Source organism: Scyliorhinus torazame, chromosome 9 (assembly GCF_047496885.1).
Source record: "Scyliorhinus torazame isolate Kashiwa2021f chromosome 9, sScyTor2.1, whole genome shotgun sequence".
NCBI classification, from domain to species: Eukaryota; Metazoa; Chordata; class Chondrichthyes; order Carcharhiniformes; family Scyliorhinidae; genus Scyliorhinus; species Scyliorhinus torazame.
The window spans coordinates 107,090,302-107,234,480 of record NC_092715.1 but is presented as its reverse complement, the minus strand read 5'-3'; positions in this window follow the sequence as shown (position 1 = coordinate 107,234,480).

Genomic DNA, 144,179 nt, shown 5'->3' with positions numbered 1-144,179 from the left:
CTTGTAACAGATCCAGTATCATGGGGTTGCAGACACTGTTTTATCTTTACAAACCTGGCATCACTCTCGTTCATCTACATTGCATCATTTGTATGCTTGTAATATATCTTCTATGATAGCATACCCAAAATTGTACAAAACAGAAACTGTGGACAAACAAATATTTTGTACAGATTTGTCATGCCTCCTTGTTCTTCAGATTCTCCATGTACAACATCCAGAAACCCCTTTGTCCTCAATGGGGTTTGTTCACCAATAATCCTGCTTTGAGCTCTCAGATCCCTCTGTTCCTTCACTTCACTGTTTTGCTGTTAAGGATATATTTCTGTTTTCTTTATCCCCACGACAGACTTTACTCATTTTTTCTTATCAGCTGAAAAAGAATAACCACAGATGAAGCTTAATTACACATAAAGTATTCCAGAATAGAGATATATAAAATTTCTCCAACAGACCCCAAGATAATGTAGCTGTTTTTAATGACCTTGCATTAATTATCTCAGATTGTCTTGTTCAGATTCTCTTCTGAATTACTCTATGGGAAAAACAATTGTTCTGGTCTCTAATCTTACTTCAGGCTTGTTAATTTTGCACACATTTCTCTCTTTGTGCACATTATCCAAGTCAAACAGCCTGTTTATGTTTATATTATTAATGTCTTTCAATATGTAAATATTCACACCAATGTACTCTAAAAGAAAATAGGAATTCAATTATCTAATGTGGGTACCGTGCATTTGAGCAACACAATAGGCTTGTGTGCCAGTGTGGCTAGGTAAGTCTCTGAGCCAGAATGTTGTGGGCCCCACTCCATGACTTGAACACAAAGGTCAAAAGCTGGCACTGATGTGCACAGCATTGAGGAAGTGCTGCACTGTTCGAGGTGCTGTTTCTCTGATCAGAGTTTAAACCAAGGCTTTGTCTGTCCTCTTCAGGTGGGAGTAAAAGACCCAGGAGGCCCTATTTCAAAGAAGAGCAGGGTATTAAAATCACATCACAATAGGCAAATGATCTGATCATTGTCACATTGTGGGAGCTTGCTGTGTACAAATTAGCTGTTGTATTTTTTATATCATGACAATGACCACATTGAAAAAATATTTAATTCAAAGTGCTTTGGGACATAGAATCATAGAAACCCTACCGTGCAGAAGAAGGCCATTTAGTCCATCGAGTCTGCACCCACCCTCTGAAAGAGCAGCTACCCAGGGCCAGGACCCCTCCCTATCCCCATCTAACCTTTGGATACTAAGGGGCAATTTAGCATGGCCAATCCACCTAACCGTCAAAGCTTTAGACTGTGGGAGGAAACTGGAGCACCTGGAGGAAACCTACGCAGACATAGAGAGAATGTGCAAACTGCACACAGACGGTCACCCAAGAGGGAATTGAACCTTGTCCCTGAAGCTGTGAGGCAGCAGTTCTAACCATTGTGCCACCATGCCGCCCCTGTAGTTGTAAAAGGTGCTATAAAAATACAAGTATTTCTTTCAAACTAAATGAATGAGCTGATTCCTGTCCTTAGAAAATGGAAAAGATTGTCAGAGTTCATATGATTCCAATCATTGTAAAGGGAGAATATTTTTCAAAAATAGGCATTAAGGTTATCAAGCAAAAGAATAAATTGTTAGCCAAAGTAGACTTATATTAAGTGCAGTCTTTATAAGATTTTTATTTAGTTAAGGTAATTGCTGGAAGTCTTTTTTTGGAAAAGCTCAGCACAAATATTCTCCAACAAGGCTTCCAGATATTAAATAAATTCTGCCCAACTTTGCTGTGACTTGCCTTTTAAAGAAAAACACATAGATTGTGCTAATTTCTGTGATTCTCATTTATCTTTTGTAAAATTGGCTGCAATGCTTTGATTAAACACCTCGGTCTACATCTTTGGCATTTAATCAGCTTAGAAGCTACTTATTTCTGTGTGCATATTTCGGAACCCAGCATTCTGCCTTCTATCAGTACGGTACTGCCAACACTGATCTAAGTCCATTCCTGGAAACCAGGATTTAGCGTTTTGTGATTTTAAAGTGACTATTGAAAGTTTAACAATCACATAAAATGGAAATATTTGGTCATAGTAATAAATACTAAAATATTTAATTGGATTTTTTTCACTTGGTGGGTATGGTGGAATTTTACAGTAATTAAAGTGAAGGGTATCAATATCAGAGATTAGGATGTTTTCAATTTTTTTTACATTCAGTAGCATATCAAATATCCCCAGGTGAATGTAACAGGTTTATTACAAGCAGAATTTCTCTGATAACTTAATAATGTACCTTAACACAAACTCAAGAACCATTCCTATTGTTTGCCTCAATTAGTACAAATTTCATATGAAATGTTTTGTATTGTGGCATACTAATTAGTAATTGGGTTGAGCCTATAAACATGTCGTAAGCTGTCCCTCGATTTGAGGGTATCATCTATTTAGGGTAATGAGATTCTGCCTGAGCCTTCAAGTAACTGAACAGGCTAATTCTCCAACCCACTGATCTTTAGATACATGGGGAAGAATTTCCCAAGTGGTAGTGGGATCTACGGTGCAGGATTTCTGCCTATTCTTTCCTCCTCTGCCACCTCTGCCTCATTAAGGCATTTGGCCTCAAAGCTTGATACAGCTTGATGCACATCTTTGGACCTTGGGGGGAAACTGGAGCACCCAGAGGAAACCCACTCAGACATGGGGAGAATGTGCAAACTCCACACAGATAGTCACCCAATGTCAGAATTCAACCTGGGTCTCTGGCGCTGAGGCAGCAATGCTAATCACTGTGCCCAAATGATGCCCCCGGAAAAACACAAAATGGCACCTGGACATGTTTTGCACCTTTTAAGACCTGATTGAGTTGTGCCAATAAATATATGTCACAGTTACTGTTAGTTGTTGATGCATTTCTTGCTACCAGATATCATCTGGGCCAAAAGGCCTCCTCCTGCTCCTATCTTCTATGTATCTATACCCTTGTTCCCTCAGTGGGATATTAGTGTAGGGGTAGGCCGCATTCGGTCAGGTCCTCAGCTTTGTCAGTGTGTGTGCTGCATCTGGGTGCTGAGTTCTGAGCGATGGAGCGCGAGATGAATCAAATGGCAGCTAGTCCTCATGACTCTAATTTCATATCGCATTTTCCGGCATTCGTGCCACTAAAGTTGGATATGTCCCAAGATACCCTTCCAGGTCTCTCAACAACCCTCACCTCAGGTACAAGTGGTTCTTTAGCCTATGCAGCCAGCTTAGCAGCCTCCTCCACATCCCCTCATCAGATGGGAAATGCTTGGCAGCACGGTAGCACAGTGTTTAGCACTGCTGCCTCACGGTGCCGAGTTCCCAGGTTCGGTCCCGGCCCTGGGTCACTGTCTGTGTGGAATTTGCACATTCTCCCCGTGTTTGCGTGGGTTTCGCCCCCACAACCCAAAGATGTACAGGGTAGGTGGATTGGCCATGCTAAATTGCCCCTTAAATGGAAAAAATGAATTGGGTACTCTAAATTTTAGAAAAATCAGATAAGAAATGGTAATCAATTATGTCCTCGTTATGGCAAGGCCCCCCCTCCTCTGCAGAGCACAGCAGGCCATCACACTACAAGAGACCCTTACCCTCATACTGAAGCATTCCACTGGATCGTTCGAGGCACCTGAATCTCCTCTGCAGCAGTCCAGATTGTTGGTCTCTCGGGTAGAACTGTGGCAGGTGTTGTACCTCTTCTGCAGCAGTTCATGGGTTCTTCACAAGCGTGAGTAGTCATGTATTCGATAGGTAGCCCTTGGCCCCAGAATTCCATCCCTGAAGGCCAGAAAGGGTGTTGTACCTCGAACTGCCTAAGTATGTACATGTCACAGTTGTTTCTGGGAACCATGTACACATTGCAGGATCCACTTCAGATCATCACAGACCAATTAGACATGAATGGATTGGAATCCTTTTCTGTTGATGAAGGCTGGTGGCTGATCTGTAGGAGCCTTGATCGTCAAATGCGTGCTGTCGACGACACCTTGCATCTGGGGAATACATCGATGGCCCTGAAGCCGGTGGCCTTCCCCACCTGAATTTCTGGATTGGTTCAGTGGTGCAAACAGTCACTGGCTCTCTTCAACATGACATTTCCCCTGCTTTATACAATGAAGACCCAAGCCTGCAAGCTCCCATGCATGTCCCCATTGGATCCCGGGAAAGAGCCGGGTCCGTATAAAGGTTTACTGCCATGGTGATCATCAGGGCTGTAGATATTGGGTGGCACCTGAAGCCCATGGATCTCAGCGCATTCTGCAGCATATTACATGTCGGTGATGACCTCCCCGAAGTGCTGTGGCATTTGCTGATACTTTTGGATATCTGCAAATAGTTAAAGTAAATTCAGCAGACTCTTTTCTGTGGATAGTCCCTTCTTCCTATGACCAGTTGCTGGCACTTCTCTAAGCCTGCTTCGCCGGCCTGCCCACCCTCCTGCTGCTCCTGCTGTTGCTCCTGTGAAGCTGCCTGCGTCTGGTCTCCCCTCTCTCTGCTTTGCCCCTCCTCCACAGGGGGGAGCCATGAAGTGTATCAGTTCCATGTCAATTGGTCTTTCCCCCTCTCATAGAACATAGAACATAGAAAATACAGCACAGAACAGGCCCTTCGGCCCACAATGTTGTGCCGAACCTTTGTCCTAGATTAATCATAGATTGTCATAGAATTTACAGTGCAGAAGGAGGCCATTCGGCCCATTGAGTCTGCACCGGCTCTTGGAAAGAGCACCCTACCCAAGGTCAACACCCCCACCCAACACTAAGGGCAATTTTGGACACTAAGGGCAACTTATCATGGCCAATCCACCTAATCTGCACATCTTTGGACTGTGGGAGGAAACCGGAGCACCCGGAGTAAACCCACGCACACACAGGGAGGATGTGCAGACTCCGCACAGACAGTGACCCAAGCCGGAATCGAACCTGGGACCCTGGAGCTGTGAAGCAATTGTGCTATCCACAATGCTACCATACTGCTCTGGCAAGAGACCTCCCTCAAAACCTTCCCCTGGCCACTCCTCTTTACACCCATGTTACTCAAAGGTTTGTATTTGAAAGCAATTTTAAAAAAATATATAAATTTAGAGTACCCAATTATTTTTTTTCCAATTAAGGGACAATTTAGCGTGGCCAATTCACCTAACCTGCACATCTTTGGGTTGTGGGGGCAGAACCCATGGAGACATGGGGAGAATGTGCAAACGCCACATCGACAGTGACCCAGGGCTGGGATTCGAATCCAGGTCTTCAGCGCCACAGACCCAGTGCTAACCACTGTGCCACATGCTGCCCCTAAATGCAATTATAGTCACACAACATTTCAGTAATTTTTGCCAAGGTAGTTTGTGCTTTTGATGCAATCAATAACGAAGCAGACATTCCAAGAATGTTTCTTTTATAGTTTGTTTAAACGGTTAGTTACTTTCTTACTTTATTGAGATTGTGCTTTTCTAATCTTAATTCCATGACCATTTTAAAGGTAAATCTGATGTGAAACACGACAAAGATTGTTAATTTTAATATATTCCATTCACTCAAACTTACTGAAAACAGAACTCTGGGATGATCATTAGGCCTATAAATAGCTGCTCCTCTCTAGATTAAGAGTTTCACTGGATTTCCATTGTCTTGATCAGCGGATGTCATCAAAGTGCTGAATGTTGAACTATTTTTCAGCAATGATTAATCGCTTGACTACTTCTTACTTTGTCAGTAGTTTTTAGATGACATTCTTTAAAGCGGGGTTGGAGGGGGCGGTGCCCACATGGCTGTCTAATCCATTCCAGTTCAAGTAGGTGTGTGATCATTTATGTGCATCCACTTCTTCATGAAAGGAATTGGAATGTTAGATGGAAAATTGTCATGATATGCACTCATGCACATAATGAGATACAGACAGGCAGTGACGGACACCCAGTACAGCCAATCAACACACAGGACAGAGCACAACCAATCACCAGACAGAACACTAGAGAGGTGTTACCCATTATAAAACACACGAAGCATCAACACTCCGCCTCTTTCCACTGGTGACAACTGCAGTGACAGTCAGGGTGTATATATCAGTTAGCACCTTCTACACGTGGCTCAGAGCTAGCCTGGTCTAGTTAGTTATAGTTAGCACACTTAGATTAGTAGAGTGTCAACCCACAGCAAGCTGTGTGCATTGTTACAAAGTTCAATAAATCGTATTGAACCAACGTCTAAGTTTGGTGTCTGCTTTCCAGTACAACTGCACCCACTTGCAGTCCGTGTTACCCCAGGGTGAATAACACGGCATGGTACCAGTAGTCTACTTCATCTAAATAATTTACCTTGAATGACAGGATGCCTAGGCTTCAGCGCATTCTCCTTCGACTCCGCAGATACAATTTTGAGTTAGTATACACACCGGGCAAGGAGCTAATAATTGCGGATGCTCTGACATGCTCCATCACCTCGCCCTGTGAACAGGTAGACTTTATCCGCCAAATTGAGGCACAGGTGCAACTGTGTGCCAGCAACCTCCCGGCCTCAGATGAAAGAGTGGTCAACATTCGAGAAGGGACTGCCAAGGACCCTCTTCTGCAGCGGGTAATGCATCACCTTGCAAATGGTTGGCAGAAAGGGCAATGCCCTCAGTTCTTTAATGTCAAGGACAATCTGACAGTTGCCAAGGGGATCCTCCTCAAGCTGGATCGCATAGTTATTCCTCGCAGCCTCCAGAGCTTGTGCTCAAACAAATCCACGAGGGAAACCTTGGTGTCGAGAAATGTAGGCGCAGGGCCCGGCAGTCTGTCTATTGGCCTGGAATCAACCGGGATACATCCAACATGGTCCTCAATTGTGTGACCTGCCAGCGTTTCCAGCCTGCGCAGCCCAAAGAAACATTCCAGCAACACGAGATGGTGACCTCTCCGTGGTCTAAGGTGGGAATCAACCTTTTCCACGCCAATGGGCGTGACTACGTGCTCATCATAGATTACTTCTTGAGTTACCCGGAAGTGGTGAAACTGTCCGACCTCACATCAAGGACAGTCATCAAGGCCTACAAGGAGACATTTGCCAGGCATGGTATTCCGCTCACGGCCATGAGTGACAATGGTCCCTGCTTCCACAGCCAAGAGTGGTCCAATTTCGCCAATCTGTACCAATCCAAACATATTACCTCAAGCCTGCACTACCCGCAAACTAACGGGAAGGTCGAAAAAGGGGTCCATATCGTGAAGCAACTGCTCTGCAAGGCTGTGGACTCAGCTTCTGACTTTAACCTTGCACTCCTGGCGTACAGGGCAACCCCTCTGTTTAACGGTATGTCTCCAGCACAACTCCTTATGAATCGAGACCTGCGGACGACTGTTCCGGCCATTCACTTACCTGACCTGGATCACCTCCCAGTGCTGCAAAAGGTGCAGCAACTCAGGAACCGGCAAAAGCTGACATACGATGCTCATGCTACCGATTTGCCTGTGCTATCTCCGGAAGATGCTGTTCGCATCAAGTTACCTGATGGCGGCTGGTCAGCTCCAGCTGTTGTTGATCGACAGGCTGCTCCCAGGTCGTTTGTGGTTCGCATGGCTGATGGCTCCATTGTCGGGCGCAACAGAAGGGCACTACGCAAACTTGCCTTCCCACCACCCAATCTCACCTTTCCAGCTGTTGTTCTGCGACCTCCGGACACCTCGCTCCACGAGGCAACCAATCTGGCTGCAATCCCGCCTGTCAAGGCGCCATCATCCCCACCTCCACCTCTCAGGTGGTCGACAAGGATCCGACGCCAGCCTCAAAGGTTGGACTTATAGACATTTATTTTGCACATATTGTTCTGTATCTGCACGCTAGACACCTTCTATGTACATATTCATTCACTCGCAATTTACTGTAAATTGTTATATCTGTATATACTGTCGTATATGCTCTAAGCAACCGACAAAATTCTTTTAAAAAGGGGGATGTCATAATATGCACTCATGCACATAATGAGATACAGCCAGGCAGTGACAGACATGCAGTACAGCCAATCAACACACAGGACAGAACACAACCAATCACCAGACAGAACACTAGAGGGGGGTTTCCCACTATATAACACATGAGGCATCAACACTCCGCCTCTTTCCACTGGTGACAACTGTAGTGACAATCAGGGTGTATATATCAGTTAGCACCTTCTACATGTGGCTCAGAGCTAGTCTGGTCTAGTTAGTTATAGTTAGCACACTTAGGGTAGTAGAGTGTCAACCCACAGCAAGCTGTGTGCACTGTTACAGAAGTTCAATAAATTGTATTGAACCAATGCCTGATGTGTTGGGTGCTCTGGATCCGTGGAATACATACAGGCCACCAACACTTAAAATAGTGCAACACTACTTTATTAAGTTAGAAACTGTTGAACATACTTTCACTGGGAGTTAACACGATGTTAGATTAAACTAAAGACCTATGCCTTGTCCTAACCAGTCTATGCACTCAGCACATGGTGAAGATCTGTGCTGCAAGCTGTAAGCTCTGTCCTACTAGGAGGCTGCATCTCGAATGAGCGGGAACTCTGATGCCCCCTGTCTTTATAGTGCGTGTGCTCTAACTGGTGATTGGCTGTGGTGTTGTGTGTGTTGATTGGTCCCACTGTATGTCCATCACTGTGTGTCTATCTGCACCATGATATACTGGTGTATATTATGACATCCCCCCTTTTATAAAAGAATGTATGTGTGTGGCAATAAATATTGTATGGTGAGAATGTTCCTAACTATGTGTGGGGTGCGAAGACATATTTACAGGACTACGTCCATGAGAACTAAGCTATTTACATGGGAAGGTGCCTGGTGCAGAGAAGCAGTATGCAACAAGAATAACGAGATCAACACTATATACAAACCAGGGAAATGATCAAACAAAGCAACAAAACAATTCAGAAAGTCTATAAGTTTGCAAAGTTCATAAATTAAGTCTCTGAGGTGGGCCGCCTCAAGGGTGGGTCGAGAGCCGCCGGTTCAGGAGCGGGCTGGACTGCGTCAGAGTCGGGGGGATGCAGAGTGTCAGGGAGCTCTGCATAGTCCATGGCAGGGTCAGCAGGAGGGCGAGGCGAAAGTGGAGGATCACGTGGCGAGCGTGGAACGAGACGAAGGGTGCGTCGATTGCGGCGCAGAATAGCGCCATCCGGTAGACGAACCAGGAACGAGCGGGGGGGGGGCCCTGTCGAAGGACAACAGCGGTTGCAGACCAGCCACCATCTGGAAGATGGACGCGGACGTTGTCATCTGGAGCCAGAGCAAGGAGATCAGCTGCACGGGAGTCATGAGCCGCCTTGTGTTGTGCACCAGACAGCTGCATCCGGCGAAGGACCGGAACGTGGTTGAGGTCTGGGACATGAATGGACGGCATCGTCGTCCTCAGGGTATGACCCATGAGTAAATGCGCTGGTGACAGGCCAGTGGACAGCGGGGCGGAGCGATAGGCCAGCAAGGCGAGCGAGAAATCGGATCCAGCATCGGCCGCCTTGCATAGGAGCCGTTTGACTATATGTACTCCCTTCTCTGCTTTGCCGTTGGATTGCGGGTACAGGGGACTGGATATCACAGGGGCAAAATTGTACCGCCTGGCAAAGTTGGACCATTCCTGGCTGGCAAAGCAGGGCCATTGTCCGACATAACCGTGAGCGGGATGCCGTGTCGAACAAAGGTTTCTTTACATGCACGAATGACTGCAGACGAGGTGATGTCGTGCAACCGTATCACCTCCGGGTAATTCGAAAAGTAGTCCACGATCAGGACATAGTCTCTACCCAGCGCGTGGAACAGGTCGATGTCCACCTTGGTCCATGGTGACGTGACCAACTCATGGGGCTGCAGGGTCTCATGTGGTTGGGCCGGCTGGAAGCGCTGACAAGTGGGGCAGTTGAGCACTGTGTTGGCTATGTCCTTATTAATGCTGGGCCAGTACACTGCCTCTCGGGCCCGTCGGCGGCACCTTTCCCCGCCAAGGTGACCCTCGTGTAGTTGTTCCAGGACAAGCTGCTGCATGCTATGCGGGATGACAATGCGGTCCAGTTTTAGAAGAACCCCGTCTACTACCACCAGATCATCTCTGATATTGTAGAATTGAGGGCATTGGCCCTTGAGCCACCCGTCTGTTAGGTGGCGCGTGATACGCTGTAGCAAGGGGTCAGCCGCCGTCTCGCGGCGAATTTGGATGAGGCGTTCATCCGAGGCAGGTAGATTGGAGGCCACGAATGCCACATGGGCGTCAACCTGGCAGACAAATCCCGCTGGGTCACATGGAGTGTTAACTGCCCTGGAGAGAGCGTCAGCAATGATGAGGTCTTTGCCCGGGGTGTATACCAGCTGGAAGTCGTATCGCCGGAGCTTGAGAAGAATACGCTGGAGGCGAGGCGTCATATCGTTCAAGGCTTTCTGTATTATATTGACCAGCGGGCGATGGTCGGTCTCGACGGTGAATTGAGGAAGTCCGTAGACATAATCGTGAAACTTAACCACACCGGTCAGAAGGCCCAGGCCTTTTCTATCTGCGCGTAGCGCTGCTCTGTGGGGGTCATTGCACGTGACGCATATGCAACAGGGGCCCATGATGAGGCCTCATCACATTGAAGGAGCACTGCCCCAATGCTGGATTGACTGGCATCGTTCAAAATTTTGGTCTCCTTTGCTGGATCAAAGAAAGCCAAGACCGGGGCCGTGGTCAGTTTTGTTTTGAGTTCTCTCTATTCGCGCTCGTGGGCAGGGAGCCATTGGAAGTCTGTCGTCTTCCTGACCAGGTCCCTGAGAGCCGTGGTATGAGAGGCGAGGTTAGGGATACATTTTCCTAAAAATTGACCATGCCCAGAAATCGGAGGACCGCCTTCTTGTCCTCTGGTGTTTTCATGGCTGTGATGGCAGTTACCTTGTCCGCATCCGGCTGCACACTCAATTGGGAGATGTGGTCCCCGAGGAACTTGACTTCTGTCTGATCAAAAGAGCATTTGGCCCTGTTGAGGCGGAGGCCATGCTCAAGTATACGGTTGAATATGCGTTGGAGACGACTAACAGGCTCCTGCGGTGTGGTGGACCAAATGATTATGTCATCGACATAGACGCAAACACCTTCATTGCCTTCCATCATTTGTTCTATGATCCTATGGAACACTTCTGATGCGGATATGATCCCAAACGGCATCCTGTTGTCACAATATCTGCCAAAGGGGGTATTAAATGTGCAAAGTTTCCTGCTGGATTTGTCGAGCTGGATTTGCCAGAATCCTTTTGAGGCGTCGAGTTTGGTGAAGAGCTTGGCGCGAGCCATCTCACATGTGAGCTCTTCGCGCTTGGGAATTGGATAATGCTCCCTCATGATATTGCGATTTAGATCCTTGGGAACAATGACAATTCTCAATTCGCCGGAAGGCTTTTTTACACATCCCATGGAACTGACCCAGTCGGGCAGTTCCGTGACTTTGGAAATCACTCCTTGGTTCTGGAGGTCCTGCAGCTGCTGCTTGAGGCGGTCCTTAAGGGGTGCTGGGACCCTGCGAGGTGCGTGCACCACAGGCGTGGCATTCTGTTTTAATAAAATCTTGTAGGTGTACGGGAGCCTGCCCATGCCCTCGAAGACTTTGTGGTACTGGTTGATAATGGCGTCGAGCTGCGCCCTGAAGTCGGTGTCCTGAAAGGCAGACGCGTCAGCAGGAGAGAGAGAGTGAACTCTCTGAACTAGGTTCAACAGCTTGCATGCCTGCGCACCAAGCAGGGAGGGTTTTGAAGAGCCCACGATTTCAAAGGGAAGGATGGCTTTGCGTGACTTGTGCGTCACTTCAAGTTGGCACAAGCCGCTGGCATCAATGGCATTGCCATTACAATCTACTAGCTGGCAGGCTGATGGAAGGATGGCTGGTTTGACAAGCAGGCTTTGGAGGTCAGACCAATGAGATTGGCGGAGGCACCAGTGTCCAGGCGGAATCGTATTTGGGACCGGTTGACCGTCAGGGTGGCACACCACTCATCGTCTGGATTGATACTGTATACCAATAGAGGCTGGATTCTTTGCTTTGGGGACACCCTGTTTTTGGTAACGATACCGACTCTAAAAGGCGCCTTCGGGTCCTTGGTGTCAATAACGGGTAGTAGGTCTGCATCGGACTTGGTGACCGTAGGTTGAATGGCCCGGACATTCCTGCGCGGCTGACTGAAGCGATATGAGTTGGCAGGCTGAGCTGCTCTGCCTAAAGCAGCATAGTTTGCCACATCTCAGGCATTGTCGGGATTTGGCAGGGCATTGGCGCTTTAAGTGGGCGGAGCCACAGTTGCCGCACGTCGTAGCGTCAGTACGTTTGCTGTGCCACCGTGCATACGTGGTGCAGTTGTACGTGGTGCGCACCTGCGCAGTACATTCGTCAACGTCACCGTCCCCTCGTTTGGTGCGCACAAGCGCCGGAGTCCGCGAAAAGCGTGCAATGGCCGCCCTCATCCAGGCTGAGGCCCTGGAGTTGCTCGATTGCTTTGACCCGTTCTGCCTCGTGGGGACCTTGCCGCGCCGTTTCATCCGCTTGGATGTGGGAATACCGACTCGTGGCATGTTCGTGTAGTACGCAGGCCTCGATGGCGGTCGCTAGGGTGAGCTGCTTTACCATGTGGAGCTGCTGGCATAGAGGGTCCGACTGAACACCGAAAACAATTTGGTCGCGTATCATGGAGTTGGAGGTGGGCCTGTAGTTACAGGACTGTGCAAGGATGCGGAGGTGGGTAAGAAAGGACTGGAAAGGTTCATCCTTACCCTGCAAATGCTGTTGGAATACATAGCGCTCAAAACCTTCATTCACCTCTATGCTGCAGTGAGTGTCAAAATTGAGGAGGACCGTCTTGAACTTTGCTTTATCTTCATCATCCGCAAAGGTGAGAGAATTGAAAATGTGAATGGCATGGTCCCCGGCCATGGATAGGAAGAGAGCGATCTTCCTGGTGTCCGAAGCATCCTCCCGGTCTGTGGCTTCAAGGTAGAGCTGGAAGCGTTGTTTGAATATCTTCCAGTTGGCCCCTAGGTTACCGGTGATGCGGAGCGGCAGCGGCGGGCGGACGATGTCCATTTTGCAGGATGGTTGTATGCTGGTGGAAGGCAGATCACTTGCAGGTAGGTCTGAGTAGTTCTAATATCCTTCAACTCCTGGTATCATGATGTGTTGGGTGCTCAGGATCTGTGGAACACATACAGGCCACCAACACTTAAAATAGTGCAACACTATTTTATTAAGTTAGAAACTGTTGAACATACTTTCACTGTGGGTTAACACGATGTTAGATTAAACTAAAGACCTATGCCTTGTCCTCACCACTCAGCACATGGTGAAGATCTGTGCTGCAGGCTGTAAGCTCTGTCCTACTAGGAGGCTGCATCTCGAATGAGCGGGAACTCTGATGCCCCCTGTCTTTATAGTGCGTGTGCTCTAACTGGTGATTGGCTGCGGTGTTGTGTGTGTTGATTGGTCCCGCTGTGTGTCCATCAGTGTGTGTATCTGCACCATGGTATACTGGTGTATAGTATGACAACGCCTACGTTTGGTATATGCTTTACAGTTCATCTGCATCCTGTTGCAGTCCGTGTTACCCCAGGGTAAATAACACAACAGAAAATGATACGGCAGTGCCAATACTCATTTGCCAAACCAAATTTTGCTTCTGTAATCTAGCAAGCTAATATTTAATTTATCCCTTTCTGCAGACCTTATAAGAGCCATTATCTAGCCACTTATTTTTTGAAAGGATATTTTTGGAGAGAGGGAGGGTTTTGTTGCAAATCAATAATTTAGAACAGTATATTGTATTTCTTTGGACATTGATACATCACCTGAGGGAAGATGAAACGAGTTGAGTTGATGGCTGCAGTAATCTTGACTTCAACAAGTGCTATGCAGTACCAGCCGAAGCAATGGTTTGGGGGTGGCACAAGCCTGCACCACCCTCCTTATGCACTACTTCAGGAAAAGTGCAGATGTGAGAACAGTGATTTGGTCGATCTGGAGTACTGTCACTACACGATGTACTAAAAACCAATCTTGGCTAATAAAATAAGGCGTAATGTGTTCATAAATTTTACATAAAAGAGGATTAAAAATGGCATTGCACTAATAACATGGTGTTGAAAGCAATGCATTAGAAAATTTGAAATTAGACAAAAATCTAATTTTCTTTTCATTTAAAATATGAAAATTTGTCAGATGGCTTAATATTCTATTCTGGCAGAAATGAATATTAGCTGGTATCTATTATAAAACATCATTAGAAAAGCCATTTATTTCCTTGTCGAGCATTTTTATATCCGGGTAGCAAAAGCACAACATTAATAAGAAAAATGTAGATATCTAGGTCTCACTAAGGTGCAGCTTTGTATTTATACAACATTCACTTCCTCAGGAAATATGTTTTTAATTTCACTTAATTTAACACAATAACAAATGCAACACTAACATCCAAAGTTACGATTATCCCCTAATTGCTGTTTTATTTCTCATATGTAACCTTGTTTAACCTCTGCTTGCAAATTAACTAAGCACATCAAAGTGCATTGAGCGCAGTCAATTTGAGCAATGTCAGACTGTAGTTGCTTTCACCTCTTATCACTCATCCAAATGAATGAAGAGGCATTCGGTAAAATTTGGCCTGGTTTTGTCAAACACTCCTCCTGAATCAAAGTCAGGTCAGAAGTTCAAACAGGGCCCTTCAACTCGCCTCAAATGTACCCACTTCAGCTTTTAATAATGGCTGGACGAGGGATGGGTGACTAAACTACTCATGGGAGAATGGTTTGGTCACTTAAATCATATAATTGGACTGCTTGCCTTCATTTTAACAGTCATATTATTTTTGGCGACAGGTGAACAGGTTTCCTGTGCCTCGAGGAAACATGGCAGCTTAAAGAAGCTGAGAGGACCTGGAGCCTTGCAATAAATAGATTTACTGCACAGCTTGTGCTCCAAGAAGAGTAGCCAGGCATTTTCCAGGTCCAGCAAGCTACCCAGTAAATCCCCTTGTGATCCGAGTGCTACCCCCGACCATCACCTGATAACACCATGCCCCAAGCACCAACTCTTCCCCCTCATCACCATCAGGTGTCAGGATCACTCCCACCCCCTTCTTAAGCAGCACAGCAGCATCGTGATAATATTGCTGGACGAGCAACCCAGGGGCCCGCACTAATTCCCTGGACACAGAAAGAAGTCTTACAACACCAGGTTAAAGTCCAACAGGTTTGTTTCATATCACTAGCTTTCGGAGCACAGCTCCTTCCTCAGGTGAATCGAAACAAACCTGTTGGCCTTTAACCTGGTGTTAAGATTTCTTACTGTGCCCACCCCAGTCCAACGCTGGCATCCCCATGTTATAATTCTCTGGAGACAGTTCAAATCCAACCACAGCAGAAGATGGAATTTAAAGTCAATTCATTAATAATTCTGGAATAAAAAGTGCTATGTTCAATAATGGTGGGAATGAAACTACCAGATTATTGTGAAAACCCATCTGGTTCACTAATACCCTTTAGGGAGGTAAATCTGCAATCCTGACCTGGTCTGGCCTACATGTGACTCCATATCCACAGCAATGTTGTTTGGCCCCGTATCTAAGGAAGGATGTGCTGGCCTTGGAAAGGGTCCAGAGAAGGTTCACAAGAATGATCCCTGGAATGAAGAACTTGTCGTATGAGGAACGTTTGAGGACTCTGGGTCTGTACTCGTTGGAGTTTAGAAGGATGAGAGGGGATCTTATTGAAACTTATAAGATACTGCGAGGCCTGGATAGAGTGGACATGAGAGGATGTTTACACTTATAGGAAAAACTAGAACCAGAGGACACCATCTCAGACTAAAGGGACGAACGATCCTTTAAAACAGATATTAGGAGGAATTTCTTCAGCCAGAGAGGGGTGAATCTGTGGAACTCTTTGCTGCAGAAGGCTGTGGAGGCCAATTCACTGAGTGTCTTCAAGACAGAGATAGATAGGTTCTTGTATAATAAGGGGATCAGGAGTTATGGGGAGAAGTCAGGAGAATGTGGATGAGAAAATATCAGCCATGATTGAATGGCGGAGCAGACTCAATGGGCTGAGTGGCTTAATTCTGCTCCTATGTCTTATGGACTCTTAAATGCCCGCTGAAATGGCCTAGGAAACCACGATTGAACATAGACTGAAACCTGCTCCTGTCTCCAACATATGGGGCGGGATTCTCCGACCCCCCGCCGGGTCGTAGAATCGCCGGGGGCTGGCCTGAATCCTGCCCCCGCCGGTTGCCAAATTCTCCGGCACCGGATATTCGGCGGGGGTGGGAATCGCGCCGTGCCGGTTGGCGGGCCCCTCCCCCCAGCGATTCTCCGGCCGCGATGGGCCGAAGTCCCGCTCCTGGAATGCCTGTCCCGCCGGCGAGAATCAAACCACCTCTCTTACCGGCAGGACAAGGCGGCGCGGGCGGGCTCCGAGGTCCTGGGGGGGGGCATGGGGTGATCTGGCCCCGGGGGGTGCCCCCACGGTGGCCTGGCACTCTTTTCCTTCCACCTTTGCCATGGTCTCCACTATGGCGGAGGTGGAAGAGACTCCCTCCACTGCGCATGCGTGGGGTTGCCGTGAGCGGCCGCTGACGCCCCAGGACATGCGCCGCACGGCAAAGTCAGTTTCGCGCCAGCTGGCGGGGCACCGAAGGCCTTTCCCACCAGCTGGCAGGGCGGAAATCAGTCCGGTGCGGGCCTAGCCCCTCAAGGTTAGGGCTCGGCCCCTCAAGATGCGGAGGATTCCGCACCTTTGGGGCGGCGCGATGCCGGACTGATTCGCGCCGTTTTTGGCACCGGTCGGCAGACATCGTGCCGATTGCGGAGAATCCCGCCCCTGATATCAGAAGAGGATGGATTACGGACAGATATCTCAAGCGCCATGTCTCGGTCTGACAGAGTCACTCAATTCATCAGGGCCCACATGTTGTTGGTCTTTGAATCTAGAGGGAGAATGGTTTATCGATCTGTTGACTTCAAAAGATTTTAAACATCAGTGTGACTGGAAATGCACCGACATATGCACACGTGAGAGTGTTCCAGAGCACTGGCTGTGGAAAGAGCCTTGACCAGTTACTCAGCTTGAATAAGTATCACACAGGTGTATCAAACCCACTCACATGGTGGAGCAGTTACAACACATGGACTACAGTAGTTTAAGAAGGTGTACCACCACCACCTTCTCAGGTACACTCAGAGATGGGGAACAAATACTGGACTTGCCAGTGATATTCAGATCACATGACTGTCCACCCACCTTGGTCCAAACCCCTACCACTCCTGATTGGGAAACTCCACAACCCCACTCCCCATCCTTTTAATCCTCCACATTCTCCCTCACTCTCTTAATACACTCACCTGCTCTTTTAGGCATTGGCTCTTCCCAAAAGGTCTTCAACTTATCAATCAGGTTACCTGTGGCTGGGAACCCCACTTCAAGGCACCTTGCATTAAAGTTCTGCAGGATACGTGAAAACCCATTCTTCAGGATTTCCTGTCTCAGCACAGCCTCGCATTTCCAGGTTAAAACCTTGTCAATGTCCTCATTTTGTGGCAGTCAAAGGTGGACCACTACTTGGACTAGATGAATGACGGTGTATGTACCTACTCATATGTGGATTAGCAAACTGGCATGTCCTCTGTTATCTTGTGCAGTGACTTCTGAAGTTTCATGAAGTGTAGTTTCACTGCAGCCCTTCTGTATGGCATTAAACATCCTCTCATCTGGCTGCTGCTTGGCTGCTGTCATCAGCACATGTTGCTCCCCACTAGTGCTCAGTGTATCACCAGTTGTTCCTCTCTGATTCTCCCTGACTGATTCCTCTGAAGTGGATATTTCTGTGCTGGTGCTTGCAGGGTTTGAATACTTGATGGATTATAATACAATTGGCTGCTTCCTGCTTTTCCTCAGTACCAGCACCAACATCTTGGGAAATCTCGACATAGAGAAAGAGAACATCTATTAGTTTGGCAAGCAGCCAAAGGTAATGCACATAGTAGCACAGCATTGCTGTCGAGGATTGCCACTTAAGTCATTGATTGAATGTAAGGAGCTAGCTATCACAAAGCTACCGTACTCTTTCCTTAACCAATCCCTCCTCACCAGTTATTTGGAGGGCATGTTGATCATGCAAGGTGGAACTTAGGTGGTCCACAAGCAATGTGGGTGAGGGCTCTGTTTTGCTCCAAAAAGTGTGCACCCAGATGCTTTCAGCATGAGAATGTAACCCAAGCTCAGCTGGTGGAAAAAATGCATCAAAGGTCATTGGCGGAATCTTGCACTCTCTGCACAGAGAGCTGGCTGGGGTGAGAAAACCGGCATGTAGCTCTCCAGTTGCACAGCCGGATTTTCTCTCCAGATTCTCTGGCACACTGTGCTCAGAGAATCTGCGGGTGTGGGTTCCACTGATGCGTTGCTGGCTCGGGCCCAATGGAGCCGGCAATGCGAGCTCCACAAAGATCAGGGCACCATTTTTAAAAGGCTCCCCCAACCCCTCCACTAACCCCCCCAGCGCCCCCCCCCCCGCACTCCCCGCACCCCCCGCACCCGGACACAGGGGACCCATACAAGCAATGGGGCAAATCTCCTCCCCTCTTCCACACAAGGACCAGGACAACAGCCCCGCCCCCACCCCGACACACACAAGCACTGGGGTAACGCAGAAGTAAGGGAGCTCCCCAAAGGGTCTGCCACTAGCACAGCTCCCGGAAGTGCTACCCTGCATTGCCAGGCCAGCATGGCCAGGCTGCCACTGCATAATCTGTTGATGCCACAATCTGTATTAAAATGAACCCCCCACCCCAGAACACGGTGGGGACCCTAACATAAGCTATGTGGCAACTCCTCCCCCATAGAAGCACTGGCGCAACCACCTCCCTCTTTTCTTGGCGCTCACTCACTAACGAGTATGATTGTCCACCTCGGAAACTTTGTGTTACTGGCCATGGGTTCTGTGGGTTCTTGCATGGCTAATGACCCCCGATCCTAGAGAAACATCTTCAACTGCACACTTGGCAGGTGTTTCCAGGAGGTGGGATTGCTCCTTGGACTCTAAATCACAGGTATTCCTTTCTCAGGCTCCTTTAATGGGCCGCCTCTTGCTGTCAAGTGTCCCCGAATAGAATTGTGTCCCTTCAATCAGGAGGTTACTCCAAGTTGGTCTCTTCTGAGCAAGGGTCGCCCAAGCATTGACATCTATGTTGCATTTCTTGAGGTAAGACTTCAGGGAGTCTTTGAAATGCTTACTTTGCTCTCCTTTTGTTTCAAAGCCTTCTTTGAACTGGGCAAAGAAGATTTGCTTTCGAAGTCGAGACTCTGACATCCATGTGGCCGGCTCAGCAGAGTTGGTTTAATATGATCATGGCCTTGATGTTGCTGCTCTTGACTTCTTCAAGGATGGTGATGTTAGTACACCTGTCCTCCCAGCTGATGCAGAGAATCTGTCTCAGGCAGCATTGATGGCACCTCTCCAGGGCCTTGGGGTGGTACCTGTACGTAGTACTGGATTCTGAGCCATATGGAAGAGTTGGGAGGCTTACCGCCTTGTAGAAGAGGATCTTGGCATCAGCACGGATGTTGCGGTCATCAACGACTCTCATCCTTAGGCATCAGAAGGAGCTGCTCGTGGATTGGATACAATTTTGGATCTCCGCATCGATGTCAGCCTTAGATGGGAGGTGGCTCCCAAGGTATGGGAAATGTTCCACATTTGGGGTGATTTCTCCATTAATCTTGATGGAGGGTGAGACCGGACCTTGCTCTCGGGCGTTGAGTCTTCTCGAGGTTGAGACCAATTCTTTGGTATGCTTCTGCAAAGGTGTCAAGCATGGCTTGGAGATTTTGTTCTGGAAGAGTGGAGATGGCAATACCCACTGCACCTGGAAGCTTTCTCTTAACAAGGTGAAGGATGGTGATGATGGTGGATAAAAAGGTGGGGGCAGTGACACATCCCTGCTTGAGCCCAGTCCTGACCTCGAAGGGTTCTATCTTATTTCCATCAGTGAGGACTGTCACCGACACCTTGTCGTGGAGGAATGGGAGGATGTTGATTAAGTGCTCTGACCAGCTGGCTTTTGACAGAGATTTCCACAGCACTTCCCGATTGACTGAGTCAAAATCCTTGGTCAGATTGATGAAGGCTACGTAGAGTGGTGATGTTGCTCCTGACATTTCTTTTGATGTTGCCGAGCAGTGAAAATCATGTCCGCTGTTCCAGAGTTTGGTTGGAAGCCACATTGGCTTTCGGGAAGGATTTCTTCAGAGACTGGTAGAAGGCGCCAAGTGAGGATTCGGGCGCTGATCTTCTTGGGGATGGAGATTAAGGAGATTCCTTGGTGATTCTCACAGCCTACTTTGTCTCCTTTCTTGAAGATGTTGATAATGCCGGCATTTCTGAGGTCGGCAGGGATTTCTTCTCTGACCCAGATTTTCAGCAACACCTGATGGAGATGATGGGTGATCTCTTCTCCACCAAGTTTGAAAATATTTGCTGGGATCCCATCCACTCCTGTGGCTTTTCCATTCTTCATGTGTTTAATGGTGGCTTCAACTTCGTCATGCTTGGTGGGAGTCCAAGATCATCTTTGATAGGGAGTTGGGGGGTTTCCTCAACACCCAGGCCCCAACACACTTAAGGGGAACCCCCAATGGGGCTCCCCAGAGGTCCTGCTCCTTTCACAACTCGCTGCTAATGCCACCCTGAAAGCATCACCCTGGCACTGCCAGGCTGCCAGAGAGCAGTGCCAGGGCATTGCCCGGGTATGTCCATCTCCTCCCCGGGGGCTAAGCTTTGCACCCTTGGCAAGTTCACCTTGACTGCTTTCCGTTTTTCAATACCTGTTGTGAACCTCACCGATGTGACATCATGTCGGCAAGGTGTGGGGATTTCCTTACCTAGGAGGAAGCATATTGCAGGAAGCCATTTGACAACATTTAAATGTATTTAAATGCATTTAAATGAAAGGGTGGATATGTCCCGAAAGACATGCTGTTAGATAATTTGGACATTCTGAAATCTCCCTCTGTGTACCCGAACAGGCGCCGGAGCTTGGCGACTTGGGGATTTTCATAGTAACTTCATTGCTGTGTTAATGTAAGTCTACTTGTGACACTAATAAAGATTATTATTGTTACATCACCGGTGAGTGGTGGAGAAAATCGGCAAACGAGACCTCGCTGGTGAGAATCTCGTTTTCCGTTTCTCGTGAGATTTTGTGCTCATGTTGCCGTTTGCACTCATGGTGAATGCAGGCGCAAAATCCCCTGCATGCAACTGGCTTGAAAAGTTATGGAGGCTGGGATTTTCTGGTCCCAGCAGGTGCAGGCACCATTGCCAAGGGGGCAGGATAATTTAGAGAGCGGCCAAAAGTCAATTGAAAATCCCACCCCGAGAGTGGGTGAGAAAATATACAAATTTGCAAGAGCTGAAGGAAGCCTTGGCCTTCATTGGGTGCCAAGGTGAAAAGCCCGACTATGGTGAGTGTGCGTAAGACATGAGGATTGGGGCTATTGGTTGGTGCCAGAGCTTTCTGTGGGGTCAATATTCAGTAAATGCATTGTGCAGGCACCCCTAGGAACTGCTATGCTCAGATGCTACCCTTCTCAAGGCAATGGCACATACTCTAAATATATAAATGACCTGAGCGCGAAGAATCCAGACGCCAAACAGAAAGTTAGAATCATAGAATCCACAGTGCAGAAGGAGTCTGCCATTCGGCCCATTGAGTCTGCACCAACTCTTGGAAAGAGCACCCTACTTAACCCCATGCCTCCACCCTATCCCCGTAACCGCGTAACACCATCTAAACCTTTTGGATACTCAGGGCAATTTATCATGGCCAAGCCATCTAACCTGCACATCTTTGGACTGTGGGAGGAAACCGGAGCACCCGGAGGAAACCCACGCAGACAAGGGAAGAACGTGCAGACTTTGCACAGACAGTGACCCAAGCCAGGAATCGAACCAGGGACCCTGGAGCTGAGAATCAACCGTGCTAACCACTGTGTTACCATGCTGCCCTATGTACCTCAAAGCACAGAAAGAGCTGACTATGTTGTTCTCCCTAATCAGGGAATCAGAGGTCTTGACTAAAAGTGAAAGAAGGCCAAGTTTTGAAGGAAAGATTATTATTTTCAACTGCGAGATTGTCATAATGGAAATAAAGGAACAGATTTGGTGATGTTAAAGGTGTTTGCTGTTATTTATCCATCAATATTGCGATGACTTCTGCTGGTGAGCAGATGCACAATTCTGCCTGTCTGCAATGTTGTCAGCTTGCACGTTCAGCAACTTAGTGAACAAACATTTTGGGGGCTGAAAGGTGCAGGGGCTATTCTAATTGGCGGCAGAGGCTATTAGATGTCTTACGACAGTAGATCTGGGCCACTATGTAGCAAAATGTGTTTTTTTTTTGAGAAAAATAGCATTACCTAAATATAGTAAAATATAGGAAACAGAACCATGATGGGCTTAAAAAGAAAGCTAAGAATAAAACTGTCCACATCACAATACTTTCACAAAAGAGCAAGTGGGAGAACCCTGTAATGATATGTATATGTGTATATTACTAAAGGGTTAATTATAACATCTAGCTGTAACACTACCATTAGAGGGCACCCCATCAGCTCCTAGAGGATCTTTGTCTCTTTCACCTCAAGAGTGTTTAGTAAGCAGTAGTGTATAATAGAAAGCTCTCAGTATAGTTAGTATTTATAATTGTGAATCAGTTAATTCAATCATATCTAATTACTTGATTTCTAGAGATAGTTCTGTAGAGTGTCGAACTCAGGTATAATCAATCGTTACTTGAATAAATTGGTTTGCTTAAGCTGAAGACTCGTGGTTTCCTCAGGATCACACCTTCAGACCACCTGCATCAACAGCAACTAGTAACGATAGATATTACGAGACCCAGTAATATAACAATCTCTTCACTCACATAGAAAGACATGGAAGTCAAATGTCTGAGCAAGAGAGGCTCTCAGTATGGGTTACAGTTTTAGCTGCAGACACGGGCCTGGCTTGTGTTGAAGATAAATTATGATGTTTTGAAAACAAAAAAATGCATTAAAATGCACGCCATCATAATTGTTAACTTTCAGGAGTAGCATGTGGAGCGGAAGCTGTTTTAGTTACTGCGCATGGTGAGATGTGCAGTCGGGATGTCCACTGATGAGTACATGTGCAGAATGCTGATCAAGTGTTCTTGCAGCAGGTCTAATAATCCAGAATATCCACAGAGGGAGGTCTTCAGCCACAGGCTGCTCCATTTATGGAATAATTGATGAATTAAAATAAGGGGTTATTGGACACAAAACATATATGCATTAAAAAACAGAAATACAAGGGATCCTGGCTACAGGAGAGTCAGTTGGCATTTTTAAAAGTTTGTCAAATTTCTTTCTGGAGCAGTGGAAGCCTCTCCAGCCCTAAGCTGATTTCTCCTTATGGAAACATAGAAACATACAAAATAGAAGCAGGAGAAGGCTATTCGGCCCTTTGAAACTGCTTCCCCATTCGTTGTGATCATGGCTGATCATCCTACTCAATAGGCTAATTCCGCTTTCCCCCCATATACCTAGATCCCCTTCGGCCAAAGTGTTACATCTAACCGCTTCCTGAAAACGTAGGGCAGGATTCCCCATCGGCCGACGGCACAACAGCGCCTATACTTCCTCAGGAAACTAAGGAAATTCGGCATGTCCACATTGACTCTTACCAACTTTTACAGATCCACCATAGAAAGCATCCTATCAGGCTGCATCACAGCCTGGTATGGCAACTGCTCGGCCCAGGACCGCAAGAAACTTCAGAGAGCCGTGAACACCGCCCAGTCCATCACACAAACCTGCCTCCCATCCATTGACTCCATCTACACCTCCCGCTGCCTGGGGAAAGCGGGCAGTATAATCAAATATCCCTCCCACCCGGCTTACTCACTCTTCCAACTTCTTCCATCGGGCAGGAGATACAGAAGTCTGAGAACACGCACGAACAGACTCAAAAACAGCTTCTTCACCACTACACCCTGTATGCTTCATCCGATGCCAGTGTTTTTGTAGTTACATTGTATATGTTGTGTTGCCCTATTATGTATTTTCTTTATTCCCTTTTCTTCTCATGTACTTAATGATCTGTTGAGCTGCTCGCAGAAAAATACTTTTCACTGTACCTCGGTACACGTGACAATAAACAAATCCAATCCAATCCAATCCAAATTGGGAAACGCGATTGGGCAGAGAATGGGTTCCGACGCCGAAATCGCGGTAGACGCCGATTTGACGCAAAATTGCAATTCTCCGTCGCCTCGATAGCGTCATCAATACGTCCCAGAAGGCACGTACAGTAAACACCCTTGGCATACCATTAGCGAGCCTGACCAGGTGTTCCCTAGGGCCTCCACGATTCTCCACCTCCTATGGGCCAAATTCCCGATGGCGCCGTTCACTTGTGCTGTTAAAAGTCATGAAACCGAACTTCCGGTGGTGGCTATGGAGGGTAAGTCTCACATTTGGTGGCTCCCGCTCTGGTCGGACTTTTGGACCTATCTCCTGTTTTTCTACCGGACTTGAATTGTAAAACGGATGTTAGTGGCAATTGTTTACTGAATTCCCACTGCGGTGCATGGAGAGAAGGACTCGAAGTGTTCGTAAGGGCAGAAACAAAAAGACAGAGAAGGCTTGGGCTGTAGCTGCAACAGAAGACAGCATGGCGGAGGTTCGGACCTCGGGCTTGTCGACCCGGCAGTCGATGAAGCAGCTGATGCAAGTCATTCAGGAAGGCTTTGCTACGCAGAAACAGGACTGCTTGGACCCGATAAGAGAGTCGATAGAGCGGTTGGAGCATAGATTGGACACCCAAGATCAGGCGGTCCAGAAGATGGAGAAGGCGCTGGCCGAGCAGGAGGAACATCAGACTGCAGTGGAGCTGGAGGTGGGGATGCTGAGGGAGCAGCAGAAGAAGCACTGATAAGGTGGATGACCTTGAAAATAGGTCCCTCCGGCAGAACCTAAGAATCGTCGGGCTCCCGGAGGGGTCCGAAGGAACGGACGCTGGGGCATACATTGCAGACATGTTTGTGAAGCTGCTGGGGGATAGGACATTCTCCCAACTCTTGGAGGTGGATAGGGCTCACAGAGCACTCGCGAGGAAGCTGCGAATGGGAGACCCCCCCGAGAGCAATGGTGGTGAGATTCCACAGGTTCTCGGACAAGGAGCGCATTCTACAGTGGGCCAAGCAGACAAGGAGCTGTAAGTGGGACAATTGTATCCTGCGTGTTTACCAGGACCTGAGTGTAGAGGTGGCCTGGAGGAGAGCAGGCTTCAACCAGATTAGGTCGATCCTTTTTAAGAAAAAGGTGAAGTTTGGACTGTTATACCCAGCCCGTCTCTGGGTCTCGCATGAGGACCAGCACTTCTACTTCCAGTCGCCTGAGGACGCGTTGGACTTTGCGAAAAAGTAAGGGCTGGCGAAGGACTGAGAACTTTTGAACTTGGCTGCAACGTTCATGTTTCTTTTTCTTTCTGTTTCTCTGTTTTTGTAAAAGGTTTCTCGTTTTGCATTTTATGGAAGATGTTTGTGATGCCGTTTGTATTGATTTGGAATCAGCGGGAGAGCTGAGTGAGTTAAGGTTTTCATTTGCACTGTTGGGGGATGGAGGTGTGCTTGTTTTTGATCTTGGTGCTTTTTCTGTTGGGCAATTGTGTGGGGATTGTTTGATGCTGGAGTTTGTTTGTATGAGCGGGGGGAGGGTGGGGAGGGAACAGTAGGTGGGAGACTATCTGGCGCCAGGGATGGGGCAACCAAGCTAGCTGGGCGAGCCAGCTCATGGAAGCGCAGTGGGGGGGGGGTGCGTATGTTTGGTTTAGTAAAGGGGTTGAGTTACAGGGTGTTGTTACTGGGGGGGGGGGGGGTGAGGGGTGGCGAATGTTCTGCTGATGAGGGAGGGACTTGAGCTGAGGGACAGAGAGGAGGTTGGGGGCGGAGGCTGCCTGGGGATGGACCGGTGGAGGTGTGGAGCACAGGCTGGAGGCGGGCATAAAAAAGGGGGTGGCTGATCGGCTGAGGGGAGGGGGCAATGAGCCCCCCAACTAGGCTGATCACCTGGAATGTTCGAGGGTTAAATGGGCCGGTCAAAAGGGCACGTGTGTTCACGCATCTTAGGGGATTGAAGGCGGACGTGGTAATGTTGCAGGAGACGCACCTTTGAGTAACGGACCAGGTTAGACTGAGGAAAGGCTGGGTCAGTCGGGTCTTTCACTCGGGATTAGATTCAAAGACTAGAGGGGTCGCGATCCTGATCAATAAGCGGGTGGTGTTTGAGGCGGGTAGAATAGTCTCGGAAATGGGAGGTCGGTACATTCTGGTCAGTGGGAAGCTAGAGGGTGAACAGGTGGTATTAATAAATGTATATGCACCAAATTCGGATGATGTGGAGTTTATAAAGAGGATGCTGGGGAAGATACCGGACCTGGACTCGCACAGGTTGGTCATGGGAGAGGACTTCAACATAGTTATTGACCCTGGCTTGGACCGGTCAAGCTCGAAAATGGGCAGGGTGCCAGCAATGGCAAAGGAACTAAGAGGGTTCATGGAACTGATGGGGGGGGTGGATCCATGGAGATTTGGGCAGCCGAGGGTGAAGGAGTTCTCCTTCTACTGATACATGTATAACATGTACTCCCGGATGGATTTCTTTATTTTGAGCAAGGCCTTGCTGGCTAGGGTGGTGGACACGGGGTACTCAGCGATTACGATCTCAGACCATGCTCCGCACTGGGTTGACCTGCAGGTTAGTAAAGGCGGTAACCAGCGCCCGCACTGGAGGTTGCATGTGGGACTTTTGGCGGAGGAAGGGGTGTGCGAGCGACTGAGGGAATGAATTCAGAGCTACCTACAGGTCAATGACACAGGGGAAATTTTAGCAGCGGTGGTGTGGGAAGCACTGAAGGCAGTGGTCAGGGGGGAGCTGATTTCGATCCGGGCCCATAGGGGTGAGGTGGACAGGGCAGAGACGGACTGACTGGTAAAGGAGATACTACAGATTGATAGGAGGTATGCAGAGACCCCAGAGGCAGGGTTTTAAAGGGAACAGCGAAGGTTACAGATGCAGTTTAGCTTGCTGGCAACAGGAAGGGTGGTGGAGCAGCTGAGAAGGGCGAGGGGTGCGATCTACGAATATGGAGAGAAGGCCAGCAGAATGCTTGCACAGCAGCTTTGGAAGAGGGAGGCAGCTAGGGAGATAGGGAAAGTAAAGGACGGAGATGGGAACCTGGTTGGTGATTCGGTAGGGGTGAATAAGGCGTTTAGGGATTTCTATAGCAGGCTGTACAGGTCGGAACCCCCTGCGGGGCTGGAGGGGATGAGGCACTTCTTGGAGGGGCTGAATTTCCCAAAGGTGGACGGGGAGCGGGTAGAAGGACTGGGGGCTCCGATCGGGTTGGAAGAGATAGTGGAGGGTCTGAAGGCCATGCAGTCGGGTAAAGCCCCGGGGCTGGACGGGTACCCAATGGAGTTCTATAAAAAGTTCTCTGGGATATTGGGGCCGGTGTTGATGAGGATGTTCAATGAGGCAAGGGAAAGAGGGGTGCTGCCCCCGGCGATGTCACAGGCAATGAATTCGCTGATTCCTAAGCAGGACAAGAACCCGGAGCTGTGTGGGTCCTGCAGGCCGATCTCCCTGTTAAATGTGGATGCCAAGTTGTTGGCCAAATTCTTGTCCTCCAGGATTGAGGATTGTGTTCCGGACGTTATTGGGGAGGACCAGACGAGGTTTGTTAAGGGCAGGCAGTTGGTGGCCAATGTAAGAAGGCTGGTAAATGTGATCATGAAGGTAGGGAGGTAGTGATCGCAATGGATGCAGAAAAGACTTTTGATCGGGTAGAATGGGATTATCTGTGGGAGGTACTGGGACGGTTCGGATTCGGGCGGGGCGTTATTGACTGGGTCAGGTTGCTGTATCAGGCTCCTGTGGCAAGTGTACGGATGAATAGGACTACATCGGACTATTTTAGACTGCACTGGGGGATGAGACAGGGATGCCCCCTCTCCCCACTGTTGTTTGTGCTGGCTATAGAGCCGTTGGCAATTGCTTTGAGGGACTCGAGGGGCTGGAGAGGACTGGTCCTGGGCGGCGGGGGGGGGAGCACAGGGTTTCTCTCTATGATGATGACCTGCTTCTGTATGTTTCGGACCCAATAGAGGGGATGGAAGAAATCATGAAGGCTTTAGGGAAATTTGGCCGGTTTTCAGGGTATAAGCTTATTATGGGAAAGAGTGAGATGTTTGTGGTCCAGGTAAGGGGACACGAGAGGCGACTGGGAGAGCTGCCATTTAGGTTAGTAAAGGGAAGCTTTAGTAGGTACCTAGGTATCCAAGTGGCGCGGGAATGGGACCAGCTGCACTGGCCTGGCTGGTGGACCAAATGAAGGACAATTTTCGTAGATGGGACGCGCTTCCGTTGTCTCTGGCTGGGAGGGAGCAAACGGTGAAGATGACGGTCCTCCCGAGATTCCTATTTGTATTTCAGTGTCTCCCCATTTTTATTCCGCGGTTCTTTTTTAAGCGGGTCAACAGAGTGATCATGGGCTTTGTCTGGGCGGGCAAGACCCCGCGAGTAAGGAAGGTAATGCTTGAGCGGAGTCGGGAAGAGGGCAGGCTGGCGCTGCCAAAATTTAGCAACTATTACTGGGCATCTAATATAGCAATGATCAGGAAGTGGGTGGTGGGGGAGGGGTCGACATAGGTGCGCATGGAGGCGGCTTCATGTAAGGGCACCAGTTTGGGAGCGTTGGTAACTGCGCCTCTACCATTCCCGCCAGCACGGTACTCCACCCGTCCAGTGGTGGTGGCAGTCCTGAGAGTTTGGGGCCAGTGGAGGCGGCATGTGGGAGCAGTGGGAGCATCGGTTTGTGCCCCAATCTGTGATAATCACCGGTTTGCCCCGGGGTGTATGGACGGGAGGTTCCGGTTATGGCAGAGAGCAGGGATTGAGAGGATGGGGGATATGTTTATAGAGGGGAGCTTTCCGCGTTTGAGGGCGCTGAAGGAGAAGTTTGGGTTGGCGACGGGAAACAAATTCAGGTATCTGCAGCTGTGGGACTTCCTATGTAAACAGGTGCCGACCTTCCCACTCCTGCCACTATGGGGGATTCAGGACAGGGTAGTTTCCAGAGGGTGGGTAGGAGAAGGGAGCGTCCCTGACATTTACAAGGAACTTATGGGGTCAGAGGAGACGCAGACCGAGGAGCTGAAGCGCAAGTGGGAGGAGGAGCTGGGAGGTGAGATAGAGGATGGTCTATGGGCGGACGCGTTGAGTAGAGTCCGCAACATGTGCCAGGCTCAGCCTGATACAATTTAAGGTTGTTCACCGGGCTCACATGACAATGGCCCAGATGAGCAGATTCTTTGGGGTGGAAGACAGTGGGTGCGCAAAATGTGCGGGAGGACTGGCGAACCATGTCCACATGTTTTGGGCATTTCCAAAGTTTAGGGGATTTTGGCAGCGGTTTGCGGACGTCATGTCCACGGTGTTAAAAACAAGGGTGATACTGAGTCCAGAGGTGGCGATTTTCGGGGTGTCGGAAGATCCAGGAATCCAGGAAGAGAAAGAGGCAGACGTTCTGGCCTTTGCTTCCCTGGTAGCCCGGAGACAGATACTATTAGCTTGGAGGGACTCAAAGCCCCCAAAGTCGGAGACCTGGCTATCGGACATGGCGAGCTTTCTCTGTTTGGAGGGTGTTGAAGATCGTGGAGGGTGTTGAAGATAGCTGTGCGGGGAAATCTGTGTCATCCCGGACTCGGGCTCCGGGGTGTCTTGGGTCTCTTTTCGAGGGCTGCCATCCGTGCTGCTGTCGCCGTCACTGCTTGGCACACGGGGAGCCTCCGGCTGTGGCACTGGCTGGGGGTGGGGGACACCGGAAGGACCCGTCCCATCACCAGAAGGTTCTGCAAGACACAAGACAAGACGCATGATTAGACAACTGGTTGTGGGGAGAGGGGGTGATCTGGGTGAGGGTGAGGTTGGTGTAGGGGTGAGTGTAGGGGTGAGGGTGACGTGGGAGTGAAGGTGGGGGTGGTGTGGGGGGAGTGTTGGCACACGTGTCACGGAGAACCACAATTCAATGTGGCTGATCTCCATCCCGGCGACTTTCCTTTCCTCTGGGCCGCTGACCATCTCTAGGGCCCTTTGCTCAGCTGTGGTGAGGGACCGCAGGTTCGGCGGTCCCCCTACAGTTTTCTCCCGCTCCCAAAGGTTATGCGCCGCCACCTCCTGGGCGGGGGGGGGGCGGTGGGGGGGCGCACTGAAATAGACAGTCTGACGCATGCAGCCCAGGGGGTGGGTAGCTGGTGGCCTCAGTGGCCAGGGCACCTGGCCATGGCGGTCAGTATGGGTGCTGGCATGTGGTGCAGGGTGGAGTTTCGGATGCCCTCCAGTTGGGGAGGGGGGGTGTTGGATTACAGGTTGTGGGACAAGGTTGGTGCTAGGAGCACAGTGCTGCCTACTCACCCTGGCTGCCCTGAGGAGGTTGTGCAGTTTCTTACGGCACTGCTGGCCCATCTGGACGGTAACCATCTGTGCCACCTGCGCCCAGGCATAGTGAACAGCTGCGGCTGGCAGCCTCCTTCCCAGGTTGGGGTACAAGGTGGCCTGCTCTCCTCCACCGCATCCAGGAGGGTTTCGAGCTCATCATCAATGAATCTTGGTGCCACTGACCTCACTGCCATCTTGTTGGCTGGAATGGTGTGTGTGGGGAGTGAAGTGTGTATATGTGGCAGCAGCTTGTCAGCCTCCTGAGTGTCAATTGCGAATCTGGTAAATCCAGCATAGTTTCTCCTTGGAATCAATTGTGTTCCATGTGGCTGGCATTCTGCCTGTTATATTACAGAGATGTAATATATATGCTACTCATTTGTCTTGCCGAGTTGTATTTATCTTGATGATAAACAGTCGAAGTCTTCCAGTTGATGACAAATTATTTATTGAGTAACAAAATAATATACTTGTGAGCTCTTTTACTTTAATACTTTGACTAGTGGTAGAATTATCTAAGATTAGATTAAATTAACAATGAATATCATACACTACACCCTGAGCTGGTCACTTATAGCCTCTAGCTGCAATACACACTAAGAACCTAGGGAAAGAGCGGGAAACTCCTTATATAGTCCCTGTTAGTGTTGCCATCTAGTGATCATCTGACTGTACTGAATTCATGTTAACTAATCATGTTTTCACATACACAGAGATCACTACACTGCCCACACCAGGGATTGGGTCCAGGTGTGTCCTTCTGGTATGTCATGGGATATGGTAGGGCCCGAAGACCCCCAACAGGTGAGTTGGGGTGTTGGAGGGTTTTGGGGGTTGTGCTGGGGGGGCGATGGGGGGGTTGAGAGACCAGGGAAGTATTTTTAAATGGCGCTCCGATCTCTCCCTGCACTGAGGAGTGTAGTGATATGTATATATAGAGATATATAAAGGGTTAATAACTACATCATAGTGTAAGACAACCACTAGATGGCAACACTAGATTCATGTATAAATATATGAACTCAAAGGATCTTGGGTCTCTTCGAACCAGGATTGACTAGGCAGCTGTTTGTTAGAGAGATGGATCACAGCATAGTTAGCAAGTGTAGTTAAATATTGTTTATACTTTATTCAGAATAGCATACTCACTAGTTATAGTTCTGTAAGAGTGAACAAACTCAACACTATTCAATTTGTTATTCATTCAACTTATTTTGCTTTAAGTTGAAGATTGCGTGTTGCTTTAGAATCTCACCATCAGACCATTCTGGAAGTATAAAGCAAAGAATAGCGACATATTCCGAACAAGTAATATAACAAGGAGCTCTGTTTGGGGGCCGAAAAAAAACAGAGTTGCGTTAGATAGCGGGGCCATTCACGGCGCTACAACACCAGGAACAACCCCTCAATTTCCTCCCAGAATGGACTATTTTATTCAGTTAAATTGCGGCCACAACCTCAGATAAGGGGAAGACCATTTGAAATTAAGATGAGGAGGAATTTATTCACTCAGACTGTGCTGAATCGTTGGAATTCTCTACCCAACAGTCTGTGGAACTCAATCATTGAGTGTGTTCAAGATGGAAGTCGATAAATTTCTGGATATTAATGACATCAAGGGCCATGAGGCTAGTGGGGGATTTGCCATAGATTTGTTTGAATGGGGAGCAAGCTTGATGGGCAGAATGGTCTACTTCTGCTCGTAGGTTCCCGTGTTCCTAAACTATTTCCATTGGTTTCTAAGGATTTAGACCAATGAATTTCTCTTTCTTTCTCCAAGAGATCAGTCCTTGGTCAAGTGGAGGCCTTTGATGGTTAATAGATGAAATTCTAATTTCTGCCAGTATTCCAATCTTGCTCTTCTTTCTTTGCATTTGGGCTGTCTGCCGTGGCTCAGTTGGTAGTGCATGTACCTCTGACTCACAATGTTCTGGGTTCAAGCTCCACTCCAGCATTTAAACATAAAGGCTGACACTCCAGTGCCTCACTGAGGGAGCATTGCACTCTTTGAGGTTGTCAGTCAGATAAGACTTTAAACCAGTTCCCATTGACCTGCTCGGGTCGGTGTATAAGAACATGTGGCACTATTCATGATGTCATGGCCAGTACTTAACCCTCAGCAGACATTGCTAAAAGCAGAAAATGCTGGTAAAATCCGGCATGTCTGGCAACATCTGTGGAGAGAACAACAGTTCATGCTTTGAGTCTGTATGACCCCTCTTCAGAGCTAAAAGTAGATTCTCCGGTCACTGTCACATTTCTGTTTGTGGGACATTGCTGAGCACAGAGTAGCTACAGTATTCCCTACATTACACCAGAGACCACGCATCAAAAAAAACCATTTAATTGGTTGCAAAACACTTTGAGGTAACTGCTAGTTGTGAAAAATGCAAAATGAATGCAAGTCATGGAGCCACACAGAACAGAAGAGGCCCTTCGGCCCGTTGATTCTACACCGACAAAATCTATTCTTGTCTCACTTTCCAGCACTTGGTCCATAGCCTTGAATGTGTCTCAAGTGTTCTTAAGTACTTTTTAAAGGTTGTGAGGCTTCAAGTCTCGACACTCCTCAAAGGCAGTGCATTCCAGACTCTTACCACCCTCTGGGTTAAACTGTTTTCCTCAAATCCCCTCTATGGGAAAGGGATGGAGTGTTGGGAGTAACTGAGGAGTCTGTAGTGATATGTATTTATAGAGACATGTAAAAGTTTAATGATTACATCTTAGTGTAACACAACCACTAGAGGGCAACACTAGATTCCTATATAAAGAAGAGAACTCAAAGGATCTTGGGTCTTTTCGAACCAGGATTGACGAGGCAGCAGAGTGTTAGAGAGACAGATCACAGCATGGCTAGCACGTGTAGTTTAAATTAGTTGTTACTTTAATATAGATTACTTGATTACTAGTTATAGTTCTGTAGAATGTGCAAACTCACTATTATCAATTTGTTATTCATTAAATCTGTTTTGCTTTAAGTTGAAGATTGGTGGTTTCTTCAGAATCACACCATCAGACCGTTCTGGATACATAAAGCAAAGAGTAATGATACATTACCAAAGAGTAATATAACAGAGTCGACCAGAGACATAGTCTCCTTGGAATGATGACTACAAGCAAAAGTAAGAGCAATATCGATACACGCAGAGAGGGGAAACAAAAAGGGCAGAGATTATGGTCTGAAATTGTTGAACTCAATGTTGAGTCGGGAAGACTGTCAAGTACCTAATTGAAAGATGAGGCTCTATTCCTCAAGCTTACATTGATTTTCACTGGAACAGTACAGCAGGTCAAGGACAGAGATGTTGGTGTGAGAGAAAGGTGGAGAATTAAACTGGCAGACCATCAGGCGCTCAGGGCCATGCTTGCAGACTGAATGGAGGTGATCTGCAAAGCGGACACCCAATTTGCTTTTAGCCTCCCCAAAATCGAAGAGACCACATTGTCAGCAGCGAATACAGTATAATAAATTGAAGAAGTGCAATAAATCGCCACCACACATGGAAGGCATGTTTGGGGCCTTGGACAGTGAGGAGAAAAGAGGTAAAAGGTCTGGTATTACAATTCCTACATGGAAACATAGGAATTAGGAGCAGAAGTAGGCAATTCAGCCCTTCGAGCCTGCTTTGCCATTGAATCAGATTATGGGTGATCTCTTCCTGGTCTCAGATCCACCTCCCTACCTGTTACCCATATCCCTTTAACCCATTTTTAAAATCAGAAATATATCTATTTCCTTCTTGAAACCATTTAATGACTCAGATTCCACTGCACTATGGGGCAGTGAGTTCCACAAATTCGCCACCCTCTGCACGAAGCAGTTCCTTCTCATCTCAGTTCTAAATCTCCCTTCTGTCAACCTATTTCTGTGACCTCTCATTCTAGATTGCCCTACAAGGGAGAACATTTGGTCTACATTTACTTTATAATCCCTTTTAGAATCTTATATACCTCGATCAGATCCCCTCTCATCCTTCTAAATTCCAGCTCGTATAAGCCCAAACAATTTTATCTCTGCTCATATGTCAACCTTTTCATCCCTGGAATCAATCCTGTGAATCTCCTCTGAACTGCCTCCAATGCTAGCACATCCTTCCTCAAATAATGAGACCATAGCTGGGCACAATACTCCAGATGTGGTCTCACCAACACCCTATACTATTGCAACAACACTTCTCTACTTTTATACTCCAGTCCTTATGCAATAAACGGCAACATTCGACTTGCCTTAGGGCAACACGGTGGTGCAATGGTTAGCACTGCTGCCTCACGGCGCCGAGGACCCAGGTTCGATCCCAGACCCGGGTTACTGTCCGTGTGGAGTTTGTACATTCCCCCCCATGTCTGTGTGGGTCTCACCCCCACAACCCAAAAAGATGTGCAAGGTATGTGAATTGGCCACACTAAATTGCCCCTTAATTGGAAAAAAATAATTGGGTATTCTAAATTTATAAAATAAAAAAAAGAAAATTCCATTTGCCTTTTTAATTACATGCTGTACCTGCATACTGATTTTCTGCGATTTATGAACAAAGACACCCAGATCCCTCTGCCCAGATGGATTATGATTCGGCTTTCCTTTTAGATAAAAATTTGCCTTTCTATTTTTTCGGCCAAAATGCATAACTTCACACTTATCTACATCAAACTCCATCTGCCACATTTTGGCCAATCTCCTAGTCAAACTATATCCATCTGTAAAATCTTGAACTCCTCTGCACTGCCTTCTTTCCCACCTATTTTATTTGCAAATTTTGCTATGTTACAGTCTGCCCCTGCTTGCCGATCATTCATATACATTGTGAACAGTTCTTCTGGAAAGGTGTTGTGGGAAGGGGGAAGCATGTTAGGGAGTGACTAAGGAGTGGCTCAGGTACGAGGAAACAGACCCTTCAGAATGCTGAAAGGGGTGGGGGAGAGCATTCTGAAGAGATGGGGTTTCTTTTATGGGGGGGTTCTCTGGTAGGGATCTTTTTAACGAGGGGGTCTCTTTAATTAAGGAGTCTTTGGTGGGATCTGTTTTATTAGGGGGTCTCTGGTGGGGGCTCTTCAATTAGGGGATATCCCATACTGTGGGGGCATGGGGGGGGGGTGACAAGGGTGATCCAGTAAATCCCAGGGGGCTGGGGGGAGTGCTGAATTGCATTGTGGGGGTGCCCAGCGCTGGACCTAACTTTTGGGCTGCCTGCTCAAAATGGTGGCTCGATAGCGAATTTAATCCCTCGCAATCCTTGCCATGCATAAATTTGCTTGGCTATGGATTGGGAATCGCTTCCTGATTAGCGCACGTCAATTGCAATTCAGTTTCGGCAGGAGAACATAATCTCCCAAACGGAAAATCCCAACCAATAAATTTGTCTCTCTCCCAACAAAGGCTGTCTAAGCTGCTGAGCATTTCCAAAATGTTCTGTTTTTATTTCAGAATTCCAGTATTTTGCTTTTCGATTCCTTTTTTCTTCTTTTCAATATGTGCCTACTTTGTGCACATAAAGACAAGGATGTCGCTGCTTGCATTCAGTGTCATTATCAAGCACTCCTCTCAGGTATAATATGGGATAGATATAGACATTGGCCTAAATCTCCCAACTGTACTATACTTTTCTGAATATTTCTGCTTTCACACCAGCCATTTCTATAGTTTCTCTGAAAGATTCTCTCAGCCTTAATGTTAATTGTTGCAAATTGCACCAAGTTCTTGCTGCAAATTCATACCAAAGGCCAACTGGCTGAATTTATTTCTATTGAGACTCTTCTAGCCTTCAGAGAGATACCCATCCAGATGGTTTGACCTGAATTCGAACTGAGATCCACAATGTGAAAAACAGTATGTTAATCAACTGCTTAGGATTTATTACTCAAAGCCAAGCTCAAACCCAAGTCTGGTGAATTTGGCTGATGGACATATTCCGTTGTTAATCCTTCTTACTTCTGCCCATCTGGTTTTGAGAAATCGTCCCAGGATGTACTTTAGTTCCAATCCTGGAATTTCTATTGCATCAGAAATAAAAATAAACCATGCAGGGCACAGCCACAGTCAGCATTTTACAAAAACCCAGTTATGAAAATTCAGGTTTTCAAATTTACCCATGAACAGGTTAAAAACCTGAAAAGCTGTATCTGGCCTTTTCATCTAAAGATGCTAGCTGATCTGTATTTTCCCAACATTTTTTATTTATTTACAAATTTCTAGCATTTGCAGTTTTGTCCATTTTATCCAACTACACTAGTGTGATATTTTTCAAAAAATATTTCCCATACAAAGTCTTCCCTATAGCCTCTCTCAAGATTAGCAATTTCTCTCAAGGTAATGATTGCACCCAGGGTAATGCATGTCAACTACCCAAGCTTATTTGATAAAGGATTCTTATGCAAGGTATACAGTGGTTATGGTATAGGACTAATAGGCTACATCTGCTAAATTCAATTTCCAAAGAAAGTTACAAAATTAAGATCTGATGGTAGACAACCATGCTCTCGCCCCATAATATCTGGTTTAAAAATCTAACTGTTCACTAACATCTATTAAGGAATGGAACTTGCCACGGAGTATGATGTAAATGTAATTATTGCATGCAATATTTCACTCTTAAATAGCACGCCATCGCTGATACATCAACCTTGCTTCTTGCCGCCATTCTTATTTTGCCACCCTTTGGGTTTTGAAAATCACTTTTTAATGTCTCAAACAATCCTTGAATAGCTTAAATGTAGAAGGGAAACATTTACAACCAGTTTCAAAATTCAAACATTATTTATCTCACATTTGGCCAATTTCCTTGGTGTCAATGTTTTCCTTCAAATTTTCGCAGTCCATTAAACACTTGCCAAGTGGAAGACTCAATATAGGACCTTTCTGGAAGCCATCAAGTGCTCTATTTGACACACAGATGTTTTGCTGATTTCAGTAGACCAACAGGCAATCTGTCCGGCCTTTTCTTTCTTTCACATCAAAATAAAATGACTGCAAATCAATGACATTCTTTTTAAAAACAAAAAATAGCAACAACGGTAAAAAGGTCAGGAAATGATTGAAAAAGAAAAGTTAAATTTCAGGTGGTTACCGTTAATATTTAAAACTGTCTTGCAGTTTATTCCCAAGATGTAGAAAATGTGCTGTGTGCCATTTCCACACGCAATTGGAAAGATCTATGTACGGAAGGCTGTGAATTCCATTGAATTCTATCTTATAATTGAAATGTGGGCCAACTGACCTGGAACGCCACAAGACTGCAGAAACTGACTATAGCAGGCACAATTGGAGGAAAGTGGGGAGACTTTCAAATTCAATCAAAAGCAGTAAGTAAGCAAAATTAAATTACATGGATTGTGCTTAAGGGGCAATCTTCCGACGATATGGGGCACTTCACCCACTGGAAGTGTATATCACGAATTTTGCTGAAATTATTTTTCCACCCGTTATTTTAAATTGTCATAAAATTGCTACCTGGATTTCCAATATTGACATTCAATGGACAAGGATTCCCGCCAAGAACGTAAAGCAGTCAAATTACCAGAAGTAAGGGTCAGGATTCTCTGTCGGCTTACTCCGGAATCATGAGGCGCGATTGAGTGGAGAATTGATTTTGACACTGAAATCGTGGCGGGCACCGGTTTCACGACAAATCTCAATTCTCCGGTACCTCGACAGCAGCATCAATGCATTCCACTCGGCACATTAATATCTTCAGACAGCATTATCAGAGACCCTTCCCACCCAGGCTTTGCCTTTTCCAGACTCTTCCATCAGGCAGAAGATACAGAGGTCTGAAGACTCACACATCCAGACTTAGGCATAGTTTCTTCCCCACAGCTACTAGACTCCTCAACGACTGTCCCTCAGACTGATCTGTCCCCTGTAAGAACACTATTCACAACGGCCTATGCTGCTCTTGCTCATGTATTTGCTTTGTTTGGCCCCTTGTTACGCACTGTAACCAATCACTGTTTGTCGATGTACCATTTGTCAATGTACTTTGTCGATCATTTTTTATTTGTCGTTTCTGTATGTAATATGTACGTTTCCTTGGCCGCAGAAAAATACTTTTCACTGTACTTCGGTACATGTGACAATAAATCAAATCAAAATCAAATCAAATCAAACATAGAGTAAACACCGTTGGCATATCATAAGCGGCCATGACCTGGAATTCTCTGGGTCCTCTGCGATTCTCCGCCTCCACTGGGCGAATTCCCGACGGCGAGGTTCACTTGTGCTTTTAAAAATTAAGAATCAGGCGCCATGGCTGATGACGGAGAGAGTGGAGGTAGGACACAGAGAGGTGTGACTATGGGCTGCTGGCCCTGACACTGGCCAGGCTGGCTGGGGTAGGCGGGTGCCAAGCCAGGGTGGGGAGGGAGAGGGTGTGACGGGGGGGAATGGCCAGAGGGCCGGGGCGACCCCCAGAGGTGCCCAGGCAGCTATTGCCGTGACCTGCAAAGCAGACATCTTGCTGCGCACCACACTGAGCAAACCACTGTGGCCCCTGGCTCTGCAGAGTGACAACGGCCATATGGGTGCTCCAACCCCTGCACCCCAGCTCCCACTCTCCCACCTCACCAACCCTGCACCCCCTCACCCCACCTTCCGCCTTACAAACGCCCCCCCAACCAGCCGCCACCCACTGGCAGGGCATCACCTGGCCTGCTCAGGGGGAACGCCCACAGAAGACCCGACAGGGGAATGCCAGACAGGGAGCGAAGACATACCGCTGGCAAGGGCAGCGCCAGCCAATGGTATCCCTGGCAGCAGAAACGGGCACCAGTGCCAGAGGCCCCCATGGTGCCAGGTACCGATGAAGCCATGGGTGGGGGGTTCGGAGAGGGGGTGGACGACATGCTGTGGCAGAGACTGCAATGCCAAAAAGGGCCACCGTGTACCCCATTGGACCTGGTTGGTGACAGGGGTATGCACCATGATAAGATGTCGGCATTTCAGCTCCTGCATACCATGGATATTGGAATACAATCAGCAACAGTGGCCTTCCTCCTAGTCGCCGCAGCCCAGGGGGATGCACTGGTGGCTGTATGAGCTGGGGTTGCTCAATTTAAAGTTAAAAGCTAAAACCTGTAATTTTTCTGTTGTGGAATCTCCCATGATTCAGGACCAAATTGTGTTTGGTGTGAATGAAAATATGCTGAGGGAACGGCTGCTGAGGGAATCAGAGCTGTCCTTGGAACAAACAGTTAAGATTTCTCAGGCTCACGAGCTAGCAGCACAGCATTCTGAAATGTTTCTCAGTAATGGCGGTGTCTTCTTGGAGGAAAGCACTCCGGTTGCCACCCTTTTTTCCAAAAAGTCTGGAAACTTCCAAAAAAGGCGGGAAAATTCCTGCAGCTCCTCGCACACCAACAAGTATGTTAAAGATTAAGATGAAGTATTTCTGTGTAAAAGATGTGGTCAAAGGCACAAATTAAGGCAGTGTCCAGCATTCGGCAAGCTTTGTTCCAGATGCAAAGGAAAAGACTGGCCTGTAGCTTCCTGGTTTATCCCTACCTCCCTTCTTGAATAATGGTACCCCATTAACTATCCTCCAGTCCTCCAGCACCTCTCCTGTGGCCAGAGGGGAATTGAAAGTTATTGTCAGCGCCCCTGCTATTTCTTCCCTTGCCTCACTCAACAGCCTGGAATACATTTCATCTGGTCCTGGAGATTTGTTCACATTTAAACCTGCCAGACCACTCAGAACCTCCTCTCTATCTCTGTTAAATTTCTTTAATGTTATTACAGACCTTCTTTCTGATTTTTGTACCCATATCATCCTTCTCATGACCGAACACTAACACAAAGACACATTTAGAACCTTACTTATGTCCTCTGGCTCCACACACAAATCGCCACTGTGGTCCTTAACTCATTCCCCCGTTATCCTTTTACCCTTAATGTACTTGTAAAACAACTTAGGATTTTCCTTTATTTTACCTGTCAGTATCCTTTCGTTTCCCCTTTTTGCTCTCTTAATTCACCAGTTCCTTCTTGCACACTCTGTGCACCTCTAGGGATTTTGCTGTTTTGAGCATTCAATATCTACCATAAGCCTCCCTTTTTCTCCTTATCCAATGCAGAATTTATTGTTAAACAGTATGAAATGATTGCATGAGTAGACCTCGCCTTGATGGATGCTGCCAGTTTTAGTACCTAAGCAGACTGCTGCTCAATTAATACTGTATCTGAGGCATCCCCTGGAGGTGGCTGAAATACGCCAGGAGCACAAAAAAGATAATGCAGCTTTGATTTTAATGCCCAGGATACGAATGTGAAAATTACATATCGCTCATCTCTGTGCAAAGTCTCAGAATTTTTTTTCCCTTAATACAGCCAGTGTCAGAAAATGCCTTACATGGCACGCAGGTTTATGAAGGAAATGCCTCAGAATCCTCACACAGGCACCATTCTTTGCAAAACGATTGACTTTTTCTTATGTGTGAGTGTAAACTGCCATGGAGCCAAATCCCGTTGCAGTAACCTGTAAGTGCTCTTTGCACCCAACAGAGAAGAGCAGTGGGTTTTCTATGCGGGGGTGGGGAGGGAGGGAGTTCATATTCTATGAAAGCCAAAAACATTGACCCTGCAAACGTTCCTTTTCTGCCTGGAAAGGCTGATTCCCCTTTTCACTGCACATCTTGGCTCAAGGCAGCATAATACCTAACAACACATGGATTGCACAGAAATGATACAGAATGGGCCAGCTTCCCTGACCTGGCAATTAGCCACATTGCCACTCCACTCCCAGTTACTTACTCTGAAATGCAATGGCATCTTTCTCATCTGATCTCCTGCCTTGGGCCAGGTCAGAATGGTGCATTCGCAATGCCTAGGGCAGCTGAATCGAAGGTAAGGGTGACACGGCCCATTTTTTATGGCATTAGTATCCATAAAGCAGCGCGGGTTAAACGTTCAGCTGTTTTGAGAAGCCAGGGAGAAGGTAAGTGTATAAGACAAGTCTGTAGGATTGGGGGTGGGTATGGTCAGAGGTGGTGTCAGGCGGTCAGTAGGGGCCAGATGGTTAGTGGAGTGGGTGATCAATGGGGGCTTGCCTGTGGGGGGACCTTGTGATCAGTGGAGGGGGTCAGGTGGATGGGGGGTGGTCAGTGGAGGTTGGGTCAGGGGGTGGGGGTGTAGTTTGGTGTTTGGTGGTATGGTTTGGTAGGGAAGGTCGTTGGATGGGTGTAGGTGTCGTCAAGGGTAAGGGCGTGTAATCGGGGTGTGGAGGCACAGTGAGCGGGTCCCTTGAAGGGTTAGAGTGAGTCCCATGGGAGGTCACGGTGTATTTTGAGTCTATCAGCAGCAAATATGGATGAACAACAGCCGATGGTTGGAGCAGCCTCCCCTTGAACAATCTTCCATTCCAACTTTTTGACCAACACTTTTCAAAACCTGCATCAAGGGCTGCATAGAGGGGCTTCGGCGACTGCATTTGCCCTGCGGGACATACTTTGGACAAGCCCGCCTTAAGGTAATCAAACAAAACTCCAAACAATTCTCCATCCTCACTTCACTGTTCTTCAACTCTGGCTAGCTGCATATCACAGGTACCACTGCAACTCTCCTTTTCCCAGCTCCTACCATCGGAGGTTCACAATGCCCTCATGAAAGATAACAAAAACATTTTAAGATGCACTTCACCAGGAGACCATCTCTTGAATATCTGCTACAATAAAAACTGCAATGTTTTTGCTGTGTCTCTGTCTACAGAGAACTCTCAGTTGCCACCAGCTCTCGCTCGGGCAAATGAACAGGAATCAGAAAATTGTAATGTATACAAATGAAGGACTATTTCCCCTTCTGTTTATAAATGAGACAATTTATTTTAGAAAGACTGTTCAGGCCGACTACAGTTATCCAGTTCGTTTCAGGTTACGATTTTATTTCTGGACTTATCTTTGGTCTAGTTTCACACAGAAGATCCCTTCTCCCCAGCTGCACCCAGCCCCATTGCCTTGCACAAATCTGCTTTAATCCCCCCCTGCTACTTCTTAAAAAAATACATCTCCAGGGGTTTACTGTGCTGTATGGCAACATTGATGAATGTCCAGATTTTGCTGGATGTAACAGTGGGACCTTTCATATCGTGTAAGGACCACAATCAACCTAGCAGCAGAAGTACTCTTTGACTTGTAAAACTAGCATTTATTTACTCAGCATAGTTTAGGTTCAAGTGAACATAGTGTGGCAGTTCATTAGGCAACTATCCAGCATATAAATATTGTGTGCCATGATCAACAAGATGAACTGCTTATTTCCTTGGCATTAAACATATTCTGGATAAACTGGATGCTAATTTGTTCCAAAATAAATTACTATGAATGCTGGAAATCTGAAACGAAGAACAGAAAATGCTGTGAACACTCAGTCAGTCAAGCAGCATCTGTGGCAGGCGGAACAGACCTATGCCTGACTGCTCTCCAGCTTCCAGACATGGGTCTCTCTTCTGGGAGGGGGGCTTCCTGTCAGGGGTTTTGCATCTGGGGGGTCTCTGGTGGGGGTCTCTTTAATTAGGGGGTCTCTGGGGAGAGGCCTTTTTAATTATGGTGCCTCCGGTGGGAGTCTCTTTAATGAGGGGGTCTCTGGTGGGGGGCGCGGTGGGTGGGTCGGATGGGGTTTGGTCGGCACATCTTCCATTGTGGGGGGGAATGTGGGAGCAACACCCTTAAAGAGTTACCCCCTTGGCTAATTGCAAGATCCACCGCATCAGGTACAGCTTGTCAATACCTGCACCAATTCTCACCCACGTGATTCCCGGCCCAGAGGACTGTAGAATCACGAGGGCCCGGAGAATATGGTGCCCTGGACTTCCGATGGCGGCGATGTGCTGAGCGGACGCCTATCAGGTGGCTCTCCTTCCAAACGAGCCCAACAGAGGCAATTTATAGAGAATTTCGGCTTAAAAATCCCACCAAAACCCAACCATATTCTCCGGGCCCTCCTCCTCCATGAAGGAGGTGATCAGGATGGAGCTCCACATGATGATGAAGAAGGTGATGTCGGAGGAGACAAACAAAATGCAGCGAACCATAGAAGGCCTGGGAAGGAAGGTGGAGGCGCTGAAGAAAACAATCCTGGAGTTGGAGAAATCTGCCTCGGACCAGAGCAACAGGACTGTAGCTCTGGAAACCGAGGTGAGAAAGTTGGTGACGATGCAGGGGAAAGCGGAGGACCAGGAAAACAGGTCCATACGTAGAACGTCAGAATAGTGGGTCTGCCAGAGGGGATGGAGGGTAGACCCAATGAGCTATATAGCCCAAATGCTGGGAAAGCTAATGGGGAAGGAGGGTTTTCCAAACCCCCCAGAAATGGACAGGGCACACAGGTCGCTTCGCCCCAAGCCCAAAGCCAGGGAGCAGCCCAGACTGATTATCACGAAGCTGCACTGGTTCCAGGACCGGGAAAAAATCTTAAGGGGTGCCCATCAGACGGAATTGTGCACGTGGGAAGGGAAGAATATAAGGGTGTACCAAGACATTGGGGCAGACCTGGCAAAAAAGAGGGCCGAGTTCAAATGAGCGAAATCAGCACTTCACAAAAGTGGGGTGCGATTTGGAATGTTATTCCCGGCAAGACTCTGGGTAACCTTCAAGAGGAAGGAACTGTACTTTAACACCCCAGCGGAGGCTGACGAGCTTGTTAAATCAAACAAATTGGGGGAGGAACATTCGCAACAACAATTGCATCTGCAGGGGCGGAAAAATGGATTGAAACAAAGAGTGGAGGACAGACCGCAAACAGAGACAATAATATCACAAAGTGTTTGCATATGTTTTCGGTTATACGCGGGACTGTGCTGCCTCGTTTTCGGGCTTGTCTCTTCTCTCAATGTGATGAGGGGGAGCAGAGCTAGGGGAGCAAGAATGATAATAGCAGACAGGCGGGCCAGATAAGGAGTGGAAAGAGGAGGGTAAAACAGGGCCAGAGCCAGACAAGTGCTGGGAGGGGAGTCACCATACTAGCGAGGAGGGCCAACATGGGAGGACAGAAAGAAAGGAGGGCCGCGGCGCACCGCTCAGGGGAGAGGGAGTGCCTGGCACAAAGAGGAGACGGGGCAGAAGGGAGGGAAGAACACAGTGGTGGGAAAGAGGGACAGGGGCTGGGGGGAAAAGGGGGGAGAGGTGTCAGGGGGGGAGTGCAGAACAAAAAAGAAGCAACGGGAAAGTTGAGGTAGAGAAACAGAACGGACGCGGGCCTCGGCAGATATGGAGCAGGGCGAGGAACCAAGATGGTGCCACAAACAGCCACTCGGGAGGGCATCAGGGCAAAGGGAGACTTAGGAGTGCATGGGCGCATCCACGTGACGTACACATAGTTGGCTGCCATGTTGGGTGCCCCCGGACTAAAGGAAAACCCCAGAGCGCTGGGGCCCGACTTCATGGTGAGAGCGGGGACTGTGGCCATTTTGGAAGGCCCCCTCACAAAGGGAAACCCTGAAGGGCAGGGGCACGTCCACCAGGTAAGTATTGGTGATCCCACAGGACCGGGGGGTCAAAACCCCCCCCACCAGGATTGTTACCTGGAATGTAAGGGGACTAAACAGCCCGGTGAAAAGATCCAGAGTCTTCGCCCACCTAAGAAGCCTAAAAGCAGACATAATCTACTTACAAGAAACGCATCTGAGGGCGAATGACCGACTGCTGGTAAGGCGGGGCTGGGTGGGACAGACGTCCCATTCATGTTACAGAACGCGGACAAGGGGAATAGCAATACTAATCAACACGAGCATGAGGATTACAGAAACCAAGACAATTACAGACCCAGGGGGATGTATGTCATGGTCAGCGGTGTCCTGGAAGAGGCACCAGTAGTCCTGGTAAATGTGTACGCTCCCAACTGGGACACAGAATTCATAAAGAAGACCATGGCAGAAATCCCCGACATTGACACACACCGACTGATTATGGGGGGTGACTTTAACTGCGTGCAGGACCCACTGACCGACTGATCAAACCCCAGAACAGGGAAAAAGACTGGCATGGCTAGGGAACTAGGGGCTTTTATGGAGCAGATGGGGGCGGTGGACCCATGGAGGTTCCAGTACCCAGGAGAAAACAAATTCTCATACTTTTCACAAGTGCACAAGGTGTACACCCGTATTGACTTCTTTGCAGTGGGGAAATCGGTGCTTCAAGGGAGCGAATACTCCGCGATCGTCAACTCCGATCACTCTCCACACTACATGGATGTGAGGTTGGAGACAGGCTGTGCCCAACGCCCCACATGGATGTTGGACACGGGCCTCCTGGCCAACAAGGCCTTCTGCCAGAAAGCCTTGTGGGTCAAAGGTGATTACGTTAGTAACAACCAAAACAGGGAGGTCTCAACCTCCATGTTTAGGGAGGCACTGAAGGCTATGATTAGAGGAGAGATCATAGCCTACAAGGCAAGCAGAGATAGGGAAGTGTGGGTGGCCAAGCAGCGACTAGTGGACTCCATTCTGGAAGTCGACAGAAAATACTCCGAGGAAAAAGCTGCAAATGGACTTTAACCTGCTATCCACCAGGAAAGCAGTGTACCAACTCCGCCAGGTGATCTTCTACGAATGCGGAGACAAGGCTGGCCGCCTATTGGCTCACCAGCTGAGAAGGCAGGCAGCCACAAGGGAAATAGCGCAAGTAAAGGATAACAGAGGCAGACTGGTAACAGAACCAAAGGAGGTCAATCGGGAATTTGAGAAATTCTACTGGGGACTATACACCTCTGAGCCCCCCCCAGCGGGGACGAAACAGTTCATAGATGGGCTGGAACTAACAGTTGTGGGGGACGACAGAAGGGGAAGACAGCTGGAAGCACCAATAGATCTGGGAGAAATCATGAAGTGCATCAGATCTATGCAGGCGGGAAAGGCACCGGGACCCGACGGGTTCCCAGCGGACTTCAACAGAAAATCTGCACCAGTCCTGGCCCCACATCTAATGGACATGTTCGTGGACTCGCTGGCGAGTAGCACTCTACCCCCCACTCTAGCACAGGCCACAATTTCACTGATACCCAAAAAAAATAAATACCCGACGGAATGTGATTCATATAGACCCATTTCACTGCTGAATGTGGACGTGAAAATACTCCCAAAGGTCCTAGCCAAAAGGCTGGAGGGCTGCGTACTGGAGGTGGTCGCAGATGACCAAACGGGCTTTGTTAAGGGTAGGCAGCTTACAGCGAATATCAGGGGGCTGCTGAACGTAATAGTGCCCCCCACCCCCAGGGAGAGAACACCAGAGGTGATCGTCTCCCTGGAAGCAGAAAAGGCCTTCGACAGAGTCGAATGAAACTACCTCTTCGAGTTACTGGAAAGGTTTGGGCTAGGAGCGGGGTTCACCGTCTGGGTGAGACTCCTGTACAACGCTCCCTGTAGTGCACAAAGACTCCGAGAGACGAATAGACTGAAGTCGATGAGGCTTTATTAAGCGTGACTGTTCCCCCCGCAGTTCAGTAGTAGACTGCCTGCGGGGGAGGACTCCAGGTACTTATACTCCGCCTTCAGGGCGGAGCTAGAGGTCAACGTCCAACCAGGACCCGGGATCTGTCAGCCAATGACATCATGGCTTCACAGTCCCACATGACCCCTAATGCATACTACCACATTCACCCCTTGTTGAAAATGAACCCGGCGGGGTGATGCTTCGCATGGTGGTAAGGGTTTACAAGGCTGGTCCTGGGAGGAAAACTTTTGCATGTTATTACAGTATGTACAAGGTTTTTTTTTGTTTCAAACTATTTACAGTAATCGTCAGGAAAAGACAAAATGTTCTCGTTAAAAGTCCACATATTGTAGTGTTGGATCGACGCCACGAGTCGGTCGGGCGGTCTGGTCATCCTTGTCGATCGCCTCGGCCCCGCTGGTGGTGGTGGTGCTTGTTCCGGTGTTGTCGTCTCCGGGAGCCTTACGGTTTCAGCTTGGGCTTCATTCCTGGGCGGGCCTGGGAGGACGACTGATCCTCCTGGGAAGGGGGCGGTCGCGGGGTGCGGCGGTGGCAGGAAGGGGGGGGGTGGGTGATTGGTGTCGGGGGGGTGTGTGTGTTGCCGGCGGGTGCCAGATCTCGCAGGGAGACCGTGTCCTGTCGGCCGTCGGGGTACTCCACGTAAGCGTACTGCGGGTTCGCGTGAAGGAGGTGAACCCTTTCGACCAACGGGTCAGACTTGTGCGCCCGCACATGCTTTCGGAGCAAGATGGGTCCTGGGGCCGCCAGCCAGGTCGGCAGCGACGTTCCAGAGGAGGACTTCCTGGGGAAGACAAGGAGGCACTCATGAGGCGTTTGGTTAGTGCTAGTACAGAGTAGTGACCGGATGGAGTGGAGGGCGTCCGGGAGGACCTCCTGCCACCCTGAAACTGGGAGGTCCCTGGACTGTAGGGCCAGTAGGACGGTCTTCCAGACTGTGCCGTTCTCCTTCTCTACTTGCCCGTTCCCCCGGGGGTTGTAGCTGGTCGTCCTGCTCGAGGCTATAACGTTGCTGAGCAGGAACTGGCGCAGCTCGTCACTCATGAAGGAGGACCCCCTGTCGCTGTGGACGTATGCGGGGCAACCGAACAGTGTGAATATGGTGTTCAGGGCTTTAATGACTGTGGCCGCGGTCATGTCAGAACAGGGGATGGCGAATGGGAAGCGGGAGTACTCGTCCACCACATTAAGGAAGTATATGTTGCGGTCGGTGGAGGGGAGGGGTCCTTTGAAATCCAGACTAAGGCGTTCAAAGGGGCGGGAAGCCTTAATCAGGTGCGCACCATCCGGCCTGAATATATGCGGTTTGCACTCTGCGCAGATGTGGCAGTTCCTTGTGACTGTACGGACCTCCTCTAAAGAGTATGGGAGGTTGCGGGACTTGATAAAGTGGTAAAACCGAGTGACCCCCGGGTGGCAGAGGTCCTCGTGGAGGGTTTGGAGGCGGTTAATTTGTGCGTTGGCACATGTGCCGCGGGATAGGGCATCGGACGGCTCGTTCAGCTTTCCGGGACGATACAAGATCTCATAGTTGAAGGTGGAGAGCTCGATCCTCCACCTTAAGATCTTGTCGTTTTTGATTTTGCCCCGCAGTGCATTATCGAACAAGAAGGCTACCACCGTTGGTCGGTGAGGAGAGTGAATCTCCTGCCGGCCAGGTAATGCCTCCAATGTCGCACAGCTTCCACTATGGCTTGGGCTTCCTTTTCCACTGAGGAGTGGCGGATTTCTGAAGCGTGGAGGGTTCGGGAGAAAAAGGCCATGGGTCTGCCCGCTTGGTTAAGGGTGGCCGCTAGAGCTACGTCGGAGGCGTCGCTCTCGACCTGGAAGGGGAAGGACTCGTCGATGGCGCGCATCGTGGCCTTTGCGATATCCGCTTTGATGCGGCTGAAGGCCTGGCAAACCTCTGTCGACAGAGGGAAGGTCGTGGTCTGTATTAGGGGGCGGGCCTTGTCTGCGTACTGGGGGACCCACTGGGCGTAGTATGAAAAGAACCCCAGGCAGCGTTTTAGGGCTTTTGAGCAGTGCGGGAGGGGAAATTCCATGAGGGCGCGCATACGTTCGGGGTCGGGGCCTATTATCCCATTGCGCACTACGTAGCCCAGGATGGCTAGCCGGTTGGTGCTAAAAACGCACTTGTCCTCGTTGTACCTGAGGTTCAAGGCTTTAGCGGTCTGGAGGAATTTTTGGAGGTTGGCGTCGTGGTCCTGCTGATCGTGGCCGCAGATGGTTACATTGTCGAGATACGGGAACGTGGCCCGCAACCCGTGTTGATCAACCATTCGGTCCATCTCTCGTTGGAAGACCGAGACCCCGTTTGTGACGCCAAATGGGACCCTTAGGAAATGATATAATCGCCCGTCTGCCTCGAAGGCTGTGTACTTGCGGTCACTTGGGCGGATGGGGAGCTGATGGTCGGCGGACTTGAGGTCCACGGTGGAGAAGACCTTATATTGGGCAATCCGATTGACCATGTCGGATATGCGGGGGAGAGGGTACGCGTCTAATTGTGTGTACCTGTTGTTGGTCTGGCTATAGTCTATGACCATCCTTTGCTTCTCCCCTGTCTTTATTACTACCACCTGTGCTCTCCAGGGACTATTGCTGGCCTGGATTATGCCTTCCTTCAATAGCCGCTGGACTTCGGACCGAATGAAGGTCCGGTCCTGGGCGCTGTACCGTCTGCTCCTAGTGGCGACGGGTTTGCAATCCGGGGTGAGGTTTGCAAACAAGGACGGGGGTTGCACCTTGAGGGTTGCGAGGCCGCAGATAGTGAGTGGGGGTATTGGGCCGCCGAATTTGAAGGTTAGGCTCTGTAGATTGCACTGGAAGTCTAATCCCAGTAATGTGGGGGCGCAGAGTTGGGGAAGGACGTAGAGCCTGTAATTTTTGAACTCCCTCCCTTGCACCGTTAGGGTAACTATGCAGAAGCCTTTGATCTGTACGGAGTGGGATCCTGCAGCTAGGGAAATCTTTTGTGCGCTGGGATGAATGGTCAAAGAACAGCGTCTTACCGTGTCGGGGTGGATAAAGCTCTCCGTGCTCCCGGAGTCGACTAGGCATGGTGTCTCGTGCCCGTTTATCAGCACCGTTGTCGTCGTCGTCTGGAGTGTCCGGGGCCGAGCTTGGTCCAGCGTCATTGAAGCGAGACGTGGTTGTAGTGATTGAGCGTCTTCTTCGAACCCCGTGGAGCCGTCGACACTGGGGTCCGTTGTTGCCGTCCAAGATGGCGTCGGGGGTGAACAAGATGGCTGCCCCCATGCATCGCACATGGCTGGGGGGTCACAAGATGGCGGCGGGGGTGGACAAAATGGCCGCCCCCATGCGTCGTACAGGTCTGGGGTGGTCCAAGATGGCGGCGCCCTTCCTCCCCCTTGGTGGCCGGGACCCAAAATGGCGGCGTCTGCGGGTCGCACATGGGGCGCTGGGGGGGTTGGGGAGCGTTAGGAACGCGCGGGGCTCCCTCTTCTCCGGGGACAGCGGTGGTCGTGACCCAAATTGGTAGCACCGGCGGGTCATACGTGGGGCGCGGGGTGGGGGGGTTTGGGGGGTGTTAGAGACGCGCAGAATTTCCTCTTCTCCGGGGAGAGCGGTGGTCGGGAACCAAAGTGGTAGCACCGGCGGGTCATACATGGGGCGCAGGGGGGGGGCGGGGGTTGGGGAGCGTAAACGGCGTGCAGGGCTCCCTGTTCTCCCGGGACAGCGCCGACCTCACGGGACCGGCACACAGCCGCGAAATGGCCCTTTTTCCCGCAGCTCTTACAGATTGCTGCGCAGGCCGGGCAGCGCTGCCGGGGGTGTTTCGCCTGGCCGCAGAAATAGCAGCGGGCGCCCCCGGTGCGACTTGGCGTTTGGACCGTGCAAGCCTGTGGGGTGTCCGGGGGGGGTGTGTTTGTCGCGACGGGTACGTACGGAGCCCAATGGGCTGCCGCGCGGTCGGGGCCGTAGGCGCGGGTATTTCGCGCGGCCACGTCGAGGGAGGCTGCTAGGGCCCGTGCCTCTGAGAGTCCTAGCGACTCTTTTTCCAGAAGTCTTTGGCGGATTTGGGAGGAGTTCATACCTGCCACAAAAGCATCGCGCATTAACATGTCCGTGTGTTCATTTGCGTTCACCGACGGGCAGCTGCAGGCTCGTCCCAAAATTAGTAGCGCGGCGTAGAATTCATCTATCGATTCTCCGGGACTTTGCCGTCTCGTTGCGAGTTGATAGCGAGCGTAGATCTGGTTTACTGGGCGGACATAGAGACTTTTTAGTGCTGCGAACGCCGTCTGGAAATCCTCTGCGTCTTCGATGAGAGAGAAAATCTCCGTGCTTAACCTCAAGTGCAGGACCTGTAGTTTTTGGTCTTCTGTGACCCGGCCGGTGGCCGTTCTGAAGTAGGCCTCGAAACAAGTCTGCCAGTGCTTGAAAGCTGCTGCCGCGTTCACTGCGTGGGGGCTGATCCTCAGGCATTCCGGGATGATCCTGAGCTCCATAGTCCTTTAGTCTCGCTTAATAAATTGTAGCGCACAAAGACTCCGAGAGACGAATAGAGTGAAGTCAATGAGGCTTTATTAAGCGTGACTGTTCCCCCGCAGTTCAGTAGTAGACTGCCTGCGGGGGAGGACTCCAGGTACTTATACTCCGCCTTCAGGGCGGAGCTAGAGGTCAACGTCCAACCAGGACCCGGGATCTGTCAGCCAATGACATCATGGCTTCACAGTCCCACATGACCCCTAATGCATACTACCACACTCCCAAAATGAGCATCCGAACTAACACCACCAGTTCTGAATACTTCCAGCTATAGAGAAGAACAAGGCAGAGCTACCCCCTGTCCCTACTCTTGTTCACGCTAGCGATCGAACCCCTGGCGATAGCCCTGCAGGATGCGAAAAGCTGGAAGGGCATCTGGAGAGGAGACAGAGAGCACAGAATTTCGCTCTATGCAAACGACCTGTTCCTCTATGTCTCAAAGCCACAGGAGGGACTGAAGGCAATAATTCACTGGCAATGGAGGCATTCCCAGTGAAGCCAAATGGGGGAAGTGCAGAGCTGGAAGGGCTCCCATTGAAAACGGCCCAGTACAGATTCTGTTACCTGGGAATCCAGACAGCCAGAGACTGGACACAGATCCACAAGTGGAACCTGACCAGCCTGGTGGAGGAAGTAAAAAAGGACCTACAAAGGTGGGGCTCACTCCCACTCTCCCTGGCAGGAGAGTGATGTGACATTTCATGGGGAAAACAAACAGGCGGTCATGAGGGGTCCCGTTCGTGGCCATGCAAAGGAGGGATCTAATGGAGTGGAGCGCGTCGGGGAGGACCTCCTGCCAGTGGGAAACGGGGAGATTCCTAGACCGTAGGGCCAGGAGGATGGCCTTCTAGACCGTCACGTTCTCCCTCTCTACCTGCCCGTTTCCCCGGGGGTTATAACTGGTAGTCCTGCTCGCGGCGATGCCCTTACCGAGCAGGTACTGACACAGTTCATCACTCATAAAAGAGGAACCGCAGTCACTGTGGAGGTAAGTGGAGAAACCGAACAAGGTGAAGACACTATGCAGGGCCTTAATGACGATGGCCGCAGTCATTTCGGGGCAGGGGATTGCCAAGGGGAAGCGGGAGAACTCATCAACGGCATTTAGGAAATATGTGTTGCGGTTGGTAGAGGGGAGGGGCCCTTTGAAGTCGATACTGAGGCGCTCATAGGGCCGGGATGCCTTCACCAGGTGGGCCTTATCTGGTCGTTAGAAGTGCGGCTTGCACTCCGCGCAGATTTGGCAGGCCCTGGTCATGGCCCCGACCTCCTCGGTGGAGTAGGGCAGGTTGCGGGCCTTGATGTAGTGGAGGAGCCGGGTGACCCCCGGGTGGCAGAGGTCATCGTGGATGGCCTGGAGTCGGTCATCTTGCGCGCTGGCGCACGTGTCGCGGGACAGGGCATCTGGGGGCTCATTGAGCTTTCCAGGATGATATCGTAATTATAGGTGAAGAGTTCCTCAAGATCTTACCGTTCTTGATCTTGCCCCGCTGTGTATTATCAAACATGAAGGCTACCGACCTTTGGTCGGTGACGAGGGTAAACCTCCTACCAGCGAGGTAGTGCCTCCAGTGCCGCACAGCTTCCACGATGGCTTGGGCTTCTTTTTCGACTGAGGAGTGTCGAATTTCGGAGGCGTTGAGGGTACGGGAAAAAAATGCTACTGGCTTGACTGCCTGGTTATGGGTGGCGGCGAGGGCGACTTCTGACACGTCGCTCTCCACCTGGAAGGGGACGGACACGTCCACCATGCGCATCGCGGCTTTGGCAATATCTGCCTTGATGCGGCTGAAGGCCTGGCGGGCCTCAGCCACCAGTGGGAAGATGGAGGCTTTGATCAGTGGGCGGGCTTTGTCCGCATAGTTGGGGACCCACTGGACGTAATAGGAAAAGAACCAGAGGCACCTTTTCAGGGCCTTGGGGCAGTGGGGAGGGGGAGTTTCAGGAGAGGGCACATATGGTCAGGGTCGGGTCCTAGAACTCCGTTTTCCACGACGTAGCCGAGGATGGCTAGTCTGGTTGTGCGGAAAACGCATTTCTCCTTGTTATAAGTGAGGTTGAGGGCTTGGGCGGTTTGGAGAAATTTCTGGAGGTTGGTGTCATGGTCCTGCTGGTCGTGGCCGCAGATGGTGACGTTGTCCAAGTACAGAAATGTGGCCCGCAGCCCGTACTGGTCCACCATTTGGTCCATCGTTCTTTGTAAGACCGAGACCCCATTTGTGACGCCAAAGGGAACCCGGAGGAAGTGGAAGAGGCGGCCGTCTGCCTCAAAGGCCGTGTAGTGGCGGTCGTCCGGACGCATTGGGAGCTGGTGGTATGCAGATTTCAGATCCACCGTGGAGAACACCCGGTAGTGCGCGATCTGATTAACCATGTCCGCTATCCGGGGGAAGGGGTACGCATCGAGGTGCGTGTACCGGCTTATGGTTTGGCTGTAGTCTACAACCATCCGGTTCTTTTCCCCGGTCCTGACGACCACCACCTGAGCTTTCCAGGAGCTATTGCTGCCTCGATGATCCCTTCCCGCAAGAGTCCCTGGACCTCGGACCTGATAAAAGTCCTGTCCTGGATGCTGTACCGCCTACTTCTGGTGGTGACTGGCTTACAGTCAGCGGTGAGATTTATGAAGAGCGGGGGAGGGTCGACCTTCAGGGTCACGAGGCTACATACGGTGAGTGGGGGTAGGGGCCCGCTGAACTTCAGTGTTAGGCTCCTGAGGTTGCACTGGAAGTCCAGTCCCAAAAGGAGAGGAGCGCAGAGGTCGAGGATAGATTAAAATTGGCGTACTTGGCGCCCTGTATTGTAAGTTTTGCGGCAGTGTACCCGCGGATCTGCACTGAGTGCAATCCAGAAGCGAGGGAGATTGTTTGAAGTGCAGGGAAGATGGAGCGAGCAGCGCCTTACCGTGTCTGGGTGAATGAAGCTCTCTGTGCTCCCGGAGTCAAACAGGCAAGGCGTTTCGTGTCCATTGACCCAGACGGTCATCATGGAGCTCTGGAGGTGTTTTTGTCATGACTGGTCGAGGGTGACCGCGCTGAGTTGCGGGTAGCCGGCGTGGTGGGAGGTGATGAGGTGGTCCCAAGATGGCTGCCCCTGTCAGTCGCACGTGTCAGGCGGCGATGCAGATGGCGGCCAAGATGGCGGCCCCCATCAGTTGCACTTGTCAGGCGGCGAGAAAATTGACATCCAAGATGGCAGCCCCCATGAGTCGCACGTGGCGGGCCGCGTGGGAGACGGTGGCCAAGATGGTGGCCCCCGTGAGTCGCACATGTTGTGTGGGCTTGAAGATGGCTGCCCCCACGGACAACACGAGGCGGGCGGAGCCAGCAGGCACGGAGCCACACTGCGGGGTCTGCGGGCCTGTGAGTCTGACAGTCGGGCCTGCGACTTGGAGGATTTGGACCTGGCCAGGCAAACTTTGGCGAAGTGACCCTTTTTGCCGCAGTCGCTGCAGTTCGCGATCCGAGCCGGGCAGCACTGCCTGGAGTGCTGGTGCTGGCCGCAGAAATAGCAGGGTAGCCCCCCGGGTTGGGCGGGCAGCCGTGCGGCACAGGCCTGGGGTACTCTCTGGTCGGGGGTCCACGAGGGGGTCGCGTGATCAGACGGGAACGCGTGGAGGCTTTGGAATGCTACTTCTAGGGAGGTGGCTAGTTTTATTGTCTCTTCTAGGTCGAGGGCACCTTTCTAGAGCAGGCGCTGTCTCATGTAGTTGGACCTGACTCTAGCCACGTAGTCATCCCGGACGGCGAGTTCCGTATGTTGAGAGGCCGTAATGGCCTGGTACTTCTCCAGCGATTCCCTGGGGCATTGGCGGCGAGTGGTGAGGAGATGCCGCGCATACAACTCATTCGCCGGCCTTACATATAGGCGCTTCAGCATCGCGAGGGCGTCCGCGTATGTGGAGGCTTCCTCGAGTTGTACAGAGATTCAGTGGCTCACCCGTGTGTGGAGGAGGCTCAGCTTCTGATCGTCGGTGACAGAAGGCGAGGAGGAGACGGCGAGGTAGGCCTTGAAACAGCGGAGCCAGTGCGAAAAAATCCCTTTGGCCTCCGCAGCCTGTGGGTCGAGTTCCAGTCGGTCAGGTTTGAGGGCCGATTCTATTGTGGTGTTGTAGTCGATTAAATTGATGCGACCATCAATTCACGTGAGACAGAGAGTTAAAATGAACAGTGGCTTTAATCAACGAGAACAGTGCCTGCCTGCGACTGCTCTGTTAGTGAGAGCCGCCTACAGGGCTGCTGCTCTTTATACCTCCCCTCAAGGGGCAGAGCCAAGGGTGGAGCCCACAAGGGCACCAACATGATACATTCTATGTAATATCGTACAATGGTCCATAGGTGGAGCCCACATGGGCAACAGCGTGATACAGTGTAATACATGGTGAATGGTTAGTACAATACGTTCACCACTGAGAGTGCAGATGATCAACATGAACATACTGCCGAGGTTCGTCTTCCTGTTTAGATCCATACCGATTTTCATCCCCAAGGCCTTTTTCCAAAATGTAGACAGTCTAATAATGGCATTTGTGTGGGGGTGTAAGAATCTAAGAATTCCCAAACCAACACTGCAAAGAGGGAAAATCAAAGGGGGCTTGGCTTTACCGAACCTACAATACGACAACTGGGCAGCAACGGCAGAAAGAGTGAGGGGATGGGTACAAGAACCTGGCACAGAGTGGGTACAGATGGAGGAGATATCCTGGAAAGGAACGACCCTCCGGGCCCTGGCTACTGCAGCACTCCCATCCCCCTCAACAAGATACACAACAAGCCCAGTGGAAGCGGCCACACTGAGAACGTGGGCCCAACTGAGACAACACTTCAGGCTAACTAAAATGGCCCCCATGGCCCCCATCTGCGGCAATCACAGATTCCCCCAGCCATGCTAGACACCACCTTCAAAAGATGGAGGTGGCACACTGACGATAGGGGACTTTTACGTAGGGCACAGACTGGCGACACTGGACTAACTGACGAGGAAGTGGAAACTAGCAAAAGGACATAAAATGAGACACCTCCAAATAAGGCACTTCCTACGCAAGGAGACAGTAGGGTATCCTGGGGCCCCATAAACCACACTATTAGAGGACCTGATAGGCACAAGCGGCAAGGAAACTGGACTATGTGGGAAAATATACGGACAGTTACTGGACAGAGCTCGAACACCACTGGATGAGACCAGACAAAAATGGGAGGATGAGCTGGGGACAGAGGTAGGGTGGAGGTTCTGGAGTGAAGTCTAATGCAGCTCAAAGTGGTGAGCACAGTGCACCTGACCAGAACCCGAATGAGCAGGTTCTTCCCGGAGGTGGAGGGCAAATGTGAACGGTGCCAGAGGGGCCCGGCCAACCACACCCACATGTTCTGGTTTTGTCCCAAACTGGCTGGATTCTGGGCAGCCTTCTCCGAGGCAATGTCCAAGGTTGTGGGGGTGGGGGTGAAGCCATGCCCAATAGTGGCAATCTTCAGGGTATCAGAGCAGCCAGAACTACACATGGGGAAGAAGGCTGACGCCCTTGCTTTCGCTTCCCTACTCACATGCCAGAGAATCCTGCTCGGCTGGCGATCAGCAGCACCACCCATAGCTGCAGACTGGCTCGCTGACCTTTCGGAATTATGGGGGAACATGGAAGGAAGGTGGGAAAGCCACGTAAGAAGTGAAGAGGAGGGGGGTTAGAAAATAAAAGCAAGCATAGGTGAAGCCAACGGGGGAGGGGGGGGGGGAGGGGAAGGGACAGGGGGCGTATGCTAGGGACGGGGGGGGAAAGGGGGGCAGGAGGGGAGAGGGACCATAGACCAACCTAGAGGAAGGCAAAATGTATATAGGACCAATTTAAAGAAAGACAAAATAAACCTTTCTTCACAATTAAGTAAATTAACATGGGTAAGAAAAAAGTGATGTATATATACAAATGTTTATAAATATGAGCAATGCCAATAAAAAGATTTTTAAAGAAGAATATGGTGCCTGCTAATTGGATGCAAATGGGTCTTTCAATCCTCTGATAGCAAATTTTGTTTTTTCCAATTTGAAGAATTTGACTAGGTCAGACAGCCAATTCGCGCGGCCTTAGGTGCTGCTGATGATCTCCAGCTGAGCAGGATTCTCCAGCGGGCAACTAGGGAGCAAAGGTTGGATGTCTGCCCCTTTCCCTGTGAAGAGTTCTGGCTGTTCTGATACGCCGAAGACTGACGCTTTTGGGCGCAGCTCCACCCTCACCCCCACAATCCCGGACATGGCCTCGAAGAAGGAGGTCCAGTACCCAACAAGTCTGGGACATGACCAGAACATGTGAGCGTGATTGGCTGGGCCACGTTTGGGCCATCAGAACATTCAAGATGTCGGGGTGTGGTTAGTAGGTTGGGGTTGGTGTGGTGACTGGTATCTGGCAGTGCCCCCGTGGTTTTAACATGAGCCAGGATGAACAATTCTGCTCCACATTCAGGTAAGGAACGAACATCAGCTTCCAGACAGCATATTGGAAGTTTATGCACTCGTTAGTTCCTGAAAAGCAGGCACACTGCCATTGAATTTCTAGGCCCATGTTTCTATGTCTGGTGAAGTATACAACCTGATTTGTGAGCATCAGACATGATTATTAAAGGCTTGTGTTGGCAGATACATTATTAACCCTGGTTTTCTTACATAGTCTGAACTGTTATGGGGTTACGAATTGAACAATACTTTTAAGTCTGAGCACAATCCAACGAGAATTAAATTAAGTATTGAGGGAGCATTATCGAGCTGTATCAGGGTCAGTACTGAAATGTGGTTCTGATGGTGTCATTATAAAACCTGAAGAGGAATTGATTGGAAATCTATCAGAGTATACTTCACTTCAAGATGGCTGCCAGCATACATAAATTTGCCATTCGTCAAAGGGCACAAAAGTACCTTATATGTAACAGCAAATCACCACACCATTTCAAAGGTAAAGAACAAATTCTTAAGTTGGAGCAAGAGCAAATACCTCTAAAATCACACTGTCCAAAAATGTTTACAAGTCAGTTTACAACCATGCAATTGGATGTGCCCAGAATTGAACTCAATTATATCGATCTCATGTACCTATGTGGAAAATTAAGCTGAAATCCGTCAGATACTTATCAAGTTAACTTGTCTGAACACAGGCAGATATAGATAACAATATCTCCATTTCCCTTCCAGCTGAATGTAACAAATTCTCAGGATATGTTAAGTATCAGAGATGTCGATGCACGCTGACCGGCACCATGTCTGTTGAATTAGCTTTATCCATGACACACTTTCTCACCATGAACACAAAACTGCGTGTAGCATGGTGGCATCGTGGTGAGCATGTCTGCCTCATAGAGCCAGGGATCCAGGTTTAATTCTGACCTCAGGTGACTGTCTGTGTAAAGTTTGTATGTGTAGAACCCGAACAGGAAAGACAACAGGAATGCATGGTAGGGTAGAAATGAACAACAGTGATTACAGTATACACAAAATAACAAAACTATAACTCCTCTCCCTGAAGAGCCACTATCGCTAACCTGCACTCAGGTCAGGGTTTTTATACTGAGTAGTTTCCTCCTGCTAAGGGGAAACCCCACCCCCAATTACCAGGGGAGTTCATACTCTGCTGTGTAAGGGGGGAATCGTGTGGAGCGCAGTCCCTGCCCCCCCCAAAGGAGTCGTAACTCCATGCTCCCCCTGTGTTTGCGTGTGTTTCTTATGGGTGCTCCTGTTTCCTCCCACAGTCCAAAGCTGTGCAGGTTAGATGGACTGGCCATCCTAAATTGCTCCTTAGTGTTCAAAAGGTTTGGTGGGTTTACAAGGATAAGGTGCGGGTGAGAACCTGCGTTGGGTGCTCCTTCAGAGGTTTGGTACAGACTTGATGGATTGAATGGCCACCTTCTGCACGGCAGTGATTCTCTGATTCTATGAACTGCAATGCACCTGAAGCCTTATCCAACTGTCTCTAACATGTGCTATCTCACTTTCCACCCCAGGTCAAGTGATCCCATCTGTAGTACAGCGTGTACCATGTAGTATCTAATGCTGGAGTCCACAACCACAATCAGTAACATCATGACATTTCCCTTTTACTTTAAAACAAAAAACACGTCAGACTAGTTTCTATTAGAAGTGAATTGTCAATGAATATAGCCTACACAAGTACTCGAAGGCTGAAATTCTCCGGACAACAGGATTCTCTGTTCTCGCTGGCAGCGCAACCCACCAGTGGGTTTTGTGGCGACATGGGTGTTTTCAATGGGAAATCCCATTGAAAAGCTGCAGGAGAATAGAATCCTGCCGCCAGTGAAGGGCGCACCGCCGAGTAACACGCAGCTGGGGACCGCAGAATCCAGCCCTTTGGGTCTGGTTACCTATTCTGCTTCCTGATCTTCAGCTACACATTCTTTCTCAGGTTGCATCCTGCAGCTCACTGACTGTGGAAATAGCAGTTAGAGTGCAGGTGGAAGTTTGGTTCTTAGTCTCCTGACCATCAGGAGCTGTGCTGAAGATGATCCAATGCTCTGTGATGGAGTCTTCCTGGAATCCAGCAGGGCCAGATAGGGTCCCTTCCATCGATCGTCACCTTATACAACAGGTGTTTAAGGTCTGCATAGGACATGCCACCATTCCATTGGATTGTGGATGGTTGGGACTCGATGTGCTGTGGAAACCACCCAGTCGTGTGCAAATTTACAAACCCAAAGGGTGACCTGATCTAACAGAACTAAAAATAAAAACAAAGATCCGCCACACGGGCACAGGAAATGCCACCACACAGACAAAGGTAAACCCCTCCCTGTGAACACTGCAAACCTCCCCTTCCCATGGACAAAGGGAGCCAGACACCCCCGACATACACAAGGAACGTCCCGTCCATAGACACAGGGAATGCCCCCCTCCCGACATAGGAAATCCATCCCCCACTATGGACACAGAGAAACCCAACCCCTCCCTCCATCAGGAAGCTTCCCAGAACTGTCCCCGGCAGTATCTGTGCACTGCCCCCCAGCAGGGCCCCATTGCACTGCCCCCCAGAACCACCCCATTGCACTTCCTCCAGCACTGCCCCGGCACTGCTCCAGCACCCCTTAATATCAGGGGCCAATGCTGGGGCAGTACCAACACCATCTTGTAATGTCCCTCTCCCCCGGCACCTGTGTTTACCTGTGCGCTCCGGCAGGTTCTCTTTGCCTGATTCACGTTGCTCCAGACCTGTTGTCAACCTCGCCAACACCATCAACTCGTGTTGCGGGAATTATTAACTTTTCTCCCTTGAAAAGTATTCCCTCTGCTGAATGAAGTTCCTCATGAAAGTTCCAGTGTTCCTGTACTGCAGAAGGGGCTCTGCACTGATGTGTGGGCCAGCCAGTTTACTCATTTTACTGCAGTTTTCTCAGCGTGACAACATTCTTGGTCACTTATCTGATCTCATCTCGTTTGGTTACAGCCATAGGTAATTCTTTGTCATCATGTCAACCTGCGCTGTGTGCTCTTCTTCCATGAGGGATAAGTATGCACGTGACAGAGTGTCAGCGATGTACATTTTGTTGCCTGTTTTGTATTTAACTCTGACCTGGTACTTCTGCAGGTCCATTAGCAATCTTTGGTTTCTTGGTGGGGTACAGTTCAGGAACTTTTTTTTAAGCATAGCTTTCAAAGCTTAAGATCAGACTCTCCCTCCATGTACTGTTGGAAGCATTCTAGGCCAAAAATAATTGCGCGCATCTCTTTCTTTATTTGGGCATAACGCTGCATTGTTTCAGTCCCAGTCTTTGAAACATACCCCAGACTGGTCAAAGCTTCTTGTTGACTTTGTTCCCATTGCCATTCCATATGATTAGTAGTAGTTCTCTGTGAGGTACTGTCAGGTCTGATATGTTTGGGATGAATTTCCCAAGATAGATCACCATACCCCAAAACATCAACAAGTCTTTCTTACATTCTGGGGGTGGCATGTTCACAACAGTTTTAATTTTACTCTGATCCAGCTCCAATCCCTCACTTTTTATGCATGACCCAAGTACTTGCTTTCATGAAGACCTATTTTTGCACTTTTCCTTCTTTAAGTTACTTTCTCTAGCTCTTGCTAGCACCTGCCTCAGTCTATGGTCATGTTCTACTTGTGTGGCTCCCCAGACCAGCGTTCTGTTGATATCAGTTTTCACACCATCGAACCCTTCAAACAGCTGCTTCACTGTTCTATGAAACAGCTCAGGAACCAAATTAATACCAAATGTTAAGCGTAAAAACCTGTAGCACCCAAATATTGTGGTGGATGTACAGAGATAGAAGTTGCATTAATCCAACTTGACCTGCCAGAAGCCTGAACTCACATCCAAGACTGAATAGTATTTAGCATCAGCTAACTTACCCATGTTCCCTTCTACCATGGGCAATTAATAATGCTCTCTTTCTACAGCCTGGCTTAAAGCTCCAGGATCCAGAGAGACTCCCAGATTCCCATCTGGGCCGGAATTCTTTGGCCGCTGGAATTTTCTTTTCCCGCTGGCAGTGCACTCCCGCCATGGGTTTCCTGTCAGCGTGGAGTGGTTTCATTTGGGAATCCCATTGACAAGCAGTGGGAAGAGAGATTCCACCGTCAACGAATGGCGGGCCACCAAGAAACATACAGTGAGGGGAATGGAGAATCCAGCCCCTAATTTTTCAACAGTTGCAATTGGATTACCCACCTTTGTCGGTTCTTCAGTATTCTTGATGATGTTAAATTTCTCCATTCTGCTTTCAGTCAATCTCTCAGCATTATTGGTACTTCCACGGGAGTGCTCATTTTGGGTAACATATTGTCGGCAATCTTGAAAACAATGAAGTAAAGAAGGAGTAACTTCAAAATGGAGAGATAAGGAAATTAACATGTATGTGCTAAAAGCCGGATCTGGAGGTTGGGTAACATCAAAGGGAAGAAATGATATATCCATAACACAATGAACTGGAGAAAGAGACACAGTAGCAGCTACAATTCCAGTCACACCCAGCTGCAGAAACAATCTCCTGAACCGAGAAGATTTCACCTTCGCTGAAACGGAAGACAGTTTCCCCAAATGTGGCCAAGTCATAGATAGCAGCTTCAGGGAATTAGTTACACCAAAGATTGGAGATAGATGGGTAACTGTAAGAGGGACTGGGAAGAAGCAGTCAGTGCAGGGATCCCCTGCGGTCGTTCCCCTGAGAAACAAGTATACCGCTTTGGATACTTGTGGGGGGGGGGACTTATACGGGCCTCTGGCACGGAGTCTGTCCCTGTTGCTCAGAAGGGAAGGGGTGAGAGGAGCAGAGCATTAGTAATTGGGGACTCGATAGTCAGGGGCACAGATAGGAGATTTTGTGGGAGCGTGAGAGACTCACGTTTGGTATGTTGCCTCCCAGGTGCAAGGGTACGTGATGTCTCGGATCGTGTTTTCCGGGTCCTTAGGGGGAGGGGGAGCAGCCCCAAGTCGTGGTCCACATTGGCACTAACGACATAGGTAGGAAAGGGGACAAGGATGTCAGGCAGGCTTTCAGGGAGCTAGGATGGACGTTCAGAACTAGAACAAACAGAGTTGTTATCTCTGGGTTGTTGCCCGTGCCATGTGATAGTGAGATGAGGAATAGGGAGAGAGAGCAATTAAACACGTGGCTACAGGGATGGTGCAGGCGGGAGGGATTCAGATTTCTGGATAACTGGGGCTCTTTCTGGGGAAGGTGGGACCTCTACAGACAGGATGGTCTACATCTGAACCTGAGGGGCACAAATATCCTGGGGGGGGAGATTTGTTAGTGCTTTTTTGGGGGGGTTTAAACTAATGCAGCAGGGGCATGGGAACCTGGATTGTAGTTTTAGGGTAAGGGAGAATGAGAGTATAGAGGTCAGGAGCACAGATTTGACGTCGCAGGAGGGGGCCAGTGTTCAGGTAGGTGGTTTGAAGTGTGTATACTTCAATGACAGGAGTAAACGAAATAAGGTAGGGGAACTGGCAGCATGGGTTGGTACCTGGGACTTCGATGTTGTGGCCATTTCGGAGACATGGATAGAGCAGGGACAGGAATGGATGTTGCAGGTTCCGGGGTTTAGGTGTTTTAGTAAGCTCAGAGAAGGAGGCAAAAGAGGGGGAGGTGTGGCGCTGCTAGTCAAGAGCAGTATTACGGTGGCAGAGAGGATGCTAGATGGGGACTCATCTTCCGAGGTAGTATGTGCTGAGGTTAGAAACATGAAAGGAGAGGTCACCCTGTTGGGAGTCTTCTATAGGCCTCCAAATAGTTCTAGGGATGTAGAGGAAAGGATGGCGAGGATGATCCTGGATAAGATGAATGTAACAGGGTAGTTATTATGGGAGACTTTAACTTTCCAAATATTAACTGGAAAAGATATAGTTCGAGTACATTAGATGGGTCGTTTTTTGTACAGTGTGTGCAGGAGGGTTTCCTGACACAATATGTTGACAGGCCAACAAGAGGTGAGGCCACGTTGGATTTGGTTTTGGGTAACGAACCAGGCCAGGTGTTGGATTTGGAGGTAGGAGAGCACTTTGGGGACAGTGACCACAATTCGGTGACGTTTACGTTAATGCTGGAAAGGGATAAGTATACACCGCAGGGCAAGAGTTATAGCTGGGGGAAGGGCAATTATGATGCCATTAGACGTGACTTGGGGGGGATAAGGTGGAGAAGTAGGCTGCAAGTGTTGGGCACACTGGATAAGTGGAGTTTGTTCAAGGATCAGCTACTGCGTGTTCTTGATAAGTATGTACCGGTCAGGCAGGGAGGAAGCCGTCGAGCGAGGGAACCGTGGTTTACCAAAGAAGTGGAATCTCTTGTTAAGAGGAAGAAGGAGGCCTCTGTGAAGATGAGGTGTGAAGTTTCAGTTGGGGCGATGGATAGTTACAAGGTAGCAAGGAAGGATCTAAAGAGAGAGCTAAGACGAGCAAGGAGGGGACATGAGAAGTATTTGGCAGGTAGGATCAAGGAAAACCCAAAAGCTTTCTATAGGTATGTCAGGAATAAGCGAATGACTAGGGAGAGAGTAGGACCAGTCATTGACAGGGATGGGAAGTTGTGTGTGGAGTCTGAAGAGATAGGCGAGATACTAAATGAATATTTTTCGTCAGTATTCACTCAGGAAAAAGATAATGTTGTGGAGGAGAATGCTGAGACCCAGGCTAATAGAATAGATGGCATTGAGGTACATAGGGAAGAGGTGTTGGCAATTCTGGACAGGCTGAAAATAGATAAGTCCCCGGGTCCTGATGGGATTTATCCGAGGATTCTCTGGGAGGCCAGAGAAGAGATTGCTGGACCTTTGGCTTTGATTTTTATGTCATCATTGGCTACAGGAATAGTGCCAGAGGACTGGAGGATAGCAAATGTGGTCCCTTTGTTCAAAAAGGGGAGCAGAGACAACCCCGGCAACTATAGACCGGTGAGACTCACGTCTGTAGTGGGTAAAGTCTTGGAGGGGATTATAAGAGACAAGATTTATAATCATCTAGATAGGAATAATATGATCAGGGATAGTCAGCATGGCTTTGTGAAGGGTAGGTCATGCCTCACAAACCTTATCGAGTTCTTTGAGAAGGTGACTGAACAGGTAGACGAGGGTAGAGCAGTTGATGTGGTGTATATGGATTTCAGCAAAGCGTTTGATAAGGTTCCCCACGGTAGGCTATTGCAGAAAATACGGAGGCTGGGGATTGAGGGTGATTTAGAGATGTGGATCAGAAATTGGCTAGCTGAAAGAAGACAGAGGGTGGTGGTTGATGGGAAATGTTCAGAATGGAGTTCAGTTACAAGTGGAGTACCACAAGGATCTGCTCTGGGGCCGTTGCTGTTTGTCATTTTTATCAATGACCTAGAGGAAGGCGCAGAAGGGTGGGTGAGTAAATTTGTAGGCAATACTAAAGTCGGTAGTATTGTCGATAGTGTGGAAGGATGTAGCAGGTTACAGAGGGATATAGATAAGCTGCAGAGCTGGGCTGAGAGGTGGCAAATGGAGTTTAATGTAGAGAAGTGTGAGGTGATTCACTTTGGAAGGAATAACAGGAATGCGGAATATTTGGCTAATGGTAAAGTTCTTGGAAGTGTGGATGAGCAGAGGGATCTCGGTGTCCATGTACATAGATCCCTGAAAGTTGCCACCCAGGTTGATAGGGTTGTGAAGAAGGCCTATGGAGTGTTGGCCTTTATTGGTAGAGGGATTGAGTTCCGGAGTCAGGAGGTCATGTTGCAGCTGTACAGAACTCTGGTACGGCCGCATTTGGAGTATTGCGTACAATTCTGGTCACCGCATTATAGGAAGGACGTGGAGGCTTTGGAGCGGGTGCAGAGGAGATTTACCAGGATGTTGCCTGGTATGGAGGGAAAATCCTATGAGGAAAGGCTGATGGACTTGAGGTTGTTTTCGTTGGAGAGAAGAAGGTTAAGAGGAGACTTAATAGAGGCATACAAAATGATCAGGGGGTTAGATAGCGTTGACAGTGAGAGCCTTCTCCCGCGGATGGAAATGGCTGGCACGAGGGGACATAGCTTTAAACTGAGGGGTAATAGATATAGGGCAGAGGTCAGAGGTAGGTTCTTTATGCAAAGAGTAGTGAGCCGTGGAATGCCCTACCTGCTACAGTAGTGAACTCGCCAACATTGAGGGCATTTAAAAGTTTATTGGATAAACATATGGATGATGATGGCATAGTGTAGGTTAGATGGCTTTAGTTTCGGTGCAACATCGTGGGCCGAAGGGCCTGTACTGCGCTGTATCGTTCTATGTTCTATGTTCTATAACCTGCCTGTGTTAAATGTCTGCTGGATTTAGCTCATAGAGTTATTTAATACTGGATGTTGTTTGGGAACAAAGGGGCATTTCAGAGTTCAGGAAACCATTGGGTAACTTCATGTAATGCTCTGTGTGTACAGCCATCAGTGCAATTAAGTGTTGGAGTGTATCATAGACCTCCTTGGGTTTTTAAGTTAATAAATATTCTTTATGAATTGATCACTCAATTGATCAACTGGACAATTCCGCCCTGGTTCATACATCTTTTTTCACAGTTTAACAAATTGAAAATATACACCACTAAGAAGTGGGTTTCAAGTTACCCTTCTGAGATTTGGGATACACATTTAACATCAGCCAGGTTCTTAACAAGAATTAGGGGCTCTTTGGTGGAATTTTGAAAAGCATAATTCCTTGGTGTAAGGGAATTTTAAAATATAACAAGAGTGAAGAAAGTGTGGAAGTGCGTGATTTAAAATAAGGTGACTACAACATGACTCCTTCCATGGCAAAGACTTGTTTCAGAGTAGACGATATAACCTTAGAAAGTTTGAAAAGTATACCTGAAGCTAAATTGATGGAATTGGTGAATACATTACAATTAGAATAACCGACAGAGGCTAAGAAAGCCGAGGTAATTAGAAGGATAGTGAAGCACTTAAATGTAGATGAGTTGTCAAATAGACCAAGTATTTTGAAAAGTGAGGAAATTGAATTAGCTAAAATTCAATTGCAAATGAAACAATTACAAATGAAACAAATGCAAGAAAAATAAAGAGTGAGATTTACAAAAGGAAATTGGAACGAGGGAACTTGACGTGGAAATGGAATGATTAGCAAGGAAAGACTAGGAAAAGGAGAAAGAGAGGCATTTCAACTTAGATTACTGGAAGTTAAAACAGAGACATGAGAGCAGGGTGAGGAAGGAAATAGTTCTAGACATGAGCCTCGTAGGGACACGTTTAGATTGGTACAGGTACTTCAAACATTTGATGAAATGGGTGTTGAGGTATTATTTAATTCTTGTGAGAAAATAGTGAGATAAATGGAATGGTCATAAGATATTTGTACGCTTCTCTTAGGCAGGGCTAGTTTTGGGGATAAGATTTGGGAAGCATGATACAGTGAAGAAAGCTATATTGATTGTTGATGCGTTATTACCGGAGGCTAACAGATAAAAGATTTGACAGTCTGGACAAACTTATGTTGAATTTTAAAGTGTTAAACAAATAATTCTGATAGTGGATGACGGCATTAAAAACAGAAGAAATCTACAAGAAGTCATTCTGTTCGTGGTGGACCTCGCCACCCCCGGACCACCCCCCCCCCCCCCCCACCAGTGCCCCTAGCCACCACCGAAGCCCCCCTGCCGGCAGAACGGCGCCCCCCTCGACTATGGCGGCGCTGGACTCAGTCCGCAGCCACCACGCAAGTTTCCTGAATGGTGTGAGCATGTCGTCGGGGACTTGGCCCGTCGGGGGCGGAGCATCGGGGGAGGGCCTCAGGTGACATCCTTATTATCTCCTGAGCAAATTCTAAGGATGGCTCATGAAATTCAATCAGGAGGACATTTGGGAACAAATAAAACACAAGCAAAGATACAGGAACAGTTTTACTGAGACTACATAAAGTTGTCTGTAAATTTTGTTGAACATGTCGAGTAATAGGGAAACAGCAAGGTGCAAGAAGGTCTTGACCCCTAATCCAGCTTTTGAAGAATCTTTTACAAGAGTTGTAGTTGACTGTGTTGGACACTTTCGAGAACGTGAAGTGGAAATCAATACTTGTTAACTATAATGGATATATCCACTAGATTTTCTGAAGCCGTACCGCTAAGAAACATGACAGCCAGAGAATGGTAGAGGAATTAACTGAGTTATTTATTAGATATGGCTTGCTGAAAGAGGTTCAATCAGATCAAGGATCAAATTCCATGTCAGGATTATTTAAAAAGGTCATGAATGGCCTGGAAATAAAAGAGTATAAATCATCAGCATGTCATCCAGAATTACAGGAAGAATTAGAGAGGTGGCATCAAACTTTGAAAACAATGATAAGAGCATATTTTAACGATTACTTTCATGATTGGGTGAAAGGGATTCCATTATTATTATTTACCATTGGGGAACACTAAATGTTCTACAAGATTTTGTACCTTCTGATTGGTTTATGGACATGAACTTGAGGGCTACAAAGAAAAACTGCGAAGTAATAAATCAGAGACTAGACTTTTGGACTACATAGGCTTCAATTAAGTTATTGTGAAAAGCCCCTAGTTGCCATATTCCGGCGCCTGGTCGGGGAGGCTGGTTTGGGAATTGAACCTGCGCTGCTGGTCTTGCTCTGCATTACAAGCCAGCTGTTATGCCCACTGTGCTAAACCAGCCCCTAGGTTAAATTCTGAGAGTGATTTTCCTCGAATTCATTTGGGTAATGAGGAATAACTGGTTAAGTTATTTTTCAAATAAGCGACAAGATGAATTGAAATAGTTACTGCTGTCTTATAAATGTATTTGTGGGAATAATTATGTAGAACAGAGATAGCAATGCATAATGTACATGTGGGGGAAAGAGTTTCCATACAGCATCACCATATAGGTTAAATCCAGCAAAGTTATCACAACTACAGAAGGATATTGAATACATGCTCCAAAATGGCATTATTGAATTGAGTTCAAGTGATTGGGATTCGCCTGTTGTAATAGTGCCTAAGACAAATGGAACACAAAGACTTTGTGTAGGCTGCAGGGAAGTGAATGTTCTTACCAAGAAGGATTTGTTTCCTATACTACGGTTGGAGGATTGTATTGAAGCGATTTGTTAAAAATTATAACAAACAGTTTAAACTAGCTTTGGATGCTACTGACATTGGTGTGGAGCTGTGTTGTTACAGGAAGATGACCTTGGAATTGAGAAGCCTGTGAGTTATTTTTCAAGGAAATTAAATCCTTATCAACAGAAGTATTGTACAGTTGAAAAAGAGACTTTCACTTTGGTCCATTGCAGCAGACCTGACAGCATCTGTGGATCACTTTTCCCTCCCCTCCCTTTTATCTCCATAGATGCAGTCAGACCTGCTGTGGTTGTCCAGTATTTTCTGTTTTTGTTTCAGATTTTAGCATCCGCAGTAATTTGCTTTTAACTTTAACTTTGGTATTGGCAATGCAACATTGAGATGTATGTTGTCGGTAATTCAGCAGGAACAATCATATATAGAGACCACAATCCCCTGCGATTTCCCCAAGAACTACCCCATTATCAAAGAGACTCTGGGCGAAATTCTCCATTATCGGCGGAAAGTCCGCCGTTCGGCGGAAAAAACGGCGCAAATCCCACTTGCGTCACGTCATAAAAATGGGCCGATAGTCTGCGGCCCGAAATGGGCTAGCAGCGACGTAACGGGATCCGCGCTTGCGCAGTGGTTCACGCCGTGCAGCGTCATACGCGCTGCACGGCGTGACAGCTCATAAGGCCGCGCAGCTGCCCCCCACCCGACCGGAACAGCCGACCGCAACACCCGACTTGATGGCTGGCCGTCGCTCAGCCCCGAGGTTCGAGTCACGCGATGTGGAGGCGCTCCTGGACGCGGTGGAGCAGAGGAGGGATGCCCTGTATCCCGTGCACGGCCGCAGAGTTGCCCCACGCCACAGCCGGCGTCTGTGGAGGGAGGTGGCAGAGGCCGTCACCGCTGTGGCCCTAACACCACGGACAGGCACCCAGTGCCACAAGAAGGTGAACGACCTCGTCAGAGCAGGCAGGGTGAGCCTCCCCATATCCCCCCTCCCCCAAATCCCCCCCTCCCCCATATCCCCCCCTCCCCCATATCCCCCCTCCCCCATATCCCCCATATCCCCCCTCCCCCATATCCCCCCTCCCCCCCATATCCCCCCTCCCCCATATCCCCCCTCCCCCATATCCCCCCTCCCCCATATCCCCCATATCCCCCCTCCCCATATCCCCCCTCCCCATATCCCCCCCTCCCCCATATCCCCCATATCCCCCCTCCCCATATCCCCCATATCCCCCCCTCCCCCATATCCCCCCCTCCCCCATATCCCCCATATCCCCCCTCCCCCATATCCCCCATATTCCCCCCTCCCCCATATCCCCCCTCCCCCATATCCCCCATATTCCCCCCTCCCCCATATCCCCCCTCCCCATATCCCCCATATCCCCCCTCCCCCATATCCCCCATATCCCCCCTCCCCCATTTCCCCCCTCCCCCATATCCCCCCTCCCCCATATTCCCCATATCCCCCCTCCCCCATATCCCCCATATCCCCCCCTCCCCCATATCCTCCATATCCCCAAGTGAATCCAGCCCTAACCTTAACCTCTGCAATGCACGCGCAACCGATGGCGTGCATTCATATACCTGCCTAACACTGTTGCCTTTTACCCCTGCCACCACCCCTCCCCCCCCCCCCCAGGAGAAGCGCGCACACAACAATAGGGAGCATGTGAGGACTGGAGGAGGGCCCGCTGATGAGAGGCCACTGACCGTACACGAGGAAAGGGCCCTGGAACTGGCTGGCGGACCTGAGGACCGGGAGGTTGCTGATGCAGAGGTCGGGGCCCCACGAGCAAGTGAGCCACCAACAGCCCGTCCCCATATCCCCCCTCCCCTATATCCCCCTCCCCCGTATCACCTGATCACTGCCTGATGTCTAACCATGCATGCTTCATTGTGTATCGCAGGACCAAACGTCCAGGCACCCATCCCCGCAGATGCAGACCGCCCGCAGGATGCCCCTCGGAGACCACAGGAGACGGAGAGACCTGCACCCTCCAGCATGCGACGCCCGCAGGATGCCCCTCGGAGACCACAGGAGACGGAGAGACCCGCACCCTCCAGCATGCGACGCCCGCAGGATGCCCCTCGGAGACCACGGGAGACGGAGAGACCCGAACCCTCCAGCATGCGACGCCCGCAGGATGCCCCTCGGAGACCACGGGAGACGGAGAGACCCGCACCCTCCAGCATGCGACGCCCGCAGGATGCCCCTCGGAGACCACGGGAGACGGAGAGACCCGAACCCTCCAGCATGCGACGCCCGCAGGATGCCCCTCGGAGACCACGGGAGACGGAGAGACCCGGACCCTCCAGCATGCGACGCCCGCAGGATGCCCCTCGCACACCACGGGAGACGGAGAGACCTGGAGCAACAGGGAGACGACACCCCCGTCACGTGCGGGAGCGACCACCCAGCGATGAGGGGGGCAGCCACAGGCCCCCGTCACATCCGAGCCAGGACACCACTACCCAGGACACCACTATCCAGGACACCCCTACCCGGGACACCACTACCCAGGACACCCCTACCCGGGACAGCACTACCCGGGACAGGACTACTCGGGACACCCCTACCCGGGAAGACGAAATACCGGACAGTGACTCAGAGTGGATGGGTGGAGACGAACCCCCACCCCAAAGTGCCATGGACTCAGAGTGGGACGAAGAGCACGACACAACGCCACTGCTGTCACCAACACCCTCCACCATCGCAGAAACACTCGCCACGGTTGGGCACTTTAGTGATGAGGCGTCTGGTACACTCACTGGTGCGCACAACACAGCCGTCCCGGTACAGCAGGTGGAGGTAGGAGCAGCAGAGGGACCGGGCGGTCGGAGGGCAGCCCAGGCCAAGCGAACATCTGCCGCCCAGGTGGATCCCGGGTTCCTGCAGTTACCACACCCACACATAGATCCGATGCAACCACCGACACGGAGACGAGCGAATAGGGTGACGGGTGGCTTGCGGCGGCTGCGGTCGCAGGTGGAGGAGTCCACCCGCGTCCAGGAGCTGGGAGTGGTCCCGGTCATGCGTGCCACCCAGGCTGACACCGCACGGGTGGCGTCCGCGGTGGAGGCAATGGGTGCGACGGTGTCAGACATGGGGAACGGTTTGCGAGGCCTGGGGCCTTCCGTGCAGGCGGCGTCTGTGGCCCAGGAAATGGCTGCCCTCTCACAGGAGGCCATGAGCCAGTGCCAGCGCCAGATGGCAGAGGCGCTCAACGCCATAGCCCAGTCTCAGCAGGCCATGGCCCAGTCTCAGCAGGCCATGGCCCAGTCTCAGCAGGCCATAGCCCAGTCTCTGCAGGCCATGGCCCAGTCTCTGCAGGCCATGGCCCAGTCTCAGCAGGCCATCACTGACGGCATCGGCGCCAGTGGCCATGTGCGAGCTGGCGTCGCACTGTCGCAGACAGGGTTCGACAACCCCCTGGGCTCCATGGCTGCAAACCTGCAGACCCCTGTCGATACCAGCACGGGCCTCCAGGACTGGCAGCGCCAGATGTCGGGGGCGCGTCGGATGGCCAGTCCGTTCGCATCCCCCACCCATGTAGAGGCCTGGGGGCCATCGGGCACCCCGAGGGAGGAGGAGGTGGTGTGGTCCGTCCCGGCTCCCTCTGTAGGGGAGGTCCCGGTACACCGCGACACCTCGGACTCCCCCCCTTCCGTCCCAGGTGCATCGGGTGGGCAACGGGCAGGACAGGCTGGCAGCTCGCCATCCCAGTCGCCCGGGCCGCAGCCTGGCCCATCTAGGCCAGGACGCCCCAGGAAACGGCCGCCAAAGGGATCCAGTGTCAGAGGGCAGGAATCACAGGAGTCCACCTCCAGTTCTGCTGTACCGTCTGGGGAACCACGTAGACGTAGTCAAAGGGCCCGTAAGGCCAAACAATAAGTTGGCACGGGTGCAGGGCACAGATGAGTTTTAGGGGCTAGGGCACGTGCATGAACTCCTTTGGTTATTAAAGTCAATGTTACACCTACCGAAGCTGCCTTTGTGCTCTGTCCAAAGTGTGCGGGGGTGTCATGTACGTTGAGCGCAAGTGTGTGTGTGAGGGGTGGTCTTACCTCAGCCCCAGGTGAGTCTGCCCCCTTCCCCCTGGGCCGCCATCAACATCCCCCGGGCAGAGGACGGGACCGTGCGCTGCAGTGTCACAGCCGCATGCAGGGATGGTCCGGGTGGATGGTGGTACTGTGGCCATGGGTCAGACATAGTCCAACGATGTAGAGCCAGGAGCTCATCGGAGGCGGGTTGTCATCATTCTCCATGGCCTGCGATAGACACGCGTCCACCCGCAACTGGGTGAGCCCGGCCCGTTGTGCCGCCGGTGGATCGGCAATTGGGGGTGGGGGGGTGGTGTGCATGCGGGTGGGGTGTGTGGGGTTGGGGAGGGGGTGAGGGTGCTGGGTGGGTGGATGGGTGGGGGGTGTGGGTGGTCGGCTGTTGTCATGGTGTGCGGTCTGTGGCCATACTACCCGATTCCCACGCCCATCTAGTCAGTGAAGCGGGCGTCTATCAGTCTGTCCCGTGCCCGCTGGGCCAGCCGGTAACGGTGGACAGCCACCCGCCTGTGTCTACCCCGTCTGCCCTGACCATTGCCCCCATCCCCCTCATCTGGGAGGACTGGGCCTCTTCCTGCTGCTCCTCCACTCCGCCCTCCTCTGCCTGCGGCACATCGCCCCTCTGCTGGGCTATGTTGTGCAGGACGCAGCACACCACAATGATGCGGCCGACCCTATCTGACCGATACTGGAGGGCGCCCCCAGAGAGGTCCAGGCACCTGAAACGCATCTTCAGCACGCCAAAGCACCTCTCGATCACTCCCCTTGTCGCTACATGGGCATCATTGTAGCGGTTCTCCGCCTCATTGCGTGGCCTCCGTAAAGGCGTCATCAGCCACGATCGCAATGGGTAGCCCCTGTCGCCCAGCAACCAGCCCCTCAGCCGGGGATGGCGTCCCTCGTACATGCCGGGGATGGATGACCGCGACAACACGAATGAGTCGTGTACACTGCCTGGGTGACGGGCGCAGACGTGCAGGATCATCATGCGGTGGTCGCAGACCACCTGTACGTTCATTGAATAGGTCCCCTTCCTATTAGTGAACACGGCCCTGTTCTCTGCAGGTGGCCGCACGGCGACGTGCATCCCATCAATCGCGCCCTGGACCATGGGGAACCCGGCAACGGCAGAGAAGCCCACGGCCCGGGCATCTTGGCTGGCCCGGTCCACGGGGAAGCGGATGTAGCGGTGCGCCATGGCATAAAGGGCATCTGTCACTGCCCGGATGCACCGATGCACCGATGTCTGCGATATGCCGGACAGGTCCCCACTCGGTGCCTGGAATGACCCCGTTGCATAAAAGGTCAGGGCCACCGTAACCTTGACGGACACGGGGAGAGGGTGTCCCCCGCCAGTGCCACGCGGTGACAGGTGTGCCAGCAGGTGGCAGATGTGTGCCACGGTTTCCCGGCTCATCCGGAGTCTCCTCCTGCATTCCCGGTCCATGAGGTCCTGGTATGACTGCCGGGGCCAGTACACACGGGGCGCCCTCGGGTGCCTCCGTTGCCGTGGGGCCGCGACGTCCTCCTTCCCCTCCTCGTCCTGTCGGTCAGGTGTCCCTCCAGCCTGGGCGGCTGCCGCCTGCTCCTCTGCGGCAGCCTGCGCCGCCTCTCTGGCACGCTCCTCCTCCTCCTCCTCCTCCTCATCCAGGGCAACATAGACATGAGCGGCTGCCACCACGGCGGCCAACATCGCTGGATGGTCTGAAAACATGACGGCCTGGTGGGGGGGAGGGGAACGACGACATGTCATCATTGCCCATATCCCCTCCTCCCCCCAGCCAGGTGGCATGGACCGCATGGGTCCAACTGTTGGAGGCTGGCACCTGGCCAGGTGGACCAACTCATTTGCCCTCCCATCACCCACCCCGGCACGGACCCCCTCCCCAACCTCCACCCCGGCACGGACCCCTCCCCCCAACCTCCACCCCGGCACGGACCCCCTCCCCAACCCCCAACCTCCACCCCAGCACGGACCCCCCCCCCAACCTCCACCCCGGCACGGACCCACCCCCCGCCAACCTCCACCCCGGCACGGACCCCCCCCCCAACCTCCACCCCGGCACGGACCCCCCCCCCCAACCTCCACCCCGGCACGGAACCCCCCCCCCAACCTCCACCCCGGCACGGACCCCCCCCCCAACCTCCACCCCGGCACGGACCCCCCCCCCAACCTCCACCCCGGCACGGACCCCCCCCCAACCTCCACCCCGGCACGGACCCCCCCCCCAACCTCCACCCCGGCACGGACCCCCCCCCAACCTCCACCCCGGCACGGACCCCCTCCCCAACCTCCACCCCGGCACGGACCCCCTCCCCAACCTCCACCCCAGCACGGACCCCCCCCAACCCCCAACCTCCACCCCGGCACGGACCCCCCCCCAACCTCCACCCCGGCACGGACCCCCTCCCCAACCTCCACCCCGGCACGGACCCCCTCCCCAACCTCCACCCCGGCACGGACCCCCTCCCCAACCCCCAACCTCCACCCCGGCACGGACCCCCCCCCCCCAACCTCCACCCCGGCACGGACCCCCCCCCCCAACCTCCACCCCGGCACGGACCCCCTCCCGGCACTCCCCCGGAGCCCAGCCTACTCTAACCAACCCCCCCCGCCGCACACACACACACACAAGCCGAGACACACCTCTCCTCACGCAATCAGTCTGCGGCCACGCCATTTCCTGCCCAGAGCCAACCCCCCAGGCCGTCACTCACCTCCTCGCTGGTCGGCGTGAGCCTGGAGCACCGGGTCACGCCGATGAAAAGGAGGTTTGATTGACGTCGACGTGAACGGTCATCACGTCGACGGGACTTCGGCCCATCCGGAAGGGAGAATATCGGCAGGCCGAAAATCGGCTGCCTTGCGCAGACCCGTGACATTCTCCGCGGCAGCGGCGCCATTAACGCCCCGCCGACTTTTCTCCCTTCGGAGACTTCGGCGGGGGCGGGGGCGGGATTCACGGCGGCCAACGGCCATTCTCCGACCCGGCGGGGGGTCGGTCGGGAATGCCCCACTGCACTGACGAGCATTTTTAAATGCCACCCTGATCTCTCAACCTCCCTCGGACATGCCACTGCGGCCTCCCCCTCACTGCCCAACATACCTCTTTAGGGGGTCCTCGAGCCCTCCTCACCCAACTTTTTAAGGGCAGAGTGCACCCAGGCCCTATCCTTGGCATGGGCAACCTGGCACCTGAGCACCTTGACACTGCCGGCCTGGCATCCTGGCACTGTCAGGGTGTCTAGGTGGCAGTGTCAAGGTGGCAGGCTGGCAGTGCCAAAGTGCCTGGGTGGCAGAAGGAGTTCCAGGCTACCACCCTTCCCAGGGCCCGACCACCCAGGAGCTTCCAATGGCTTTGGGGACCTCCCCCAGGTGCCATTATACATTTGTGTGGACCAGTGCTAACCAGCGCCAAGGCGAGGTCTCCCAGGCAAGGGCATTCGTTCCCGGGCCTCCGGGGAATCAGACCGACTGTAAATGAGCCGAATAGTTTTTTAAATATTCAGCTGCATAAACAACCTCCTGAACAAAAATGATTGCTAAACGTGCAGCAATCCCGTTAAGATCCAAAACTTGAACCGAGAAGGTTTTTCCTTCGCTGAAACTGAAAACGGTTTTCCTGTGGCCAAATAACTTGTATGCGGTAATTATCGGCTGGAATTAGCTCGCAGAGGTATATAATATCGGATCTTGTTTGGGAACAAAGGGGTGTCTCAGATTTCAAGAAACATAGATAGTTGGGAACCAATGGGTGACTTCTTGTAATACTGTGTGTGCAGCCATCAGTGTAATTAAGAGTTGTAGAGCAGATTATAGTCCTACTTGTAGTGTGTGTTTTTTTCATTTAATTTAATAAATATTCTTCATTAATTGGTCACACAACGACTGGACTACTCCTCCCCGGTTTGCATAGCTTGTCTCACAGTATACCAAATTGAAAATATACACCACGAAGAACTGGGATTCCAAGTTAACCTTCTGGGTTTTGGGACACTCTCACATTTAACATCAGCATGATTCTTAACAATATTAATACACATTGCTTACTGCAGATGCTAAGACTAAATATAAATACATACCACTTACAATGCAGCGCTTTGTCATGCCTTTATATGTGATCCATCACTTCTCTGGATAAGCGCAGACAAGCATCTCTTGCTCATCTGAAGAGAGGAAAGCCTTTGTCAGTTGACCCCAGTTCTAGCGAGTCACCTCTGTGATACAGGTCTGATACCCAAGCACTGGTTCACATGCACACACATTTGGAGCAGCTTTTCAACTGGCTTTTATCCCAGTCTTCACATATTCCTGGAAGGTGAGATCCACAAATCCATCTGGACATTAGTCACAGGATATTACTTGATGAGACGATATTCATCGCCCATTATGTTCCATTGGCTCCACCAGATAAGGCAATTAGTTTCTGAATGCTTTCGAGGTATCTTAGTCTGGAAATAGAGTGTGATTTGATTATTTCTCATAGTATCACCCACCAACAATTCAGCCAGTCACTTCCTTTACTTACTCAGCCATCTTTGGCTTGTATGTCCACATTTTTTAAAACTCAAAAGGTCTTATTTAAACTTCAATATTTCCGGACGCAATTCAGTGTTTTTCCTTCATTATTATGGCATGGCTGATCAAAACCTCACATAAGCAGGTGAAAAAAATCTCAACCCTCACACTTAACATCATAATCCTACAGAATTCATAAAGGTTTGGAGCTATTAATGAATTGCACCACATTATTAAACTCACTCCTGCAGTGTCAGATCTGGTCCAGGAGTTATAACTAGATGCCCTTTAGGATATTATCCATGCCAATTGGACAAAACATATTGGAGACTTTCAATGAATAGCTGGCATATACGCAGCATCTGTGCCTTCATAACAGTTGCCTGCAATCCCATTTTTCACATTCCTGTGTGTTAATGCTGAAATACCGGCCAGGATTTTTTGCCCATGTATTTTGGGGGCAGGAATGGAGACTGGGGCAGGGAATCCAATGGGAGTCCCCAAAAGATTTCCTGTTCCGATTGTCCCTTACAGCTGCCACTGACGTAATAGGGTTTTGACCGTGAAAGATCAGGAATTCCATTGGCATACATTTGAATAATATTAGCAGGCTTCCCTGCTGTATTACACCTCCCTGCCCATGTTAGTCTCTCCTCCCCAACCCTGCCCACTGGCATAACGTCGGCTGGATTAACAACAGCTTTTGACAAACGGAGGCCTGGTGAAGAGAACCCATTGGGCGTGCACAGGTAGGTATAGCACTGAAAAGGGAGAGTTTAATGCCCGGTCAGTGTACCTGACAGTGCTCCCTGGCACTGATGTGTTGGGTAGGCTGGGTCGATGTGGACTGCACTTGATGCAGTGTAGTGAGAGACAGATCTCCAACACTTGATAAGATGCAACACGACTTTATTTAACATCTAAACTATTATACATGTTCAACTGTGGGTTAACACTATGCTGGCTTGACTGGAGACCTGATACTAGCCTAACCAGACTTACTAGCTACCACATGGTGTTTGCACTGGCCAGCTCATTAACTGTGACTGCCCCAGAGGCTGGGTCCCGAGAGAGCGGGAAAACTGATGCCCTCTGGCTTTATAGTGGTTGTGTCCTGTCTGGTGATTGGCTGCTCTGTTCTGTGTGCTTGCTGGTCATCCTGTGTGTCAATCACTGCCTGTCTGCACTCCATTATATACATAGATGTATATTATGACATCTCCCCCCTTTTATTTTTTGTTTTGTATTGTGTGTTGAGATAATAAATATTAAGGTGCATGTGCGTGTGGATGTGTATATGTGCGTGACTATAGACAGAATGTGCTAAAATGACCTTCTGTGCACAGGAAGGTGTCGCTAGTGCAGATATAGGGCAGATGAAACGGTAAAAAACGATATTTATAGAGGTCAAAACGATAAGGTAACACAGTTATGCAAAAGTTCAGTCTAGAAGTTTAGACTTTGCGGCGGGCAATGAATTCTGGTTGATCGCCTCAAGGGTGGATCAGGGGCCACCTGGAGCTGCTGACGTAGGGGGTCCGACTGAACACCGAAAACGATCTGGTCGCGTATCATGGAGTCGGAGGTGGGCCCGTGGCTGCAAGATTGCACAAGGATGTGGAGGGGCGTTAGAAAGGATTGGAAAAGTTCGTCCTTAACCTGCAAACGCTGCTGGAACACGTAGCACTCAAAACTTTCATTCACCTCTATGCTGCAGTGAGTGTCAAATTTGAGGAGAACCGTCTTGAACTTCGTCTTGTCTTCGTCATCTGCAAAGGTGAGAGAGTTGCAAATGTGGATGGCATAGTCCCCGGCCGTGGAGAGGAGAAGAGCAATCTTTCTGGTGTCCGAGGCGCCCTCCCTGTCCGTGGCTTCGAGGAAGATCTGGAAGCGCTGTTTGAAAATCTTCCAGTTGGCCCCGAGGTTGCCGGCGATGCGGAGCGGCGGCGGCGGGCTGATGTTGTCCATGTTGCAGGATGACGGAATACTGGCGGAAGGCAGATCACTTGCAGGTAGGTCTAAGAAGTGCTAGTATGCAACCACTCCTGGTACCATGATGTGTTGGGTGTTCTGGATCACATACAGGTCACCAACACTTGAAGTAGTGCAACACTATTTTATTAAAAGGTTAACTATTTAAACATACTTGAACTGTGGGTAAATACGATACTAGCTTTAACTAAATACCTTTTCCTTGTCCTAACTAGTTGATGCACTCAACACATGGTGAATGTCTGTGTTGCAGGCTGTGAGCTCTGTGCTCCTAGCTAGCTGCTACTCGAATGAGTGGGAACTCTGATGCCCCCTGTCTTTATAGGGCGTGTGCTCTCACTGGTGATTGGCTGTGGTTTTGTGTATGTTGATTGGTCCCACTGTGTGTCCATCAGTGTGTGTCTGCACCATGATATACTGGTGTATATTATGACAACTCCATAATGCTACAAGCTCCTCAGAATTTATCTTAGGCTTTCTGTCAACACGGCAGGCATTCTGAAATTAAATGCTGGAGGAGGGTGACCTTCCTGTGGAGCTGCAACAATAATAATAATAATCGCTTAATGTCACAAGTAGATTTCAATGAAGTTGCTGTGAAAAGCCCCCAGTCGCCACATTCCGACGCCTGTTCGGGAAGGCCGGTACAGGAATTGAACCCGCGCTGCTGGCATTGTTCTGCATTACAAGCCAGCCGTTTAGCCCACTGTGTTAAACCAGTCCCAGAGCATTGCCAGCTCACCGTGAATATCTTAGTGAAGTACAAATCTCAAATCCCTCTCTTCAGGTGCATGCTCCCTGCTTAGTACAAATCTGACCCCTAATTTCATTGTGCTTGCCTGTTAACCTTCCAGAAAATAACAAACTAATACACTTTGATTAATACTAATGAATAGGTTATTTATATTAAGAGATATAGACCTGATATATTAATTGCACGAAGTTACAAAAATCAGATATGATAATCAGGAATTATCTTGAGCCAATGGAATGTTTTTGTTGGGAATGCAAATAAATTGTGTAATTTATCTCTCTATCACGTAACTTGTCTCAAATTCAAGATGAAACTCATTGCTGGAAGTTTACCTTTGGAATGAAATCGAACTGAATTTAATGAGAAAGTCATGATATTAAGGATGATAAATTTGTAATAAGACAAGGCTTAATGGGGGTGAAATTCAGTTCTGACTAGCATAAAATAGCCCATATCAGATCACTGTTGTGCACCCACCCCAGTTTTCTCTCCCAATCTATTTCAATTGTAGTGAAATCACTGGAGTATATAATGTCAGCCGATCCTTCAATGCCCATTTCATGCACCCGTTGCATTAAACTTTCACCCCAATATTTCCGAATGCCAGTTATTTGCAGCAATTAAAATGAACAATTTTCCAGTTTACAAATTGTATTATGGCTATTGCAAAATGAAGCTATTGATAATGGGCCATAGCTTCAATGGTGTGGCAATCAGGGTGGAATTGCTGCTTTACTCCTGGGGTGGGATTTTCTTACCTTTCCTGCTGCGACCATCGTCCAATCCAATCTTATATAATCATATCAGCATTAGCAATGGGTCATAATTGATTTCTTTCACAAGATGTTGGTGTCGCTGGCTCGCCCAGCATTTATTGCCAATCCTGAATTTCCCTTGAGAAGTCAAATTGCCTTCTTGTGATGCTGCAGTCCGTGTGGTGTAGGTCGGGCCACAGTGGCATTCGGGAAGGTCTGGATTTGCCATCGTTGTTTCTAGTGCCTATGTCGATGCCGGGTGATCTGTCTGGTTTCATTCCTTCTTGTAGAATTTGTGGCAGTTTGATACAACTGAGTACTAGGTTGTTTCAAAGGGCATTAAGAGTCAACCACATTGCTGTGGGTCTGGAGTCACATTGATGAGCTAGGTGGACTTTTACGACAATCGAAAATGGTATTACTGAGACTAGCTTTTTAAGTTCCAGATCTATATGAGGGGCTGGTTTAGCACAGGGCTAAATAGCTGGCTTTTAAAGCAGACCAATGCAGGCCAGCAGCGCGGGTTCAATTCCCGTACCAGCCTCCCCGAACAGGCGCCGGAATGTGGAGACTAGGGGCTTTTCACAGTAACTTCATTTGAAGCCCACTTGTGACAATAAGCAATTTTCATTTCATATTAGCGGAATTTAAGTTCCACCAGCGGTTGTGGTGGGGTTCAAACCCATATCCCCAGAGCATTAACCTGGACCTCTGGATTACTCGTCTGGTGGTGGCATTACCACTACACTATTGCCTCCGCTCATTAGTATAATATAGTTGTATAATATAATAATGTCCCTAATGATTTGAATTGGATGTTGTACCTTTCACATATGCCCTCAGGATTCACATTAAATGAACTGAAAACACACGAAAGACACAAGGTCAGATACAATCATTAAGCTGCTTCATTTTACAACAATAAGTGAATTTAACAATTTTGTAATCAAATTTAATTTTACTGCAACTCCACTTTCATTAAGAACAAGACCATTTGCACAAATATGCCAAGTATGGTTATTTTTCTTACCATTATCATGTCAGCTTTATGACACTGAGCTGCCCTGAGTTTAAGATGAGCAAATATCTACTTATTAAATCCAACGACGCCCATCCAATCCCGAGGTTACTGGGTGACTTTCACTTTTTTTCTATTTGCTCCTTTAACTTTGATTGGTTGCAGAAAAATGGGGACAGCAAACCGGTAGCCTGAGTCAAGGGGCCAGGCCTCTGACTCCCTTTGCTACTTAAAGGGTCATCAGTAAGCTTTTAACCTCAGTCAATCACCCTCCTCCCAAGAGTGTATATTCAATAGACACTTCCTGCTGAATTAGCATGAATAGGATCAACACAACCATGTGTAGTACCCTCAATAACGACACGAGAGTGTGGAATGGTAAATGAAGGCTTTAGTAAGCAGAGAACTAGCCAGTTACCAAGATGTGTGCTTACTGAGTGCCGCCTACAGGGCGCCACCTTATATATATGGCTCCCTGGTGGGTGGAGCCGGAGGCGGAGTCCCACAGGATTCCAAACCCGGTCTTAAAGGGGCATCACCTACAGTAACCATTCATCACACCATGTTAGTTGTTGATGTTTTTTGAGGCCATTTGAGATAAATGGATAATGATCTCCCTCTTATTCTGGAAACTTCTTATTGACTTTGGGCTGAATTTTATTTGGTCAGCATGGGTCATGGAACCAGAAGCGGGTGCCATTTCCATTTGATCATTAATCAGCCAGCCACACGATGGCCTTGGCGAGGATTGCCCCGCCGAGGCAGCAATTACCTTCATTTCCTGCACTCAGTTCATCATGCAGGAAGAGATCGAGGTGCCATTTTAAAATGCTGACCCAATCTCCCCAATCTCTGGACACCCCCTCCCCCCATTGTTGCTTCCAGATCCCCTACAACCTATCTACAAGGGGGTCCTCAAGCCCCCCCCCCCTCACTCCACTTTATAAGGGCAGGGCCCGATTCCTGGCAGTGCCAATTGGAAACCTAGGCAGCTTGGCACTGCCAGACTGGCACGCTGGCAGTGTCCCTTCCAACTTGGCAGTGGCACCTGGGCATCCTGCTAGTACCAGGTTGGCACTACCAGGGTGACCATGTGGCACTGCCAAGGTGCCAGGCTTGCAGAGTCTAGGTACCAGCAGGAGTGCCATGGTACCACCCTGCCCAGAGCCCCACCCACTGGGGTCTCTGGTGGCCTGGGAGACCACCCCCCAGGTGCCATTATGCCAGGTCCACGTTTGTGTGGACCTTTACTAACCATTGCAAAGGCAAGTCTCCCTGGTACGAGCATTCGATCCGGGCCTTGGGAGACTCTGACGCAGATATATTTAAGTGTGGCGAACTGCTCACTTAAATATGCAACTCTGAATCTCACCCAGTGAGGGTAACATCCAAATCGCGACATCTCACGAGGCATCCCGAGCATTGCAAATCGCGTGATTTAACAGCCTCATCGCATTCTGCGTTGGGCGTGATGAGGGCATTCGGTCGGGCCCGTTTTGTTTGCCTTTGTGGGGAAACAAAAAAGTTCCTTCTTTCTGCTTCCAGGAAGGGACAGCACTCAAGATTAAAGAGAGGACAAAGATGACAGAGCATTGTTGGAACTGTACATCCTGAACCCCATGGAGGAGGTGGAAGCCTTGGAGTTGGCAGGCTACCAGGGTGGCTGTGTGGTTTCTGATGGCAAGACGAGGGTGCCTATCCAAGGAAGTCAATTAACCACTGGCAGTGTATAATGGTGCATCTGACGCACACAAGTCATAGTGTCCATGTGACCAATGTTGGACACACAAAACTCCACAGCAAGCATGGCTAAGATGAGGAAATGGAAAGCCCTGAACAAACAAAAATACAAACATGTGAATTAGGAGCAGGAGTTGACCAAATTCCCTACCACCTTGCTCTACCATTTGATAATATCTTGGCTAATCTGTCTGTGGGCTCAACTCTGCTTCCTAGCCCCTATACCTTTGACTCCCTTGTCAATCAAAATAACATTTAAATCAGCTTCTAAAAGCTTCAATGACCCAGTGCCTATTGCTCTCTGGAGAAGAGAATTCCAGAGACTAGGAGAAAACATTTCTCACTTTCATCTTAAATGGGCGATCTCTTATTTTTAAATGTATGCCCTAGTTTTAGTCTCTCCCACAAGGGGAAACCTTGCCGCATCCACCCTGTCAAATCCCTTCAGGATCTTATTTGTTTCAATAACATCACCTCTCATTCTTCTAAATTCCAATGGATACAGGCCTAACCCATACAACGTTTCCTCATAAAGTAACCCCTTCATACCAGGATTCAGTCGGGTGAACCTTTTCTGAACATTTCCAATGCAATTCTATCCTTTCTTAAGTAAGGAGGCCAAATCTGTCAACAGTACTCCAGACGTGGTCTTGTTAACGCCCTGTACAACTGTAGCAAAACTTACCTACTTCTATACTCCATTCCCCTTGCAAGGAACAACAGCATTCCACTTGTATTCCTAATAATCACTTGCTGTACTTGCATAGTAATAGTTTGTGATTCATGTACCAAGACACCAAGATCCCTCTGTACTGAAAAGTCCCACAATCCCTCTCCATCTAAATAGTAGCTCTTCAATGCTTCTGTTCCCTCATACAGTCAGGGTCAAAGTAAGACACGCAGAGCTTGAGAGACGAGGGCCCAGCCAGACAAGTCTGAGAAAGAGGACAGATCCTCAGAGGGTTCAGAGTCACAGCATTCCCCAGCACCGTCCATCAGGGCAGATATCCTCACATCGGTGGGTAAACATTTATGAATAGTGTCATGTCAGGCAAACTTGAGAACATTACAAATTATTAAAAACTGATCTTCCTTTTAAAAATGGACAGGGTTTGACTTTTACAATTGCCGCCACAAATCTCCTGACTTTTTTGAAGTGGAAATTGGGCAAGCTTCTGGAAGCTTCTAAAATGGATTACAATGACTGCAGCCTTGTTGGATGTCATGCCTACCATTGTCAGGACTAACTCCTAAAACGCAAGAATAATAAAACCTCAGACATCCTGGCCAGAATTTTATGCGATTAAAGCGGCCGCATGCCGAGCCTGGACTTGCATGAAATCGTGTGAGAAGACATCGGACGTGGGTCCCGACATCATCGTGTATGTGTACATACGGCAGGCGAATGCAGGAGTCGGAACTGTGCCCGTCGACAATTAAAGGGCCAATTAAGGCCAGAAATGACTCTATTGACAGCAATTTTAGTTTGCCCTTGCGATTTTGTGGTCATCGCACAAGCAACAAGGGCAGGCAGCCAACACATTCCCATCAATTTTTCATCCAAGGAATGGATAAAAAGTCACTTCAGTTTAGGTGAGAGTTTGGTGCTGTTATATTGGAGAGGTTTCACTTTGATTCTTGTTGCATTCTGAGCCTAGCTAATCATTTTTAACGACAAAATTGTCCTGCCAGATTTCTTGGAACGTTTCAGCACAGTGCACTCTTAGGGGCAAGAGACACTGCCTTTTGCATTTCTGCTATTGAGCATTGTAGACTCAACTGGTGGGACCTCAGGGGCGTCATTCTCCGACCCCCCAGCGGGTCGGAGAATGGCCGTTGGCCGCCGTGAATCCCACCCCCGCCGGTTGCCGAAGTCTCCGAAGGGAGAAAAGTCGGCGGGGCGTTAATGGCGCCGCAGACGTCGGAGAATGGCACGGGCGTGCGCAAGGCAGCCAATTTTGAGCCTGCCGATATTCTCCCGTCCGGATGGGCCGAAGTACCGTCGATGTGATGACGGGTCACGTCGACGTAAATCAAACCTCCTTTTAATCGGCGTCAACCTGTGCTCCAGGTTCACGCCGACCAGCGTGGAGGTGGGTGACGGCCTGGGGGGTTGGCCGTTGGGCAGGCGATGGCGTGGCCGCAGTCTGAATGTGTGGGGAGAGGTGTGTCTAGGGTTGTGTGTGTGTGTGTGTGCGGCGGGGGGGGTGGTTAGAATGGGCTGGGCTCCGAGGTAGTGCTGGGAGGGGGGTCAATGCCTGGGAGGAGGATGGGGAGTCCGTGCCGGGGAGGAGGATGGGGGGTCCGTGCCGGGGAGGAGGATGGAGGGCCCGTGCCGGGGAGAAGGATGGGGGGCCCGTGCCGGGGAGGAGGATGGGGTCCGTGCCGGGGAGGGGGATGGGGGGGGGGGCCGTGCCGGGGAGGAGGATGGGGTCCATGCCGGGGAGGGGGATGGGGGTGGGGGGGCCCTGCCGGGGAAGAGGATGTGGTCCGTGCCGGGGAGGGGGATGGGGGGGGCCGTGCCGGGGAGGAGGATGGGGGGTCCATGCCGGGGAGGAGGATGGAGGGCCCGTGCCGGGGAGGAGGATGGGGTCCGTGCCGGGGAGGGGGATTGGGGGGGGGGCCGTGCCGGGGAGAAGGATGGGGTCCGTGCCGGGGAGGGGGATGGGGTGGGGGGGGGCCGTGCCGGGGAGGAGGATGGGGTCCGTGCCGGGGAGGGGGATGGGGGGGGGGGCCGTGCCGGGGAGGAGGATGGGGGGGTCCGTGCCGGGTAGGAGGTTGGGGGGTCCGTGCCGGGGAGGGGGATGGGGGGTCCGTGCCGGGGAGGAGGTTGGGGGGGGCCGTGCCGGGGAGGGGGGGTGCGAGAGCAAGTGAGTTGGTCCACCTGACCAGGTGCCAGCCTCCAACAGTTGGACCCATGCGGTCCATGCCACCTGGCTGGGGGGAGGAGGGGGTATGGGCAATGATGACATGTCGTCGTCCCCCCCCCCCCCCCTCCACCAGGCCATTATGTTTTCCGATCATCCAGCGATGTTGGCCGCCGTGGCGGCAGCCGCTAATGTCTATGTTGCCCTGGATGAGGAGGAGGAGGAGGCGGAGGAGGAGGAGCGTGCCAGAGAGGCGGCGCAGGCTGCCGCAGAGGGGCAGGTGGCAGCCGCCCAGGCTGGAGGGACGCCTGACCGACAGGACGAGGAGGGGGAGGAGGACGTCGCAGCCCCATGGCAACGGAGGCACCCGAGGGCGCCCCGTGTGTACCGGCCCCGGCAGTCATGCCAGGACCCCACGGACCGGGAATGCAGGAGGAGACTCCGGATGAGGCGGGAAACCGTGGCACACATCTGCCACCTGCTGGCACACCTGTCACCGCGTGGCACTGGCGGGGGACACCCTCTCCCCGTGTCCGTCAAGGTTACGGTGGCCCTGAAATTTTATGCAACGGGGTCATTCCAGGCACCGAGTGGGGACCTGTCCGGCATATCGCAGACATTGGTACATCGGTGCATCCGGGCAGTGACAGACGCCCTATATGCCATGGCGCACCGCTACATCCGCTTCCCTGTGGACCGGGCCAGCCAAGGTGCCCGGGCCATGGGCTTCACTGCCGTGGCCGGGTTCCCCATGGTCCATGGTGCGATTGATGGGATGCACGTCGCCGTGCGGCCACCTGCAGATAACAGGGCCGTGTTCACCAATAGGAAGAGGACCTATTCGATGAACATACATGTGGTCAGCGACCACCGCATGATGATCCTGCACGTCTGCGCCCGTTACCCAGGCAGTGTACACGACTCATACATGTTGTCGCGGTCATCCATCACTAGCATGTACGAGGGACGCCATCCCCAGCTGAGGGGCTGGTTGCTGGGCGACAGGGGCTACCCATTGCGATCGTGGCTGATGACGCCTATACGGAGGCCACGCAATGAGGCGGAGAGCCGCTACAATGATGCCCATGTAGCGACAAGGGGAGTGATAGAGAGGTGCTTTGGCGTGCTGAAGATGCGTTTCAGGTGCCTGGACCTCTCTGGGGACGCCCTCCGGTATCGGTCAGATAGGGTCGGCCACATCATTGTGGTGTGCTGCGTCCTGCACAACATAGCCCAGCAGAGGGGCGATGTGCCGCAGGCAGAGGAGGGTGGAGTGGAGGAGCAGCAGGAAGAGGCGCAGTCCTGCCCAGGTGAGGGGGATGGGGGCAATGGTCAGGGCAGACGGACTAGACACAGGCGGGTGGCTGTCCACCGTTACCGGCTGGTCCAGCGGGCACGGGACAGGCTGATAGCCGCCCGCTTCACTGACTAGATGGGCGTAGGAATCGGGTAGTTTGGCCGCAGACCGCACACCATGGCAACAGTCGACCACTCACACCCCCCACCCATCCACCCACCCAGCACCCTCACCCCCCTCCCCAACCCCACCCACCTCACCCGCAAGCACACCACCCCCCCTATTGCCGATCCACCTGCGGCACAACGGCCGGGCTCACACAGTTACGGGTGGACGCGTGTCTATTGCAGGCCATGGAGGATGATGACAACCCACCCTGCGATGAGCTCCTGGCTCCACATCGTTGGACTATGTCTGACCCATGGCCACAGTACCACCATCCACCCGGACCATCCCTGCATGCGGCTGTGACACTGCAGCGCACGGTCCCGTCCTCTGCCCGGGGGGATGTTGATGGCGGCCCAGGGGGAAGGGGCAGACTCACCTGGGGCTGAGGTAAGACCACCCCTCACACACACACACTTGCGCTCAACATTACATGACACCCCCGCACGCTTTGGACAGAGCACAAAGGCAGCTTCTGTAGGTGTAACATTGAATTTAATAACCAAAGGAGTTCATGCACGTGCCCTAGCCCCTAAAACTCATCTGTGCCCTGCACCTGTGCCAACTTACTCAGTGTCTAATTGTTTGGCCTTACGGGCCCTTTGACTACATCTACGTGGTTCCCCAGACTGTACAGCAGAACTGGAGGTGGACTCCTGTGATTCCTGCCCTCTGACACGGGATCCCTTTGGCGGCCGTTTCCTGGGGCGTCCTGGCCTAGATGGGCCAGGCAGCGGCCCGGGTGATTGGTATGGCGAGCTGCCAGCCTGTCCTGCCCGTTGCGCACTCGATGCACCTGGGATGGAAGGGGGGAGTCCGAGGTGTCGCGGTGTTCTGGGACCTCCCCTACAGGGGGACCCGGGACGTACCACAGCACCTCCTCCTCCCTCGGGGTGCCCGATGGCCCCAGGCCTCTACATGGGTGGGGGATGCGAACGGACTGGCCATCCGACGCCCCCCCGACATCTGGCGCTGCCAGTCCTGGAGGCCCGTGCTGGTATCGACAGGGGTCTGCAGGTTTGCAGCCATGGAGCCCAGGGGATTGGCAAACCCTGTCTGTGACTGTGCGACGCCGGCTCGCACATTGCCAATGGCGCCGATGCCCTCAGCGATGGCCTGCAGAGATTGGGCTATGGCCTGCTGAGACTGGGCCATGGCCTGCTGAGACTGGGCTATGGCCTGCTGAGACTGGGCTATAGCCTGCTGAGACTGGGCCATGGCCTGCTGAGACTGGGCCATGGCGTTGAGCACCTCTGCCATCTGGCGCTGGCACTGGCTCATGGCCTCCTGTGAGAGGGCAACCATGTCCTGGGCCACAGACGCCGCCTGCACGGAAAGCCCCAGGCCTCGCAAACCGTTCCCCATGTCTGACACCGTCGCACCCATTGCGTCCACCGCGGACGCCACCCGTGCGGTGTCGGCCTGGGTGGCACGTATGACCGGCACCACTCCCAGCTCCTGGACGCGGGTGGACTCCTCCACCTGCGACTGCAGCCGCCGCAAGCCGGCCGTCACCCTCTTCGCTCGTCTCCGGTTCGGCGGTTGCATCGGATCTATGAGTGGGTGTGGTAACTGCAGGAACCCGGGATCCATCTGGGCGGCAGATGTTCGCTTGGGCTGGGCTGCCCTCCGACCGCCCGGCCCCTCTGCTGCTCCTACCTCCATCTGCTGTACCGGGACGGCTGTGTTGTGCGCACCAGTGAGTGTACCAGACGCCTCATCACTAAAGTGCCCAACCGAGGTGAGTGTTTCTGCGATGGTGGAGGGTGTTGGTGACAGCAGTGGCGTTGTGTCATGCTCTTCGTCCCACTCTGAGTCCATGGCACTTTGGGGTGGGGGTTCGTCTCCACCCATCCACTCTGTGTCACTGTCCGGTATTTCGTCTTCCTGGGTAGTGCTGTCCCGGGTAGGGGTGTCCTGGGTAGGGGTGTCCTGGGTAGTGGTGTCCTGGGTAGTGGTGTCCTGGGTAGTGCTGTCCTGGCTCGGCTGTGACGGGGGCCTGTGGCTGCCCCTCTCGTCGCTGGGTGGCACACGCCTGCGTCGTCGCACCCGCACATGACGGGGGCGGTGTCTCCCTGTTGCTCCAGGTCTCTCCGTCTCCCGTGGTCTCCAAGGGACATCCTGCGGGCGTCGCATGCCGGAGGGTCCGGGTCTCTCCGTCTCCCGTGGTGTGCGAGGGGAATCCTGCGGGCGTCGCATGCCGGATACACAATGAAACATGCATGGTTAGACACGCAGGCAGTGATCAGGTGATATGGGGGAGGGGGGATATGGGGACGGGCTGTCGGTGGCTCACTTGCTAGTACGCCCCCGACCTCTGCATCAGCAACTTCCCGGTCCTCAGGTCCGCCAGCCAGTTCCAGGGCCCTTTCCTCGTGTACGGTCAGTGTCATCTCATCAGCGGAGCCTCCTCCAGTCCTCACATGCTCCCTGGTGTTGTGTGCTCGTTTCTCCTGTGGCGCGGGGGCGGGGGGGGTGGCAGGAGTAAAAAACAGTGTTAGGCAGGTATATGAATGCACGCCATCGGTTGCACGTGTATTGCAAAGGTTAAGGTTAGGGCTGGATTCACTTGGGGATATGGGGGATATGGGGAGGGGGGATATGGGTGAGGGGGGATATGGGGAGGGGGGATTTGGGGGATATGGGGAGGGGGGATATGGGGGAGAGGGGGATATGGGGGAGGGGGGATATGGGGGAGTGGGGATATGGGGGATATGGGGGATATGGGGGAGGGGGGATATGGGGAGGGGGGATATGGGGAGGGGGGATATGGGGAGGGGGGATATGGGGAGGGGGGATATGGGGGAGGGGGGATATGGGGAAGGGGATATGGGGGAGGGGGGATATGGGGAGGGGGGATATGGGGGAGGGGTCATATTGGGGGTATGGGGAGGGGGGATATGTGGGAGGGGGGATATGGGGGAGGGGGGATATGGGGGATATGGGGAGGGGGATATGGGGGATATGGGGGAGGGGGGATATGGGGGAGGGGGGATATGGGGGCTGGGGGATATGGATATCGGGCAGGGGGTGGGGGGAGGCTCACCCTGCCTGCTCTGACGAGGTCGTTCACCTTCTTGTGGCACTGGATGCCTGTCCGTGGTGTCAGGGCCACAGCGGTGACGGCCTCTGCCACCTCCCTCCACAGACGCCGGCTGTGGCGTGGGGCAACTCTGCGGCCGTGCCCGGGGTACAGGGCCTCCCTCCTCTGCTCCACTGCGTCCAGGAGCGCCTCCACATCCCATGACTGGAACCTCGGGGCTGAGCGGCGGCAGGCCATCCGGTCGGGTGTTCCGTTCGGGTGTTCCGGTCGGGTGGGGGGGAGCAGCGCGTCCTTATGAGCCGTCACGCCGTGCGGCGTGTATGATGCTGCGCGGCGTGAACCACGTGAGCAAGCGCGGATCCCGTCACGTCGCTGCTAGCCCATTTCGGGCCGCAGACTTCGCGACGATTTTTGCGGCGTGATGCAGGTCGGATTTGCGCCGTTTTTTGCACCGATCGACGGACTTTGCGCCGATAACGGGGAATTTCGCCCCTGAAGAGGAATGTGGGAACATAGACCAGGAGGAGGCTAGTCAGCCCTTCAAGCCTGCTCCGCCATTTATTATGATCATGGCTGACCAGACACTTCAATGCCTTTTATACACACTATCCCCATCGCCTTTACATTTTTGTTAATTAGAAATCTATCAATCTTTACCTTAAAAATGCTCAATGACTGAGCTTCCACAGCCCTGAGGTAGAGAATTCCAAAGATTCACAACCGTCCGTGTCAAGAAATTTATTCTCATCTTGGTCCTAAGTGGTTTCCCCCTTATTTTAAAATTGTGACCTCTGGTTCTCGTTCTTCGAAACTCTGTAGAATACAGGCCAAATATCCCCAGAACAAAACTTTTGAATCTTTGTTGCACTCCCTCTACGGCAATAATATCATTTCTGAGGTAAGGGGACCAAAACTGCACACAGTACTCCAGGTGTGGTCTAACCAATCTCCTATATAACTGAAGCATGGCCGCACTACCCCTGTATTCAAATCCACTTGTAATAAAGGCTAACATTCCATTCACCTTCCGACAAGCTTGCTGCACCTGCATGCTAACCTTCAGTGGCTTATGGGCAAGGACACTCAGGTCTCTTCGTACATCCACACATTCTAATTTCTTACCATTTTGGAAATACTCTGCACATCTGTTCCTTCTATCAAAGTGGATTACCTCACATCTTTCCACATTATATTCCATCTGCCATGTTCTTGCCCACTCACTAACTGTCTAAACCCTCCTGTAGCCACTTTACATCTTCTTCACAATATACATTTCCGCTTAACTTTGTATCGCCAGCAGGCTTAGAAATATTGGCCGTAATTTAATGGAAATGAAACAGAGTCCCGTGTCGGACAAGTTTAGCTGGTTGTTTTCTGGTGCTGGCAGTGCAGAGAATGACTCCACTATTAAATGGGATTCTGCTTCATTTCTGGGCCTCGGAGAGGAATGCCTGCCAAGGCCACACTTCGTCCCATTTCCTGCACTAATAAGCTCCGCTCGCCAATGCAGGAAGAGATAGGGGCACCACTTTAAAATCGTGCCCCAATCTCTCGGCCCCCCATTGCAGCCTGTGGACCTCCCCAATGCTCCAGCTTACTGATTTGGGGTCCTCAAGCACCCTATTTCATAAGAGCAAGGCACCCCCAGCCCCAATACCCATTGCCGGCAAGATGCCACCTGGGCACACTGACACTGCCAGTCTGGCACCCTGGCAGTGCCCTGGCAGTCCCACCTGGACACCCTGGCATTGCCAGGGTACCAGGCTGGCAATGCCAGGGTACCAGGCTGGCGGTGCCACAGTGCCTCGTGGCATGGGGGGGCGCCAGGGTACCACCCTGCCAAAAGCCAGACCATCCAGAGGCCCCCAATCACCTGGGTGCTCCTCCAAATACCGGTATGCGTGGTCCACGTTTGTGGAAACCAGTGCTAAACAAAGCTGCTCAGGTCGCTGCGGTGAGGCAGTTCAATCCCGGGCACTGGGTAGATCCAGCGTAGACATATTCAATTGGGAGTAACTGCTCACTTGAATATGCAAATCTGGATCCCGACCTCAATGGGCGGGATCCAGATCACGACGCCTCGCAAGATCTTGTTTGATCTCGCGAGGCATGACGAGGGGCCTCTGGAAAGTATTGCCGGACTCATCCCGTCCCGAGTTGGGCGTGGCGAGGCCGATAGATCGCCCCCATTACATTTGGCCCCCACACCCAAATTATTGATATATATTGTGAATAGTTGGGGTCCAAGTACTGATCCTTGTGTTGTTCCACTTATCACACTCTGCCAAAGTGAGAATATCTATTTTATTCCTACTCTCTATTTTCTGCTTGTTGACCAATCCTTATTTCATGCCAGTCTTTTGCCTCCTATCTCATGTGCTTTACATTTGCTAATTAACCACCTGTGGGGACTTTATCTGAAGCCTTCTGAAAATCTAAATATACAACGTCCATAGACTCTCATTTATCAATGTAGTTAGTAAGGTCCTCTAGAAACTCCAAAAGCTTCGACAAACATGATTGCCCATTAGTAAATGCACGCTGACTATGCCCAATCAGATCATGATCATCCAAGTGTCCAGTTATCACATCCTTATAATAGATTCCTACCTCTGATGAAATGCTAAGGTTTGTAGTTCCTTGTTTTCTCTCCCTCTGCATTCTTAAATAGTGGGATGACGCTTGCGCTCTTCTAATCTTCAGCAACCATCCCTGAATCTATAGAATTTTGGAAGATGATCAACAACCTCTTTCAACACTCTGGTTTCAGGGACTGATGTGTAGCAAAGATACAAATGAACCATCTTATGAAGTTTCTCTTTAAATGCAACTCCGCCTGGCAGTAACAAATGTCCCTTATATATGAGTGTTCTGACTGACTGGAGGAAATCATATAGTTGACATCTCTGCAGTATTTAAATGCAATTTACAGGCAGTGACATGAATAAGGGGTGGGGGCTACGTGTGGGACACGTCTGATGGTTAACCTCACCTCAGGCGGGTAACCTTTACCGTGAGGGATATGACATTATGTGTCACTCCCCATTCGTTTTTTCCAGCTGCCTCATCAACATTCAAAATTGGCTGGGAGAATGGACGAAACCATAACTCAATACGATAATTCCTCAGACGAGAAAAGGATTCTTCCCTACCCGGCGGGGCGGGGGGTCCCGGCGGGATGGAGTGGCGGGAACCACTCCGGCGTCAGGCCACCCCAAAGGTGCGGATTTCTCCGCACCTTTAGGGGCCAAGCCCTCACCTTGAGGGGCTAGGCCCACGCCGGAGTGGTTGGCGCGCCGCCGGCCGGCGGGAAAGGCCATTGGCGCCATGCCAGCTGGGGCCGAAAGGACTTCACCGGCCGGCGGAAGTCCACGCATGCGCGGGAGCGTCAGCGGCTGCTGACATCATCCCCGCGCATGCTCAGGGGTGGGTGTCTCTTAGGCGTCAGCCATGGTGAAGGCTGTGGCCGAGGCGGAGGGAAAAGAGTGCCCCCACGGCACAGGCCCGCCCGCGGATCAGTGGGCCCCGATCGCGGTCAGGTCACCGTGGGGGCACCCCCCCAGGACCCCGGAGCCCGCCCGCGCCGCCTAGTCCCGCCAGTAAGAGAGGTGGTTTGATTCTCGCTGGCAGGACAGGCATTCCAGCAGCGGGACTTCGGCCCATTGTCGGCAGCGCGATCCCGGCCCCCGCCGAATATCCGGTGCCGGAGAATTCGGCAACCAGCAGGGGCAGAATTCACGCCAGCCCCCGGCGATTCTCCGACCCTCCGCCCTCTGTTTCATTCTTCCACCCGTATCTGTGCTTGTAACTGAAGTGTTGTCTCACTCACAGAGAGTTGTTGATTTTGTGCATCTGAGGAGAAGCAACATAACACTATTGCTGTGCGACAACCAGGAGAACAATCAGAGAGGTGCAGAAGAAATTCACAAGCATCAAAAAAGGCACCAAGGGAAATGGCTGTAATGGAAACTGGAGTTATATTTTTCCAAACCATTGCAGTTTGAAGAGTACTGTTGCTATAGATACAGCTGAGAAATATGCTATGTCTTTATAGGACCAAAAATATGAAGCTTTTGTTTCAAAGAAATACTGTAGAGACATGGATTCAGCATTATCAATGAATGGGCAAATAGGCAACAAAACTTGCACATGAAGCTACACCTTGTATTGGACTATATGCATTTGATAAGATTGGTAAATGTCAACTAATACCTTCATATCTGTACACCCTATAACAGGTAATGAATTACAAAATGGAATACATGCATTATCAAATGCTAATTAGCCAAAGAGGTTGACATAAATCATGATGTGGTTATCGCAAATAAGAAGGCAATTCATCCTGTTAATTTTGTGTCAGCTCTCTGCAAGAGCTGACAGTCTCCCATCCTTAACCACAACCCTGCATTTTTTCACTTTAGGTGATTATCCAATTCCCTTTTGAAAGCCACAATTGAATCTGCCTCCAGCATCCTCTCAGGCAGTGAATTCCAAATCCTAACCACTCGCTACACAAAATTAAAACTTTTCTCAGCCACTTTGTTTTTTTTGTCAAACACCTCAGGCTGGATTCTCCGTTCCTGAGACCAAGTGTTAACTCTGGGGCAGGATTTGTGGACTTTCACGACAGCAAAACTGGCACCAAACCTGCACTGTTTTAGCGACTGTGGAGGGGCTAGCACCAGCACTACATGGAACACAATCAATTCCATTTAAAAATGGTTCGGGATTCGCTGGGTCTGTGATCGACACTCGGGAGGCTGACAAGCTGCAGCCTCATATACACGTTACAAACCCCACACAAAACATAGAACATACAGTGCAGAAGGAAGCCATTCGGCCCATCGAGTCTGCACCGACCCACTTAAGCCCTCACTTCCACCCTATCCCCGTAACTCAATAACCCCTCCCAACCTTTTTTGGTCACTAAGGGCAATTTATCATGGCCAATCCACCTAACCTGCACATGTTAGAACTGTGGGAGGAAACCGGAGCACCCGGAGGAAACCCACGCAGACACGGGGAGAATGTGCAGACTCCGCACAGACAGTGACCCAGCAGGGAATCGAACCTGGGACCCTAGCGCTGTGAAGCCACAGTGCTCTTGTGCTACTGTGCTGCCCACGCACACTCATCCCAGCCAACGAGATGGCACTGGTTGCTCTGGAGTGGGCCCATATAGCTGGTGGGTCGGCTGGGTCCAGAGGGCACCTAGGGAATGCCTTGGGGAGACACCCATATGACCCATGGCCCTAAGTTCACAGTGGGCTGTCAGCAACGTGCGCAGCTGCATGACTGCCTTTCTGGCTGCGGCAATGTGCTTGTCCACCCGACCCCACACAACCCACTACCTAGCCACCCCCCGCTACTCTCCTCAGTCCTGGCAGAAGCCCCCAGCCAGCGGCACAACTGTCAGCAAACTATGGCGATGTTGGACACTTTCCATAACCCCTCTCTCCCCCTCAGCAGCCACGGCGCCGGTTTCACGATTTTTAAAAGCACAGGTGAACCGCGCCATTGTGAACTCGGCCCATCGGAGGCGGAAAATCATGGGGTTGGGCACGCTAATGATATGAAAACGGTGTCTACTGTACGTGCGTTCCAAACCGCATTGATGCCGCTGTCGAGATGACAGAGAATTGCGATTTGGTGTCAAATAGGCACCCGCCACGATTTTGTCGTCGGAACCTATTCCCCGCCCAATTGTGTTTCCCAATTTCGGCGTTGGACAGCGGAGAATCCCGCCCCTCTGCTTCCTTTGGTTCTTGACCCTTCTATCAAATGGAACCATTTCTCCCTAACTACTCTGTCTCGACCCCTAATGACTTTGAGTACCTCAATCAAATTTTCGCTCAATCTTTTCTGAGAAACAAAAACAATTTCACCAATCAATCCATGTAACTGAAGTCCCGCATTCCTGGAAGCATCTTCAGAAATTCCTAAAATCTATCTCTAAAACCTTTACACCCTTTCTCAAGTTTGTTGCTCAGAATTGCACACAATGCTCTAGTTGAGGCCAAACCAGTGTTTACAAAGTCTTTGGAAATAAAGGTAGTTAATCAAAATGTATTTGTGGGTGTAAGGAATAAGATATAGCTTTAAGTCAAAGTTTAGTTTGTATTTCTGAATTTGGGTGCTCAGAAGAAGAGAACTTGGGTTTTGGTTTCACTTTAAAGAAGTTGCCTGCAAGTTTGTCGGTTTGATTTTTAATGAGGTCTTATAACCCTTGAAGTAGTTTGGGGAAGTTAAGAAAAAATAAATGGAAAAAAAATTATGCTGTTGCCTAGCAACTGGGGTCCAGAGGGGAATCCAGAGACCAAACAGCAGTTTTTATTTCAGTTGGTGATTATACTCTAAGGTGAAGGAGCAGTTTAAGTCTCTCTCTAGCTGGACATACTAACAGATTGCTGAGAAAAATTAGTCTAAAATTTTTAGATGAGTTACTCTCGAGTTAAAGTAACATTGAATGTTAAGTGAGTTTTGGATATCAAGGGAGATACCAAGTTGTCAACAGTCTGCTGGGAGAGGGAACTGGAGGGAGCAGGTCCTATAGGAAAATAAGAAATGTCCCATGAAGACTTTCTAGTCAAAGGCAAAGAACAGGAATCTGGAAAAGTTCCAATTAAGAGTAAGAAGCAGAAGCAGAGGCTCCTCATTAAAAGGCAGGAGACACAATATTGGCTTGAGAAAAGCCAGAAAATACAAGGGGACCCAGGGCAGCACGGTGGCGCAGTGGGTTAGCCCTGCTGCCTCACGGTGTCGAGGTCCCAGGTTTGATCCCAGCTCTGGATCACTGTCCTTGTGGAGTTTGCACATTTTCCCCGTGCTTGCGTGGGTTTTGCCCTCACAACCCAAAAATGTGCAGGGTAGGTGGATTGGCCACGCTAAATTGCCTCTTAATTGGAAAAAAATAATAATTGGGTACTCTAAATTTATTTTTAAAAATTAACAAAATACAAGGAAACCCGAGGGTGGTGACTCCTTCCAATGGCTCTTTGAAATAGTGGTGTTCTGATGGTATGAGTGAATGCCTGAGAGGGTGTGTGAAAGACAAAGCTTTAATATGCATGGTGATCCAGGGGAGAAGAACCTCAGGAGAGCTGCAACCCTGTAGGTTGATTTTTGGTGAAGAAAGTGTCATTTGGGAAAAGATTCCAAGGTGTGTTCTTTGAGAGCAGAGATCAGAAACTCTCTTGTGAAAGACAGAATTCCAGTGAGACAGTTGGCTCACAGTGTGCCAAGTATCTGGGGGGAGTAGATTAGAAATCCGTAGAAGATGGTTTAGGTACAGCACTGCTGCCTCACGGTGCCGAGGACCCAGGTTCGATCACAGCTCCGGGTCACTGTCCGTGTGGAGTTGCTAATTCTCCCCATGTCTGCGTGCGTCTCATGCCACAACCCAAAAGTTGTGCAGGCTTGGTAGATTGGCCACGCTAAATTGCCCTTAATTGTAAAAAGAAATAATTGGGTACTCTAAACTTATTTTTAAAAATGGTTTATGTGGAATCTGTGACTTGGTTACAGAGTGTGGGGTATTTGACCACAGTTCACCTATTGCTTTATATGGATTTGTACTTATTGAGACCATTAGATTATAAGATAGATTTTGTAATTTGCGTTATCCTTATGAACCTGTATATATCTGTATATGTATAGTTGGGGTAAAGGAGTAGTGTAGAGTAGTGTATCTTTTCTTGTGAAAATAAATGTTTTATTCTTGTGCTGGGGACGGTTGAGGGTGGGAGAGTGGGGGATGGGGATGGGCACTTCAATCTGAAGGCCCCATCAGATTTGTGGCAACCTATCCTTAGGCACCTGGGAACTCTGGCCCGCCATCCATACATCGCCAGTCTACCTGACACCGAGATCACCCACCCCCCACCCCCCCCCCCCCCCCCCCCCTTGGGCTTCCCTCATCCCCTACCCTCTCTCCCCTAGGTCCCTTGGTACTTATTTGAAGTCCGGTCCCAGGAATTAGGCTCAGGTACAGCGCTGCCATGTCTCTTCTGACCACTGCAGCGCTGTGGCTGGAGAGCTATCAGCCAATCAGGCATTCTCCCTGTCTTTGTGTGGGTTTCACCTCCACAACACAAAGATGTGCAGGGTAGGTGGATTGGCCACGCTAAATTACCCCTTAATTGGAAAAAATGAATTGGGTACTCTAAATTTATTAAAAAAGAAGTCCTCCCAGCTGTTCATCAACGCTCAATTGAGCATTGAATGAGAGCAGGGCTGTTAGAGTTGGCGGAGATGCGAGCTGAGCGCTCACCATCCTGAAAATTCAGGCCGTATGCGTCATAATATTAGAGTTTGAGGCCTTGGACTCCAATGTTATTTATAGTATAGCACACTCTGTACTTCATTGGGTCTCCTGACCTGGGAGCCAGAGGTCAGATAATATTTGTAAATGTAAGCAGGCCTGCAATTGTGTATATATTCTGATCTTAATAAAGTTAGTTTACATTAATTATATTGGTCACCTTGAAACATAAAAACAAGACCATGGTGTCAGAATTGCGATAAATGCAACAATGGAGATTCTGACAAGAGTGATAGAGCTCAGTTTGGAGAGCAATTTCTCAGAAAACTGGAGGAAATTTCAGGAGCCTGTACCTCACACCAACAGGCAATGATAATAAATACCCGTGAGTACGGTCTTTCACCTTTCTTCATGTGGCAGGTGAAGAAACCCTAGAAGTTTATAGCACATTCACATTTGAAACTGATGAGAAATTAAACATTTTGAAAGAATCATCGAATCTCTCCAGTGCAGAAGGAGGCCATTCGGCCCTTTGAGACTGCATCAACCCTTGGAAAGAGTATCCTGCCCAGGCCCAACCCTGACCCAATCCCTGGCACATTTTAGGCACTAAGGGGCAACTTAACATGGTCAATCCACCGAACATGCACATCTGTAAATTCTATGATAATCTATGATAATCTTTGGACTGTGGGCAGAAACCAGAGCACCCAAAGGAAACCAACACAGACACGCGGAGAACCCGACGCTGGAATTGAACCCAGCTCTCTGGCGCTCTGACCTCTGAGAACAGTATTATATCTAATACTGTTGTCCAATACCACAATATCTAATATCATGACAGTATTTAAGTATTTTAATTTTTTCTTTAGATATGGGCATCACTGGTAAGATCAATATTTCTTGTCCATCTCTAATTGTCCATGTGAAGGCAGTGATGAGGGGCCTTCTTAAAACATTTCCATCCATCTGGCAAAGGTTCCAGAGTTAAAGAACATCAGGACCAGGAGGCTTGTGACCAGAGGGGGCTTGTGGCACCGGTGTTGAATTGGGAATCTACAACATTGGACAGTTGGAGGAGATTTACAGAAATAAACTTGCCAGCAGAGAGAAATAGAATGAATATTTTGAGTGCAATATGGCTCTTTTTGGATTCTTCCAACAGAGCCAATACCCAAACGTCCATGTTTGAAACCCATTATCCTTCTTGCAATGTCTTATTTTTAAAGTGGACTTTTCTGCTGAATATAGGCAATTAAGATGGTTGACCCTCTGGAAATTATCCCGCAGCACTCTCCAGCATAAAATCATTCTCTTTGCAGTTTTGCCAATGTCAAACAGCTGGCAATCAGCTTTAGGAATGCCAATTGCATTTAATAAGTCAACCTTGCGAACAGAATTTGTGAATCTGTTGAGATAATGGCTTCCCAAACACCAGACCCTCACCATGAATTATTCCCCTTTCAACCCATAATGGCTGAGACATTATCAACTCTGAAAATAAAAACAAATCCTCAATGTTGTATCAACATTCTATGTTGAAGTCACTGTGGAGCAAGAAGGTCACATGAACCCTCTATTGAATGGGTCAATATTACTTTCTGTGCCGTGCAGCCAATCTGCTGCTAACATCCAACTGACGGGCCACACAGAGGCAGACTGTCCAGGTTGGACCACTGGCCCATTTAACCTGACTTTACTGGAAAATCTTATATCATCGCCTGGCGAACTAATGACATCTCTGCATGCCTGCTTCATCTTGCAAAATCGACACCAATTGAAAAAGTAATTATTACAACAATGTTCTTCAGTCAGCTGACTATCGCAGGTCTACCTCCGAGACTTCAATATTTGACTCTGACTTTGGGACACTGGAACTCCTGTGAACCAAGATTCAACCAGAATTTTACCATCAGGGTGTGCCCAAAATTGGCGCGGGTGGAAGCAAATGTGAAACTTACTCCCACCCAAGATCATGTAGTTAACATGATATAACACTGGATGGTCAATTAAGGCCCAGCGTTCAATGTGTCTGCTGATTGGATTCGCACTGAGTGGGGATGGGGCACTTTGGCCGCTGGGTCCAATGGATACCGGACGGGAGATTTAAAACTGGAGTTTGTAGCTCCCTGAAGGTTGTGGAGGAGGTTAAGGAAGCTTAAATCAACAATTGCAAGGAATTTTGTGAATAGTAATGACCATGATGTCATGGAAGGCAGGTGGGCAAGTTAGGTGGGCTAAATGCCCCCACATTTACCCAATGAAATTCTGGGTGTCCTAGTGCAGGAGGTCAGTATCAGGTGCACATTCTGATGGCCAGGGATGGCAAGAGAAGGGCGCCCCACCTGATAAAGAAGGCCTGGTTAAAGATTGGCGTGCAGGACGTCCGGTTGCGGCGATGACCAGCTAAGCCGCACGTTTCGACGGCTCCAGCTCAAATGGACCTTCGGGCTCTTTTAAGAGCCCCAACGGGAAATTCTTTTGTGACAAAACCCGGTGTGGGATGAGGCAACAGGGAGTCCCCCGCAGCGGAAAAGAAAAATATCGGCAGAGGCGGCCAGATGTCGGAGAATCCTCGAGGGCAGCGGCAGAAGAAAGAAAGGAGCAAGATGGCGTCGGAGGGAGCCCAGGCGACATGGGGACCGGACCAGGACGAATTTTTAAGACGGTGTGTGGAGCTGGTTAAGAAGGAGGTGCTGGCCCCGATGCTACAGGCAATCAAGGGGCTTAAAGAGACACAAAAAGCCCAGGAGATAGAGCTCCGTGTGGTGGAGCAGAAGGTAACGGACAACGAGGACGAGATCCTGGGCCTAGCGGTCAAAATGCAGACGCACGAGGCGCTCCATAAGAAGTGCATCGAAAGGATTGAAGTCCTGGAAAATAGATCAAGGAGAAAGAACCTCCAGATCCTGGGTCTCCCCGAGGGAGTGGAAGGAGCGGACGGCGGGGCTTACGTGAGCACGATGCTATGCTCGCTAATGGGAGCTGAGGCCCCCTCGGGCCCCTTGGAAGTGGAAGGGGCCCACTGGGTCCCTGCGAGGAGACCAAAAGCTGGAGAACCACCTAGGGCGATGATCGTGCGATTTCACCACTTCAATGATAGAGAGGTGGTTCTGAGATGGGCCAAGAAGGTACGAAGTAGCAGATGGGAGAATGCGGTGATACGAGTGTATCAGGATTGGAGTGCGGAGGTGGCGAGAAGGAGGGCGAGTTTCAATAGAGCCAAGGAGGTGCTGCACAAGAAGAAAGTGAAGTTCGGGCTGTTGCAGCCGGCGCGATTGTGGGTCACGCACCAGGACAGACATTACTATTTCGAAACGGCGGAAGAAGCATGGACCTTCATTCAAAAAGAGAAACTGGACCAGAACTGAGGGACTGATGTTGGACGGGAAACGAAAATGCTGATGTATATAGAGATGTAAATTGGGGAGGGGGGGACACTGAGAAATGTGGGCGCCGGTGGGGGGGGAAGAAGAGACACAGGCGGGGGATGGGGAATGGGAATGGGGCGGTAGGGGGAGCTGCGCCATGAGGGACGGGATGGTTCTAGAGAGCGCGGGGTTGCTTTTTCCCGCGTCAGAGAGATGATGGCGGGAAGATAGGCTCAAGGAGGATGGGAGTTCCTCACACGGGGGGGGGGTCAAGGAGAGAGCGGGAGAAGCCGGGGTCAGTTGAAGTCAGCTGACTTTCGGAAGCAATATGGGGGGAGTAACCATGCTAGATGGGGATCTAGCGGGGGGGTGGGGGGTGGGCAGGGGGGGGGGGGGGAACAACTGGGTTGCTGCTGCGGAGATCGAAAGGGAGCTGGTAAGAGAAAAGGTGTTCGGGGTGGGAATGCGCCGCCTGGGGGACGGGTGGTTGCGCGGAACCGGGACGTGGGACTGGCCAAGAGAGGGTGATGACTAGTCGACAGGGGAGGGGGGCGGGCAGCCCCCCAGTCCGGCTGATCACGGGGAACGTGAGAGGCCAAAATGGGCCGATTAAGAGGGCCCGAGTGTTCGCGCACTTAAAGGGGCTGGAGGCAGATGTGGCCATGCTTCAAGAGACGCATCTGAAGGTGGCGGACCAGGTTAGGTTAAGGAAAGGATGGGTGGGACAGGTGTTCCACTCAGGGCTGGACGCAAAGAATAGAGGGGCGGCCATATTGGTGGGGAACGGGTGTCGTTCGAGGCTAGGAACATTGTAGCCGACAGCGGGGGCAGATATGTGATGGTGAGTGGCAGACTGCAGGGAATGGAGGTCGTGCTGGTAAATGTACATGCCCCGAACTGGGATGATGCAGGATTTCTGAAGCGGATGCTGGGACGCATCTCGGACCTGGAGGTAGGAAACCTGGTAATGGGGGGGGGGGGACTTCAACACCGTGCTAGACCCAGGGTTAGATAGATCTAGATCCAGGACCGGAAGAAGGCCGGCAGTGGCCAAGGTGCTGAGGGGGTTTATGGACCAAATGGGGGGAGTAGATCCGTGGAGATTTGCTAGGCCGCTGGCCAAAGAGTTCTCCTTTTTCTCCCACGTCCTTAAGGTATACTCCCGGATAGATTTATTCGTTTTGGGAAGGTCACTGATTTCGAGGGTGGAAGGAACGGAGTACTCAGCCATAGCTGTTTCAGACCATGCCCCACATTGGGTGGATCTGGAACTAGGAGAGGAGAGGGAGCAGCGTCCACTCTGGCGACTGGATGTGGGATTATTGGCGGATGAGGGAGTCTGCGGAAGAGTGCGGGGTTGTATCGAAAGGTACCTGGAGGCCAACGATGATGGGGAGGTCCGAGTGGGGATAGTATGGGAAGCGCTGAAGGCAGTGGTCAGGGGGGAGTTGATCTCCATCAGGGCTCACAAGGGGAAAACAGAGGTCAAAGAAAGGGAAAGATTACTGGGGGAGATTTTGAGTGTGGATAAAAAATATGCGGAGGCCCCAGACGAAGGACTATACAGGGAGAGGCGACGACTCCAGACGGAGTTCGATCTGCTGACCACAGAGAGGGCAGAGGCACAGTGGAGGAAGACACAGGGGATGACATATGAATATGGGGAAAAGGCGAGTCGCCTGTTGGCCCACCAGGTTCGAAAGAGGACAGCGGCGAGGGAAATAGGGGGAGTTAGGGATGAAATGGGAACCACGGTGCGGAGAGCAGGGAAGGTAAATGAGGTGTTTAAGACCTTTTATGAGAGGTTATATAGGTCCCAACCCCCGGAGGGAAACGAGGGGATGCAGCAGTTTCTGGACCAACTAAGGTTCCCGAGGGTGGAGGAGCAGGAGGTGGCAGGCCTGGGGGCGCCAATTGGGGTGGACGAGGTGACCAAAGGGCTGGGGAACATGCAGGCAGGGAAGGCCCCGGGACCTGACGGGTTCCCGGTGGAATTTTACAGGAAATATGTGGACTTGTTGGCCCCGCTGCTGGTAAGAACCTTTAACGAGGCCAGAGAAGGGGGTACTCTACCCCCGACAATGTCGGAGGCGACGATATCATTTATCCTGAAGCGAGATAAAGACCCGCTGCAATGCGGGTCCTATAGGCCTATCTCACTCCTAAATGTGGACGCCAAGTTGCTGGCAAAAGTGCTGGCAACAAGGATAGAGGATTGTGTCCCGGGGGTGGTGCACGAAGATCAGACAGGGTTCGTAAAGGGGAGACAATTGAATGTCAACATGCGACGGCTATTGGGGGTGATAATGATGCCCCCAGCAGAGGGGGAGGCAGAGATAGTGGTGGCAATGGATGCAGAGAAGGCATTTGATAGGGTAGAGTGGGAGTATATATGGGAGGTGCTGAGGAGGTTCGGGTTCGGGGAGGGGTTTGTCAGCTGGGTTAAACTCCTCTATGGGGCCCCAATGGCAAGTGTAGTCACAAATCGGCAAAGGTCGGAGTATTTTCGACTACATAGGGGAACAAGACAGGGATACCCACTGTCCCCATTACTGTTCGCGCTGGCAATTGAACCACTGGCCATAGCGCTGAGAGACTCCAGAAAATGGAGAGGGGTGGTTAGAGGGGGAGAGGAACACCGAGTGCCACTCTACGCAGATGACCTACTGCTGTATGTGGCAGATCCAGTGGGGGGGATGACAGAGGTCATGCAGATATTGAGGGAGTTTGGAGATTTCGCGGGATATAGGCTTAACATGGGAAAGAGTGAGTTTTTCGTGATACACCCTGGGGACCAGAGTAGAGGGATAGATGGCCTGCCGCTAAGGAGAGTGGAAAGAAACTTCCGATACCTGGGGATTCAGATAGCCAGGAGCTGGGGAACCTTGCACAGACTCAATCTGACTCGGCTGGTGGAACAAATGGGAGAGGATTTCAAAAGGTGGGATATGCAGCCGCTGTCACTGGCGGGCAGAGTGCAGGCGATTAAGATGATGGTCCTCCCGCGGTTCCTATTTGTGTTTCAATGTCTCCCTATATTTATCACTAAGGCCTTTTTCAAAAAAATAGATAGGAGCATCATGAGCTTCGTGTGGGCAGGGAAGGCCCCGAGGGTAAGGAGGGGGTTCCTGCAACGTAGCAGAGACAGAGGGGGACTGGCGTTGCCGAATTTGGGTGACTTCTACTGGGCCGCCAACGTGGCGATGATCCGTAAGTGGATGGTAGAGGGAGAGGGGGCGGCGTGGAAAAGGCTGGAGATGGCGTCCTGCAAAGGAACGAGTTTAAAAGCGCTGGTGACGGCGCCACTACCGCTCTCCCCGAAAAAGTTTACCACGAACCCAGTAGTGGCGGCAACATTAAGTATCTGGGGGCAATGGAGGCGACAGAGGGGTGTGTTGGGAGCCTCGGTGTGGTCCCCGATCAGGAACAACCATAGGTTTGCCCCAGGGAGGTTGGACGGAGGGCTCCAGAGCTGGCACAAGGCAGGAATTAGGAGAGTGGGAGACTTATTTATAGATGGGACGTTTGCGAGCTTGGGAGCGCTAGAGGAAAGGTATGAGCCGCCCCCGGGGAATATCTTTAGGTATATGCAGGTGAGAGCGTTCACGAGACACCAGGTGAGGGAATTTCCGCTGCTCCCGACACAAGGGATCCAGGACAGGGTGCTTTCGGGGGGGTGGGGGGGGGAGGGGAGGGCAAAATGTCCGAAATATACCGGGAGATGAGAGAAGAGGGGAAGGAGCTGGTCGAAGATCTGCAGGGAAAATGGGAAGAAGAGCTCGGGGAGGAGATTGAGGAGGGTTTGTGGGCTGATGCCCTAAGTAGGGTAAATTCCTCTTCCTCGTGTGCCAGGCTTAGCCTGGTCCAATTTAAGGTGCTACATAGAGCACACATGACGGGAGCGAGGTTGAGCAGGTTCTTCAGAGTGGAGGACAAATGCGGGAGGTGCGGGGGAAGCCCGGCGAACCACACACATATGTTTTGGTCATGTCCGGCACTGGAGGGGTATTGGAGGGGAGTGGCGGGAGTGATCTCGAAGGTGGTGAAGGTCCGGGTCAAGCCAAGCTGGGGGTTAGCTATATTTGGGGTAGCGGATGAGCCGGGAGTGCAGGAGGCGAAAGAGGCCGATATTGTGGCCTTTGCATCCCTCGTAGCCCGGCGTAGGATTTTACTCGTGGAAGGAAGCAAAACCCCCCGGCGTGGAGGCCTGGATAAACGATATGGCGGGGTTCATAAAGCTGGAGCGGATGAAGTTTGCGCTGAGAGGATCAGCTCAAGGGTTCACCAGGCGGTGGCAACCGATCCTCGACTATCTAGCGGAACGTTAGGGGGAAAATAGATAGCCAGCAGCAGCAGCCCGGGGGGGGGGGGGGGGGAGGTAAATTGTTTGTGTTCCAGGTGGGGTGAGGGGGTGGGGGGGGGCACTATTTTGTGTTATTTTGTTAGTTCACTATTTTATTTTAACAATGTTATCTATCAGTTATCATGTTACCATTTTTGTTGATTTGTAAGGGGGAAAAATTGTGTTCGAAAACTTTAATAAAAATATATATTTCTTTTAATTAAAAAAATAAAAAGTTTTAAAAAAAGATTGGCGTGCATGTCGGTGGGCACTATGTGGTGTGTCACACGTGGCTTCAGTGCCGCTAAAGGTTCAATGATCTTCTGCAGACAGCAAGGATAAATGCAGAGATGGCAGGTACCTGTACAGAGAGGTGTAGTCCGGTGTCCTTTCCCCTGTGTGCTCAGAGGTCTAAGTGTGTATGCCAACTGGCACTGAAGCCTGCCCTGCCAAGGCTGGACTGTCAGCGCAATAGGCTGCAGTGGATTGGAGGGAGAGGGGTACCATGATGACATTTCTCACTTAATGACCAAGTTGGGGGAGGGGTCATCTGGAATGGACCTTAAGGAAAATGAGGCTTTCTATTGTTCTCTGTTCGAAGAAGACAAGTCACAATGCGGCAGAGAGCCACAGAATGGTAGGGGAGTCCCAAATCTGCTTTTGATAACAAAGCATGAAAGTGATGCTCTCAAGCCGGAGTGCCGCTGGCCAGCTCACTCCTCACTCCTATACAAAAGTGTAGTTCACAGATGCATAGAATTTACAGTGCAGAAGGAGGCCATTCGGCCCATCGAGTCTGCACTGGCTCTTGGAAAGAGCACCCTACTTAAGCCCATACCTCCACCCTATCCCCTTAACCCAGCAATCCCACCCAACCTTTTTGGACACCAAGGGGAAATTTAGCATGGCCAATCCACTTAACCTGCATATCCTTGGACTGTAGGAAGAAACCGGAGCACCCATAGGAAACCCACACAGGCATGGGAAGAACGTGCGGACTCCACACAGACAGTGACCACACTAAATTGGCCCTTAATTGGAAAAAATGAATTGGGTACTCTAAATTTTAAAAATAAAATAAACACACCTTTTTAGTTAATCCACCTCGGGTTTGCTGCAGGACTATTAGTAAAATTGGATCCCATAAAAACCAAGTGGTTGGGGAAATATGCCACTGCTTATTCTAAAATAAAAACAAGTTCAAAACACCTTCTGTTTTTTGACAGGTGGTAAGAGGAGAACAGTGCTGTTTGAACTGACCCCACCTCTTGTCTGGAACATTTTTCTTCGGAACATTCACCCTGTTTCTCTCTCCACAGATGCTGACAAACCTGTGGAGTTTTTCCAGCACACTTTTTATTTCAGATCTCCAGCATCGGTAGTATTTTTCCTTTTATCGCAGGCCAAGTTATTCATTTTCCATTTTCTGATATGTACCTGACTTCAGCTCACTAGGGGTGCAAATCAAAGGCGCATAGAAGGAAAGTCAAATTAATCTATAGAATCCATACAGTGCAGAAGAAGGTTATTCGGCCCATCATGTCAACAGCAACCCTCTGAAAGAGCACTCTACCTAGGCCCACTCCTTCACCCTGTCCCAAATACCAAACCTAACCTGAATATCATTGGACACTGAAGGGCAATTTAGCATGGCTAATCCACCTAACCTGCACATCTTGGACTGTGGGAGGAAACCTAAGCACCCAGAGGAAACCGACACAGACACATGGAGTATGTGCAAACTCCACAAAGTCATCCAAGGCTGGGAATCGATCCCGGGTCTCTGCCACTATGAGACAGCAGTGTTAACCACTGTGCCACCGTGGTGCTATTACAAGCTACAAGCGCCGGGAACCATCCTGCTATCAAACAGGACTGTGTTATTTTTACGGGCCTCAGTGGGGATTGCCCCACTGAGATCGCCCTGAGCCACATTTCTGGTACCGAGGAGCTCCCCTTGCCAGTACAGGAAGCAATCAGAAATGGCACCCCGATCTCTCTACACCCGACATGAGCCCCGGACTCTCCCGCACACCACCTCATACGGGCACTCCGGCCCGATGCCCAACATGGGAAAAAGGCCACCTGGGCACCATGGCACTGCCAGCCTGGAAGTGCCATCTCAGCATCTTGGCAGTGCCAGGTTGGCACTCAGCTGGCACTGCTGGGGTGCCAGGCTGGAAGTGCCATGGTGGCTGGGTGGTATGAGCAGTGGCATGGTGATATCCTGTCCAGATTCCAATCACTCTGGAGCCCCTGTTTTTGGGGAGCAATGCTAAACGATGCCCGGCTGGGGTCTATTCGGTGAGGCCAATAAAACCCGAGGACCGGTTAGATCTGGTGTCGGCATAGTTAAACTTACTTAATTATGCAAGTCTGGGTCCCGTCCGTTGTGAGATCTCGGGACAGGACTCTTGTGAGATCTACCAGATCCATCCCATCCCGATCCCGTCAGAATGTAGCCTTGGGACATTTCTCTCCGGTCTAGCCCACACTTAGATATTTCAGTAATGAGGAGATGAACTCGCCGGGGAGACTGGCTCTTCAGAGATCGGGCAGCCATTGTGAAAGGGTGCCCTAACCTCTTAGTGCACTTGAGAATCCCGCACATATCCCCACCCATGGGCAATGTCACCCCCCCCCCCCCCCCCACACACACACACACACACACATGGGCATTACCTCACAGCCCCCCAAGTGAGGACACTCGGCTGTGGGGTTGCTGAGTCCAATTTTCAGGCCTCCCCATCCCCCCTTTTGTGGCCCTCACCTTTCAGGAGCCCACCCTTCACGCTCCCCCAACCAGTAGGAGACCCGTTCATACCCACCCTTCACTCCACACCCTTCATCCCTCCCTCATCCCCCTTTCATGGGCATGGTCCCTCTCATGCCCTGGCCCTTGGCAATGCCACCCTGGCACCCTGACAGTTCACCTGCCAGCCTGGCAGTGCCACCCAGGCACCCTGGCAGTGCTAAGGTGCTAATATGGCACCGTAAAGGTGCCCATGTGCCAGAGGGAGAGCCAAAATGCCACCTTGCCCTGTCCCTGACCACCCAGGGGTTTCCAATGGCCTGAGAGCACCCCCCCCCCCCCCCGGTGCTGTTACGCCTGGTCCATGTTTACACGGACTAGTGGTAAACGCCAGCATGGCAAGGTCTCTTTGGTGCTGTTGCTTGTCCCCGGGCTTCAGGTAATCGGGCGCCGACATATTTAAATGAGCTTGATCCAGATTGCAACATGTCGTGAGATCTTGTTAGGTCATGCGGTGTTCTGAGCATTGCAAATCTTGCGAGCCGCCCCTCATGAGATTTAATGGAATCGTCGCGTCACCAGGTCGGGTGCGACGTGGCCGTTCAATCACGCCCAGTGTCTCTGCTGTTCTCTCCTGATTTTAGCAGCATCAATAAGTTTATTTATCTGCATGGGTCTCACCCCCACAACCCAAAAGATGTTCAGGGTAGGTGGATTGGCCTGCTAAATTGCCCCTTAAGTGAAAAAAAAAATTGTATAATTTAAATTGATTAAAAAAAATAAGCTTATTCATATGGAATCCTCCCTTTAATTTGCATCTGGATTATTGATCGTATGCAGTTTTTGAACCAAGAATTTCCTTCTTTAATTTAAATGGAAAGGAATATTGGGTGGAACAAATGACTGATCTGTTCTCACCCATTTTGCATGCAATAATACAGGAGCCAGAAATTATAGATGGCAATTTTCCACAAATACTTAAGGTGCTAAAGAGCCTCCAAAGTGTCCCAGATAGCACCTTCCGCTGCAATGCCAAGGAGATGAAGCATGTTAGGAATGGCCACAGAGAGGATCATTAATGGACATTCATTTGATGCAGTAGACAGGGACAGTAGAGACAGAAACACAAAGTGTGCTACCTCTCCACTGTGTATCCCTCCTCTTTTGGACCTCCTCCACCAGGGTCTGCAGTCCCAAGTCTGAAAGCTTGTGCACCCTCTAACTTGGTCCCTGAGCCATCCTGCAACCTTCAGTGGAAGCCAGTGGGTGCAGCTAGCCGTAGTGATCTAGGAGAATGGCTTTTAATCACTGGGTTGAATGCTGAACCTACAGTTGCTGTTTTCAGTGTCTGTAGCTATACCTGTAAATCATCACTTCATCTGAATCCACACTTTCAAGCAAGTGCATGTTTTCATCCTGGAGCCAAAATAACCACCAGAATAGATGGAAAAATTCCAACTCAGTAAGAAATTCAAATAACTACATTACGAGCAAAAAGTCCACTTTTCTTTAATAAGAGTTTGGTCTTGTAATGTTGTTGTTGTCCATGTTGTAATTGGAATATGGGTAGACATAAAATTCATATGAGAAAGAAAGATTTATTTTGACGTGAAGACCGTAACTATTGTGCACCATGCTGCCCTGCGGTTAACATTCAGAGGCCGACTGCTAATGTGAGTATATAAGAACATAAGAACTAGGAACAGGAGTAGGCCATCTGGCCCCTCGAGCCTGCTCCGCCATTCAATGAGATCATGGCTGATCTTTGTGGACTCAGCTCCACTCTCCGGCCCGTACACAATATCCCCGAATCCCTTTATTCTTTAGAAAGGTATCTATCTTTTTCTTAAAAACGTTTAAAGAAGGAGCCTCAACTGCTTCACTGGGCAAGGAATTCCAGAGATTCACAACCCTTTGGGTGAAGAAGTTCCTCCTAAACCCGGTCCTAAATCTACTTCCCCTTATTTTGAGGCTATGCCCCCTAGTTCTGCTTTCACCCGCCAGTGGAAACAACCTGCCCGCATCTATCCTATCTATTCCCTTCATAATTTTATATGTTTCAATAAGATCCCCCGCATCCTTCTAAACTCCAATGAGTACAGTCCCAGTCTACTCAACCTCTCGTCATAATCTAATCCCCTCAACTCTGGGATCAACCTAGTGAATCTCCTCTGCACTCCCTCCAGTGCCAATATGTCCTTTCTCAGGTAAGGAGACCAAAACTGAACACAATACTCCAGATGTGGCCTCACCAACACCTTATACAATTGCAGCAAAACCTCCCTAGTCTTGAACTCCATCCCTCTAGCAATGAAAGACAAAACTCAATTAGCCTTCTTAATCACCTGTTGCACCTGCACACCAACTTTTTGCGACTCGTGCACCAGCACACCCAGGTCCCTCCGCACAGCAGCATGTTTTAACATCTTACCGTTTAAATAATAATCCATACTGCTGTTATTCCTCCCAAAATGGATAGCCTCACACTTGGCAACATTGAATTCCATCTGCCAGACCCGAGCCCATTCACCTAACCTATCCAAATCCTTCTGCAGACTTCCGGTACCCTCTGCACTTTTTGCTTTACCACTCATCTTAGTGTCGGCTGCAAACTTTGCCACATTGCACTTGGTCCCCAACTCCAAATCATCTATGTAAATTGTGAACAACTGCGGGCCCAACACTGATCCTTGAGGGACCCCACTAGTTACAGGTTGCCAACCATAGAAACACCCATTTATCCCCACTCTCTGCTTTCTGTTAGTTAACCAATCCTCTACCCATGCTACCACTTTACCCTCAATGCCATGCATCTTTAGTTTATGCAGCAACCTTTTGTGTGGCACCTTGTCAAAAGCTTTCTGGAAATCCAGATATACCACATCCATTGGCTCCCTGTTATCTACTGCAATGGTAACGTCCTCAAAAATTTCTACCAAATTAGTCAGACACGACCTACCCTTTGTGAACCCATGCTGCGTCTGCCCAATGGGACAATTTCCCTCTAGGTGCCCCGCTATTTCCTCCTTAATGATAGATTCCAGCATTTTCCCTACAACCGGCCTATAATTACCCGCTTTCTGCCGACCTCCTTTTTTAAACAGTGGTGTCACGTTTGCTACTTTCCAATCCTCTGGGACCACCCCAGAGTCTAGTGAATTTTGATAAATTATCACTAGTGCGTTTACAATTTCCCTAGCCATCTCTTTTAACACTCTGGGATGCATCCCATCAGGGCCAGGAGACTTGTCTACCTTTAGCCACATTAGCTTGCCCAATACTGCCTCCTTAGTATACCATTTCATCACTGGGCAGGGGGCAATATGTATGCCAAGTCGATGTATGATTTTTGGTGCTGCAAAATGGGGTAGCCTTGTAAATTGGATCAACTTACATGATGATAATTTTTTTCTCCACATCTTCCCATGCTTCTCTCCCTCTTTCTTTCCATTTTGAGTGGGAGGTAGTGAGTAATATGGTTTGGTATAGCAGGGGAAGTGACGCACCAAGGGTTGGAAATTGGTGAGCACATCACATCGCCAAATTACTGGCCCTGAATTTCCATAAGATGTTTCATCATATTATCTGTAGGAGATTAGCACCATTGCCAAATAAACTTTCAAGAAATCTTTTCCGCTCTCTAATCCTCTGCTCTGGAGGTTCCACTAAACCTCTGATGAAATTTCAGCAGATCACCAGAAAATCAGAGCCATTTTATCTCTCCAGCGTTTAAAAATAATGATTTTGGTGATTCCAGTTCAAAATTCATATAGCCATAAGAAATTTTATATTACATAAATAATTATTGCTTGTATTTTAATTATGCTACTTTTATGCTACTGGTGAAAGTTAACATTGCTCTCCTTTAAACAGATGCTATTACATCAAATAGTTCTGTAATTTCCCAGCGGTAAAATTCTTGCTGAGTCAGTGGTTGTTCCATTCATATCAAATTATACTCCAGAGTATTTTGACCCACATGAAATGCCATACACTGCTGTCTTCAGATGATCATCACATTATAAGTCTAGTCAATGTACTCTCAGCTGCAGGCCATCACCTTAGAGGCCTTTCTTGACATTCATCCTGATAGCTATTTTTAGACAGTGTGATAATCTTTTATACCAGTATAACCACTTGTAACTGCGCCCAGAATGTAAATTCGCTGCTGACGTGGACCCTTGTTTGACAGGTTGCATGGATTTGACATTGGAAATTTGTACCATGTATTTATTGCCCACCTCTAACTACCCTTGAATTGACTGGCTCTCTAGGCTATTTCAGAGGGCATTTAAGAGTCAACCACATTTCTGTGGATCTGGAGCCAGATCATTTTCCCTAAAGAAGATTAGTGAACTGGATGGGTTTAGAAATCTTTGAGAGACAAGATGACAGTCATTGGTTTCAATTTTCCCAGTCCCGTGGTGGTGGGATCAGGAGTAAACTTGTAAAATACCATGCCAGGTCAGCCAATCAATGCATTTCCAACATTGAGTGAGTTGCTGGAGGGAAAGCTACCCATCCAGCAAAGAGAAATAATCAATTAGGCCCATTAGTGGGTCAATTGAGGGAAAGGTTATGATGTTGCCAGGAGTCTCCTGATAGTGACAGCCAGCCCAGCCCCCCCCCCCCCCCCCCCCCCCCCCCCACCCCCGACTGTTGCATGTGCCCGGTGAGAAATTTGAGGCAGCATCTCCGCATAGGCCAGGGAACCATTGCATCTCCTCTCACGCAGCCCAAATTCTAAGAGGATGATGAAGATAATGGGCGAAATACTCCCCAAACGGCACGATGTCCGCCGACTGGCGCCCAAAACGGCGCCAATCAGACGGGCATCGCGCTGCCCCAAAGGTGCGGAATGCTCCGCATCTTTGGGGCCGAGCCCCAACATTGAGGGGCTAGGCCGACGCCGGAGGGATTTCCGCCCCGCCAGCTGGCGGAAACGGCATTTGTTGCCCCGCCAGCCGGCGCGGAAATGACATATCGGGGCGGCGCATGCGCGGGAGCGTCAACGGCCGCTGACAGTTTCCCGCGCATGCGCAGTGGAGGGAGTCTCTTCCGCCTCCACAATGGTGGAGACCGTGGCGGAGGCGGAAGGGAAAAAGTGCCCCACGGCACAGGCCCGCCCGCGGATCGGTGGGCCCCGATCGCGGGCGAGGCCACCGTGGGGGCACCCCCTGGGGCCAGATCGCCCCGCGCCCCCCCCCCAGGACCCCGGAGCCCGCCCACGCTGCCTTGTCCCGCCGTTCAAAAGGTGGTTTAATCCACGCCGGCGGGACAGGCAATTTATCGGCGGGACTTCGGCCCATCCGGGCCGGAGAATCCAGCGGGGGGGCCCGCCAATCGGCGCGGCCTGATTCCCGCCCCCGCCGAATATCCGGTACCGGAGACTTCGGCAACCGGCGGGGGCGGGATTCACGGCAGCCCCCGGCGATTCTCCGACCCGGCGGGGGGTCGGAGAATGACGCCCAATAATCTGAACAAATCAAACTGGTCACAAATAGTTTCAGTTCTGTGATGAGTGTGTTGTTTATACACTTGTTTAAAAGTGCATTGCTAGATTGTACTTAAACTTCAATAGTATGTGAACAAATAAATCAAAATATTACCTTGATTCATTAAATAATGATGAGTGATGCAAAGTTAAAGAATATAGAAGTACTACTTGCTTTATATTTGGTGATGGCAACACTTTGAGGTCACTAAAGAGAGTTGAAATTCTGTGTAAAATAGTTGGAGTAAACTTTTTCAAGTACTGATATAATTACGAGTGAAATGCCAATCTTGTTGAGCAAGCCTTCTATGAAAAACATTCCAAATGCAATTTAACATGAAACATAATAAGTCATTATTTTCAGAAAGTCAGTTGATCCGCAGTTTACCAAATCAGGTCACTGCTATAATATTATTATTATATTATTGAATACCTTGAACATCAGACTACTACACAAGCATTAATGGCATCAGTTAATAAGAATCAGTCAAAATTCAAAAATCTTTGGACTCTGGAATAGTTCTGCAGATTGAAGGGTAGCTAATATAACCCCACAATTCAAAAGGGTACATAGAGAGAAACAGGGAACTGTAGATCAGTGAGCCTAACGCTGGTATTGGGGCAGTTGCTAGAGTCCATTATCGAGGATTTCATAGCACAGCATTTGGAAAGCAGTGGTGTAATCAGACAAAGTCAGCATGGATTTACGAAATGTAAATCATGTTTGACAAATCTACTAGAATTCTTTGAAGATCTAACCAGAAGAGTTGACCAGGGAGAACCAGTGGATGTGGTTTATTTAGACCTTCAGAAGGCTTTCGACCAGGTCTCACCTTGCAGATTACTAGGTAAAGTAAAAGTGCATGGGATTGTGGGTAGTGTCTTGAGATGGATAGAAAGCAGGTTAGCAGGCAAGAAGGAAAAAACGGAATGAATTGGTCTTTTTCCGATGGGCAGGCAGTGACGAGTGGAGTATCGTAGGGATCTGCACTCGGATCCCAACTGTGCACATTATAAAAAACAAAGAACAAAGAAAATTACAGCACACAAATAGGACCAATAGCCCTCCAAGCCTGCACTGACCATGTTGCACATCTGAACTAAAACCCTTCTGGGGACCATATCCCTCCAATCCCATCCTATTCATGTATTTGTCAAGACGGCCCTTAAAAGTCACTATCGTGTCTGCTTCCACTTTCTTCCCTGGCAGAGTTCCAGGCTCCCACCACCCTCTATGTAAACAACCTGCCTCGTACATCTCCTTTAAACCTTGCCCCTTGCTCCTTAAACCTATGCCCCTAGTAATTGGCTCTTCTACCCTGGGAAAAAGCTTCTGACTATCCACTCTGTCCATGACTCTTACAATCTTGTAGATCTCTATCAGGTTGCCCCTCAACCTCTGTCGTTCCAGTGAGAACAAACCAAGTTTCTCCAATCTCTCCTCATAACTAATGCCCTCCAAACCACGCAACATCCGGGTAATTCTTTTCTGTACCCTCTACAAAGCCTCCACATCCTTCTGGTAGTGTGGCAACCAGAATTGAACACTATATTCCAAGTGCAGTTCTGTGAAGCTGTAACATGACTTGCCAATTTTTAAACTCAATGCCCCGGCCAATGAAGGCAAGCATGTCGTATGCTTTCTTGACTAACTTCTCCATCTGTGTTGCCACTTTCAGTGACCTGTGCATCAGTACACCCTCTGCCTATCAATATTCTTAATGGTTCTGCCATTTACTGTATATTCCCCATCTGTATTACACCTTCCAAAATGCACTACCTCACATTTGTCCAGATTAAACTCCATCTGCCATCTCTCCACCTAAGTCTCCAACCAATCTACATCTTGCTGTATCCTCTGACGGTCCTCATCGCTATCCGCAATTCCACCAACCTTTGTGTTGTCCGTAAACTTACTGATCAAACCACATACATTTTCCTCCAAATCATTAATGTATTACAAACAGCAAAGGTCCCAGCACTGATCCCTGAGGAACACCACGAGTCACAGCCCCCCATTCAGAAATGTATACTTCCACTGCTAGTCTCTGTCTTCTATGACCGAGCCAGTTTTGTATCCACTTTGCCAGCTCACCTCTCATCCCATGTGACTTCACCTTCTGTACTAGTCTGCCATGAGGGACCATGTCAAAAGCCTTACTGAAGTCCATGCAGACAACATCCACTGCCCTACTCTCAACAATCATCTTCGTCACTTCCTCAAAAAACTCCATCAAGTTAGTGAGACACGAGCTCCCCTTCCCAAAACCATGTTGCCTTTCGCTAATACATTCACTTATTTCCAAGTGGGAGTAAATCCTGTCTCGAAGAATCCTCTCTAACAATTTCCCTACCACTTATGTAAGTCTCACCGGCCTGTAATTACCTGAATTATCCTTGCTACCCTTCTTAAACAAAGGAACAACATTGGGTATTCTCCAATCCCTGTAACCAGTTAGGATACAAATATTTATCTCAAGGCCCCAGCAATTTTCTCCCTTGCCTCTCTCAGTATTCTGGGGTATATCCCATCAGGCCCTGGGGACTTGTCTACCTTATTGATTTTCATGACCACCAATACCTCCTCCTTTTTGATCCCAACATGACCCAAACTATCTAGACACCCATTCCCAGACTCATCCTCCACAAAGTCCTTCTCTTTGGTGAATACTGACACAAGGCACTCATTTAATACCTCACCTATAGAACACAGAACATAGAACATTACAGCGCAGTACAGACCCTTCGGCCCTCAATGTTGCGTCGACCTGTGAAACCACTCTAAAACCCATTACACTATTCCCTTATCGTCCATATGTCTATCCAATGACCATTTGAATGTCCTTAGTGTTGGCGAGTCCACTACTGTTGCAGGCAGGGCATTCCATGCCCTTACTACTCTCTGAGTAAAGAACGTACCTCTGACATCTGCCCTATATCTATCTCCTGTCAATTTAAAGCTATGTCCCCTCGTGCTAGACATCACCATCCGAGGAAAAAGGCTCTCACTGTCCACCCTATCCAATCCTCTGATCATCTTGTATGCCTCGTTTAAGTTACCTCACAACCTTCTTCTCTCTAATAAAAACAGCCTCAAGTCCCTTAGCCTTTCCTCATAAGATCTTCCCTCCATACCAGGCAGCATTCTGGTAAATATCCTCTGCACCCTTTCCAATGCTTCCACATCCTTCCTATAATGCGGCGACCAGAATTGCACGCAATAACTCCAAATGCGGCCGCACCAGAATTTTGTACAGCTGCAACATGACCTCATGGCTCCGAAACTCAATACCTCTACCAATAAAAGCTAACACACCGTATGCCTTCTTAATAAACCTCTCAACCTGGGTGGCAACTTTCAGGGATCTATGTACATGGACACCGAGATCTCTCTGCTCATCCACACTGCCAAGAATCTTACCATGAGCCCAGTACTCTGTCTTCCTGTTATTCCATCCAAAATGAATCACCTCACACTTTTCTGCATTAAACGCCATTTGCCACCTCTCAGCTCAGCGCTGCAGCTTATCAATGTCCCTCTGTAACTTGTAACATCCTTCTGCACTGTCCACAACTCCACTGACTTTAGTGTCATCTGCAAATTTACTCACCCATCCTCCTACGCCCTCCTCCAGGTCATTTATAAAAATGACAGACAGCAGTGGCCCCAAAACAGATCTAGTGGTACACCACTAGTAACTGGACTCCAGTCTGACCATTTCCCATCAACCACCACCCTTTGTCTTCTTCCAGCTAGCCAATTTCTGATCCAAACTGCTAAATCACCCTGAATTCCATGCCTCCATATTTTCTGCAGTAGCCTACCATGGGGAACCTTATCAAACGCTTTACTGAAATCCATATACACCACATCAACTGCTTTACCCTCATCCATCTGTTTGGTCACCTTCTCAAAGAACTCAATAAGGTTTGTGAGGCACAACCTACCCTTCACAAAACCGTGTTGACTATCTCTCCTCAAATTATTCCTTTCCAGATGATTATACATCCTATCTCTTATAAACCTTTCCAAGATTTTGCCCACAACAGAAGTATGGCTTACTGGTCTATAGTTACCGGGGTTGTCTCTACTCCCCTTCTTGAACAAGGGGACAACATTTGCTATCCTCCAGTCATCTGGCACTATTCCTGTAGACAAAGATGACTTAAAGATCAAAGCCAAAGGCTCAGCAATCTCCTCCCTAGCTTCCCAGAGAATCTTAGGATAAATCCCATCCGGCCCAGGGGACTTATCTATTTTCACACTTTCCAGAATTGCTAACATCTCCTCCTTATGAACGTCAAGCCCTTCTAGTCTAGTAGCCTGAATCTCAGTATTCTCCTTGACAATATTGTCTTTTTCCTGTGTGAATACTGACGAAAAATATTCATTTAGCACTTCTCCTATCTCCTCAGACTCCACCCACAACATCCCACTACTGTCCTTGACTGGCCCGACTCTTACCCTAGTCATTCTTTTATTCCTGACATATCTATTGAAAGCTTTAGGGTTATCCTTGATCCTACCTGCCAAAGACTTCTCATGTCCCCTCCTGGCTCTTCTTAGTTCTCTCTTTAGGTCCTTCCTAGCTAACTTGTAACTCTCGAGCGCCCTAACTGAACCTTCATGTCTCATCTTTACATAAGCCTCCTTCTACCTCTTGACAAGTGTTTTGACTGCTTTAGTAAACCACGGTTCCCTCACTCAACCACTTCCTCCCTGCCTGACAGGTACATACTTATCAAGGACACGCAGTAGCTGTTCCTTGAACAAGTTCCACATTTCCAATGTGCCCATCCCCTGCAGTTTTCCTCTCCATCCGATGCATCCTAAGTCTTGCCTCATCGCATCATAAATGCCTTTCCCCCAGATATAACTCTTGCCCTGCGGTATATACCTATCCCTTTCCATCACTAAAGTAAACATAATCGAATTGTGGTCACTATCGCCAAAGTGCTCAGCTACCTCCAAATCTAACACCTGTCCTGGTTCATTACCCAGTACCAAATCCAATATGGCCTCGCCTCTTGTTGGCCTATCCACATACTGTGTCAGGAAACCCTCCTGCACACATTGGACAAAAACGGACCCATCTAAAGTACTCGAACTATAGCATTTCCAGTCAATATTTGGAAAGTTAAAGTCCCCCATAACAACTACCCTGTTGCTTTCGCTCCTATCCAGAATCATTTGTTTCCTCTGGTTCCACAGATTCCCTCCCCTGTCCTTGAGTGGGCCAACCCTCTTCCTGGCTACCCACTTGCTCTTTATATATGTATAAAAAGCCTTGGGATTTTCCTTAACCCTACTGACCAATGCATTTTCGTGACCCCTTTTAGCCCTCCTGACCCCTTGCTTAAGCTTCTTTCACACTTGCTTCCCAGTGTCCTAGCCCTGATAAATATTTGTTTCCTTTTTCTTTTTGACTCGGCTCACAATATCTCTCATCATTCAAGGTTCCCGAACTTGCCATACTTATCCTTCATTCTACAGGAACGTGCCGATTCTGAATTCCTATCAATTTAAACTTGAAAGCCTCCTACATGCCAGATGTTGATTTGCCCTCAAACATGTGCCCCCAATTTACATTCTTCAGTTCCTACCTAATATTGTTGTGACTAGCCTTCCCCCAATTTAGCACCTTAACCTGAGCACTACACTTATCTTTATCCAACAGTACCTCAAAGCTTACTGAATTATGGTCACTGTTCCTGAACTGCTCCCCTAATGAAATGTTGACGACCTGGCCGGGCTCATTTCCCAATACTAGGCCCAGTACGGACCCTTCCCTAGTTGGACTACCTACATACTGTTTCAAGAAGCCCTCCTAGGTGCTCCTTACAAACTCTGTCCCATCCACACCCCTAGCACTAAGGGAGTCCCAGTCAATATAGGGGGAGTTAAAATCACTCACCACAACAGCCCTGTTACTTTTGCAACTTGTCAAAATCGGCCTCATATCTGTTCCTCTATCTCATGCTTGCTGCTGGGAGGCCTATAGTAAATCCCCAACATTGTAACTACATCCTTCCTACTCCTGAGCTCTACCTATATTGCCTCGCTATATGAACCTGCCGAGGTGTCCTCCCACAGTATAGCTGTGATATTCTCCTTAACCAGTAGTGCGACTCCCCAACCCCTTTTACATCCCCCTCTATCTCACCTGAAACATCTGTTTGCTGCATTTTAAGCTGCCAATCCTGTTCTTCCGTTAACCAAGTCTCTGTAATAGCAACTACATCTTAGTTCCAAGTAGGGCAGCTTGGCACGGCGCTGAGGACCCGGGTTCGAATCCCGGCCCTGGGTCACTATCAGTGTGAAGTTTGCACATTCTCCCTGTGTCTGCATGGGTTTCACCCCACAACCCAAAGATGTGCAGGAAAGGTGGATTGGCCATGCAAAATTGCCCCTTAATTGGAAAAAATAATTGGGTACTCTAAATTTATAAAACAAAATAGTTCCAAGTACTAATCCAAGCTCTAAGTTCACCTGCCTTACCTGTTACCAGCCATGGTGCCACTGCTCTGGCTGCTACTGTGTTATCCTCCTGATAGACCATCCCCCACAGCAGTATCCAAAATGGTATACTTGTTAGAGAGGGGGATGACCACAGGAGATTCCTGCACTGACTGCCTGTCCCATCTAGCAGTCACCTGCCTGGCATATCTATCTGCCTGCACCTTAGGTGTCACTACATCACTAAAACCCCTGTCTATGATGCTTTCCGCCACCTTGAAGCTCCTAAGTGCATCTAACAGCTGCTGCAACCTATCGATGCAATCAGTGAGGAGCTGCAATTGGGTGCACTCCTTGCAAATGTAGTCATCCGAGACACTGGAAGCGTCATGGATCTCCCATATCTCACAAGTGTAGCACTTAATCCCACTGACTGACGTTTATATCACCAATTAAATTATTTCAGAAAATGTATCAAACTCTTCCCTTCACTTCGCGCTGCAGATACCCGAGGTAGGTCTTTATATCACTTACCTTCCCAGGATGCTCCCTGTATCTCTCCCTGCAGATTAATACTCACAAAGCAAGAAGAAAGGAAAAAAAATGGAAAAAGCACCTCCTCCCACTCTGCAGCGAATTACCACACTACTCCAAATTACCAAGTTTCAATCCCACCTTGGCTGCCTCACTCAGGCTGTCTCCCACTTCACGTGCACAAAGCTTACTGAGAGTGTGCTTAGCCTCTCTCTTATATAGAGCTCAGCTGGGCTGAGATGATCACACACCAGTTAGTTAAGCTTCAAACAGAAGAATGCAATTTACACCTTTTGCCTCTAATCAAGCTTCAGGTGTGCATATATTAATGATTTGGACGAGGCAACTAAATGTAGTATTTCCAAATTTGCAAATGATACAAAGTTGAGTGGGAGTGTGAACTGTAAGGAGAATGCAGAGATGCTTCAGTGGGATTTGGACAGGCTGAGTGAGTGGGCATATGCATGGCAGATGCAATATAATGTGGATAAATGTGAGGCTATCCACTTTGGTAGCAAAAATGGGAAAGTAGTTTATTATTTGAATGGTCATAAATTGAGAGAGGTGGATAGTCAGCGAGACCTTGGTGCCCTTGTGCTTCAGTCATTAAAAGTAAGCGTGCAAATACAGCTGGCAGTAAAGAAGTCAAATGCTATGTTGACCTTCATAGCGAGAGGATTTGAGTATAGGAATAGGAATAGTAACGGGTGGAACTCATAGAAACTTATAGAATTCTAACAGGATTAAACAGGGTAGATTCAGAAAGAATGTTCTCGATAGTCCAGAACTAGGGTAATAGTTTGAGGATAAGGGGTAAAACTTTTAAGATTAAGGTGAGGAGAAATTTCTTTACACAGAGAGTGGTGAATCTGTGGAATTTGCTATCACAGAATGTAATTGAGTCGAAAACATTGTGTGATTTCAAGAAGGAATTAGATACAGCTCTTGTGGCTAAATGGATCAAGGGATATGGGGGGAAGGCGGATCAGGATATTGAACTTGATGATCAGCCATTATCATAATGAATGGTGGAGCAGGCTCAAAGGGCCGAATGGCCGCTTCCTGCTTCTATTTTTGATGTTTCTATGTAAAATCAAAACAAATTGGATGCCCCCTTCTTACTGGCGGGATCTTCTGGTCCCAGTGAAGGTAAGCCCCAGCGGCGAGTTCTCCGCTGGTGTGACAGGTAAGGTATACAAAATGCTATGACATTGGTGGTACCAGAAGATTCTGCCAGCAGCCAATTATAAGCCATCTCCACTGTGCCAGAACATATGCCTTGAGTTGGATAATCTGGGTTGGATAATCTGGCTTTGTCTTAAAGTTACATTGAAATTTTTCTCACTTCACCTGATTAAAAAACCTGTTAAGAGACACAAGCAATTGATGTTGGACATACAAAACTAACAGTGAAGGTCACTGAAAGTATAATGTTTGTAAAAAGTATGGAAGGACATCACTATGTCCTGTTGTATGCCTTTAGCAAGGTAGTTATGGTCCATCTCAAGGTATGGGAAATAGAGATAAATATTTTCATCATACATCATATAGACCTGGTGACTAGATTTTGTCTTTCTACAACAATCTTCAGTCGAGACAAACGGTATAGAAGAGACAGTGCTGCTCATTATTCTCTGGTTGCACTTCAGTCCCATGCTCCAAATCTTTGACCAGCTAGTGAAGAAGGGAGCATACAGATCAGGAGGCCTCATCATGTTACTGCTCCTAGGCCTGACAAAGGTAGCCATAAACATGTCCAGGCAGCAGGTGGTTGAGGGGGTTGTTTGGCCCACTTCCTGTCTCTCTTCCATGGCTATGTCCCTGCCTGTGTGTTCCTGGAGAGAGCGCACATGCTGTCTGCCAATACACTTGAGGCCTTCCACGATCTTTGGACACCAGGTCACTGGAATGAATCATTACCCCTCAGAATGTCATTTTAATTTGATTTAAGTTTCTTTTAGAGCTTTGGGGCTGGATTCTCCACTGGCGGGATTCTCCATTGCGCCCGACGCACACCCATGCCCGAGGATTTCCCGATGGCATGGTGCTGCCCACAATGGGAAACCACATTGGCTGGCTGGAGGGACGGAGAATCCCACTGCTGGTGGGGGCACGCCACACCAGGAAACTGGTGCGGCGGGACGGAGAATCCCACCCTTGTTTTTTTTAATTATAATAGGTTATCAGTACATGGTTCAAGAAGGGCTTTTACTTGTTTAAGGTACTTCAAAAGAGGTAAAAATAGACAGACTAAAACTGTGTTTGTTGGATTAGGATGTGTTTGCTTGTAATGTTAAACTCTGTAAATTAATACAAAAGTGGTGTAAAGATTGGCTTCAGTTCTATCCTTCACCAACTGGGTTTCTGGAACAGAACAAACTGAATTTTTTTTAATGCTTGAAAAGACAGAAGGTCAGTGGGAGGTGTTCAAAAATAATTGAATGTGATACAGAAACAATTTATATCCCCATGGGACAAGAACTCTACTTGCCAAGAAAAACACTGCAACAAATGATTAAAAATGTAAGACACAACAAAAATTAAAAGAAAAAAACATGCAGAAATGAAAACAAGCACAAATCCTGACGAATGGGAAAGATACAAAGAAGAGCAAAATGTGGAAAAACAGATAAACAGCGCAACAAAAACGGAGTATGAAAGGAAATTGGATGATGCCCGACCTGCTGAGAATTTTCTGTTCTTATTTCAGATTTCCAATATCTGCAGTATTTTGGTTTGGAGTATTGTTGAAATTATTTCTAACAGGATTATAAAACTGGTCTACAAATGGCATGTGGATTGCACTATAATAACAGAGACTAATAACTGCCCTTCAGTCTCTGTAAACTGAATTTGTTTTGCTCCATTTTGCTTTCAATTCAAAAGGGGGTCAGTTTACATCTGGGCTGCAAATGCATTAGCAGCTGAGGAGATCGGTGTTATGTGCAGACACAGTATGATCAATGCAAACTATATTTATGGCACATTATTAACTTCAACTGGCAAATAATAATATGAGCTAATGCATTTGAGATTTTAATTTTTGCCATGCACATATCACTTTCTTCTTCGGAGGCTACATTTAATAAGATGAGATGTGTTAGTACCTGGCAATAGAAAATCATTCTAATTTTTGCAACAATTTCAGTATCATATAGTCCAGATATTAAACAGTCAGTTGGAAAGCAAATTTACTTTATTGTCACAATCTCAAAAGAGCAACATCAACTGCACTACTGAGCTCTTTCCATTTCCTGCTTCAGGTACCTTAGTAGTTTCTCTGAATGAGACCACCAAGTTAGTGTTGAATCACCAATAGCTTTCTCGTTGAGATTTGTGCCTAATAGGAGTTGAGTTGAAACTCTCTAAAGTCATTTCACTCTGGACTTTATTGATGAATCATATCATCAATCAAGAATGGATTTAAACCAGGTTCCAGAGGTGAAAGGATTGGAAAAACTTTATCAGCCAATATATGCTATAAATGCATCTTATTCAGTAAAATCAAGTTAATGAATCAAACATCCCACATGTATTTGTAAAGGGCATGTCAGCCAGCATGGATTTGTAAAGGGTAGGTCATGTCTGATGAATCTGATTAATTCTTTTGACGATGCTACTAAAGTAGTAGACAATTTATGTTAGATCAGATGTTCATTTTAAATCTGAGTTTAATAGATCTTTGTTCGACAAAGGTTAATAATAATAATCACTTATTGTCACAAGTAGGCTTCAATAAAGTTACTGTGAAAAGCCCCTAGTCGCCATGTTCCGGCGCCTGTTCGGGGAGGCCGGTACGGGAATTGAACCCGCGCTGCTGGCCTTGTTCTGCATTAAAAGCCAGCTATTTAGCCCACAGTACTAAACCAGCCCCTAAGGCCATCAAAGCAGAGATTAAATATCATATCCAATCCACAAGCGCTTCCTTCGGAAGCCTAAGGACAAGAGTCTTTGATGCCTGTGACATCTGTGCTGACACCAAGATCCTCGTGTTCCAGGCAGCTATCCTCCCAACTCTTCTATAGGGCTCAGAAACTTGGACTACATGCAGTCTCCACCTTAAGATACCATCAATGCCGCCTGGGACAGATGCTCCGCATTAGCTGGGAGGACAGGTGTACCAACATCAGTGTACTTGAAGGAGCCAAAAGCACCAGCATAGAGGCCATGATCATCTGAAACCAACTCCACTGGGACGCTCATGTGCTTAGGATATCAGAGTCCCGACTTTCAAAGCAAATCTTCTTTGTGCAGCTCAAAAAAGGCTTCCAAACAAGAAGAGGACAAAGGAAGCACTTCAAAAACACCCTGAAGGCTTACCTCAAGAAATACAACAGAGGTGCCAATGCTCGGGAGACGCTTGCTCAGAAGAGACCTACTTGGATGAACCTCCTCAGTGAAGGGACATAATTCTTTGAGGTTACCCAACAACAAGAGGAGGCTCAGAAAAGGAGCCTGAGAAAGGAAAACTAGCAATCTAGAGTCCAAGGACTGATGTTGCCTTCAGAAACACCTGCCAAATATGGATTCAAAGATGGGCTTATCAGCCATGCAAGGACCCACAAAACTCATTGATGTGTTGGGTGTTCTGGATCCGTGGAACACATACAGGCCACCAACACTTAAAATATTGCAACACTATTTAATTAAGTTAGAAACTGTTGAACATACTTTCACTGTGGGTTAACACGATGTTAGATTAAACTAAAGACCTATGCCTGTCCGAACCAGTCTATGCGCTCAGCACCTGGTGAGGACTTGTGCTGTAAGCTGTAAGCTCTGTCCTTGTAGGAGGCTGCATCCCGAATAAGCGGGAACTCTGATGCCCCCTGTCTTTATAGTGAGTGTGCTCTAACTAGTGATTGGCTGCGGTGTTGTGTGTGTTGATTGGTCTTGCTGTGTGTCCATCAGTGTGTGTGTATCTGCACCAAGATATACTGGTGTATATCATGACATCCATGACCAGTAATACGGAGTATTTTAGGTGGACAATCGCACTCATTAGCGAGTGATCACTGAAGAAGGAGTAAGAATATGGTACAATATTGATTAGGTTGCAGATCAGCCATGATCTCATTGATTGTCTAAGCAGGCTCAAGAAGCTTAAATGACTTATTCCTGTCTTATGTTCCAATAAACAGTCTGTTCATGACTAAAAGTACTTACTTTTGTTAGAATAACAAGGTTTTATGTTTTGGGATTGCATCTTTAATTTATGGTCAAATGAAGGGAGGTCACGTGACCCATTCTGAATTATGCAAACAGCAAACTTGGGTGGTTTGATTACTAAAGGTTAAAGAAGGACACAGATTGTTTCAGTGGGAAGAAGATGCAAGGTTTTTACACAATAGCAAAAGCATCCGTGCAGAATTGAAAGTGGAGCTTACACACAGATTAAAAAGACACATTTATGAGGATCCAAACAAGACTGGTCAGCTAACTTTTGCGAAAGTCTGTAGGAGAAACTCTTATGGTTCTGGGGTTAAAGGTTACCAGGTTGGGGAAGGAAAAAAAAGAAGTGAACTAATTGGACCTGGAAAGAATTAATGCTACTTAAAGGACAGTGTAAACATGTGAACAGTTATCACCTGTGGTGGTATGTATTAGGGGTATTACGATACCCTGTGATGCCGAGAGGCTATTGGTGGATAGACGCTGGGTCCCGATTGGATCGGTCAACTGCTGGCTCCACCCAGTAAGGCGGAGTATAAAAGCCCGGGTTCTCCCAGCAGCCATCGATTGACTCCATCTCTTCTCGTCTCGTGAGTGATTGATCATGCTACATCACCACTTAAGCCCTGTTGCCATACAATTAACAGGAATCACCCCATATCCAATGTGCTCCCATTAATCAGCAGCCTCCCCAGCAAATGGTCATGCTGGGGCCGATTAGTACTCCTTTGTAAAAACGTGCATCTGGCGGAAGGGTTTCTGCAAGGAACCGAGGAGGTGATTAGTCACCTTTACTCACAGGCAAAGAGCCCGGGGGCGCTGGGCTTGCCGCCCCAATCTCGGCAGGCGGTGAGGGGGGTGCACCCTCAGTTGGGGGGACCCTCACCTGGGGTCGGCCACCATGGAGGGTAAACCGCACGAGGAGGAGGACAATCCCTCTCTGTGGCTGTCAAGGTCACCGCAGTCCTGAACATTTACTCCTCGGGATAATTCCGGCTCGAGTGGGGACCTGTGTAGCATCTCTCAGGCAACAGCCCACAGGTGCATCCGACAACTAATGGATGCCTGTTTGCCTGGGCGGAAAACTACATCAACTTTGACATGGACAAAGCCAAGCAAGATGCCTGGGCAGCAAGATTCTCTGCCATCGCCGGGATGCCCCAGGTCCAGGGGCTGATAGACTGCATGCATGTCACCTTGCGAGTGCTGGGCCAGCTGTGAGTGCCCTACGTTAACAGAAAGGGGTTCCACTCCGAGAACATACAGCTTGTGTGTGACCACCACATGAAGATCATGCTTGTGTGTGCAGGCTTTGCGGGGAGTGTGCACGACAGCTACATCCTGGGGCAGTCAGACATCCCCGACATCTTCGAGGACCACCCCAGAGTGATTGGTTGGCTCTTGAGTGATAAGGGGTATCCACTGAGGACCTGGCTAATGACGTCAGTACGGAGGCCAGAGACCGAAGCAGAGACTCGATACAACGAGACCCATGTGGCCAATCGGGCTGTCATTGAGCATTGGTTTGCTCAAAATGCGGTTCCGAGGCCTCAATCGCTCCAGTGGTGCCTGCAGTACACCGGCCAGAGGGCCGCCCACTTTGTGGTGGTCTGCTGTGTCCTCCACAACCTGGCACAGCAGCAGGGCGACATGATGGATTATTAAAAATAATGCAAATTACCTTCTTCAGCCATATCTGGTATTTTCCCCCAATACTGCTCTGTTAAAGAAATCAATGTCTAGCCGAGGATAAAGTTCAATGGGATCACCAGAAAGACTGACATCATTAATCACTCATATTTCTATAAAACTCTTTTGTGCTTCAATGGAATGAGGAACATGTGGCCATCTCTGAGGAAGAGGAGGAGTAGCACGAGGATAATTTGGCAGTGCCTGACCAGCAGAGGGTGGAGGATGATCTCGGCGATGAACCGGAGGACCAGCTGGAGGCAGCAGGACAGGCGTCAGCGCTGAGGGTCCGGCAAGCCCGGTGGGCCAGGGAGGCCCTCATACTCGCCCGATTCACTGAGGACGTGGCCTGGTCCACCATTGCTACCTTCCCCATCACCCCATTTCCCACTCTCCCAGGGTATGTGTTACATCACTCCAGGGTGCTGGGACTGTGTTGGCACAGTCGGAGGGTCACTGTTGAAGTCAGGGGGGTGATGATAACCCGCAAAGAGCTGAGTGCCAGTGCTCCCAATCTATGCCATAGTCTGACCCCTGCCTGTCTGATGTCTGTCGCTCACACCCATCGCCTGCATGTGATGTACCGGAGCGGGTGTGGGGGGGGGGGGGGGGGGGGGGGGGGGGTGCATGCTGGGAGAGATGGGCCAAGGGTTTGGAGGTCGGCCCGCATTGCAGTGGAAAGTGTCAGAGGCATCATGCAGATTGTGGTGAAGGGTTTTTAATGTTTCACAGGGTCCAACAATGCCCCACCCTCCCGATGGTGCCACCACTCTCTCCCCACCACCCCCTCACCTACTTAGCTCCCCTTTCTCTCCCCCCTGCCCCGTTGCCAACAGTGATCCTCAACGTGCTTAGCCTTCCTTGCTCTAACGCTACATGTAGGTGTGATTCCAGGAGGCACATTAGAGATGGAGGCAGCCATCTACTTACCACATCCCGTGGCCTTCGATTCCTCTGGCGGACATCCTCTGGGGACTCTGGGGTCGGAGGGTCCTGTCGCACTTGTTGGCAGCACATGCATAACCCTGTCCCTTGTGCTGAGTGCTAGATGTGGCCTCATCAGAGTGGTGAACTCGGGGAAGCTAATGGCTAATGGCTACCATCCCCACTCCATGGGCTGGGTACAGGTTAACACCCAGCGCCTTCTCCTCCCGCTCGCTGCCCATAGGGCCCTGAGGTACACCTTGGGACATCGGGGCAGCGGGTTGGAGCCTCGGTTGCCCCTGAGTCATCTGGCTCTGTCAGCCCTGGCAGCTTCCCAATATTTGCACCATCATGTCGACGCCCTCGGCGATGCTCCTCAGTAATTGGGACATGCTCTGCAGCTCCTCGGCAATTCCCACCTGTGACTGGGACAAGATCAGCAGCACCTCGGACATTCCCATCTGAGAGCGGGACATGTCCTGCAGCACCTCATCAAGGTCAGCCGAGCACTGGGTCACGTTCCCCAGTGAGTTGGACATTCTGCCGAGGCCCTCAGCCATGGCCATCACCGACTGCACCACACCTTGGACACCTTCACTAATGTTGCTGACATTGTGCAGCAGGCTCTCCACTGCGGTCGCCACCCTAGCAGTGTTGGCCTCAGTGCCACGCATTGCAGGTGACATCTCCTGGGCCCATAACCTCTGGAACTCCTCCACTCGACTATGGACCTGCTGGAGTGTCGCTAACATCTCCGTCTGAATGTCCCGGCCACTCCCTAATATTCCCATCAGCTCTGAGATAGCCTGGTCCATAGGTTGGGACCCAGCTGGGAGCTGGGATCCAGCAGACCTCTGACTACTGTCTCGCCTGGGCATTTCTGCCTCCACCTGATGTACATAAGCAACTGTGCGGCGCTCATCAGATTGTGCCCCAGAAGCCTGACCATTAACGTTGCCCACCGAGATGTGTATCTCTGCGCTGGTGGAGGGTGGGGATGATAGCTGTGACGCATCGATTGTGTACAAGTTGGGTGGTTTGGCCATTTTAAATTGCCCCTTAGTGTCTAAAGATATTCAGGTTATGTGGATGGGTCGTGGTCAATGTGTGAGGTTATGGATATAGGGCAAGGAAGTGGGCCTAGGTAGGGTGCTCTTTTAGAGGGTCAGTGCAGACTCGATGGGCCAAATGGCCTCCTTCTGCACTGTAGGAATTCTATGAAGGGCTTCATTCCACCTCTGCCCTATAAGATGTGCAGGGGAAGGCAGAAACAAGGTAAGCAATCCCAGCATCAGTGAGCAGATTATTGTTGCATAAGTGACACTTGATAGCACTGTTGATAACCCTTCCTATCACTTTAGCTGATGATTGAGAGTAGACTGTTAGTGCCATGATTAGTTGAGTTGGATTTGTCCTGCTTTTTGTGTACAGGGCACACCTGGGCAATTTCCCACATTGCTGGGTAGATGCCATGTTGTAGCTGTACTGGAACAACTTGGCTACAACGTGGCAAGTTCTGGAGCACAGGTCTTCAGTCCTATTGCTGGAATAGTGTCAGGACCTCTAGCCTTTGCAGTATCCAGTGCCTTCAGCCATTTCTTCATATCATGTGGGGTGAATCAAATTGGCTGAAGACTTACATCTGTGATGCTGGAGGAGACTGGGATGAATCATCCACTCGGCACTTCTGGTTGAAGATTAATGCGAATGTCTCAGCCTTGTCTTTTGATGTGCTGGGCTCCTCCATCATTGAGAATGGGGCTATTTGTGGAGCCTCCTCCTCCAGTAAGTTGTTTAATTTTGTACCACCATTCACGACTGGATCTGGCAGGACTGTAGAGCTTAGATCTGATCCTTTGGTTGTGGGATCACCTTGTTTTGCAAGTAGTCCTGTGTTGTAGCTTCGCCAGGTTGACACCTAATTTTCCAGTATGCCTGGTGCTGCTCCTGGCATGCCTTCCTGGACTCTTCAATGCACCAGGATTGATCAGATGCACCATAGAAAGCATCCTATCAGGCTGCATCACAGCCTGGTATGGCAACTGCTCGGCCCAAGACTGCAAGAAACTTCAGAGAGTCGTGAACACCGCCCAGTCCATCACACAAACCTGCCTCCTATCCATTGACTCCATCTACACCTCCCGCTGCCTGGGGAAAGCGGGCAGCATAATCAAAGACCCCTCCCACCCAGCTTAGTCACTCTTCCAACTACTTCCATCGGGCAGGAGATACAAAAGTCTGAGAACACGCACGAACAGTCTTAAAAGCAGCTTCTTCCCCACTGTTACCAGACTCCTAAATGACCCTCTTATGCACTGACCTCATTAACACTACACCCCTGAATGCTTCACCCGATGCCGGTGTTTATGTTGTTACATTGTGTACCTTGTGTTGCCCTATTATGTATTTTCTTTTATTTCCTTTTCTTTTCATGTACTTAATGATCTGTTGAGCTGCTCGCAGAAAAATACTTTTCACTTTACCTTGGTACAACGTGACAATAAACAAATCCAATCCAATCCAATCCCCGGCCTGGTGGTAATGGTAGAGTGGGGGATATGCCGGGCATGAGGTTGCAAATTGTGGTTGAATACAATTCTGCTGCTGCTGATGATCCACGGTGCCACATGGATGCGCAGTCTTGAGTTGCTAGATCTCTTCAACGTCTTTCTGATATAGTGGTAGTGCCACAAAACATGATTAATGGTATCCTCAATGTGAAGGCAGGACTTTGTCTCCACAAGGACTGTGCAGTGGTCACTCCTACCGATACTGTATTGGACAGGTGCATCTGCAGCAGGCAGACTGGTTAGGATGAGGTCAAGTATGAGCTCTTCTTGGTTCCCTCACCACCTGTCGCAGATCCAGTCTAGCAGTCATGTTTTAGGTCTTGGCCGGCTTGCTCAATAGTTACCAAGTCACTGCTGGTGATGGATATAGAAGTCCCCTACCCAGAGTACATTCTGTGTCCTTTCCACCCTCAGTGCTTCCTCCAAGTGGTGTTCAACATGGAGGAGTACTGATTCATCATCCGAGAGTGGGAAATACATGATAATCAGCAGATTTCCTTGCCCATTTTTGACCTGAAGCCATGAGTTCAGAGATGATCTTGAGGACTCCCAAGGCAACTCCCTATGCCACTGTGCTGCCTCCTCTGCTAGGCCTGTCCTGGTGGTGGGGCAGGACATATATAGGAATGGTGATAGTGGTGTCTGGACATTATCTGTAAGGTATGATTCTGTGAGTATGACTATGTCAGGTTGTTGTTTGACTAGTCTGTGAGACTCCTCTCCCAATTTTTCTGCAAGCTCCCAGATGTTAGTAAGGGTCAACAGAGCTCGGTGTTTCGTTGTAGTTTCCAGTGCCTAGGTCAATGCATGGTGGTCTGTCCTGTTTCTTTCCTTTTAGACTTTGTAGCAGTTTTGATACAACTGACTGGCTTGCTCGACCATTTCAGAGGACATTTAAGAGTCAACCACATTGATGAAATTGGTGCAAAACTTAGAATGATTTTCTATTGCCTGGTACTAATGCATTTCATCTTATTAAATGTAGCCTCTGAAGAAGAAAATAATACATGCACAGTAAAAATTAAAATCTCAAATGCATTCACCCCCCCCCCCCCCAACCCACCCACTTCCTGAGGTCTTCTAGTCAGGTCTGCTCAAAATCGTCCTACTTACCTGAAGTGTCGAATCCATCAGTCTTATTCTTCAAGGACTACTTCAAGTCCCAGCAGGGGATGCTGCTGTTCAGATTGGCCGGCAACTCTCTAGAGATTCCCTCTCAGGCGGGAATCCTCTCTGTTGGGAGACTCAATGAAGGCTGCCCCCAGTATAATAACCCAGCAGCTAGGTTTCGGATGAGCGGCTGTTTTGGGACATTTTGATCAGAGTGGTGGGGAATATGGCCCATCCAACCCCTAACTCCGCCCCCATCCCCACCACCCCCCCCCCCCACCCCATATACACACTTGCACACACTCACCCATATAAAATCCACACCATGGAATTTCAAACCAATTTTAAGTAAACAGATTAATCTTTTAATTAAATAGCGGACGGAGGGATCGCACACAAACACATATTGGTGTTTATATGTTCAGATTCAAAGATGATGATTTCAAACATCTTAACATTTAAATAATGACCAATTCTGTTGAAAAAAATCGCATTTATATGACTAAGAATAGATTCATTTGATTGATCACAAAACTCAGCTGTGGTCTGAGTCATACTCCTCTCTGAATAGAATACTACAAATGATGATGAGAATTTTCTTTGGATAATGGCAAGTATTATTTTTACGGGCATGTTTAATGTTCCAGTGTAATTTATGCAGGACTAGGGGATTAAAAACTGGTTAAAGAATTAGATGCAGCTTTGAGTATTCCTCACCTCTCTGTTCCCTAATTTATCATAAATTAACTGAGAGTGTTCATGATGACCATTAATGGGTCGACAGCAATGTCACCATTGAACTAAGGCCATTGTTAGTTTTGTTCCAGGGATGTAAGCTTTTACATAAAATAATGACCACTATGCCAGCCAATTACATTTCCAAATTCTCCAATGTATCTACTAATAATGATGGAAACACAGTGCTATGCCTGATACACACATTCTAAATTTGATTTCAACCAAATGTGAACACTTCCATCACCTGAATCTTCTAGCCAGAGAAACCATAGAGATTACATAGCAGAAAGAAGCCGTTCAGCCCATTGTTTTTGCCCTGGCTGAAAAAGGAGAAAAAAAGAAACTATCCATTCATTTTAATCCCACTTTTCAGCAACTGGTCTGTGGTCTTGCATGTTGCAGCACCTCTGGTGCAGATCTAGATACTTTTTTAAATGAGTTGAGCATTTCAGCCTGAGTTTATGGGGAGGCGGGGGCATAGAGGTATTGTCATTAGACTACTAATCCAGAGACCCAGGGTAATGCTCCGGGGTCCTGGGTTCAAATCCCACGATGGCAGATGGTAAAATTTGAATTCAATAAAAATCTGGAATTAAAAGTCTAATACTGACCATAAAACCATTGCTGACTGGTTCACTAATGTCCTTCAGGGAAGGAAATCTGCCGTCCTCACCCAGTCTGGCCTACATGTGACTCCAGACCCACACGGTTGACTCTTAACTGCCCCCCTCTGAACATTCGGTTCAAGGGCAATTAGGGAGAGATATCAAATGCTGGACCCAGACAGAGATGCCACATCCCGAGAACGAATAAGAACCACCAATTCAGGCAGTGAATTCCAGACGCCCATCATTTTCTGGGTAAAAAAGTTTTTCTTCATGCCCCCACCCTCCTACCAAACACCTTTAATCTATGCCCCCTGGTAATTGACCCCTCGGCTACTGGGACCAAGTATTTCCTGTCTAACTTGTGTAGGCCCCTCATAATCTTGTACAGTTCAATTAGGTCACCCCTTAGCTTCCTCTGTTCTAAGGAAAACAATCCTAGTCTATCCAATCTCTCCTCAAAGCTACAATTTTCAAGCCCTGGCAACATTCTTGTAAATCTCCTCTGCACTCTCTCCAGAGCAATTATATAATTCCTGTAGTGTGGTGACCAGAACTGTACACAAAATTCCAACCATTTTCCTTTGTGCCTGGTATGACTCCAATTAGCAGAACATTTTCTCCCTGATTCTCATTGACTTCAGATTAATAATCCTGTTTAGAAGAAACTCTAAATTAAAGAAAAATGGGAAGGTGAAATGTGTTCTTTGTTTCATCCAAACAAAATAACATTTAGCCAATACACCTACTCAGCAATAGAGACTGCACTCCAAAGTAATTAATTGCATGTGGGCTGCTTTAGGTGTGCTCAGAGATGTGACAAGCTGCTGTACAAATCACATTATTTATTTCCTTTAACTCTTTTCAGCATAGGAGAAGCAGTTAATTAGTGAGAAGCTGGTGAGCCGTTATGTATTTCAGTAGAAATATAATAACTATTAAATAGAGACATAGGGCATTCTGAACCAGCAAAATGTGTATCCTGTTCAATATGGGAACTCTGAGACACTACTTGTATCCTTGACAACGACTTAGAGAGGAAGTGCTGTCAGGTAGAGGAGTTCCTGTTCCTGATTTAGACGTTTGAGCAGCTTCTGGCCACACTGCGGTGCATCCATGCAAATAAAACTTTAGTGGATAGCACACTTGCAGATGTGGTCACCCTCCAGCTTAAGTGTATGCAGACTGAGTGAATGTGTGACTGTCAGACAGATAAGGAGGATCAGGCAAGTAATGCAGAAGTCCTCAAGTACATCTCACTCTCCAAGCAGTATTCTGTTATTTTGTTTATCCTAGGATTCTTTGGGAAGCTAGGGAGGAGATTGCTGAGCCTTTGTCTTTGATCTTTCAGTCATCTTTGTCAACAGGAATAGTGCCAGAAGACTGGAGGATAGCAAATGTTGTCCCCTTGTTCAAGAAGGGGAGTAGAGACAACCCCGGTAACTATAGACCAGTGAGTCTTACTTCTGTTGTGGGCAAAATCTTGGAAAGGTTTCTAAGAGATAGGATGTATAATTATCTGGAAAGGAATAATTTGATTAGAGATAGTCAACACGGTTTTGTGAAGGCTAGGTCGTGCCTCACAAATCTTATTGAGTTCTTTGAGAAGGTGACCAAACAGGTGGGTGAGGGTAAAGCAGTTGATGTGGTGTATATGGATTTCAGTAAAGCATTTGATAAGGGGCGTCATTCTCCGACCCCCCAGCGGGTCTGAGAATGGCCGTTGGCCGCCGTGAATCCCGCCCCCGCCGGTTGCCGAAGTCTCCGGTACCGGAGATTGGGCGGGGGCGGGAATTGGGCCGCGCCAATTGGCGGGCCCCCCCACTCAATTCTCCGGCCCGGATGGGCCGAAGTCCCGCCGAGAAATTGCCTGTCCCACCGGCGTAAATTAAAGTAGGTATTTACCGGCAGGACAAGGCGGCGTGGGCGGGCTCCGGGGTCCTGGGGGGGGCGCGGGGCGATCTGACCCCGGGGGTGCCCCCACGGTGGCCTGGCCCGCAATCGGGGCCTACCGATCCGCGGGCGGGCCTGTGCCGTGGGGGCACTCTTTCCCTTCCACCTCCGCAACGGCCTCCACCATGGCGGAGGCGGAAGAGACTCCCTCCACTGCGCATGCATGGGAAACTGTCAGCGGCCGCTGACACTCCCGCGCATGCGCCGCCCCGACATGTCATTTCCGCGCCAGCTGGCGGGGCACCAAAGGCCGTTTCCGCCAGCTGGCGGGGCGGAAATTCCTCCGGCGTCGGCCTAGCCCCTCAATGTTGGGGCTCGGCCCCAAAGATGCAGAGCATTCCGCACCTTTGGGGCGGCACGATGCCCGTCTGATTGGCACCGTTTTGGGCGGCAGTCCGCGGACATCGCGCCGTTGGGGGAGAATTTCGCCCAAGGTTCCCCACGGTAGGCTACTACAGAAAATACAGAGGCATGGGATTCAGAATGATTTAGCAGTTTGGATCAAAAATTGGCTAGCTGGAAGAAGACAAAGGGTGGTGGTTGATGGGAAATGTTCAGACTGGAGTCCAGTTACTAGTGGTGTACCACAAGGAACTGTTTTGGGGCCACTGCTGTTTGTCATTTTTATAAATGACCTGGAGGAGGGCGTAGAAGGATGGGTGAGTAAATTTGCAGATGACACTAAAGTTAGTGGAGTTGTGGACAGTGCGGAAGGATGTTACAAGTTACAGAGGGACATAAATAAGCTGCAGCGCTGGGCTGAGAGGTGGAAATGGAGTTTAATGCAGAAAAGTGTGAGGTGATTCATTTTGGATGGAATAACAGGAAGACAGAGTACTGGGCTAATGGTAAGATTCTTGGCAGTGTGGATGAGCAGAGAGATCTCGGTGTCCATGTACATAGATCCCTGAAAGTTGCCACCCAAGTTGAGAGGGTTGATAAGAAGGCGTATGGTGTGTTAGCTTTTATTGGTAGAGGGATTGAGTTTCGGAGCCATGAGATCATGTTGCAGCTGTACAAAACTCTGGTGCGGCTGCATTTGGAGTATTGTATGCAATTCTGGTCGCCACATTATAGGAAGGATGTGGAAGCATTGGAAAGGGTGCAGAGGATATTTACCAGAATGTTGCCTGGTATGGAGGGAAGATCTTATGAAGAAAGGCTGAGAGACTTGAGGCTGTTTTCATTAGAGAGAAAAAGGTTAAGAGGTGACTTAATTGAGGCACAGAAGATGATCAGAGGATTGGATAGGGTGGACAGTGAGAGCCTTTTTCCTCGGATGGTGATGGCTAGCACGAGGGGACATAGCTTTAAATTGAGGGGAGATAGATGTAAGACAGATGTCAGAGGTAGGTTCTTTACTCCGAGAGTAGTAAGGGCGTGGAATGCCCTGCCTGCAACAGTAGTGGACTCGCCAACACTAAGGGCATTCAAATGGTCATTGGATAGACATATGGACGATAAGGGAATAGAGTAGATGGGCTTTCGAGTGGTTTCACAGGTCGGCGCAACATCGAGGGTCGAAGGGCCTGTACTGCGCTGTCATGTTCTTTGTCTATGTCTATGTCTATTGCAACATCTCTAACAATCAGATTCCACCCGCGAACCAATCAATACCCTTTTTATCATGAAGTATAAATTGTTGTTCCCATTGGAATTTAGAATTCTGGCATCTGTCCTTATGAGTTCAATATGAAATGCTTTCACAGCATATCACTTTTTATTTTACTTTATTTAAAAAAAAATTTTAAGTGCAGAAGGAGGCCATTCAGCCCATCGAGTCTACACCAGCCCTTGGAAAGAGCCCCCTACGCAAGCCCACACCTCCACCCTATCCCCATAACCCCACCCCACCTTTTTGGACACTAAGGGCAATTTAGCATGGTCAATCCACCTAATCTGCACATTTTTGGACTGTGGAAGGAAACCGGAGCATCCGGAGGAAACCCATGCAGAAACGGGGGGAACGTGCAGACTCCGCACAGACAGTGACCCAAGCCGGGAATCGAATCTCCTTTCTAGTAATACTAAAAGTAAGATGAAATAGAGAAGGGGTGGATATGACGGATGTCAGGCTGATAGTAGAAGTGAGAATCAGACTGAATACAGAAAGTTCAGAGAAGTTATGTATCAGAGTAACACCACTGGCTGGTGTAAAGTCACATGTTATGCAATTAATGTCATCGGAGGCTTTTGTGTTTTTTTGTGGAATTCACCATTGTACCCTCTTTGAGCAGCATCTTGTAATCAACCCCTTGCTCTATGTTATACGAACTCGACGAGGGCCACCTCTGTTGCTTTCTCTTTGCGGCTACAACAAAAAATATAACAAAAGAGAAATTGGCAACGACATCTGGGCCGTAAACAAAAAATGGAAGGTGAACAATGACAATTTTGTAAGCCAGAAGGCGTCATCCAGGTCTATACACCATCTGGAGTGCGGTCAAGAGAAATAACGTTGACCTCCAAGGTGAAATGATCGTTGTGGCAAGTAAAAACAACTCTCAAGTAAATATTTGGACACCACAGTTTGTGGAGGGACATCAGTGAATCATCCGGTCAATCGCGACAGCCGTCAGTGCAAGTAAAAGGTATTAGGCAACTGTGAATTACTGGAGGCTTATTTCAAACGGGCGATCAAAGTTTTCAGTACACTTACCATCGTAGTGGATACCGCGCAGGAGGCACTGAACTGGGCCGTGGGAACATGAAACTGCGGGGCTGCCGACTCTGAAACCTGCTGCCAGAAAATGATAGCGGGGCACAGAAACAGCTTGTCTGCTTGTGAGCTGTGAGTTTGTCTGCTTCAGACAGAGAGAAAATAAATAACAGAGAAGACAGGGTGAAGGCTGAGTAGCACAGATCAGGGAGCGGCAATCCAAAAATGGCGGGGAAAAAAGGCAGCATGGACATGTTTGATGAGGAGGAGGAGACATGGGGCTCTTATGAGGAAAGGTTTCAGCCGTTCCTTAAAACCAATCAGACACCAGCAGACCTGCACACTGCAACCTTTCTCAGATCATTTGGGAGGAAAACATTCATGTTGCTGCAGAATTTATTACTCGCAGCTAAACCTGGAAACAAGTCAGAGGATGAGTTAATGACTGTCTTGCAAGAACATTTCTCTCCCCATCTACTACTGATAGCAGAAAGATTCAGCTTTCACCATCATGCACAGGATGAAGGGGAAAACATTTCACAATTTGCTGCATACCTGTGAAAGCTTGCAAAGTACTTCAAATTTGGTCAGACTTTCGATAATACACTTCCCGACCAATTAACTTGTGGTTTCAGGAAAGAAGCCACCCAAAGGAAATTGTTGACTGAAGGTGCATTAACCATAAAACCTGTTGCAGAAATCGTAACATCTCTGGAACTTGCTACGAAACAAGCTTTGCTCATTTGGAGTTTGAGCTAAAGTCCATCAGGTGGAGTCTATGAGAAGCAATTTCACCAAGAAACTACCATATCATCGCTGCAGCCAAGTGGGACATATGGCTGGAGATTGTTGGGGCAAGGAGAACAAATGCAAAAATGGTGGTAACGTTCGTCACATTGCCAAGGCATGTTGGTCACACCAACTTTCAACAGCACAAAAGAAGTGCACCAAGAAAAATACTGCCAAGTCTACAGGGCGGGTTTACCAGTTTAGTCATCCAACTGAAAATCCACCGAGTACCAAAGTGTAAAGTTTGCTTAAAGAATGTAAGCTTGGCATCCTAGCAGTACAAGCAGACAAGCAACAATTTTGGTTCTATCCAAAATTAAATGGGAACACTATTAAGATGAAAGTGGATATGGATGCTGCAGTATCATGAATCTCCATTACAACTATCTGATGTGGTCTCGAGGACATATACCGAGGGGGTTGTGCTGCTGAAGGGCTTCATTAAGGTGACTGTAAGGTAACAAGCAGAAGTGGAGTTGCCTCTTCACATTGTTCAAGGAAACTTTCCAGAATTGTTTGTGAGATATCTTAGTGAAGAAAAATTAAGTGAAACTGGGCTGTTGTGAACCAACTTGTTGATTTTACGAATGATCGTCAACCTCTTCTGAGAAAGTATGCAAAACTATTCGAGGAGTCACCTTGAGCCATGACTGGGGTCGAAGGGAAACTCAAGATAAAGGCAGACAGCCTGCCTAAGTGTTTGAAAGCATGGACCACACCCAATGCTATTCAACCTAAAGTGGAAGAAGAACTCGAGAGGTTACTGAAGACAGGGGTTATTGAGCCTGCTACCTCCAGTGATAGGGCTACCACAATCACGGTAGCATAGTAAATAGCACAGGTAAAGGGAACCATCAGTCAGGATCTCAGGTGCCTCAGCCCTTGACCCCGTCCAACAGGTATGAAATGAAATGAAAATGAAAATCGCTTATTGTCACAAGTAGGCTTCAAATGAAGTTACTGTGAAAAGCCCCTAGTCGCCACATTCCAGCGCCTGTTCAGGGAGGCTGGTACGGGAATTGAACCGTGTTGCTGGCCTGCCTTGGTCTGCTTTCAAAGCCAGCGATTTAGCCCTGTGCTAAACAGCCCCTAAACACAGTATGAGGCACTTGCTCCCTGTGTGGATGGCGAACAGGGCTGCAGGAAGGGTGAGTCAGCTGACCAAGGCACCATGGTTCAGCAGGCCATTCAAGGGGAGGGAGTAAATAGGCAAGTTGTAGTTGTTGGGGATTCTATTATCAGGGGGATAGATGCTATCCTTTGTGAGCAGGATAAAGAGTCCCGCATGGTATGTTGCCTGCCCGGTGCTAGGGTGCGGGACATCTCTGACCGGCTTGAAAGGATACTGGAGAGGGAGGGAGAGGATCCAGTTGTTGTGGTCCATTTCGGTACCAACAACATAGGCAAGTCTAGGAAAGAGGACCTGTTTAGAGATTATAAAGAGCTAGGATTCAAATTAAAAAACAGGTCCTCAAGGGTCATAATCTTCGGATTACTGCCCGAGCCACGTACAAATTGGCATAGGGAGGCAAGGATAAGGGAAGTTAGCACGTGGCTGAAAGAGTGGTGTGGGAAAGAGGGGTTCCTTTTCATGGGACACTGGCATCAGTTTTGGGACAGGGGGGACCTATACCGTTGGGATGGTCTCCACCTGAACCGAGCTGGGACCAGTGTTCTGGCAAAAAGAGTAAATAAGGTGGTCAATAGGACTTTAAACTAGAGATTGGGGGGGAGGGAAAGTCAGGGAACCAAGAGGTGAAGTAATCAGTGGGAAGCGTAGCTGCTTAGGAATACAAAAAAGCACGAAAAGACAGAACTCAGGAGATGTTACGATAGTCCCCTTCCCACAAAATACCTCTTCATTCACCTGAGGAAGGAGCAGCGCTCCGAAAGCTAGTGACATCGAAACAAAATATGACACAGTGTATGGAAAGGCTCAGTAAACCAAGGTCCACCACACTAAGAAAACAAAAAGGGACGGTCAATAGAGAATTAATGATGCTATATTTAAATGCGCGCAGTGTACGGAACAAGGTAGATGAGCTTGTGGCATTTAAACATCCAGGGATTCACAACCTATCGAAAAGACAGAGAGGTGGGCAGGGTTGCCTTGTTAATTAGGAATGAAATTAAATCAATAGCACTAAACGACATAGGGTCAGATGCTGTGGAGTCTGTGTGGGTAGAGTTGAGGAACCACAAAGGCAAAAAAACCATAATGGGAGTTATGTACAGGCCTCCTAACAGTGGTCAGGACCAGGGGCACAAAATGCACCACAAAATAGAAAGTGCATGTCAGAAAGGCAAGGTCACAGTGATCATGGGGGACTTCAATATGCAGGTGGACTGGGTAAATAATGCTGCCAGTGGACCCAAGGAAAGGGAATTCATTGAATGTTTACAGGAGGGCTTTTTGGAACAGCTTGTGAAGGAGCCCACGAGGGAACAGGCCATTCTGAACTTCGTGTTATGTAATGAGCCAGACTTGATTAAAGATCTTAAAGTAAGGGAACTCTTAGGAGGCAGTGATCATAATATGGTAGAATTCAATCTCCAATTTGAAAGAAAGAAGGTAGAGTCAGATGTAAAGGTGTTACAGTTAAATAAAGGTAACTACAGGGGCATGAGGGCGGAACTGACGAAAATCGACTGGGAGCAGAGCCTCGTGGGAAAGACAGTAGAACAGCAATGGCAGGAGTTTCTGGGAGTAATTGAGGACACAGTACAGAGGTTCATCCCAAAGAAAAGAAAGGTTATCAGAGGGGGGATTAGGCAGCCATGGCTGACAAATGAAGTTAGGGAATGCATCAAAGCAAAAGAGAAAGCCTATAATGTGGCAAAGAGTAGTGGGAAGTCAGAAGATTGGGAAGGCTACAAAAACAAACCTAGGATAACAAAGAGAGAAATAAGGAAAGAAAGGATCAAATATGAAGGTAGGCTAGCCAGTAACATTAGGAATGATAGTAAAAGTTTCTTTGAATACATTAAAAACAAACGGGAGGCAAAAGTAGACATTGGGCTGCTCCAAAATGACGCTGGTAATCTAGTGATGGGAGCCAAGGAAATAGCTGAGGAACTAAATAAGTACTTTGCGTCAGTCTTCACAGTGGAAGACATGAGTAATATCCCAACAATTCAGGAGAGTCAGGGGGCAGAGTTGAATATGGTAGCCATCACAAAGGAGAAAGTGCTAGAGAAACTAAGAGGTCTAAAAATTGATAAATCTTCGGGCCCAGATGGGCTACATCCTAGAGTTCTAAAGGAGATAGCTGAAGAAATAGTGGAAGCGTTAGTTATGATCTTTCAAAAGTCACTGGAGTCAGGGAAAGTCCCAGAGGATTGGAAAATCACTGTTGTAACACCCCTGTTCAAAAAGGGAACAAGGAAAAAGATGGAAAATTATAGGCCAATTAGCCTAACCTCGGTTGTTGGCAAGATTCTAGAATCCATTGTTAAGGATGAGATTTCTAAATTCTTGGAAGTGCAGGGTCAGATTAGGACAAGTCAGCATGGATTTAGTAAGGGGAGGTCGTG